Raw genomic sequence first — 141,363 nt, forward strand, 5'->3', positions numbered from 1 at the left:
GCAACACACGGGTTCCCCTCTCCGCCCACGCAGGCTCTGCTGTCTCTCTGCAGCTTAGAGAGGAACAGTCCTCTGAGCACCCCCTGGCAGTGCCCAGACCTGGTCCTCTGGACACTCACAGCATCTCCAGCTCCAGGGGTCCTGGAAGAGGGGGGACTAGAGGGCCTTGGCCCCATCACTTTTTACAACCATAAAGGCCAGTGGTGGGGGGGTGGAGAGGAGCAAGCGGCGGGCGGGGTCTTTGTGAGAAGAGGTGGCTCAGGAGCAGGGCCTCAGGGAAAGAGGCAGCCCAGAGGTGGGGCCTCAGGGGAACAGGCCGCGTGGGGAGTGGGCTAATGGTTCAGGCAATGGTGCCCCTGACACACAAACTTTTAGGGAGCTTCCATCACCCCTGACAAAGCCTGCTGTTCCCACAGCAACAGTACACCCCAGCGCACCGGTTACACCCTGTGCACAGCTCCACACGACACACAGCACCTAGAGTCGTTTCTAGAGGCAGCCGCTCTTAGTGTAACGAAGGGCAGAGAGTCACAGGCAGCAAACAGGACTACAGGACACAATGGGTGACAGGTGCCCTAAAATCCTAACCTGGTCCAGAGCTTCAGCGCACAAACAAAATCCCCTCTTGGCTAACAAGGTACTGCTGCCCCCAAAGCCCTCCGCCAGCATGGCTGAGACCCTCCTTCCATGAGATCTTCCCCATACTTCTGGGAGTGCCCCAGCCAGGAGCTCTGAGCTGTGAGTCCCAGCTGGGATGGGAAGGGACAGGACTTCCTCTTCACCTGTACGGCTGCTGGGGGCAGAGAGGGAGATCACACCCATCTCAGGGTACCTTTTGGGTTGGGACTGCCACGGTTACAGCACTGTGAAATGTCAGATGTAAACATCTGAAAACATGAAACTGCCCAATTTTAAAACCCTCTGGCCACAAAATTGATGAAAATGGACTGTGAATTTGGTAGGGCCCTAGCAATAAGTGTCTTCCACCTCCCGGCTGGAGAAGTGTGTCTCAAGGGATGCTGCCTCCGAGAGACCTGCCTTTAAACAACAAGATCTACAGAACATAATACCATGTCCCCAGGGAGGGGCTACATTCCACCACCCCACTCCTGGCCCGCATCCCACTGGTGCAGGAGCCTATGTTGGATATATCTGATCTGATCTCTCCTAACTCTGCTGCACCATGGGGCGAAGGAGGGGGTCTGTGCAACTGAGCCCAGCAGAGTTCTTCTCCCCCTGCCCTCCCCTCCCCAGACAGCTCCCAGGCAGCACAGGGAAGTCCCTGCAGTTGATTTTCCCTGGTGGTTGCAGCATGATTGGTCCTTTACTGTTTCAATCTTGGGGCAGGGCGCCCTCTGCTGGGAGATTAGAGGAATGTAAACGATCAAGGAGGTTCTGGGCTTCTGTTTCTGCCGATTCCCATCTTGCAGGCAATACTGGGACAGTATTTCAGAAGAGAAGGTTTACGGGGGACCCTCAGCAGCCATCCTGGCCAGACGGAGCTCTCCTGATACAAGAGGAGGTGGAGGGTTGAGCTAGACAGCTCCAGAACTTGTCCCCTTTTGCAGGGTTAAAAATGGACAAGTGGCTTCATATTGTGCTGTGAGCCATCCAAGCTGCTGCCTCCTGACACCCCTCACCCCCACCCCACAGGGTCTGCAGCCCATATGCCCCCAAAGGGTCTCCAGGAACATTTCCCCATCTTGCCCCCAGCAGAGAACGGGGCCAGGGGCTAAAATCAGGGAGTGTACTCTGTACAGAGCCTTCCGAAAATCATTCAACATCAGGCTTTTGTTAAAAGCAAAGGAAAAGATTCCCAAAAATGGCCAGAGAAGGGGGAAGAGAGGGTGGCTCAGGGGTAATGCCACATGTCCTGAACATCTGAAGGGTCTGGGGGAGAGGAAGAGATATTATTACAAGTTCAGAACATCTGGAGAGGGCTGAGGAATGATGTCACCTGCAGAACATCTGGAGCGGCTGGAGAGTGTTGCATGGGCTGAACATCTGGAGGGTTCCTGCTCATCACACATAGCTTGTGGACTCTTATCAGACCATGGGCCATGGCTCGGGGGTGGAACCTGTGCCAATTCATCACTGTATAAACAGGAAAACCTCAAGTAGGAGTAGAGCGGTTATTTTACCCCTATATTTGGCACCGCTGCGACCTCTGCTGGTATCCTGTGTCTAATTCTGGTCGCCAAAATTCAAGAAGGATGTTGATCAATTGCAGAGCGAACAGAAAAAAGACACAAGAACGATTGAAAGGATACTTAAGGAGCTCAATCTATTCAGTTTAACAAAGAGAAGGTTGAGGGGTGACTTGATCTGCTATAATGGGCTCCTCAATCTAGCAGACAAAGGTTTAACATGATCCAATGGCTGGAAGCTGAATCTAGACAAATTCAGACTGGAAATAAGACATACATTTTTAACAAGGAGATGTGAGTAATTACCCGGTAGACCAACTTAAAAAGGGTCATACTGGATTCTTTATCACTGACCGTTTTAAAATCAGAATTGGACGCTTTTCTAAAAGCTCTGCTCTAGGAATTATTTCAAGGAAGTTCTCAGGCCTGTGTTACACAGGAGGTCAGGCTGGATGATCACAATGATCTCTTCTGGCCTTGGAGTCTAGGGATCTATGAACAAAACCAAGGCTCTGCAGTACAGCTCCAGCACCCTTCTAGCTGGGATACTTCTCCACCTTGTTTCATTCCCAGGTCTGGTTCCAGCTGGAGATATCAGTGGGCTCAACCCTCCATCCTTCCCCAGAGTTCAGCCCTCTCTTCCCCTCTGGCTTCAGCTGTTCTGAGCCTCCTGCTGCTGCTCTCAGCCTTCAGCCCTCTCTGGCCATGGATCTCCAGCCTGGGGGAGTTTGTAGGTGACTCCCCTGAAGGCCCTCTGCTTTCTCCAGCCTGATTTGGCTCCCATGCTCACCAGGGACCTCTCACCTCTCCCTCCTTCCAAACATCCCCTCCCTGAGACTCCCAGCCCAGCCCAGCCCAGCCCAGCCGTGCTCTGCTCTGCTCTGCTCTGCTCCTGAGCTCTGCATTCATGACTCTACCTCCCTCTCTGGATTGTCGCTTGCTTTTGGGCTCTCATTTTTATAGCTCCTAGCCCAGCCCCACCCTTCTCATTACACCAAAGGACGGTGCACCTGGACTGGAACAGGACTTCAGCTTCCTTGCTACACAGCCCATCTATGATGGACTATTGGGGACTGAGGGTTCCATGGCACTTGCTGGAATGCTGGGATCTGAAGATTCCATGTCAGTTGGGTGAAATGTTGGGGTCTGAAGGTTCTGTGGCAGTTGGGTGGAATGTTGGGGTCTGGAGGTTCTGTGGCAGTTGGGTGGAATGTTGGGAACTGGAGGTTCTGTGGCAGTCGGGGGGGGGAGTGTTGGGGTCTGGAGGTTCTGTGGCAGTCAGGGGGGGAGTGTTGGGGTCTGGAGGTTCTGTGGCAGTCAGGGGGGAGTGTTGGGGTCTGGAGGTTCTGTGGCAGTTGGGTGGGGGCGCTGGGGTCTGGAGGTTCTGTGGCAGTCGGGGGGGAGTGTTGGGATCTGGAGGTTCTGTGGCAGTCGGGGGGGAGTGTTGGGGTCTGGAGGTTCTGTGGCAGTTGGGGGAGGGGGATATTGGGATCTGGAGGTTCTGTGGCAGTGGGGTGGGGGGTGCTGGGGTCTGGAGGTTCTGTGGCAGTCGGGGGTGGGGGGGAGTGTTGGGATCTGGAGGTTCTGTGGCAGGTGGGTAGAATGTTGATCTCTGGAGGTTCCATGGCAGTTGGGCATGTCGTGGTTTGGTGTCTCTGGGGCAGTTGGGTGGGGGGCTGGGGCCTGAGGTGGACAGGGGGTCACAGGCGTGAGGTAAATACCTCAGTCACAAACCCTGGGAGGAGCTGAGGAGGCAGAAATGTCTCAGGGATTCGTGGCCCCTGCTGTCACTGAGCCCACTGTTTTGTGGGGACTGTGGTCAAGCGCACACCTGTCTGTTCCTATCTGGGCTGAGACCCAACTTGTTTCACACTAGGCCTAATGAACACAGCAAACGAGATTCACACACTAAGGTCCTGGCCTGTATCCCATTCCCTGCCCCCCTGAGCGAGCCAGTCCCCTGCCCTGGGGCTGGATCAGAGCCAGTGCCCCCTAGAGGGGAAGGTCCCATATCCCATTCCCCACAACCACCTCACCCTCCGAGCCACCCACTCCCTGGCCCTGAGGCTGCTCGGAGCCCCTAGAGGGGAAAGGCTGCATGTCCTATTCCCAGACCTGAGAACAGAGGGGATAGTCCCTGTCTATATAATCCTGGGGAGACCCCTTCTGGGCTTATCTTTGGGCCCCACAATCCTGGAGAGATAGAGACAGATTGCAGGGAGCCAAGGGCAGAGCAACAGACATGATCAGAGGTCTGCAGGGACCAGTTTACAAGGGGAGATGAAAGGAGCCAGCTCAGCAGGGACTGAGTGGGGCATGTAAAAAAAAGGGGGTGGTGCTAGGATCCAAGGGTTTGAATCCCAGTCTGGGGCCCTTTGCCGATCTTGCTTCAAGAACAATGGAAATTTTCAGCTCCCTGCTCATGAAGTTTCACATGACACGGGATCATAACTAGATTTCTCTTCTTTTGCCTCTCCTTAAATCTGTGATCCCTGGTTCTTTATTGCCCATTGGTAAAATTACACCACATCAGAACAATTCCCTGAAAGGGTGGGGTGGACTTTCCAAGCCAGACTGGACTGGCTGGCTTCTCTCAAAGATACCGTGGTCAAGATTTTCAAAGATTAATGATTTGGGAAAGAAACCAAGGCACTAGTAAAACCTCATCTGGACTACTGTGTCCAATTCTGGTCACATGGTCCAGAAAGATTCATTCAAACTGGAACAGGTTTAGAGAAGGCAGCTAGGATGATCAGAGGTGTAGTAGGAAGAGAGCCTGAGATATAAGCCCTTGTATGAGAGCTGCATCCATTGTCACGGGCATACGTGTCTTACTATCCTCATAGAAAGAAAAGGAGGACTTGTGGCACCTTAGAGACTAACCAATTTATTTGAGCATGAGCTTTCGTGAGCTACATGGTCTCTGTGTATATAATGTCTTCTGCAGTTTCCACAGTATGCATCCGATGAAGTGAGCTGTAGCTCACGAAAGCTCATGCTCAAATAAATTGGTTAGTCTCTCAGGTGCCACAAGTACTCTTTTCTTTTTGCGAATACAGACTAACACGGCTGTTACTCTGAAACCTATCCTCATAGAGTCTGCCAGGTGCTATTGCCGTGCTTTGTCAACAATAAACCTGGCCTGGTGCCTTCGTACCTTAATGGATCTTGTGGTCATTGGGCAGTTCGCTCGAGGTCTGCTGTGCCAGCTGTCTGCACAGAGCTGGGGCAGTACACAGGCAGAACACACACACACACAGCCAAACATCTAATAAGAGGAATGGAGTACCTAGTTTACAAGAGGAGACGGAAAGAGCTTCACTTAGTTAGCCGAAAACTAGGCTTTTCAGAATTAGTTTGGGGTTTTTTAAAATAATTTTGCTGGATAATATCAATAATTAATCATGATTTAAAAAATTAATCGTAGTTTTAATCGCACTGTTAAGCGACAGAATACCACTTGAAATTTATTAAAAATGTTGGAAGTTTTTCTACATTTTCATATATATTGATTTCAATTACAACACAGAATACAAAGTGTACACTGCTCACTGTATATTATTTATTACAAATATTTGCACTGTAAAAATGATAAACAAAAGAAATAGTATTTTTCAATTCACCTCATACAAGTACTGTCGTACAATCTCTTTCTCATGAAAGCTTACAAAGGTAGTTTTTTTATTACATAACTCCACCCAAAAACAAAACAATGTAAACTTTAAAGCCTACAGGTCCACTCAGTCCTACTTCTTGTTCAGCCAATCGCTAAGAGAAACAAGGTTGTTTACATTTACAGGAGATAATGCTGCCTGCTTCTTATTTACAATGTCACCTGAAAGTGAGAACAGACATTTGCATGGCACATTTGTAGCCAGCATTACAAGCCATGTGCCAGATATGCTAAACATCTATATGCCCCTTCATCTTTAGCCACCGTTCCGGAGGACATGCTTCCATGCTGAGGACGCTTGTTAAAAAAAATAATGCATTAATTAAATTTGTGACTGAACTCCTTGGGGGAGAATTGTATGTCTCCTGCTCTGTGTTTTACCCGCATTCTGCCATATATTTCATGTTATAGCAGTCTTGGATGATGACCCAGCACTTTAAGAACACTTTCACTGCAGATTTGACAAAACACAAAGAAGGTACCAATGGGAGATTTCTAAAGAAAACTACAGCACTCAACCCAAGATTTAAGAATCTGAAGTGTCTTCCAAAAATCTGATTGGGACGGGTTGTAGCGCATTCTTTCAGAAGTCTTCAAAGAGCAACAGTCCCATAAGGAAACTACAGAACCCAAACCAACAAAAAAGAAAATCAATCTTCTGCTGGTGGCATCTGCCTCAGATGATGAAAATGAACATGCAGTACTCTGCATTGCTTTGGATCATTACCAAGCAGGACCCGTCATCAGCATGGACACATTTCCTCTGGAATGGTGCTTGAAGCATGAAGAGACATATGAATCTTTAGTGCATCTGGCACATCAATATCTTGCAATACCGGCTACAACAGTGCCTGTTCTCACTTTCAGGTGACACTGTAAACAAGAAGCAGGCAGCATTATCTCCTACAAATGTAAACGAACGTGTTTGTATGAGCGATTGGCTGAACAAGAAGTAGGACTGAGTGGATTTGTAGGCTCTAAAGTTTTACATTGTTTTGTTTTTGCAGGGTTTTTTGTACATAATTCTACATTTTTAAGCTCAAATTTCATGATAAAGAGATTGCACTACAGTACTTGTATTAAGCGAATTGAAAAATACTATTTCTTTTAGTTTTACAGTGCAAATATTTGTAATAAAAAATAAATATAAAGTGAGCACTGTACACTTTGTATTCTGTGTTGTAATTGAAATCAATATATTTGAAAATGTGGAAAACATCCACAAATATTTATATAAATAGTATTCTATTATTGTTTAACAGCACGATAAATTTTTTTAATCGTGCAATTAATCACAATTAATTTATTTAATCGCTTGACAGCCCTATTTTTAAGCATTATTTGAGATTATCTATTTAAATTTTCACAGTTGTATGGAAAATATTGGGGGGTGTCAGACAATTATTTAATGACAAAAGCCACTGAGATTCAAAAAGTTAAAAGTTTTATACACCATTCAAACACAAATTGTCAACATCACATCACAATATACAAAGTAAATATCCTTAAATCAACAGATCATACCTGGTTTTACTGTTCATTCGTCGGTCCATTTGTAAAAAGCCCAATTCAATAATCTAAATCACTGGATTTTGACTCTAGTAAGTTCTCAAGCAGCATTTTCCTTACTTTGCCTATTTGTAAATTTCAATTAATATTGATAGAAATATTCTGTTGATGGTTTGTGTGTGTGGTGAAACTGACATTTACCAATAAACATCTAATCCTTCCAAGCCTACCTAAAATGCAGGCTGAGAGGGGATCTGACTGCTCTCTCTAAATATACCATGCGGAAAACACCAGGGAGGGAGAAGAGCTATTGAAGCTAAAGGACAACGTTGGCACAAGAACAGATGGGGACACACTGGCTAGGAATCAACATAGGCTGGAAATGAGAAGGTTCCTGACCATCACAGGAGGGAGGTTGTGGAACAGCCTCCCACTAAGAGCAAACACCCTAACTGGTTTGAAGATGGATCTGGGTAAGTCTCTGAGTAGGATTCCATGATGGCCTGCAACAGCACAGAGTTGACTCAGTGACCCTGGAAGGCCCTTCCAGTTCTAAGTTTCTTAGAAACATATTAAAGGGGCTGGTTTTCAGAGGGTGGGCACTCAGCACCTTTTGAAAACCAGCCCCCTATAAAAGGGGTCTCAAGGTGATCAACCAAAAAGAAGTTCCAAAAAAATATTTTTTTTTTAAATGACTAGTCGCTTTTGAAAAATCTTGGCCTCATTCAAGTGGAACCATGGGCCTCTTGGCTGGATGCAGGAAACACCGGGTGAGGTTTTTCTGGTCTGTGTAATACAGGAAGTCAGACTAGAATGATCTAATGGCCTCTTCTGGCCTTGAAATCTATGGATCTACACAGGGCAACTCAAGAGCCATAGATTCATTCGGGGCATCTAATTTCTGGCCTCACCGTGGGAAAAGTTGTCCATTACAGAGTCCCAGATCCCAAGGCCAGAAGGGACCATTGTGATCATCTACTCTGACCACCTGTGTCTCATAGGCCAGAGAACATCCCTGAATTAATCCCTGTTTGAACTAGATCAGATCTTTTAGAAAAACATCCAATCATGATTTTAAATGTGCTGGTGATAGAGAATCCACCATGACACTTGGCAAATTGTTCCAATGGCTAATTGCCCTCAGTGTTAAAAAATTGTGCCTTGTTTCTAGTCGGAATTTGTCTAGCTTCAACTTCCAGCCATTGGATCGAGTCAAACCTTTTGCTGCTCTGAAGGGTTAATGTTTAGCTATTCCACCTGGAAGCAGGCGGGGCACACCCTGACTGTTTCCTAGAAGCAATGCACACATTGCTCTATCCAAGGACAAGGGCTAGATATGAACCATGAGAACTTGATTGTTTGGACAGCAACTGTGGGAGGCTTTTTTAGCCTGGGCTCAAGGCCTGAGAACCAGGATTGTAGTAGATAGAGGATGGTAACTAAGCATATGAATCAACATCATACATTCCTTTGTGTAGCAGTGTGTAATGCTTAGGGGGAGAAATATAATAAAAGGAGAAGGTGGAAGGCGGGGGGGCAGAACAGCCCATCTCCGCTGACCAGCCTGTTTGCTTGCATAAAGCTGTGTTCTGTCTCATCACTGAACCGCCACACTGCTCGACTGAAGAGTGATTTGTTCCCCATGGAGATACTTCTCAACTGTAACCAAGTCACCTCTTAACGAGCTCCTTGTTAAGCTAAATAGAGTCAAGGAGCTTAATCTCATTATAAGGCAGGTTTTCCAATCCTTTCATCATTCTAGTGACCCCCTCATAATCCTTCTTCTCTAACCCCTCTCCAATTTATTAATATCCCTCTTGAACTGTGGGCACCAGAATCAGTACCACTATGCCAGCAGCAGTCGCACCAGGGCCAAGACAGAGCCCCTTTGCAGATCCTGCTATGCAGGATCTTACTGCACCTCCTGGGGAGACTTCTCTGCCACGTGGGTCCTGGCATGTTTGCTGAGCTTTGAGCTGTCGATGAAACTCCTCCCGCACTGGGTGCATTTATAGGGTCTCTCTCCTGTGTGGGTGCGCAGGTGTTTGACCAGGGTGGACTTCAGATTGAAGCACTTCCCACACTCGGGGCATTTGTAGGGCCGCTCCCCACGATGGATCCTCTGGTGCTGGATGAGGTTGGCACTCAGGTTGAAGCTCTTCCCGCACTCCATGCACTCGTAGGGCCGCTCCCCGGTGTGGATGCGCAGGTGCTTCCCCAGCGACGAGTTGAGGCCAAAGCTCTTCCCGCACTCGGGACACTTGTAGGGGCGCTCGCCCCGGTGGATCCGCCTGTGCTGGATGAGGGTGGAGCTCTGGGTGAAGCACTTCCCACACTCGGTGCATTTGTAAGGCTTCTCCCCCGTGTGGGTGCGCTGGTGCTTCACCAGGTTGGAGCTCTGGCTGAAGCCTTTCCCGCAGTCCGAGCATTTGTAGGGCCGCTCGCCCGTGTGGGTGCGCTGGTGCTGGGCCAGGTTGGAGCTGCTGCTGAAGTCCTTCCCACAATCGGAGCAGTTGTACAGCTTCCCCGGCAGGTGGGATCGCAGGTGCTGAGGGAGGGAGCTGAGGCTGAAGCTCTTCCCGCACTCAGGGCAGATGTAGGGCTGCGAGCCCATGTGGGTGCGGACGTGCTTGGCCAGCGTGTGGCTGCGGTTGAAGCTCTTCCCACATTCAACGCATGGGTAGGGCCTCTCCCCGGTGTGGATGCGCTGGTGCTGGGCAAGGTGGGAGCTCTGACTAAAGCTCTTTCCACAGTCAGGGCAGTTGTAGGGTCGCTCCCCCGTGTGGATCCGTTGATGTTGGACAAGGTGAGAGCTCTGGCTGAAGGATTTCCCACAGACAAGGCATTTATAGGGTCTCTCTCCCATGTAGGTGGTTTCCAGAATAATGATGTTTTCAGGGATCCCATAAGCTTCACACTCATCAGGTCTCTCCTCTAGGGGGTCTCCCTGATGCCATCCTGGCCTGCCAGCATCTCTCCGCTTGGGGCTCTGGGGCATCCCGTGTGGGTTCGCTCCCACACACCCTTCCTGCTGCAGATTCTCCTCTGCTCCTGCACCTGCTGGGAAATAGAGAGTATCCAGACGAGGCTCTTCCCCAGCAGAACCGGCCCCTCCTCAAAGCCCTCAGAGAAAGGGTGGGGAAGGGGAGGGCTCCTACCAGAGGTGGGAGCTGGGAGTGAGACGTGGAGGACAGGGACCTGCGGGAGAGGATACTGAGCAAGACCAGACAGAACCCGGAGGGCTCCAGGCGGCTTTGCGGGGATCCCTTCACTCCCCTGAATTGCCAAACTAACCTATGTAATTTGATGACAGTTTTACTACTTCCAAGGTCCCCCAGCTTTGTGGATCACTGATGCCAGCCCTACGGGTTTGGGGTGCAGTTCTCTGGTGTGGGTTTGGCAGGACATCAGAGTAGCCGACCAGAACGGCCCCTTCTGGCCTTCCCCATCTATGGCTCTAGCATGGCACCCCGGGGTCCTGGCTGCTAATTCGTGGAGGGTCCCCAAGCCAGCCTCACTCCTTTTTCACCTGTGCAAGTGACAGCCAGGGTCTCCCTTTCCTCGGCACCCTGGAGATCCCGGACACATGGCTCATCCCCACGCTTCATCCCGGAGATCCTGGGGTCAGGGACCAGGAATCCTGCCTGCAGGGGAGAAAACAGGGGGAATCCTGCTTTGATATATTACCATTAAACCCTTCAAAGAGCCACCCCAAAACTCCCCCCCCGGGGCTACCCCGGAGCTGGCGGGCCCCTGCAGGGCTCCGCTTTACACACACACACACCCGGGCTGCCCCGGAGCTGGGGCCGTGGTCCCTCCGGTCCCAACTGCGGGTCGGGCTCGGATCCCCCCGTCGCTGCAGCCACTTCTCCGGGCAGCGATTTCCTGCCCCTGCGGCAGCCTCTCTCCCCGCCCCGGGAGCTTCCTCCGGCTGCGCTTCTCTGCGCCCCCCGGGGCCCCGCTCCCGATCGCCTGCGGACCCCGGGGCACACACGGAGCCGGGCTCGGGAGCCGGGGCCGCGGGGACAGGAAGGTCCCTGCGCTATTTGCAGCCCCGCTTGTGGCCCCGCCTGGGAAGGGGAGGGCTTAAGAAATTGGTGGTTTTAACCCCTAAGGCTCCTTCAGTGCCTGGGCCAGCAGCGTCCGCCAGGCAAACCCGGGCTGGGGGGGGTCTTCACGTGCACACACACTGGCTGCCTGCACACAGTCCGCACGCCACAGCCGCGGGCTCCAGCCACACATTGCACAACACAGCGCACACACATACACCCATTGACTGCACCAACACTGCACACACGGGCCCTGGACGCGCACACACTGATTTCAGACACACGCTGGCTACACCTATGCACACCCCTGCTGTATACACACACACACACACATACTGACTGCACTCTTGTACAACACTCATAGACTCTGCCTATTCACACACACACACACAAAGCCTTCCTCCTCCATCAGATACATGCACAATTATACACACCAACCCCAAAGTTTATTCTTTGCAGATCACCAGTAGACTCCCACCCTGCAGACACACACCTGACTTGACCCACACAGACTAGCTGTACTGTACAGACACACAAACACAGATTACACACACATGCATGCACACAGACTGTGCACACCCACACTGATTGCACACATACGGACTGCATGCACCCCCACTCATTGCACGTGCACCCCACACTCACATAAGAACTCCACACACCACACTGATTGGCATTGCATAGCCCCACATAAACGACACACACCCCCATAGATTGCACACACCTCCCACACACTTATACAAGGATGGTACACAGCCAAATTGATTGCACACAGTCACACACAAAAACTACACATACCCACACTGATTGCACCCACACCTACACACAAGGATTGCACACACATTACACACACACCACACACTCACAAGGACTGCACACAGCCCACACAAGGACTGCACACAGCCACACCAATTGCACACACACCCACTGTGCACCCACACCCTCACAAGCTCTGCACACACCCACACTCATTGCGCACAAACCCCAGACACTCCCAAGGACTGCACACCCACTGACTGCACACCCACAAGGACTGCACACACCCACCCACCCCCCACTGATTACACCCCCACATACACACACTCACAAGGACTCCACACACCCTCCCCATTGCGCAGCCTTTCAGCTGGCTGGGGATCAGGCCGGGCAGCGGGTCTCCTCGCCGTCGCTCCCCGCCCTGCACCCAGGTCCCGGGGCCGCAGGCAGCCGCGCCAGGACACGTGCCCTGGGGGCTGGGCCCCTGATCTGCCGGCTCCGGGTGGGAACCAAACTCCCCAGGGCGGCGGCGTGCAGGGAGCGAAGGGTTAACCCCGCCGCCCTCCCCTTCCCAGAGCACATGGTGCCACCATCAGGGGGCTGGAATAGCGCAGGGACCTTCCTGTCCAGCCCCCCCCCCAGGCTCCCCGCAACTCCTCCTGCCCCGGCGGGTCTGCTCCGGAGCCGGACTCCTCCTGCTGCGCTGGGCGCGTCCCGGTCCGCAGCCCCCTGGATCGCCCCGGCCGGGCGGTGAGCGGGGGCGCCGGGGGGGACGCAGCCAGAGGCGGCCGCGGGGAGGGAAAGGGCAGCGGCGGCCAATCGCTGCTCGGAGGAAGCGGCCGCAGGGACAAGGGGATGGGAGCCAAAGTGGGGCTGGGAACGGAGAGATTCCCCCCCCCCCCGCCGCCGCCCCCCAGCAGCACGTGGGGGGCGGGGGTGGTCTGTGCAGCTGAGCCCCCAGGGTCCCCCCCCGCCCCCCAACCCAGGGCTGCCTGTGTGTGTGTGGGGGGGGGGGAGTTTTGAAGGGTTTCGTGATCATTTATCAAAGCAGAGCCGTCCCCTCTTTCCCCGCTTGCAGGCAGGATTCCCTGGCCCTGACTCCGGGATGCAGCGAGGGGAAGAGCCGTGTGCCCCGGCTCTCCAGGGCGCCGAGGAAAGGGCGATCCCCCGAGGGGCCTGCGCAGGTGAGGAAGACCCTCCACGAGTTAACAGCAGGCCCTGCTACAGCTGGGGAGGGTGCAGGCCAGAAGGGGCGGAGCTGGAGTCGCACCCCGACGCTGGAGGGCTAGTATCAATGATCCGCAAAGGCGGGGGAAGGGCCGGGAGGTGGCAAAAGTGGCATCCAATTATTTAGGGTGCTGTGGCGATTTGTAATCTGCCCTCTAGTGTATCCCAGGCCGGCGGTGCCACCCACCACCTGCACATGAAGCCCAGCAAGGGACTTTAACCAAAGTATCACAGCCCACCGGAGGCTCAGCCATGAGATGCCACAGGCAGGGAATAGAATCATGGAATATCGTGGTTGGAATATCATCTAGTCCAACCCCCTGCTCAAAGCAGGGCCAATCCCCAATTTTTGCTCCAGATCCCTATATGTCCCCCTCCAAGGATTGAGTCACAACACTGGGTTTAGCAGGCCAATGCTCAAACCACTGAGCTGTCCCTCCCTGCAAGGGACCGAGGCGCACCAGTGCCTGAGGCCCCCCCCCACAGTGGAAGGGAAACGATTAAGTGAGAGATCCCCAGATGATCCTAGCAAGTGATCCACACCCACACGCTGCGAAACTAAGAGGAAGATGTAAAAAACCCAAGGTCTCTGCCAGTCTAACCTGGGGAAGAAATTTGTTCCTCACCCCATATATGGCGATTAGTTAGACCATGGTACCTGGGGGTACGCAGAGGTCTTCTGGGGGGTACATCAACTCACCCAGATATTTGCCTAGTTTTGTAATAGGCTACATAAAAAGCACTAGCGAAGTCAGTACAAACTAAAATGTCATACAGACAATGGCTCTATATTCTATATGCTGAAAAGTAAGTACAATATTTCTATTCCAGTTGATTTATTTCATAATTATATGGTAAAAATGAGAGCCATTTTTCAGTGCTACTGTGGCTGAGACACTTTTATATTTTTATGTCTGATTTTGTAAGCAAGTCGTTTTGAAGGGAGGTGAAACTTGCGGGTACGCAAGACAAATCAGACTCCTGAAAGGGGTCCAGTCGTCTGGGAAGGTTGAGAACCACTGAGTTAGACCCTGAGCATGTGAGCTCGACCCCGCGAGCCGAGCACCAGAGAGTGCTCGATGCCATCTCAGAGCCCTGTCCCACAGCTTGTGTCCCATCTCCAGCGTTGGCCATCACCAGGGTTTCAGAGGAAGAAGACCAAAAAAAAATCCAGCCTCCCAAAACAGCTTCGGGGGGAAAAGATCCCTCCCTGCCTCTTGCTGCAGGACAACTGAAACCCTGAAGTAATAGTTTTTAGGAACATCAGACATAAACCAGAAATGAGCCCCGCCCTCCCACATCACCTTTGCACTCAAATTTGTCCAGTTCTCTTAAAATTAATCGTTATTCCTCCTCCCCCCCCCCCCCCCACCACCACCACACACACTCCCCATTGAGAGGCTGTTCCAGAACCTCACCTCTCTGGTGGTTCGAAACCTTCTAATTTCCAGCCTGAATTTGTTCTGCCCTGTCTCGCTCAGTACCCAACACTCACAGATCCCAAGGCCGGAAGCGTGTGATTTATCTCGTCTCGCCAGCTGTTGAACTTCCCCAGAATAATTGCTTTAGAACTAGAGCAAATCTTTTCAGAACGAATCCTATCTTGATTTAAAACTTGCCAAAGATGGAGAATCCATCTTGACCCTTGCCAAGTTGTTTTGATGGTTAATTCCCCTCAGGATTAAACATTTACACCATATTTCCAGTCTGAATTTGTCTAGCCTTAACTTCCGGCCTTTGTATTTTGTTAGTCCTTCATCTTCTAGATCGAAGAGCCCATTATCAAATTCCCCTCCCCAAGCTTTCCTCTGAGGGCTCAGCTGGATTGTTGGAGCAAAGCCACTTCCCCTCTGGGGAAGGGTTTGGGGAAATTCACCTCCTACCCATCAGATTTGCCACTCATTCTCTCCCTAGCACAGTCAACGAGCCCTGGCTGGATTCTCCCTCTCTCCCAGCAGGTGCCAGGATGGAGGTGAAGAGTCCCAAGAAGGAAGGGCCTACGGGAGCAGAGCCACACTGGATGTCCCAGAGCATTAAGCAAGAAGAGGCCAGCGGGGCTGGATGGCCGGAGGAGATCAACGCGATGTCTCCAGAGGAGATCGGCATCAGGATGATGATGGAGCACAACCGAGCCCAGCTGGGGGAGAGCCCTTACAGCTGCTCGGACTGCGAGAAAAGCTTCAGCCAGAGCTCCCACCTGGTCCAGCACCAGCGCATCCACACAGGCCAGAAGCCCTACAAGTGCACCGAGTGCGGGAAGAGCTTTGTTCTCAGCTCCAACCTCCTGGAACACCAGCGCATCCACACCGGGGAGCGCCCCTACAAGTGCGACCAGTGTGAGAAGACCTTCAGCCAGAGTTCCCACCTCTTCCAGCACCAGCGCATCCACACGGGCGAGCGGCCCTACCAGTGCACCGAGTGTGGGAAGAGCTTCAACCGCAACTACACCCTGGTGAAGCATTACCACACCCACGTCGGGGAGCAGCCCTTCATCTGCAGCGAGTGCGGGAAGAGCTTCAGCCTGGGATCCTTCGCCCAGCATGTCCGCACGCACACGGGCGAAAAGCCCTACACCTGTGCCGAGTGCGGCAAGAGTTTCAGCAGCAGTTCCAACTTGAGCCAGCATCGGCGCATCCACACCGGAGAGAAACCCTACAGCTGTGGCCACTGCGGGAAAAGCTTCAGCCAGAGCTCCAACCTCATCAAGCACCGGCGCATCCACACCGGAGAGAGACCCTACAGCTGCTCCGAGTGCGGCAAGACCTTCAACCAGAGCTCGTCGCTCATGCAGCACCGGCGGATCCACCGGGGCGAGCGGCCCTACGAGTGCACCGAGTGCGGGAAGCGCTTCAGCGTCAGCTCCCACCTGGTGGAGCACCGGCGGATCCACCGGGGCGAAAAGCCTTACAAGTGCGTTGACTGCGGGAAGAGCTTTGGCTGCAACTCATCCCTGATGAAACACCAGCGCATCCACACCGGGGAGCGGCCCTACAAGTGCCCCGAGTGCGGGAAGTGCTTCATCGACAGCTCCAAGCTCAACAACCACCGGCGCACCCACACCGGAGAGCGGCCCTACAAATGCACCGACTGCGGGAAGGGCTTTGGAGACAGCTCCGCCCTCATGAAGCACCAGAGGACTCACGCCAAGTAGATACCCAGCAGATGGAGAGGGGGGCACTGGTGTCTCTCTAGAGGGTGAAATTGACATGCCGTGGGGAACGAGGGCCTCTATAAAGCGAGACATCGATGTGCCTTCTAGGGGGACAAGGGCACCTTTATAGAGAGTAAATTGGTGTCCTCTCTTCCAGCCCCCCTATTGCTCAGCAAGACATACCAATCCATCTCGGAAACCGTGGCTCGTACCCCCAGTGTATGCCAGTGCCCTTTTGCCTGCAACAAGCTGCAGGTCTGATCTGAAGGCCTTTCCCCCACTTACAAGGTGGATCAAGGTGCGGGTGGCCTCTGCAAGGATCCCAAAGTGGCAGGAAATGCTAAGGCAAATCATCCAGCTGTGATGTGAGCCACAGGGATTTGTACAGAGGAAATAAGCAAACATAGTGAGGTTTAGTGATTAGGCCTGGGAGTCAGGACTTCTGGGTTCTGTCCTCAGGGAGGGGAGTAGGGTCTAGTGGGTGATCGCAGAGGAGGCTGGAAGCCAGGACTCATGGATTAGATTCCCAGCTATGTGTGGGTTATAGAAGGTGAAATCGGAGTTTGTTTGCAGTTATGCTTAGGTGTATAGTTTAGAGTAGGGGCCTGGGTTCTACACCTGGCTCTGGGACTTTACCTTTCTGTGCCTCAGTTTCTTCTTCATCTGTCAAATGAGAATAATGGTACCCAGCTGTTTTCTAAAGTGTTTTGAGAGTCATAGATGAAAAGTGCTTATTATTCTGTATTTGATGAGTAATTGTATAAGCTAGAAGTGACTCTCATTTCACCCTGCTTTGTTCATGCTCTGAGTTGGCTGCAGAGCATAGATCTCTAAGTCTTTTCTTAGTCTGGTTTGCAGTAATTAAGATCTACAATTGAGCTCTCATTTCTCTCAACCAACCAGGAGAAGAAATGTAAAGGGATCCTGGAAAGGGAAATAAATCTGGGGATTGTGCCCTTCAATTTTGCTACTTTATGATGCACAAAACAAAGCTTGAATCAACCTGCTGGGGACTTTTACGTTAGACATTTGGGAGTTAAATAACTTGGAAGTCTGTTGGGAAGACTGGAGAATTGGGTCTGATCAGTTAAACCTGATTGAACGTGGAGAGTGGATTTAAAACAAGTTAAGGCTAGGAGTTTTCAACAGTAATCTCAGAGGACGTCCATTGTAGGAGATATCTTAGAGACCTAGTTTTCGGGTGGAAGTGCTCAACATTGTCTGAAAATTGGGCACCCTTAACCATTAAAGGTTGGGTACTGCCCATCACCATTGAAAGTTTTGGTCCAAATCTTTAAAAATCAAGATTTTCTCTCCCAATGTGTTCCTTGGGTAACTGAGTTCAATAAGTGACAACAGAATGAGCCTGTCAGATTCTTTGCCTGTGTTAATATTGATCTAGGTCAAATGTCTGTTTCACGGGGTGCTCTACTCGCCACTGAAGCACCTCCTTGGGGTTAGCTCTGCCAGTCTGATGCTCCTTCCTGCAGGTGCTCACTCCGTCTCTCTCTTGGGACTCAATGGCTTCCTCTTCATGGCTTGGCCCTCAGGCCAGGTCATGTGGTTTTCCCCTTCCGGGGGGGGGGGGGGGGTTGTGTACCCAAGTCTCTCTGTACCAGTCATCCCAGGCAGTCTTCCAGTTCACTGCCCATCAATGGGGCCATTTCCCCAGTGGGTGGTAGAGGAACCCAGGCCTGGCCTCTTCTCTGTGTTCCAGCTCAGGGACCCTACCCTGTGCTGTCCCACACCTCACTGCTGTTTCCCTGGTCTGCTTCCTACATTGTCTCTGTCCAGCTTCCTCTCTACCCTCCTTTGGCTTGCCTTTCCCTCTGGGCCAAGCTCCCTGCTCTCCCAAGCCCCACAGAGTGACTACAGACCTCCTCCCTGCAGCCCCTTTCTGCCCTCAGCTACCTGGCTTTCTACAAGCCCTTCCTATTCCTGTCCAGGAGAGCTTCATCCTTTAATTAGTCCTCTCTGCTCCCTGGTTCCCTGTCCAGGTGCACCTTGGTGGCTAATTGGTCCAACTAGCCACCTTAAGCCCTTCAGACGTGGTGTGGGGTGAACACCCCATCAGACATGGGTTTACCAGGTCTGTGCTACATGCTGGCCTTTAAACAGTCTCCCTGTCAGTGTGGCAGACCACAGGGGGCCACACTGATCCACCAGGATAAGCCATGCAGCCTCTCTGACTCCAGGGTTGGGCCTTCAGGCCTTTGCCACCGGGAGCTCCTACAGCAAGTCCGACTGAGATCAGACTTCTGCGGAGGCATTCTCGTTTCAGGGAGCAATGCAGCCCATTGTGTATTAGCAGTGATGCTGAGCTCTTTCCTCCCTGCAGAGTGTCAGAGGAAGTTGCCTGCTCTCTACAGGCCCAGCAGCTAAGCATTCTTGTTCAGTCATTGGCGGTCCCATTATGTCTTCCGGATCTTTCATTCAGATGTGTTGATTCTTTTCTGCTCCTAAAGTCACCTTGGTACCATCTCAGACAGTCTACCTGCCATTCTGCCAGCCCTCATTCCCTGTTCTACTCAGTGTGTAGTCACACAAAGTGCACAGGGAAACTGAGACGCGCATCTGGATCATAAAAATATTACCAACTTTCCCATGTACATCACAGCATAACAGGCACTCTGGAGAAAAATCTTCTTTGTTAAAAGTTCCCCAACCCTCTGCTTCGGGAGTTCTGTTAAACTCTTGAGCCTCCTCACCTGATGCTTCACAGGGAAATAAAATAAGAACATACATTCCTGGTGTTGCTAAGGTTTAAAGAATAAACCCCAGAGCTTGCCCCATCCCTGTTGTATTTCTCCAGGCAAAGCGGTCAATGGGGATCAGTGGGAGCTTTGATGGCATTATGTCTGCAAGGCAGAATTCTTTATAAAAACCCAACAGCCATGTGGAACTATTTATACTTAAGAAAAGGTGATTCTTCTGTTCTTGGAGCTGAATAGGTTAGAGGAGGGCTTTAAGTCAGGACTTCTGGGTTTTCTTCCCAGTTCTGGCAGGGGAATGGTGGGTTAGAGTGGGCGAGGGGGCCTGGGAGCCAGGACACCAGGGTTCTATCCCTGGCACTCAGGGGGAAGTGGGCTCTAGAGGTTGGAACAGAGGAGGGAATGGAAATCTAGACTTTTGGGAGAGAAGAGACCAAGGCTTTTTAGAACAACAAACTAGCATCAAGATGTGGCATGGAAAAGCTGTGATTGAAGAAAGGAGTGAGAGAGGGGGAAGAAGGAGAGAAAGAAAATGGCTAAGATTTTTTCCAAACTGGCTAGTTATTTTGGGGTGTTCAGTCTGAGCCTGATTATCAGAGGATGAGCACTCTGCGCTTTCTGGGGAATCACTTTCCTTGTAAGTGGGTCTCCCCCAATTTGACTCCCATAAAAACTCAGACACTCCTAATCACTCGCTGCTTTTGACAGTGGTGGCCACTGAATCTTCAAAGTAGCTAGCTAGAATTCCTGCTGTCTCCTTAGCCAGGTCTTCCACCCACCCCTCACCCTCTCCTTAAGTCACTTATTTGCTTCTTTGATTCACGTGGGAAACCTTTTCTAAAACAAAAGAATTCCTGCTGTCTCCTTAGCCAGGTCTTCCACCCACCCCTCACCCTCTCCTTAAGTCACTTATTTGCTTCTTTGATTCACGTGGGAAACCTTTTCTAAAACAAAAGGAAACCCAGATTGCTTTAGAGAAGTGACTGCTGTTTAAATGCCCTTTTTAAGTAATATTTTTTAGCCTTTTTTTTTTTTTTTTTGAGGGGAGGACGTGTCTATTTTAATTTCAAGGATTTTTATAAACACAGAGAGGGGAAGTAAAGGGATTGGCAAGATTTCATCTTAGCAGGAAAAAGAGAGATCTTTTCCCCACAACCTCACAGGACGTTATAACCCAGAGGTCTTTCTCCCACAGCTTCATGAGTTGTCATAACCCAAAAATCTCTCTCCTGCAGCTTTGTGAGTTGTCATAGTTCAGAGCTGTCTCTCCAACCATTTCAATCAACGTTATGAGGAGCTGAGAGAGACTTAATGCAGGAAATCTGCTTGTGGCAGGATCGGGGCCTTCTCACGATGTAGCTTTTAAGGGAGGGGTGTTTGAATTAATCTAATATTTTTCTGTAGGGCTGATTTTTTTAATTCTGTATCCATTTTTTTTTTTAGTAATGCTATTTTTCTATCGGTGTCGGGAGCTTCCTGTAGTTAGATTTAAGAGGTGACAATAAATATTTGGAGCTAAAAGATGGTATGTGTTTTTTTCTTTGTGGTGTGTGGTGTCCAGAAAAATCACAGCTGTAGGGAGGTGAGAGGTCTGGGTGTAGGGATTCTGTGCGGGTGAACTGAGCTCCGTAGGGGGTCACAGGAAGTGGAGTGTGGGAGATCAGAGGCCTGTATGAAGGATTTGAATCCCAGTGCCTGGATTGCTGCAGGGTAAGATGGGGATTTGAAGGAGCATTCCATATCTCTCAGTCACATTGGGTGGTGCTTTGGTTCCTGGAAAAGATTAAAGGGAAACAAAGAAAATGATGGGGAGTCTTTAATATAGCTCAGTTTCTGTAATCCCTGATTGCATCAGCATTAGGGACAGATTCTATTCTTCATGACTCTCGGGTAAATCCGGAGCAACCCCCCTGACATCTCTGGAGTCAGGGCTGCATTCTGATTGTTCTTATTAGCAAATAGGCTTGAGCGTGCTGGTTGTTGTTTGTTCCTTTAAGATTCAGATTCTGGATAACACACAAAGGTTTTGAACTATATTTTTAATCCAGGCTGCTATTGAGTTACTCTCAATCCTTAACAGTGGGTTTCTCACATATAAACACAGTAATTCAAAGGACCCGATTCTGTTCTCATACTAGAATAAATGCAGAGTGACCCCAGTAAACCCAAAAGGATTATTGTGGATATAAACCACTGTGGCTGAGAGCAGAATCCAACCCTGACTCCATTCACATAAGTGAGGTCATTCTAGATTTACGCCATGGTCACTAAGAGCAGAATCCAGCCCAGTGATTTTAAACTTATGTTTACATAGTATTTAGATCAGGGAAGAGCTCAGTGGTTTGAGCATTGGCCTGCTAAACCCAAAGTTGTGAGTTCAATCCTTGAGGGGGCCACTTAGGGATCTGGAGCAAAAATTGGGGATTGGTCCTGCTTTGAGCAGGGGGTTGGACTAGATGACCTCCTGAGGTCCCTTCCAACCTTGATATTCTATGACTGAAGGAGCATCTGCTGCCGAAACCAGTTGAGGGGAGAAACTTTTTCCCCATTGTTACATTTCTCAGGGTACAATCTGGACTGATAAACAGCGGTGTTCCCTCAATTCTCCAGCCTGGGGTGCCTTTTACACTGCTTCACTGAGCTACCGCTCCTGGTCTGCTCAGACACAGCCTCCAGCATGTAAGTTACTCCTAGTTATATTGTCTGAATGCAATAGCCAGCCACTCTTTAATTACACTGCAGAACACCACCAGCAAATTCGTAGTCCCAGACTTGCCCCCAGTGATGTACGTCTTGTACTGCCCAGCCCTCTCCTGGACAACACAAGCTCGTATAAAGTCCATCATTTTATTAATAGGAAATGATAGGTACAAATCCTATTATCCCCAAACGGAGTTTCCCAAACACTTCAATCCAAACACAGTGGTTTAGATAACACAAGTTTTTTTAACTACAGAAGATAACTTTTAAGTGAATATGAAAGAGTCAGAATTGGTTACAAGAAAATAAGAGTAAAATGCAACTAATACCTATCTTAACCAGCTATGTGAATTCAAAGCAAAGTCTCTCTCAGCACGTTTTAGCCGTCTTCCTGGCTGAATGGCTTTCAGTCAGGATCCCTCCCCCAGTGCAAAGCTGTTTCTTTTGTTCTACAGGTAGGGCCCTACTGACTTCCCGGTCCATTTTGGTCAATTTCACAGTCATAGGATTTTAAAAATCAAAAATATCATGATTTCGGCTATTTAAATCTGCAATTTCACGGTGGTGTCAATGTAGGGGTCCTGACCCAGAAAGGAGTTGTGGGGAGGGGTCACAAGGTTATTGTAGGGGGGGTTGCGGTCCTGCTGCCCTTACTTCTGTGCAGCTGCTGGTGGCGGCCCTGCCTTCAGAGCTGGGCACCTGGACAGCAGCGGCTGCTGGTCAGGATCCCAGGTCTGAAGGCAGAGCGGCTGCCAGCAGCAGTGCAGAAGTCAGGATGGCCTGGTCTGGTATTGCCCCCCTTCCGTCTGCACTTCTTCCTGCAGAGCTGGGCCCTCAGTCAGCAGCCGCCGCTCTCCGACCGCCCAGCTCTGAAGGCAACAGCGCAGAAGTGGGGGTGGCATGGTATGGTTTTGCCACCCTTAGTTCTGTGCTGCTGCTGGCGGGGCGCTGTCTTCAGAGCGGGACGCCTGGCCAACAGCTGCCGCTCTCCTGCCGCCCAGCAGTAAGGGTGGCAATACCGTGACAGCCCTAAAATAACCTTGCTCCCCGCCCCGGACCACCTTTTGGGTCAGGACCCCCAATTTGAGAAACACTGGTTTCCCCCATGAAATCTGTATACTATAGGGTAAAAGCAGACCCCCAAAAAAACAGATTTCACTGGAGGAGACCAGATTTCACAGTCTGACATGTTTTTCATGGCCATGAGTTTGATAGGGCCCTATCTACAGGTGTTGTAGATGCCCTGGGTAGAGAGAAAGGGAGGAATAATTTGGGGCATTTGCTTTCCCTTCTTATAGCTCTTTCTCTTCTTTGATAATCATCTCCAGCTGAGGTTCAGGAGACAGAAAGTCTGTGTGGATGGGAACGCCCAGCTGTTTCTTTGTCAGGATGTAGATTTTCGCCCACAACCTCTTTCCTGCCAAAGAATGGCCACTTAACCAGGTGATGGTCCATTTGATTTTGTTGATAGCTGGCTGAAGCATCTGCTAGCTTTTTGTCTCTGGCAAACTGGTTTGTGACTGCTCTCCAGACTTGGAACATGGCTTAATAATATCATAGAGTGGACTCTTAGAAGTTTACATACAATGTTGCCACAGACATTTTACCGGGACAATAATGATGAGCAAATTATGAGTTTTCAAATGAGTTTCATAAGGCATACATTGTACAAGTTTTATCATAGTTTTATAAAAGTGACCATAGCGGTTCAGGCAGTCACACTCATTTTGGCCTAAATTCTCCCTGTAGATAAATATGGGGAGCCAGCATGACGCAATGGCTAAAGCTCAGAACTCCTGGGTTCTGATCTCACCTCTGTGAGGTGAGTGGAGTCTAGTGGACAGAGCAGTCTTAAAGTCAGAACTCCCTGGTGCTAGCCTGCCCTCTGGGAGTAAAGTCTAGTTAGTTACAATGGGGCAGGGCTAGGAGTTGGGACTCCTGGCTTTTCTCTTGCCTCTGGGAGAGGAGTGGGGTAGAGCAGAGGCGTGGGAGTCAGTACTCCTGAGTTCCATCGCCAGATCTCCTCAGACAAGTAACTTAATTCTTCTGGGCTTCATTTAGGAAACAGGGATGGAAGGAACTTAAGAAAAATAATTTTCTGCTGACTGGAGATTTTAGTGTTGATATAACAGAAAATTTCAACCCCAGCTTCTCATATAAGGCTGGTGCTGCCTTATATGAGGCTGAAATAGTGTAGGGAACTTCCTGTCCCAGCTCCCAACACCTGGGTCACAGTCCAACTTCCCCCAGCCCCCATGTGCTCCCAGGGATGAGTTCCCACCTATAGCCCCAGGGAAATCGCCCTGGTTCAGCGGAGAGTGGGAGCGCCAAGCGCAGAGGAGAAGTAGTGAGAGGTGGCTCAGAGGAGCAGAGCCGTAACTAGGCATTTTAGCGCTCGGGGCAAGCAAGCAAGCATATTTGCACCTGTACCATTTTTTTCGTCATTTGTCCTCCCCATCCTTCCGCCCCCACAGCTTGGCACCCTGGACGGTTGCCCTGTTCGCCCCACCCTGGTTACAGCTCTGCAACTCACCTCCTGAGTATTCTTGGGCTGATCATGTGGTTTTGTGCCTCAGTTTCCCCTTATTAAAAAGGGGATAATGATTCTTACAGCGGAGTGGTGGGGAGGTAGAATTCACGGGCGAAATTAAAGGCATTAGAAGAATGCAAACTAGAGTAGTTCATCCCTCCAGAATGTGTACATGGAAAAAATGGGAAGCTTCCCCCATAAATCAGAGATCACAAGTTAGGAGCCCTTACAGAAAGAAATATTGCTGTGCTCTGCAATAATGGCCTCTAGGGCTAGAGTATACAATGGAGCCGCTACAGCATTTGGGACCCGTTCTGTAGTCTCTGTTTTATAAAGATTTCAAATATGCCTCTCTGGAACGTCATCCTCCCCACCACAAAAACCCATGCCCACGTGTGGCTTCCTCAGAGAGAGAATCCTGCTTGTTAACACATGTCCCAGGGAATGGGATGCACCACTGTAGCTAGGCCCCTCCTACTCTGTCACTAATCTGCCTGTCCCTCCCTAGCCCACAGGAGCTGTGCTAAACTGCTCTCTTCTGAGAGGCATTAGAATCATAGTATATCAGGGTTGGAAGGGACCTCAGGAGGTCATCTAGTCCAACCCCCTGCTCAAAGCAGGACCAATCCCCAATTTTTGCCCCACATCCCTAAATGGCCCCCTCAAGGATTGAACTCACAAGCCTGGGTTTAAGCAGGCCAATGCTCAAACCACTGAGCTATCCCTCCCTCCTTTCCGCACTTATCTCCAGCTGACATAAAAACCTCCTCCATCAGGCCAGATCTGAGCAGTGTTTTGCTGCCAGCAAAGAAAGTGCAAGTTTTCTGGTGAAAGCAATTTCCCTGTGTCCTGATTAGCAACAACAAACCCAGGCCCACAGCTGTGGGGGAGAACAGAGCTTAATTGACTCTGCGTTTTGAAGTGGGATCTGAATGACCAGGTTCAAATTAGCCAGCATCACCTTTTCATCCTGGGGCATTGAAAGGAAATGTGATTCTCTACAGCAGACTATGGCTAGTCCAGCTCCCACCACACACCCAGCCCTTTTAAAACACGTCTCAGATAAAGTAGACATCTTCTTTCACAGGCTCTATTATTCTCCTCATTGTATTGTCTGAAGTACGTAGTTTAAAGCCCCTCACACTTATCTAAGCCACCTGTGTTTTACCAGCAAATCAAGAGGAGGACGAGACCTGGGGGGAAAGGAAACAAAAAGGAACAGCTTTGAACTGTTTTGTTTTTCTAATGAAATTAGAAAGCCATGTCCCCCCAGTGTCGAAATGTCAAAGGAGCAAGACACGATTGTCCATCAGCAAAGGCACAGGGCTGCGGGATAGGAACCGTGAGTGGAAACAGTGACACCCAAAGAGTAGTAATAATTAATACCTGGCATTTCCCACAGCAGAATTCCCAGGTAATGGCGCAAAGCGTAGCATGAGCATTGATAGCAACTAAGGTCTACTGGGCTGGGCACAAGTCTGGGAATCAGACCTGCCTCCTTGGCCTAATCGCTGCAGCAAGTCACTCTGCCTGGTCAATTTCCCCAGCTGTAAAATGGTGATAATGATGCTACTTCCTTTTTGTAAAGTACTTTGGGTGGGACCACCTGCGCCGACTTTCTTCTTTGCTGGGGGGTGCTCAACGCCCCGCCCCACCCCTTCCCCAAGCCCCCACCCCACCCCTTCCTGTCCCTGCTCCTCCCCCTAACTCGAGCACACACCCCCCTCGCACCTCCTGCATGCCGCAAAACAGCTGATCTGTGGCAGGTGGGAGGTGCTGATTGGTGGGGCCTGCCAGCAGGCACAGGAGGAGAGAGAGGAACTGATGGGCTGCCAGTGAGTGCTAAGCACCTACCATTTTTTTCCCAAGGGTGCTCCAGCCCTGGACCATCCACAGAGTCGGCGCCTATGGGTGGAACGCACCAAGGGACTGAGGCGTTGCAATGCTGAGTGTCACAGCGCCTAGAAAAATCACAGGAACACACCATGATCCACAAAGCTCAGGTGGGTCCCTAAGCTCCCTGTGTGTGAGCAGAGAGAAGTGCCTAAGAAGGCCGTCCCCAAAAGCCAGCGCTGCTGCTCCCTCGGCAATGGGAGAGAGGCCAACAGGCATGTGTGAAAGCCCTGCCCCCTTTCTCAGAGATAGGCGCCTATATCCAAGCTGCACTGACGCCCCTATGTCAGTTTAGCGAGCCCCAAACAGGAACTCACCACCTGGAATCAGGCAGCTTCAGCACCTACTTCGTGGCTCCTACCCTTGAGAGCTAGACAATGCAATCTAACAGCTGTGTTGTCATAAGCCATCATGCTTTGGCTGGATGCTGCAGAACAATTTAACATAGCTCTTAATGTCCTCAGCGAGCGCTCTCTGGGAAACGGTGGAAGGCCTATTGCTTGGGACGTTTAAAACGGGCCTGGACCAAATCCTAATAAATGCACAAGTGGGCACAATCCTGCGTTCCTGCAAGAGTTTGGGAGGCTGCTCTATTCTGTTTCCTCAGCACAGCACTGAAGACGGGCCTTTGCTGCCATTAACCGAAAATAGGGGAAGAGCTACAATAAAATTAACTAAATGGGTTAAAAAAAAAAACGGGGTTTTAACATTAAGAGGCATAAATTAACGATTGGATACCTATTGAAAAGGATGAGGTAATTGTTTACAGTTGAATAGTTTGGTGATCGGGTAGGAGATAGCAGTTTCAGGTCAGCCTAGGTTGGCAGGCAGACAAATGTAGACTGGGGCCAAGTAAAAGTCACTCCAGCACTGCAGGGAGGGGTCAGGCAGGCAGGCTCAGTCCAAAACTAGGTGAGGGTCACCAGACCATAATAACAGGTTTCAGAGTAGCAGCCGTGTTAGTCTGTGTCCGCAAAAAGAAAAGGAGGACTTGTGGCACTTTAGAGACTAACCAGTTTATTAGAGCATGAGCTTTCGTGAGCTGCATCCGATGAAGTGAGCTGTAGCTCACGAAAGCTTATGCTCTAATAAATTGGTTAGTCTCTAAGGTGCCACAAGTCCTCCTTTCTTTTTGCAGACCATAATACTAAACAGACCATAATACTAAACAGACCATAAGACTTGTTATGTAACAGCTTTGATTAACAGCCAGATTTAGCAGTTGTGATAGGACCAGTGGTGAGCTGGAGCCAGTTCGCACCGGTTCTCTGGAACCAGCTGTTAAATTTAGAAGCCCTTTTAGAACCGGTTGTTCTGCGAGGAACAACCAGTTCCAAAAGGGCTTCTAAATTTAACAACCGGCCAAAAGTGGCGCCTTAGGCACCGACTCCATGGGTGCTCCTGGGCTGGAGCACCCAAGGGAAAAGTTTGGTGGGTGCAGAGCACCCACCGGCATCTCCCTGCCCCGCCCCACGCCCGGCCCCAGCTCATCTCCGCTCCACCTCCGCCTCCTCCCCTGAACGCGCTGCCCTGCTCTGCTTCTCCGCCTCCCACCCTGGCTTCCCGCGAATCAGCTGTTGGCGCGGGAAGCCAGGGCGGGTTGAGAAGCAGGCAGCGGCTTCGCACTCAAGCCCGAGGAGGCGGAGCCGAGGTGAGCTGGGGCGGGGGGGGGTTGCGAGGAGGGCCGCCCGCGCTGCAGCAGGTAACCCGGGGGGCGCACAGGGGAACCTTTCCCCACCCCAGCTCGCCTCCGCCTCCCTGGGCCTGAGCGCAAAGCTGCCGCCTGCTTCTCAGCCCTCCCCGGCTTCCCGCATGAACAGCTGATTCGCGGGAAGCCGGGGTAAGGGACGGAGAAGCAGAGCGGGGCGGCGTGTTCAGGGATGGAGGTGGAGCGGAGGTAAGGTGAGCTGGGGCTGGGCACGGGGCGGGGAGCTGCCAGTGGGTGCTCTGCACCCACCAAATTCTCCCTGTGGGTGCTCCAGCCCCGGAGCACCCAGGGAGTCGGCGCCTAAGGCGTCACTTTTGATGTGATCAGAGGGGGGAGCAGTCGCTCCCCCTGCTCCCCCCCAGCTACGCTACCCCGCCCCTAGGAGCCAGAGGGACCTACCGGATGCTTCCTGGGAGCCGCCCCAAGTAAGCCCCACCGGGACTCCCCACCTCACCCCCCGGCAGGTCCCTCTGGCTCTTAGGGGTGGGGTGGGCACCCACTACGGTGGCCCACAAGACCCTCCTGCCCAGTTCTGGGGGCAGTCAGGGGACAGGGGAGGGGTGGATGGGGCGGGGGTTCCGGGGGGCGAGGATGGGCAACGACCCCTGTCATAAATATAAAGGGAAGGGTAAACCCCTTTGAAATCCCTCCTGGCCAGGAGAAAGCTCCTCTCACCTGTAAAGGGTTAAGAAGCTAAAGGTAACCTTGCTGGCACCTGACCAAAATGACCAATGAGGAGACAAGATACTTTCAAAAGCTGGGAGGAGGGAGAGAAACAAAGGGTCTGTGTGTCTGTCTTATGCTGGTTTCTGCTGGGGATAGACCAGGAATGGAGTCTTAGAACTTTTAGTAAGTAATCTAGCTAGGTATGTGTTAGATTATGATTTCTTTAAATGACTGAGAAAAGAATTGTGCTGAATAGAATAACTATTTCTGTCTGTGTATCTTTTTTGTAACTTAAGGTTTTGCCTAGAGGGGTTCTCTATGTTTTTGAATCTAATTACCCTGTAAGATATCTACCATCCTGATTTTACAGGGGGGATTTCTTCATTTCTATTTACTTCTATTTTTATTAAAAGTCTTCTTGTAAGAAAACTGAATGCTTTTTCATTGTTCTCAGATCCAAGGGTTTGGGTCTGTGGTCACCTATGCAAATTGGTGAGGCTTTTTATCCAACATTTCCCAGGAAAGGGGGGTGCAAGTGTTGGGAGGATTGTTCATTGTTCTTAAAATCCAAGGGTCTGGGTCTGTAGTCACCTAGGCAAATTGGTGAGGCTTTTTACCAAACCTTGTCCAGGAAGTGGGGTGCAAGGTTTTGGGAAGTATTTTGGGGGGAAAGACACGTCCAAACAGCTCTTCCGCAGTAACCAGTATTAGTTTGGTGGTGGTAGCGGCCAATCCAAGGACAAAGGGTGGAATATTTTGTACCTTGGGGAAGTTTTGACCTAAGCTGGTAAAGATAAGCTTAGGAGGTTTTTCATGCAGGTCCCCACATCTGTACCCCAGAGTTCAGAGTGGGGGAGGAACCTTGACAACCCCCTTGTGGGGTGAGGAGGGAACCGGTTGTTAAGATTTTGGCAGCTCGTCACTGGATAGGCCTATAAGCATGGACCAATCAGAGAGGGTTTAAAGGTGCTCTTACCTTCATATTACAAGTGACAAACAGAGGCAAAGGGAGACTAAACCCAGGATTATTAAAGGTACTTAGGCAGCTAAATCCCATTTATTTCAATGGGAATTAGGAACTGAAATTCCTTTAAGAAAATCTAGCCCTAGGTGATTTGCTCAAGGTCACAAAGGAAGTCTACTGTGGAGGAGGAGTTTAAACTCAGACCCCCTCAAGTCTTAGGCGAGTGTGATAACTTCCGGACCATCCTTCCTTTCTCGTGTGTGTGTATAATCACGTGTTTCTATCTATCTGTCCCCATACATGACCATCTCTCTGTCTATCTATCTATAAAAACACCTCTCCATGTACACCTCCCTTTATTTAATTGTATAGTGATTTCACATGGTGGCTGTGGGAACTGAGATAAGAGCAGTGGCAAACAAAAACAGTTACAGTCCGAGTACCTCCTCTTTATATCATCTGCTGAATTAACCAATATAGTTCAAAAGGCAGTGGAACAAACAGGGGGAGGTGCCTATATTGCAGAAATCACATATCAATGCATAAAGGAGAAGCTATCACACTGTTACTGGATATTGGTTTTCAAAGGAAATGGCACCTTTCCTCATTATCTGGCTCAAGTTCCATTTCCTTCTTGTTTTCTCCTGTAAATTCCATGATGACAGAAAATTCTGCACATTGACTTAATGAGTGAGAACTAGCTCATATTTGCACTCCAGTACTGATCAGTAAAAACCAGTCCCCATGTTTACATACAGCGAGAAATAGTTTTTTGGTATATTGTCCTCCTCAGGGTGTCCTTCACCTCCTTGTTCCTCAGGCTGTAGATCAGGGGGTTCAGTGTCGGGATCGCAAGGGTATAGAACACAGCCACGTTTTCTCAGAGTCCACAGAGCTGCCAGATGAGGGTCATAAATATGTAAAGATCAGGGTCCCATATAAGATGGAAGCGACAGGCAGGTGGGAGGCGCAGGTGGAGAAGGCTTTGTGCCTTCCTGCAATGGAGCGGATCCTCAGGATGGCAAAGATGATGTAAATGTAGGAGATGAGGATGATGAGAACGGTGCCTATCGTTTCTATGGCTGCAAAGGTGAAATGCACTAGCTTATTGATGCGAAAGTCAGAGCAGGAGATTTCTTGGAGTGGGCAAATATCGCAGAAGACATGATCGAGGACGCTGGAGTGACCGAAGGACAGACTGAATACAGTACACCTATGCACAGTGGCATTGACACGGGCACAGGTAAGAGCCAGCCAATGGCTGGAGGCAGACTCTCTTGGACATGATGACATTATAAAGCCGTGAGTTGCAGATGGCCACAAAGCGATCATAGGCCATCACAGCCAGGAGGCAAAGCTCATTGTTGGCACAGAAGGAGAAGAGGAAAAACTGAACCACACCCCCAGGGAAAGAAATGTCTTTACTCATCACTAGGAACTGACCATCGCCTTGGGGGCAATCACAGCGGAGGAGATAACATCTAAGAGTGACAAATTGCTGAGGAAAAAGTACATGGAGCTGTGGAGTTGGGAGTCAACCCTAATCAGCACAATCATCCCGACATTCCCCACCAGGGTGCAGAAATAAATGGCGAAGAAGAACACAAAGAGGATGTTTTTGCAGCTTTGGACTTTCTGTTATTGCCCGGAAAATGAAGCCAGTCACTGTGGGGCAGTTCCCAGGAGCCATTTCTCCTGTCACTGTACTCTATGCCAGAGAAGAGACAGAGGAGGGGATAGAAGCAATGGGTACCACAAAAATAAATCTGACGTCCAGTGGAGACTCATGTTCTCTCTTAAGAGATGCCTAAACAACGGACATTTAATGTAGTCAGAGATTCCAAAGCCCAAAGGAACCATTTTGATTATCTAGTCCAGTGGGGTTTTTTTCATTTGTGGACCAATCAAAAATTTTGGGAGTCCACGGACCACAGGCCAAAAACTAGCATTCTATGGTAACAACAACCTTTTGAGGACCCCTTAGATATAGACTGTGGACCCCAAGGTGTTTGCAGACAACAAATTCAAACCCCTCAATCTCATCTAATTGCTTATATAACACAGGTCATCATTTTTTCCCTGTATTTTTCATTGTAAACTAGAGCATATCTTTTAAAAAATCATCCAATCTTGAATGCAAAAATTGTCCATGAACTAAGTATCCACCACAACCCTTGGAAAATCGTTCCAAGGGTTAATTACCCTCACTGTTAATAGAGACCTTTTATGTAGAGCTGGTCAAAATTCCCACCTACCCCCTTGGAAATTTTAGAGCTTTCAGGAACAAATCCCCAGATCCAAACTACTTTGGCACTGGTATATTTTGGCTGAAGTGTGAGGTATTTTGGTTTTGAAATGGAGCAACTGGGAGATGTTATCAAACCAGTAAGACTGGCCCATACTCCGAATGCCCATACTCCATAAAGGAGAAAGGGAGCATGAGGAACTTCAGCTAGACAGTTCAACATGTGGAATCCTCAGCATTGGAGGTGTTTCAGAACAGGCTGGAGAAACACCCATTGGGATGTTTACTTGGTGTGTTACTTGGTCTTGCCCCAGCACAGGGACCCTGACTTGACTACATGAGGGCCCTTCCACCCCCATTGCTAGGAAAAGTCAGTGAAAACCCTGGTGAGGGGGATGTGCCTGGCAAGGGGGATGTAGAGTATCCAGGCTGGTTACTGCAACTCTCCCTCCCCTCCCTCCCTTTGCTTTCTGGATAAATTGTACTTTCAACACTGAGGACTTTGTAAGTTATGGCCAAATAATTTACTGTCCTGGGTAACATGCCCTGCATTGCTGTGTGTGTGTCTGTGGTGTTGTGCAAATGACACTTGCAAAGCCTCCTCTACCTTCCCCTCCCCTCCACCAGCCTCTGCTGGGCACAATCCCAAGTGGACGCAGAGCACTGGGGGGAAAGGTTTCTGAAAAGCCAACTTGGCTGTTTTTCCAAGAGGTTGGAGAATGGGCTGTATCGCTTGTGCTGAAGCCCACGGTCTTTAGCAAGTTCACAAATAGAAATCAGTGCCCCTCTGTCCACTTCACTGCAGGCAGGCAGGTGGGGGCGGAGGGGTTCAAACACCGCTTGGATCGATGCTCTCCAGCCTAGCTCAGGCTTTGGTTGGTTTCCTTCATTTCCCCCCACGCCTGGTAGCTTATTCTGGGAAGTTTCTCAGGCTGCATGAATTCTCAATGGTCTTTCAGGAGAACTGGGAGTGCAAACCCAGGGAAGAGGTGGATTCTCTGTTTCCTGCTGTCGTCACATCACAACTGGTTGTCATTCTGGAAGAAGGGCCATCCCTAGTCATACGCAAAGTACGCAGCTGTGTAGGGCACCAAATTTCCTGGTGCCCTATGCAGCTCCAGCCCCTGCCCTGCCTCTTCCCCATGGCCCCTACCCCTGCTCCGCCCCAGCCCCGCCCCCACTCCACCCCTTCCCCAAAGCCCCTGCCCTGCTCTGCCCCAGCCCCGCCCCCACATCCGTGAGGACTGCGTCAGGGCCAGGCCTGCGCTCACCAGCAGTGGGAAGTGAAGCGACCCGGCCCCAGCCTGCCCCCCAAGCCAGCCCCCTCCCGCCCCCGTGGAGACCTGGGGACCCCGCCACACCCACCCATGGAGGGGGGCTGTGTAGGACCCCAGAATAGCTAGGGATGGCCCTGTTCTGGAAGATGCCTTTTAGTGAATTTCAAGCAATTGGGCTTAATATGGTGGTAAGTGTATGAAATTTTTCATAGCCCGTGAAATAGAGGCCGGATTAGGAGATCGAATTGTTTCACAACCGATGCCTCTATGAAAAACTCGGGGTGGGGTGAGGAACAGACTCTGCTGTTTTACTGGGTGGCCTGCTTGCTCCCCAGAATCAATAATGAGCAAGTGGGGTGATCCGGGGTGCAGCTCAAACATCCAGCCGGGCTGGCCAGGGGCAGACATCAGGCCTGCAAGGGAAAGGAGAGCGTGGCAGTGACTTCACAAAGGCCTTTGGCAGGAACTCAGCCTATTGGGCAAAAGCGATGAGGCGGCTGTGACCTCACAGAGCTCCCTTGACAACAGCCCGGCAGGACAGGGATGCGGGGCAGGGGGAACCTCAGAGACCCCTGTAGCCTTGCTGCAGCAAGCCTCCATCTCGCGGTCTCTCGGTCAGGACAAGGAGAGGATTGGGGTGGAGGAGATTCTTTGGGAGTTTTTGCATTTCCCTGTGGATTTTGTTGAAAGAAATCATCATCTGTGTAGAAGGTAAGAAAAAAATACAGGCTCTCTGTACAAGATGGGGGACTCTATCCTAGCAGCTTCTCAGGTAGAAGCAGAGAGGTTCCATATCTCTCGGTACTGGGCACTGGTGCAGCCACTCCTGGAATATTGTGTCCATTTCTGGTGTCCACAATTTGAGACAGATGCTGATCAGTTGGAGAGGGTCCTCAGAAGAGCCACATGAACGATGAAAGGGTTAGAACACATGCCTTGTGCTGACAGACTACAGGAGCTCAATCAAAGAGAAGGTTAAGCGTGAACCTAAGAGAACAAATATTTACTAATGGGCTCTTCACTTTAGCAGATAAAGGTTATGAGCACACAATGGCTGAAGCTAGACCAATTTACACTGGAAATAAGAAGAGCATTTTTAATGCCAGGGTTTGGAGCAATTCACCAAGGGTTGTGCTGGATCCTCCACAACTGGCTTGTTTTAAAATCAAAATTAGGTGTTTTTCTAAAAAAATCCGCTCTAATTTCTGTGGGAATTATTTTGAGGGACGTTCTATGGCCGATGTGAAACAGAAAGTCAGAGCAGAGAGGTTCCATCTGGGCTTGGAATTTATGAATCTGAGACTCGCTGGGGTCGTTTGAAATTTGTCCCTTTTTGCTTCTCTCTTCCTCCTTCCCTCTTGTCTCTTCTTCTCTTTTCTCTGCTGCTCTTCTTCCTGGGGAGGGTGGGGCTGTGCTCCAGCTGTCATTGTAGGAGGCCCTCACAAAGAGGTGGGGCTGGAATTGTGCGCTGATGGTGATCTCCACTATAGTGATCCCCTGTGGTGACTAGTTGAGAATGCTCGGCCTCCAGGCCTGAGAGTCTCCACACTGATCGGCCAAGTGGGGGGTTATTGCTGAGTTAATAGGGAGGAGACTCAGGCACTCTTGGCTGAGTGCAGTGAGGCCTAAGGCTCAATTCAACGGCATTTCTTTGTCTGTCTGTAACACAATAATTTTTGGGACTTCGTCCAATTGATTCCAACATTTCAGGGAATTTCTAGGCATCAGTGGGAAGAACCTTCTTGATTTTAGTGACAGTTGGAAAACAACACCGCCAGAAAAGCCTGATTTCCACTCTGTGCCCCTTACATTGGTGCTGGAAGCTGAAGGGCGTTGTGACTTGGGAGTTAATTCAGCCAGTCAGTGCTGACTCTCCATGGGCGATTTGCATAAGTCAGCAAATAAGTCTGCAGGTTTCAGTGGAAGCGATGCCCAAGGCAGGCCGCAGGGTCAGGGTCTATGCTCAGCGTTAGTGGAGTCAGTGAGCGACAGGTGGCCGAGTTACCACTGAGGTCACAGTGTTACAGCTCAGGTTCCTCTGCCTGCAGCAACTCCTGGGCAGTGACTGTCAAGGGGAAGGTTTTGTAGATTTGAAACCTTTAAAACGGTAAGCGCAGAAGAGGAATGAATGGCTGAGACGATTTGGCAGTAAAATGTAGGTTTTGTGCATCATCCCGTGCAATTGCTGCTGGTTCAGGGAGAGAGACAGCATTCCTGCCCCTCCCACAACCTCTGAGCTGGACCTATATAAACAAGTGTCCGAAAACTCTAGTTCATCTCTTTTCAGACTGAGCAAATAATTCACAACAAATTATCGATACGATGAATTTTGCTGCCTCCTCTCCTTTCATAGAATACGAGCAGTTGATGAGTCTCTCAGATGACGTAGTTCTTCTAAAATCAACGTGAATACCAATCAATGGCTGTTTCAAAACCAAAAAATCCCAAAAAGGCATTTTTAAGCATTTGAATTGGATTTCTACATATAAATTTAAAACCAGTTTTATTTGTTTTAAAAACCAAACCTATCAGGGATAACGTTTGAAACTATGACAAGCTATGTTAAGGCCTATAGTTGCTATAACCTATTAAACTAATTTAAATTGAATAAATATATGAAGAAGTCCACGTTTGCTGCCAATTTTCAGAGGAAGTCAAACCACTGAACTGTTGGAAGTCGTTGCCTAAGCACCTGGGTCCAGAGTTTGTTGAAATATTCAGCCAGAGACAGAGAGGCACTGAGAATTTCTAACTCATGATTGGCAAACACAGAGAGGTAGTAAATCCGTCGGGATTCTTGCCCCAAACAACAGTCACCCATTGTCCTTCTGAGCACAAGGGCTTTGAAACTCCTGACGTGCTCAAATCTGTCTCCTGCTAGGATTTAGAGAATTTTCTCCATCCCCATGACACAGAGGTAAAGAGAAAGGAAGTGACCTCTCTTTGGTCACACAGCAAGGTCATGTCAGAGCTAGAAAAAGAAGCATAAGAAAAGAGTTGTATCAAAAATGTTTTTCATTTAAAACTAACTGATTTCTTAAACAAAGGAAATGTGATGTGTGGTTAGTGAATTGAAATGATACATTCTGGTCGCCACGTGTTTCCTGATTTATGAACTAGTAGATCCATAGATTATCCATAGATTGAGGGAGGAAAACAAGGTTGCCTGTTTAGTGAACTCCCAAAGGCTTTCTTCAATTTCAACGAACTAGTCAAGTGAACTGAACTATTTGAATAAACTGAAATGAAGAAAATATTTTCTGCACCTTTCAAGGAAGCTACTGCTGTCCAGAGCTGGGTTAGCATTTCAGCTAACTTTGGTTCCAGGGGCTTAGCTATCACATCATTCATTTTAAGTAGATGATTTTTAATAAACAAGCCTATTGTTAATTTAATTACAAATCCAGTTAATATTTTTTTAAAAATAATCAATTTTTTCCCACCCCACTGGGGATGAAAGGGCCTCTTAGCTCATCTCCCAACCCAGGAAGGGCTGATCCTCCTCTATCCAAACTCAAGGCTGAGCTCCTCTCCCTGTACTGGGCTGAACTGAAAGCCAGGATCCAAACACTCCTCACTCTAGGATCATAGAATCATAGAAGGTTAGGGTTGGAAAAGGCCTCCGGAGGCAATTTTGTCAGGACCAACCGCAACTAAAACATCCCAGCCAGGGCTTTGTCAAGCTGGGCCTTAAAAATCTCTAAGGATGGAGATTCCACCACCTCCCTAGGTAACCCATTCCAGGGCAGGAATTTGGATCTGATCTTTGATGGTCCAATGCTGCATAGCACTTACAGAGTGGCTCTTTCTGGGTAAATCTCACAGCAATTTACAATAATGGGTAAGTATTTTATTGCTGGGGACTGAAACATAGAGCAGGGGAATGGCTGGCCCAAGGTCCCTTAGGTCAATAGGAAAACCACCAATGAAAGCCAGGAGTCCTGACTCCCAACCCCCTGCCTCAGTCACTACAACAGGTCACACTCAGAGCCAAGGAGCCTGGGAATCGAGGACCGCTGGCACGTCCCAGCACTGGAAGGGAGTGATCCTCTAGTGGTTAGTGTGGGAACCTGGACAAAGGACTCCTGGGCTCCATCCCCGGCTCTATCCCTGACTCCCAGTGCGACCCTGAGGCAGTGGCTTCTCCTGCCCAGGCCTCTGTTTCCATCAGTGGGGCTGGGGACACTCCCCTAGAGCCCGTGGGTCATCACGCTTCAGGAATGTGCGTGAGGTACAAGGAGACCTGGAGATGGAGGTGTGCTGCTGGCCGTAGGTCAGTGTTGTGAAGCCCCGGCTGCTAGCCTGGGTTTATCCATCCCCTGGCAATAAAACATCATCTTGTTTTCACAGCCCCTTTCGATCTCCTGGCTTCTACCCCCTGCTCTGCTGGCAGGGCATTGTGCAGCACCCTTTCCATCCCATCTGGGGGCGGGAGATTGAGGAGGAGGGCAAATCATGGACCATCAGTGAGCATCTGCCATCCAGCTCCATCCCATCTAGAACAAGTGAGTGGAGTTCTCCAGAGCCATCCCTAGTGTGGGGGGAATGGCTCAGCAACAGGGCTCCCAGCCCTTCCCTTGTCGGAGATTGTTCCCCATGTTGAGAGTCTTTGGAGAGGGCAGAACCTGCCACATGCTGAACACGCCCACCCCCAATCAGTGGGAACTCAGGGCAACTCCTGCCTCCTGGGATTCGCACCTTGTAAACTTTTGCTGGGGACTATCCAGGTGCTGCTCTTTGCCTGGCCGGGGAGGGAGCGGGGCCTGGAGGGGTGGAGGGAGCTGCTTGTCCAAACTAACAGAGAGCCCCACTGCTCTGAAAGGATGAGACTCCCCCGGTGTCACAGGGCCCCAGTGGTGAGGGGGAGCGTTGGGAGCAGCCTGTGCTATGAGCTGCTGCCAGTGGGTGTGGACGGCAGCCCCCATGCCCTGGGGTGGGGTGTGCGGTGAGGAGGAATTGCCTCAGCGGAGGGGACGTGGGCACGGGATCAGGCCGGCCTGTTAATGAGCAGCTGCCTTGAGCCCAGACTCATGGCTGCTCCCCACTCAGTCCCAGGATGCAGCGGCTGAAGTGGATGCTGAGGAGGAAGGCTGGGCAGGTGGCTCTGGAGCCAGTGGGAAGAAGTGGCCGGCTTGCCCAGGAGGAGAGCGGCCCCTCTGTCCCCGCGGGCGGGGAAGAGGCCAGTGGCCAGGCGAGGAGGAGGAGCTCCCTGGCTTTCTGGAGGAGGAGGAAGACACCAGCTCCCATAACAGGCCCTGAGGCCCCTTCGGGGCCCAAACGGAGGTGGCCCAGGGTGATGCTATGCCGGAGGGACCCAGGAGCCGGCGGGAGCCGGGCAAGGCAGCTCTGGGGCTTCCTTCACAGGAAGCAGAGGAGCCAGGAGCCACACCCCAGGGCCCAGCAGGAGCCACCCACCAGCCTGGCCACTGAGCAGCCCCCAGCTGGCCCACAGCAGGAGCTGGGCGACTCTGGCACGAACACCAGCTGCTCTGCCTACTCCCAAAGGGCCAGCAGCCCCTCCGTGGGGTCTGACAGCCCTGAGGCTGAAGGCTCCCTCTGTGCAGGTGAGGGGAGACCCAGGGAAACGGGAGGAGGACGGGGGCGGTGGGGGGCTCGTGGGCTTCTGGGCGGAGTCGGGGGAGCTCCAGCCTCCCCTGATTACTTTGTTTGTGGGGGCTGACTCCCACTGGGCCCTGGGGCTGAGGGCATCTCTGGGAGGGGCAGGGTGGGGCCTTCAATGCCATGGGGCTCCTTACAGAGGAGGAGGAACATGGAGCCTTTTCTCTCCACTGCATCCCCCCCCGCAGCAGCATAAATGACCCTTTCTCCTTCCCTCCCCGGTGCAGAGACCCCCAGTGCCCAGCTGGAGGAGGTGGAGGAGGAGGATGTGTCCCCTGAACAAGCCACCATCAGGGTCATCCAGCAGCACCTCCGGGGCAGAGCTGAGGTACAAAACTCCCCCAGCTGCGCTGCCCCCGAGTCTGTCCTGCCCCTTGTTCCATCCCCACCCATGCAAGGGGGTCTTGTCCCAGAGAATCCATCACCCCAATGGGGGGCACTTCTCCTCTGTTATCCTGCACCCCAAAGTGGGGGCGTTTGTCCCACACAGGCCAAGGTGTCCGCTCCCCGGTGACACGGTCCCAGTTACAACCCCTGTCTGTGCAGGGCGACACTGTGGTTTCGGGAAGAGGGGCGGCTTTCCCTGTCCAACCCCATGGAGATCCTGAGCCCTGGAGCTGGTTTGGGTGGGGCGGGGTGGTCCCTACCTAAGAGGCTCTCTCTCTCTCCCCCCCACCCCACTCCTAGTGGGTGCAGGACAGGGCCAAACAGCTCCGTTTCCTCCATGCTGTCTCGAGTCTGTGCTGCTCCACACAGAAGCAGGGGTGATACACTCTGGAGCTGCACTTCTCCAAAGCGGCCCTGGTGGAGACATCTGCGGTGAGTGGGACCCCGTGCCCGGCCCCTGGGGCGAGGGAGCCCGACATGGCAGGACGAGTTAGTGGGGCCGGAGGGGGGAGCAGAGGACAGGGCTTCCTGGGGCTGCAGGCTGGGGAACAGGGAAGGGGGAAATTCTGACACTGATGGGGAGCTGGCAGTGGGGGAATTGTGAGGCCGGAGGGGCGGCTGAGGGGAGGGAGGAATTGGGTGGGAAAGGGGGAAGGAAGGAGTAAGTTTGATGGATGGGAGGAATGGGGGGCCCAGCTGGTTGGGGTGGGGGTGACACTGGCTGTTTCTGCAGAGCACTTTGGCTTCCTCCCTGGGAAGCGCCTGTGGGTCTGCGGGGCCTGAATCTCACGTGCGCTTTTGTCTCCTTGGGGTCTCTCAGGAGCTGACTGAAAATCTCCCCATGGAGTCCGAGCCAACCTCCATCGTCTCCAGCTCCATGGCTGCGGTTTGCAGCCTCAGGTACCAGGACCCTCCCTTCCAGCTGCCCTAACCCTGGTGCTGATCGGGCCAGAGCTGGGAGTCACAGATCCTCCCCGGCCTGCGTTACTCCAAGCTCTGGCTGTTCGCATCCCCCAGCAGAGGAGGTGGGAACGTCCCCTCTTTCCTGGCTGGGGGGTGATTTCACTCCAGTAGCGTTCGAGTGGCCGTAGGGAGGGGATCACTGCAGGGGAGGGGGGTCGTGTCCATGGCAGTGCCAGCACCCCTCTCGTCCTGCAAGGTGTAACACGGGCTCCTCTCTCCCGCCAGCAAACTGAAGCCGCCGCTTGCCCTGCAGCTGGAATCCTGCCTCCTGCAGGCTGTTCTCCAGGCGTCTTCACCACGGGCACAGGACAGGGCACCACCCACTTCCGGGTAGGTCCTGATCCTACTTCTCTGTCCCAGGAGCAAGAGCGGCCTCTGGTCCCTGCTCCCTCGGTTTGATGGAGCTGCTGAGAATAGGGGAGAGGTGAGCAGAGCTGGGAACAGGCCCAGGAGGCACGGGGGAGGGGGGCGGACACAAACTGTCAGGGAGGGCCCCTTCCCTCCAGAGGGGATTGCGTTAGCCCTTCTGGCTGATCCCAGGCTTCCCTCTTCTCCTCACTCTCTGCTCTGCTGCCCGGACTCTCCCACCCGGGGATCCTAGCTCCCACCCATTGCGGTTTGGCTGCTCCATACTCTGCTGGGTACCAGGCTCTGCACAGAGAACAGCTAAGGGCAAGGATTGAGGAGCCAGCAGGCATTCGGCCATGAACTCTTGCTAAGTGTCCCTGGAGTGATGTGAATGGGAGAGGCCAGGATGTGCCTTTTGGCTCTTGCCAGGGCTCCCCAGAGAACCCCCCCCTAATATTCCCCTGACTGGGGTAGCCCCAGATCCTATGACTGACGGGTGCTCCCCTCTTCTTGCAGGCTCTGCACAAGACCTATTTACAGAGCCTGGACACCATGCTCGGGGACCTGCTGACAGAGACCCCCACCACGGACAAGCTGCAGCACCTCTTGGAGGTGAGCAGAATGGGAGGGTCTGGGGCGAAATTTCTCCTGAACCCTGTGGGAGGGTTGCAAAGGAGAGACTAGAAGAGCCATGTTTCCATTGTGTCCTCCCAGCTTGGACCCTGCCGGCCGCACGTTCCCAGAGCCGTCAGTGCAGAGCTGGGACTGTCAGCCAGAGCTCTGCACGGTTGCATTAAGCACTAACAGTCCTGGCTGGGGACTGAGAGACTGAAAGCCCTGTGAGATGCAGGACATGGGCCTCTGAGAAAAGTCACTGGCTCCTTTCTAGGGAGACCCTGAGATACAGGAGGAGCCTCAGGGAATCAGCTCTTCTGTCCTAGGGACACGGCAGTTTCCGGAGGGATTGTCCTCATGGCCCCTTCATCCATCCTACCAAGGCCTCTGCAGCTGGGGTCTGGGGGTCCAGGGCATGTGCCTTGATTCTGATGTGCTGGATCAAGGGGTCAGAGCAAATAGACCAGCCCCAAGACCGAACATTGTCCCAGCCTGGAGAGACAATGACAGCTTGTGCCCAGCAAGACGTTGGCAGTGTCACGAACCCCCTTTTTCAAGCTCTGCAGCCAGGGGTCAGCTATTCCCTCCTGAGCACAAGGTCTCAGCCCCTTGGGGAGGGGGAGAGGCTCATTTGTAGAGCATGTAGGCCTGCCCGCTGACCCTCCCCTTCCTCCTTCTCCCGCAGCACGTCCATTTCTAGCTCCACTCCGAAAAGACCCAGGAGAGAGCTAGGGTCATACGGAGCAGTGCTGCCCTGCTCCGATTCACCACCACCCTCCCCAGATTTGATGTAAGTGACCTTTGACCACTTGCATAGGCAGGGCTGGCGCTGACAGGCTGTGGGACGTGCCACTGCAGGGATTGTAGAGAGGGCCCCCGGGGGGAGGCAGAGTCAGAACTGAGCCCCAACTATGCTTGAGTCAAGTTCCTCATCCCCTAGCTACGTGGTTCCCCCTGGGTCCGTAAGGGACAGCCGCGTTCCATAGGCCACTGGCTGGCAGGGCTGTGCCTGGCCTCAGGGCCCTCTTTATTCTGGAGCAGCTCGGCAGCGAGAGCTCATACAGGGCCCTTGCCCTGGTCCCGTTCCTCCAAGCTCCCCCAGCGCCTCCTACAGATGGATGGGAGCAGAGCTCTGGCCCAGGGGAGCTGGAGAGCTGAAGGGAGAATGTTGATCGATTCCCCTCTCCTCCTCCTTCCACCAGAGCTCCTCCGACTTCCCCAAGGCAGGCGACTTTGTGCTGCAGCTGGGTCTCTACATATGAGACCCAGCCAACGACATCAGCGGGCAAGCCAGGGGTGGGGTTTATTGGCTGTACAGCATCCTACTGCAGAAGAGGGGTAAGAAACCCAGCTGGACAATGGGACACCATAGAAGCAAGCCCCTTGGAGACTAGCTCCAGCTGGCCATTGGGACGCCTTTACAACTAAGGCCTCTTCTTTTAGACCAACTGAAGCGGGGCAGAGGGACCCCAATAGAAACAAGGCCCCTGCTTTGGGGGCCCCCCTTGCTAGGCAATGGGACCCTACAGAAAGAAGCCCCCTCCTCTGAGACCGACCCCAGCTTAGATGATGAATTACACTCATCTCCCTAATTCAGGGAGAGGCGAAGAGAACAAAAGTGCCAGGGAAATTGGCTGCTTTATCTCAGAGCCCGGCTCTGTCCCCCAGCCCAGGGAAATCAGCCCACCCACGGGGCTGCCAACTGGTGAGGGGTCAGGAATGGAGCTATTGAGACACGTGGAGGGACAAAACCCATCATGAGGGCAGGAGCAGGGACCACAGGGGAAGGACACAAAGCTTGTAGGATGTCACCAGTTGGGTAGCTAGGGTCAGATCCTGACTTCAGTGGGGGGTGGTTCTCAGTATTAGACGCCACCATTAACAGGCGCCCACTCCCAGAGCACAATGACCCTTTTTGGGGTTGTTACCCTGTGTTGTCCCCTCCCAGCACTGAGTTTCCCTGCCCCCTTTTCCTCGAGGGCCGTGGTCTGCGCTCTCTGGGCTAAGAGGCTCTCCTCTGATCAGAGGCAACTTTCCCCAGCAGTTTCCCCTCACCTGTAAACACAGGGAATAAAGAGCGTTACTGTCGGCATTAGCATCTCACCAGAGATCACTGCTCATAGAGAGAAATATGGAGTGTCATTTGTATAATGGGAAGGGTAACCACCTTTCTGTTTACAGTGCTATAAAATCCCTCCTGGCCAGAGGCAAAACCCTTTCACCTGTAAAGGGTTAAGAAGCTAAGGTAACCTCTGACCCAAAATGACCAATGAGAGGACAAGATACTTTCAAATCTGGAGTGGGGAGGCTGGGGAGGACAAAGCGTTCTGTCTGTCTGTGTGATACTTTTGCTGGGAACAGATCAGAAATGCAAGCCTTCCAACTCCTGTTAAGTTAGTAAGTAATCTAGCTAGAAATGCGTTAGATTTCCTTTGGTTTAATGGCTGGTAAATAAGCTGTGCTGAATGGAATGTATATTCCTGTTTTTGTGTCTTTTTGTAACTTAAGGTTTTGCCTAGAGGGATTCTCTATGTTTTGAATCTAATTACCCTGAAAGGTATTTACCATCCTGATTTTACAGAGGTGATTCTTTTACCTTTTCTTTAAAATTCTCTTAAGAACTGGATTGATTTTTCATTGTTCTTAAGATCCAAGGGTTTGGGTCTGTGTTCACCTGTACACATTGGTGAGGATTTTTATCAAGCCTTCCCCAGGAAAGGGGGTGTAGGGCTTGGGGGGGATATTTTGGGGGAAGACATCTCCAAGTGGGATCTTTCCCTGTTCTTTGTTTAAAACGCTTGGTGGTGGCAGCATAGGGTTCAAGGACAAGGCAAAGTTTGTACCTTGGGGAAGTTTTTAACCTAAGCTGGTAAGAATAAGCTTAGGGGGTCTTTCATGCAGGTCCCCACATCTGTACCCTAGAGTTCAGAGTGGGGAAGGAACCTTGACAGGAGACCTTGCTCATGTCGGTGCAGAAGGAAAGCTTGGGAGGGCATTCAAAGATAGATGGTATGAATGTCATTCAAGATTAGCAGTTCCTTTTTATAAAACAGACACATAAAATGATACCTGAATTAAATGTGGCCTCGGGGCATTTTTCAAAAAGCAGCAGGAATGGTGACAGAATGGGAACATCCACCTTTGAGTCACATATGACAAAAAAGTTTGTCAAACCAATATGTTTCCAAGAAACATTGCAGTTTAGACTGACTGGTGTTTTTCAACAGAAACTAGTTGAGTCAAAATTTTGTCAACCAGTTCTACACATTAACTTTCCAATTAGATTTCTCCATCCGCCCCTCCCCCCCTCATCAGAGGCTGGAGGTGCTCTTCCTAGTTTGAAACACACACATAAAAACCTGCAATCTGCATGGAAACTTTTTAAAAACATAATAGAGGCTCAAACTACATGTCCACCCCAAATAAAAAGAAAAAAAGGTAAGAGGACTGTGATGGGGTACGCTTGCCCCGCACTGGTACTGCAAGGGTTAACTCCACCCTTTGGGCCGAGGAGGCCATGCTCTTTTGGCCCTGCTGGGCATGCTCCAGCTAGACCAGGCATAAAAGGGAGCAGCCCAGCTCATTCAGGGCTGACCGCCAAGGAAGGAGGATGCATGTTGCAGACTCCGCCCAGGAACTGCTGAGGCTGCAGGTGGTGATGAATGCCCAAGCTCCTGCAGATGCCCAAGAAGAGACAGAGCTGCTGAGAGTTGCACAGGCTGAGGGGCCCAGAGACCCTGGCGACACCCAGACCACCGCACCAGGGACAGGGTAGGAAGTGGCTCAGGGGGATTAGTCATTGTGCAGGGGCGGTGTCACCATGTTTCAGACGGACGCCCTGCTGACCCAGTGGTAAGCACACTTGCCACTGCCAGGGCCCTGAGCTGGGACTGCTGGAGCAGGGAGGGCCCGGGTCCCCCTATCCCGGCCGCCACCCACCCATAAGTGGCAGCCCGCTTCCCCGACTGGCCACTAGACCATGCAGCCATATTGACTCAGGCCATTAGGCCACATGGCCCTGCTGAAGAGGGCAGCCCTACTGACTTGAGCCATTGGGCTACGCAGCCCTGAAGGAGAGGACAGCCATATTGACTCTGGCCATTAGGCCACACAGCCATGGGGGAGAGGGCAGTTATATTGACTCTGGTCAGTAGGCCAAGCAGGCCTGAGGGAGAGGGAAACCTCAGTTGATTCAGGCCATTGGGCAACACAGACCTGAGAGAAGGCAGCTATATTGACTTTTGCCCCTAGGCCACGCTAGCCAGAGACAAAGGGCGGTCTCACAGACTCAGCCACGGGGAAATAACCCTCACCCTGCCCCAAAAGGGGATGGGACACTCTTCCTCTGTGACAAGGACCAAAAAAGTGCCACCAGGACTAAACAACAGAGTAAAAGAGGCAGAGACAAAGGAAGACATCTTTTAAAAATTGGAAGTCACATCCTACTGAGGAAAATGTAAAGGAGCATTGCAAGCCAAGTGTAAAAGTATAATTAGGCAGGCCAAAAATGAAGAGGAACTAGCAAATGACACAAAAAAATTACAGCATTTTTTAAAAGTACATCAGAAGCTGGAAGCCTGCCAAACAATCAGTGAGGTCACTGGACAATCGAGGTGCTAAAGGAGCACTCAAGGAAGACCAGGTCACTGAGAAGAAGCTAAATGAATTTTTTGCATCAGTCTTCATTGCAGAGGATGTTAGGGAGATTCCCACACCTGAGCCATTCTTTTTAGGTGACAAATCTGAGGAACTGTCCAAGATTGAGGTGTCTATATAGGTGGTTGTGCAACAAATCAATAAGAAGTCACCAGGACCAGATGGCATTCACCCAAGAGTTCTGAAGGACTTCAGATGTGAAACTGCAGAACTATTAACTGTGGTATGGAACCTATCAGTTAAATCAGTCTCTGTACAACATGACTGGCAGATAGCTCATTTAAAGCCAATTTTTTAAAATGGTTCCAGAGGCGATCCTGGCACTTACAGGCCCATAAGCCTAACTTCAGTACCAGGCAATTTGACTGAAACGATAGTAAAGAACAGAATGATCAGACACATGGATGAACACGATATGTTGGGGAAGAGTCATCACAGCTTTTGAAAAGGGAAATCAAGTCTCACCAATCTACTAGAATTCTCTGAGGGTGTCAACAAGCATGTGAACAAAGGTGATCCAGTTGATAGAATTTACTTGGACTTTCAGAAAGCCTTTGGCAAGAATCATAGAATCCTAGAATATCAGGGTTGGAAGGGACCTCAGGAGGTCATCTAGTCCAACCCCCTGCTCAAAGCAGGACCGATCCCCGACTAAATCATCCCAGGCAGGGCTTTGTCAAGCCTGACCTTAAAAACTTCTAGGGAAGGAGATTCCACCACCTCCCTAGGTAACGCATTCCAGTGTTTCACCACCCTCCTAGTGAAAAAGTTTTTCCTAATATCCAACCTAAATCTCCCCCACTGCAACTTGAGACATTACTCCTTGTTCTGTCATTTGCTATCACTGAGAACAGTCTAGAGCCATCCTCTTTGGAACCCCCTTTCAGGTAGTTGAAAGCAGCTATCAAATCCCCCTCATTCTTCTCTTCCGTAGACTAAACATCCCCAGTTCCCTCAGCCTCTCCTCATAAGTCATGTGTTCCAGTCCCCTAATCATTTTTGCTGCCCTCCGCTGGACTCTTTCCAATTTTTTCCACATCCTTCTTGTAGTGTGGGGCCCAAAACTGGACACAGTACTCCAGATGAGGCCTCACCAATGTCGAATAGAGGGGAACGATCACGTCCCTCGATCTGCTGGCAATGCCCCTACTTATACATCCCAAAATGCCATTGGCCTTCTTGGCAACAAGGGCACACTGTTGACTCATATCCAACTTCTCGTCCACTGTAACCCCTAGGTCCTTTTCTGCAGAACTGCTGCCGAGCCATTCGGTCCCTAGTCTGTAGCAGTGCATTGGATTCTTCCATCCTAAGTGCAGGACCCTGCACTTATCCTTATTGAACCTCATCAGATTTCTTTTGGCCCAATCCTCCAATTTGTCTAGGTCCCTCTGTATCCTATCCCTACCCTCCAGCGTATCTACGACTCCTCCCAGTTTAGTGTCATCTGCAAACTTGCTGAGGGTGCAATCCACACCATCCTCCAGATCATTTATGAAGATATTGAACAAAACCAGCCCCAGGACCGACCCCTGGGGCACTCCACTTGATACCGGCTGCCAACTAGACATGGAGCCATTGATCACTACCCGTTGAGACCGACAATCTAGCCAGCTTTCTATCCACCTTATAGTCCATTCATCCAGCCCATACTTCTTTAACTTGCTGGCAAGAATACTGTGGGAGACCATGTCAAAAGCTTTGCTAAAGTCAAGGAACTGAACACGTGCACTGTTTTCCCCTCATCCACAGAGCCAGTTATCTCATCATAGAAGGCAATTAGATTAGTCAAACATGACTTGCCCTTGGTGAATCCATGCTGACTGTTCCTGATCACTTTCCTCTCCTCTAAGTGCTTCAGAATTGATTCCTTGAGGACCTCCTCCATGATTTTTCCAGGGACTGAGGTGAGGCTGACTGGCCTGTAGTTCCCTGGATCCTCCTTCTTCCCTTTTTTAAAGATGGGCACTACATTAGCCTTTTTCCAGTCATCTGGGACCTCCCGCAATCGCCATGAGTTTTCAAAGATAATGGCCAATGGCTCTGCAATCACATCCACCAACTCCTTTAGCACTCTCGGATGCCACGCATCCGGCCCCATGGACTTGTGCTCGTCCAGCTTTTCTAAATAATCCCGAACCACTTCTTTCTCCACAGAGGGCTGGTCACCTTCTCCCCATGCTGTGCTGCCCAGTGCAGTAGTCTGGGAGCTGACCTTGTTTGTGAAAACAGAGGCAAAAAAAGCATTGAGTACATTAGCTTTTTCCACATCCTCTGTCACTAGGTTGCTTCCCTCATTCAGTAAGGGGCCCACACTTTCCTTGACTTTCTTCTTGTTGCTAACATACCTGAAGAAACCCTTCTTGTTACTCTTAACATCTCTTGCAAGGTCCCTCACCAAAGGCTCTTCAGCAAAGTATGCAGTCATTGGATAAGAGGGAAGGTCCTCTCACAGATTAGTAACTGGTTAAAAGATAGGAATAAATGGTCAGTTTTTACAATTGAGAGTTGTTAATAGTGAGGTTCCCCCAAAGATATATACCAGTGCTATTCAACATTTTCATAAATGATCTGGAAAACAAGGTAAACAGTGAGGTGGCAAAGTTTGCAGATGATACTAAGTTACTCAAGATAGTAAAGTCCACGCTGACTGTGAAGATTTACAAAGGAATCTCATAAAACTGGATAATTGTGCAAGAAAATGGAAGATAAACTTCAAGGTCCATCAGTGGCTATTAGCCAACATGGTCAGGGATGCAATCCCCTGTTCTGGATGTCCCTGAATCTCTGACTGCCAGAAGCTAGGCCTTGACACTAGAGGATGGATCACTTGATAAATTGCCCTGTTCTGTTGATTCTCTCTGAAGTATCTGGCACCAGCCACTGTTGGAAGACAGGATTCTGGGCTAGATGGATTAGACATTCCCCAAGGTACAATCTGGACTGCTGGGTCCCCTTAACTCTGCAATCTGAGATGCCTTTTACACTGCTTTGCTGGAGAACAGCAACCCCTCCAGGCTCTGCTCACACAGCCACTAGCATATAAAATCACTCCCACCTGAATCCATGAATGCTATGCCCAGACACCCACTAATTATATACATGGAGACACCTGAATATCCCCAGCCCCAACCTTGGCTCCCCAGAAATGAGTGTCTTATACTGCTCAGTAGACCCCCTGGACAGTATAAGCTCATAGATAGCCTGATATTCCAACAATAGGTAATGTTTATGCACCAGCCTTTGTTATCTCAAGTAGAGGTTTCCCAAACACTTCAATCAAACACACTGGTTTAGATAAAACAATAAAACAAGTTTATTAACTGGAGAAAGATAGATTTTAAGTGATAAAGCATAAAGGTTAGAATTGGTCACAAAACAAATAAAATAAAACCACAAACTATTCCTAAACTTTACCAAGCTAAATGAGATTTGAAGCAAACATCTTTCTCACCACAGCAGATGCTTCAGGCAGTTCAGAATTCACAGCTCTCACTTCACAGGCTGGATTTCCTGTTAGCCTGGGACATCTCTCCTTGCTTCAGTGTCTTTAAGATATTCATTAATCTCAAGTAGAGAGAAGGGAGGTGGAGAGGAGAGGTGGCCCGAGGCCTTTTTTCCTCCTTCTTATACTCCAACCCTTTGTACTGGAAAAATCCTTGCTGGGTCATGGGGTAGGTCTGTTGCATATGCGAGCTACAAATTGTCCTTCAGATGAATTGTAAATACTTTGTTTTTATCTCCCCCCCCCGCCCCCCACGCTGATGAATGTCTGGTTAAACAGGTAATGACTCTTTAGCATTCTGCTGGTGTACCAGTGTGTCTTTGTCTCTGGGAAATTAGTTTGTGGGTTTTACCCAAAATTACAACATATTTCATTAAAAAATATAGCAAAATCTTGTAAATTTACATGTAGTGTTGTTACACACATTTCAACATGATAATAATATTCAGTAAATTGTGAGTTTTCAAATAATACCTCACAAGGCATGCTTTGTACACAATGTATCATAACCACATAAAAGAGGTGAACATGGGGTACAGGCTGTCACAGTGGACCATTGGTCTGATGCAGTAGGCCATTCTTATGTTCATTTGTTCTTATGATCACTGGATACCTCCATTCCCAAGGGAACAGTGTACCCCAGTTTATCAGTTGCACCTTGGACCACTGGTCTTGTACCACACACAGCTGTTGAGTTCACAGCTGTTGAGTTCCAGCATAGTAAAACAAAAGGAATTTTATTTTAAGAAAGAATAGAGATTCAAAGAGAAACAAGCGTAAGTGATGGCATCAAATGGTTACATCCAAAGCAAAATCACAAAATGTGAACTAGGACCTACCCTTATTAATAGTTACCTTTCCTATGTAATAAAATAGATTCTCACCCCAAAGTTAGGAGCTAGGACCCAGTCTTTCACAAAGTACCCTGCTCATCAAGGTATCTCCTCAATGAATGGATCCAGGCTATCTTTCTCCACCCTGTGATATACTGAATCAGGCCTGGTCTATGTTACAAAATTAAGTCGGCTCAAGCATATTGCTGAGGGGTATGAAAAAATCCACACCGCTGAGCAGTCTAGTTAAGCCAATCAAGCCCTGGTGTAGGCAGCGCTATGGAATTCTACTGTCGACCTAGCTACTGCCTCTCGGGGAGGTGGATTACCTATGCTGATGGGAGAACTCCTCCCGTCAGTGCAGGTAGTGTCTACACAGAAGTGCAGCTGTGTCACTGTAGCATTTTCATTCACAAACAGTGTGATCCCCTCACTGTCATAGAGTTCCTTTTCATTTCCATATGGTTTCAATGTTTATAGTTTGATGGTTTTCCATAGACTTTTCTGGGTTGGTAGAATGGTAGACAACTGAGCACTATATTACATAATCAGCTAACCAGGGAGGGGTGGCAACTCCCTCCCATTTCAGTGGGCCTCCATTGAGACATGTTATTCCCTGGTGACTCACTTTCACTCCAAGACCAGAAGGGCATAATTTTCAATATAGTTACACTATTTCTTAAAAATTACCCATATCCACACCTCACAATGACTATGAGTACCAATAAGTTACAAGCTTTCAGTAGAGACCTCACATGCTACCCTTCATAGATAAATACCATGAAAGTGGTGTATTAGGTGCAGGGAGTTTGTCAGGTTTGTTGAGACAGGAATTGCTTGTAAAGAACAGTGACCCTTTTACGAGTTGGCACCAATGCCTCTGTGTCACATGTACCATGGGAAGAGCCATTTGAGGAGGAGGAAGAAAAAAACCCTCCCCTACTTCCCCCATGCCCACACCCAATTTATTATAACATAACCTATATAGGTGCTCATTAACATTTAAACAGCATATGTAACAAATTGAGATTGATATAATATATACTATTTCACCTTAACAGTTAGTAGGGTTACCACATTAAGTGAGGTATTACATCCTACATACACGGCAAAGATTGGCAGTCCTCTAATGATCCACACATCCACAGAAGAGGGGAGGGAAAAGGAACCTAACATGTAGCAAGGCCATGTTTCTTCATCATTATCGCCAATAACTATCAGGGTATGTTTACACTACGAAATTAAATCGAATTTATAGAAGTCGGTTTTGTAGAAAGTGTTTTTATACAGTTGATTGTGTGTGTCCTCACACAAATGCTCTAACTGCATGTTGTCGGCAGAGTGTGTCCACAGTACTGAGGCAACCGTCAACTTCCAGAGCGTTGCACTGTGGGCGGCTATCCCACAGTGCCCGCAGTCTCCGCCGCCCATTCGAATTCTGGGTAGAAATCCCAGTGCCTGATGGGGCTAAAACATTGTTGCGGGTGGTTCTGGGTACATATCGTCAGGCCCCCGTTCCCTCCCTCCCTCCATGAAACCAAGGGCAGACAATCACTTTGCACCTTTTTTCTTGAGTTACCTGTGCAGATGCCATACCACAGCAAGCATGGAGCCCGCTCAGCTAACCGTCACCGTATGTCTCCTGGGTGCTGGCAGATGTGGTACTGCATTGCTACACAGCAGCAGTTAATTGCCTTTTGGCAGCAGACAGTGCAGTATGACTAGTAGCCATCATCGACATAGTCCTGGGTGCTCTTTTAACTGGGTGCCTGGGCAAACATGGGAGTGACTCAGCCAGGTCATTTCTCTTTTAAGTTTCGTCTCGTGGCGATTGAGTCTGACCGGCAGTGCACTGTCTTTTAACCTCCAGCTAGCAGAAGATGATGGCTAGTAGTCATACTGCACCGTCTTCTGCTGAGCACACAGGAGATGATGATGGCTAGCGGTCGTACTGCACAGTCTGCTACCAGCAAGATGTATAAAGATAGATGAAGTGGCTCAAAACAAGAAATAGACCAGATTTGTTTTATATTCATTTTCTCCTCCCTCCCTCCCTCTGTGAAATCAGCAGCCTGCTAAACTCAGTTTTGAGTTCTATCCTTGAGGTTTTGAGTTCTATCCTTGAGGGGGCCATTCAGTTTCTCGCAAAGCCACCCCCTTTGTTGATTTTAATTCCCTGTAAGCCATGTCGTCAGTCGCCCCTCCCTCATCAGGGCAATGGCAGACAATCATTCCGCGCCTTTTTTCTGAGCGGACGCCATACCACGGCAAGCATGGAGCCCGCTCAGATCACTTGGGCAATTAGGAGCACATTAAACACCATGCGCATTATCCAGCAGTATATGCAGCACCAGAACCTGGCAAAGCGATACCGGGCGAGTAGGCGATGTCAGTGCGGTGACGTGAGTGATGAGGACATGGACACAGACTTCTCTCAAAGCACGGGCCCTGGCAATGTGGGCATCATGCTGCTAATGGGGCAGGTTCATGCTGTGGAATGCCAATTCTGGGCTCGGGAAACAAGCACAGACTGGTGAGACCGCATAGTGCTGCAGGTCTGGGACAATTCCAAGTGGTTGCGAAACTTTTGCATGCATAAGGGCACTTTCATGGAACTTTGTGACTTGCTTTCCCCTGCCCTGAGGCACAAGAATACCAAGATGAGAGCAGCCCTCACAATTGAGAAGCGAGTGGCAATAGCCCTGTGGAAGCTTGCAACGCCAGACAGCTACCGGTCAGTTGGGAATCAATTTGGAGTGGGCAAATCTACTGTGGGGGCTGCTGTGATGCAAGTAGCCAACGCAATCAAAGATCTGCTGATATCAAGGGTAGTGACCCTGGGAAATGTGCAGGTCATAGTGGATGGCTTTGCTGCAATGGGATTCCCTAACTGTGGTGGGGCCATAGACGGAACCCATATCCCTATCTTGGCACCGGAGCACCAAGCCGGCGAGTACATAAACCGCAAGGGGTACTTTTCAATAGTGCTGCAAGCTCTGGTGGGTCACAAGGGACGTTTCACCAACATCAACGTGGGATGGCCGGGAAAGGTACATGACGCTCGCATCTTCAGGAACTCTGGTCTGTTTCAAAAGCTGCAGGAAGGGACTTTCTTCCCAGACCAGAAAATAACCGTTTGGGGATGTTGAAATGCCTATAGTTATCCTTGGGGACCCAGCCTACCCCTTGATGCCATGGCTCATGAAGCCATACACAGGCAGCCTGGACAGTAGTCAGGAGCTGTTCAACTACAGGCTAAGCAAGTGCAGAATGGTGGTAGAATGTGCATTTGGACGTTTAAAGGCGCGCTGGTGCAGTTTACTGACTTGCTTAGACCTCAGCAAAACCAATATTCCCACTGTTATTACTGCTTGCTGTGGGCTCCACAATATCTGTGAGAGTAAGGGGGAGACGTTTATGGTGGGGTGGGAGGTTGAGGCAAATCGCCTGGCTGCTGGTTTCGCACAGCCAGGCACCAGGGCGGTTAGAAGAGCACAGGAGGTGCGGTGCGCATCAGAGAAGCTTTGAAAACCAGTTTCATGACTGGCCAGGCTACGGTGTGAAAATTCTGTTTGTTTCTCCTTGATGAAACCCTCCGCCCCTTGGTTCACTCTACTTCTCTGTAAGCTGACCACCCTCCCCTCCTCCCTTCGATCACCACTTGCAGAGGCAATAAAGTCATTGTTGCTTCACATTCATGCATTCTTTATTCATTCATCACAGAAACAGGGGGATAACTACCAAGGTAGCCCAGGAGGGGTGGTGGAGGAGGGAAGGACAAGGCCACACAGCACTTTAAAAGTTTAAAACTTTAAAACTTATTGAATGCTAGCCTTCTGTTGCTTGCTTGGGCAATCCTCTGGGGTGGAGTGATCGGGTGGCCAGAGGCCCCCACACCACGTTCTTGGGCGTCTGGGTGAGGAGGCTATGGAACTTGGGGAGGAGGGCGGTTGGTTACACAGGGGCTGTAGCGGCGGCCTGTGCTCCTGCTGCCTTTCCTGCAGCTCAACCATACGCTGGAGCATATTGGTTTGATCCTCCAGCAGCCTCAGCATTGAATCCTGCCTCCTCTCATCATGCTGCCGCCACCTTTCAGCTTCAGCCCTCTCTTTAGCCCTCCACTTACTCTCTTCAGCCCGCCACCTCTCCTCCCGGTCATTTTGTGCTTTCCTGCACTCTGACATTGTCTGCCTCCACGCATTCGTCTGTGCTCTGTCAGTGTGGGAGGACAGCATGAGCTCAGAGAACATTTCATCATGAGTGCGTTTCTTTCGCCGTCTAACCTTCACTAGCCTCTGGGAAGGAGAAGATCCTGTGATCCTTGAAACATGCAGCTGGTGGAGGAAAAAAAAAAGAGACAGTGGTATTTAAAAAGACACATTTTATAGAACAATGGGTATGCTCTTTCAGGGTAAACCTTGCTGTTAACATTACATACACAGCACATGTGCTTTCGTTCCAAGGTCGCATTTTGCCTTCCCCCACCACGTGACTAGCCCCTCCCCCCTCCCCGTGGCTAACAGTGGGGAATATTTCTGTTCAGCCATAGGCAAACAGCCCAGGAGAAACAGGCACCTCTGAATGTTCCCTTAAGAAAAGCACCCTATTTCAACCAGGTGACTATGAATGATATCACTCTCCTGAGGATAACACAGAGAGATAAAGAACGAATGTTGTTTGAACGCCAGCAAACATACACTGCAATGCTTTGTTCTACAATGATTCCCAAGTACGTGCTACTGGCCTGGTGTGGTAAAGTGTCCTACCATGGTGGGTGGAATAAGGCTGCCCTCCCCAGAAACTTTTGCAAAGGCTTTGGGAGTACATCCAGGAGAGCCGGAAATGCCAGGGCAAATTAATCATTAAACATGCGTGCTTTTAAACCACGTATAGTATTTTAAAAGGTACACTCACCAGAGGTCCCTTCTCCGCCTGGCGGGTCCGGGAGGCAGCCTTGGGTGGGTTCGGGGGGTACTGGCTCCAGGTCCTGGGTGAGAAACAGTTCCTGGCTGTCGGGAAAACCGGTTTCTCCGCTTGCTTGCTGTGAGCTATCTACAACTTCATCATCATCATCTTCCTTATCCCCAAAGCCTGCTTCTGTGTTGCCTCCATCTCCATTGAAGGAGTCAAACAACACGGCTGGGGTAGTGGTGGCTGAACCCCCTAAAATGGCACGCAGCTCATCATAAAGCGGCATGTTTGGGGCTCTGACCCGGAGCGGCCATTTGCCTCTCTGGTTTTCTGGTAGGCTTGCCTCAGCTCCTTAAGTTTCACGCGGCATTGCTTTGGGTCCCTGTTATGGCCTCTGTCCTTCATTCCCTGGGAGATTTTGACAAATGTTCTGGCATTTCGAAAACTGGAACGGAGTTCTGATAGCACGGATTCTTCTCCCCATACAGCAATCAGATCCCGTACCTCCCGTTCGGTTCATGCTGGAGCTCTTTTGCGATTCTGGGACTCCATCATGGTCACCTCTGCCAATGAGCTCTGCATGGTCACCTCTGCTGATGAGCTCTGGCCAGCGTGGTAAGCTGCAGGTGACCATGCAAACAGGAAATTGAAATTCAAAAGTTCGCAGGCCTTTTCCTGTCTACCTGGCCAGTGTATCTGAGTTGAGAGTGCTGGCCAGAGTGGTCACAATAGAGCACTCTGGGATAGCTCCTGGAGGCCAATACCATCTAATTGCATCCACAATACCTCAAATTCGACCCGGCAAGGCCGATTTAAGTGCTAATCCCCTTGTTGGGTGTGGAGTAAGGAAATAGATTTTAAGAGCCCTTTAAGTCGAAAAAAAGGGCTTCGTCATGTGGACGGGTGCAGGGTTATATCGATTTAACGCTGCTAAATTCGACCTCAACTCCTAGTGTAGACCAGGGCTCAGAGTATAAACACAATAGATGTAACTTGAATCATTAACAATCAACAATAACCTAAATTGAGGTGATATGGCAAAAGGGATGGAAAATCAAGAGGTGAGGCCAGCTAACAATAATTTACAAAATGGGGTAGGGGGCATAGGAGAGGGAAATAAATCTGCAGAGGAGAGTGAGGCCATTTATACAGATCCAGATTGGGGAAGGGCGTGTTTCAGTGAGAAAGAAGGATTCAGCAAATTGCCGTACAGAGAGCTGCAATTCCCTTCTCATGTCTCACAGGGTAACTGTTAAGCAAAAGCAAGCAGCATGAACCAGCATGTACTGTCCACATTACACAGATGCTCACTATCATAAGATTCAGTCCCAGTCCAAGGGAGGTATAAATTATTATGCATCAAGTAAATGTTTCACCTTCATAGTCCTTCCTAGCAGATGGGGTCATTGGTTTCACTGTGGATCTGGATAATCACATACCACTGGCATTGGTAATTCCAGGTACAGTTTTATAGACCCCGACTTCTTATATACTCAGTGGGGGAGGCAGAAGTCTTAAAGAAAAAAGCAGCCTCAAAAATTGTTTCCAGTAAAACAGACCAAGCAAAGAATACCTTCCTTCTATCTTAAATACAGACATTGGGGGTGGAGCAGAATAAGGACTAGTCTATGCCTTGAAGTGTAAAAGAGAGGATCAGTCTCTGGGGTGCTGATCAGAAGAGAGTCCCTCACAGAGAATCCATACATTTCTTAGCTTCTGTTGCTGTGCCAAAACTGTGGCATTATCCTTCAGTCTTAGTCTGAAATCTGGCCGGAAATTAAATGTAGTATGTCATCGGCCTTGTATGCTTGTTCATGGCCTTATTGAACTGGGCCCTTCCCCCTGCCACCTGCTGAGTGTAGACAGAACACCATGATGCTCTTGCTGCCCCATTTCAATTCCCAAGCCTTATGCAGGATAACTGTCTGGTGCCACATTTTAAAAACTTCATCATTAAAAAATGAGGAAAGGTCTTGGTCTCACATCTGCTGGGGGCTTCGGGGCTAACAACGGAACGGTGCTCCCTCTCAATTTCAAAATCAGTTCCCAAAGGGGGTTTTAAGAATTCTGGGGTAGCCTTATTTAGGAATTTCTAGACTTACCTTTTTTAAAGCCCTCCAGAAAGGCAACCAAATGCAAATTATTATATCTTGATCTGCCTCCTGATAGTTGACTCTCTCCTGTAGGGCTCTAATTCTCTGCATTTGCTGATTTGAGGAGGAGTTACTGGCTGTTACAGAGTCTTCCAGTGCAGACACATGGGCCTCAACTTGCCCCACTCTCCTTGAGAGCCTTCATAGGCTTGTTTGATGAGCTGCAGTGGTCTTTTTCACATCAGCAATATCAGCTGACGTTGTTCTTCAGAGATCTACTGAAGCACCTGCAAGGTTTGCTCAGGATTCTATCTGGAGCTTCTTCCTGCATCTCCATCTCTGCCTGACATGGGCTCTCAGATAGCTTTTACTTTTTGCAGGCCTGCTCCATTACTGGAGAAGAGGAGAGGTCCAAACTCTTATCCAGGGATCCCTTAGCAGATGGTGCATTGATATCAACCTAAATTAACTACATTTATAGTAGGATTTCTATTATTTTGAACACATTCTGTGGGGTATAACAAGGAGCAAGAAGCTTGGAGCTCAGGCAGCATACCTCCCCTGTTGGCTCCCCCTGGAATCCTGTTGTTATTATTAACCATATGTTTTGTGAAAGGGAGTTTATTTTTAGCCAATAGTGCTACTAGCCAGCTAGGGTATGTCTACACAGTGAGGAGCAGCCAGCAGCAGCAAGTCTCAGAGTGTGGGTCAACAGACTTGACCTTGAATTACTGTGCTAAAAAGAGCTGTGTAGACATTGCAGCTTGGGCTGGGACCCTAGGCTGATTAGCCAGGTCTCGCCGCTATTTTTAGCACCATAGCGTGAGCTCCTCAAGCCCAAGTGTGTCAACCCGGGCGCTGAGACCCACGGAGCCCAAGCTCCAGCCCGAGCTAAAACATCTCACAGCTATTGTTAAAGCTGTAGAGTGAGCCCGAGTCCATTGACCTAGGTTCTGACACTTACTGCTACTTGCTGTGTAGACAGACCCACAGTGGCATGGTAGGCTGCTGTGGGGGTGGAGCATGACTGACTTACTTCTGCTCAGCAGTCACCTTTAATCTTCCCTCATTAACGGTTTGTCTGCATGGGGAATTTTACAGGCCATATACAACTGTAATTATATATCTCTCACTCCCCATATGGATATACTTATTCCAGAATAAAAGTGTCCACATGGGAAATTGTACCAGTATAACCAGAGTGGCATAATTATACTGGTAGAACTCCTCATATAGACAAGCCCTAAAAGATACACAAATGCGCACACACGCGTGTACAAGTATTCCTCCTTGTGCAACATCCCAGTTTTTAAATGATCCGTATCTCCGTTACCAGCCACTCTCTGCTCTTGGTTCCTGCCACTGTGCCCTTATGATCAGTCCTCCCACAAGATTCAACTCCATTACCTTGCAATTCCAACTAACCCCCACACCCCGCCAAAGGATCTGTTCCTACCTTCACCAGCTCCTTTCCCCATCTGAATCTCATATCTGTCATCATAAATAAGCCAATACTTCTCGCCCATCCTTCTTACATCTTGTACTTAAGTGCCGCTCTCCAAGCAAAGAAAGTACCACACCACTGTTTTATATCACATGTGGAGTCCCTATTGCGCTGCTACAGATAATGTAATCTGAAGTTACACTTGCTCTATTGGGTTTCTTTTTCACATGGAGGTTTACCAAGGGTATAACAAGCTTTTGTTTTTGATTGACGCTTTTCCCACATTCGGTACATTTGTGAGGTCTCTATCCCTGGTGCACTGACTGTGGCTGGCTAAGGGTGAATTTCTGATGAAAGCTTTTCCCACATTCAGTTCATTTGTGAGGTCTCTCTTCAAGATGCACTAACTGATGCTGGGAAAGGGTGAACTTCTGACGAAAGCTTTTTTCACAATAAGGACATTTATAGGGCCTCTCCCCAGTATGGATCCTCAGGTGCTTAGTCAGGGTTGATTTCCGCCCAAAGCCTTGCCCACATTCAGTGCATTTATGGGGTTTTTCCCCCGTGTGGGTTCTACAGTGACTGGAAAGGTCCCCTTTCAGCCTGAAGCTTTTGTCACAGTCAGGACACTGATAGGGTTTCTCTCCTGTGTGGATTCTCTGATGCAGAGCAAGGTATGAGCTCTCACTGAACCTTTTTTCACAGCCAGCACAGCTATAGGGTTTCTCCTCTTTGTGCGTCCGTAGGTGTTTACTGAGTATCGACTTCCGTCCAAAGCTCTTCCCACAGTCAGCACATACATAAGGTTTCTCTCCCGTGTGGCTTTTTTGATGCCTTCGGAGGTGTGAGTTCCGGCGGTAGCTTTTCCCACACTCAGCACAGCTGTGTCGTTTCTCATCTGGGTGGATTTTCTGATGCAGGTCAGGGGCTGTGCAGCTACTAAAGCTTCTCTTACTATTACTTTGTGTATTCAGCTGTGCTCCCACCTTAGTTCCCTGGTAGGCAATGGTGCGGTTCAATTTCTTAGAACTTCCTTCACATACAGCGGATTCACAGTCTTTCCCCCCTGCAGGGTAAGCTCGCTGCTGTCCTCTCCTGCCCCGACTCTTACCAGCATCTGCCAGTTCACATCTCTGAGATGCCTCATGAGTCTTCGCTCCCACTGGCTTTTTCTGTTGAGGATGCTCATCCTTGTTCTCACTCACAATCCCATCATTAAACCTCCTATGCATCTCTTCGTTGTGGATTCTCTGATGCTGAATAAATCTCTCTCTCAGGATAAAGAGCTGGCCGCACACTGGACACTTACGGGGTCTCTCCAACTTGTGAACTGTGTAACGGTGAAGAACAAGGCTTGTCTTGTGTCTGAAGCTTTTCCCGCATTCATTACATTTATAGGGTCTCTCCTCTGTATGAATTCTCAGATGTATCTGAAGGCACTGTTGTTGAGAAAAGCTTTGGACACATTCATTACACTTGTAGGCACTCTTTTCTGCACAAGTTTGCTGACAATGCTTAACGAGGAGTGAGCATTTATTGAAACTTTCACCAGGTTCAGTACCTGTGTTTGGGCTCTTCCCCGTGCAGGCTGTCTGGTGGGTGCTGGTGTCTTTGGATTTCTCTAAACTTCTTTTGCTATGAGTGGATTTACTCCTGCCTGGAGGGTCTTCCCAGTGCCTCCCTGTCCTGCCCTGACTCTCACTGGCATCTCCCCATTCAAGGCAACAGAGTCTCCCTGAGAACAACCTTTGTGGTTCTGCTCCTGTAGATACTACTTTTGGGGCTTTTTTCTCCTTCTCACTCACCGTCCCAGCACCTGGTGGGAGAGAGAGAGAGAATCCAGATGTGATTCATTGCCTGTGCTGGGTGCAGAGGGGGCAGCAAAGGGATTTGTCACTGATCAGAAAACCTGACGGACAGGAAGCAAATTTCCCTAATGTTTCCCTAGAGGAATGAGGAGGGGCCAGTTTTGGCTCAAAGTCCCATCTGAACCTTAAGAAAAAGGCTGGGGGAGGAAAAGGCTTCTGCCAGGGGTCAGGCAGGACAAGTGGGAGCCAGGGGTGACTCCTTCCCTGAGGACAGGACACAATAGGGAGTGAGATGAGATAAGACAGAACAGGAGCAGTCCTTAGTGGGTTTGCTGGGATCCCAGCTTTTCCCTCAGCCCCAGATGGTTTCCCGGTTGGTGTCACTCATTCCTCACCAGTGCTAGTGCCTCTTGGGTTCTCCCTTTCCTCAGAGCCCTGGAGATCTGGGAACAATGGCTCTTCCCCTTGCTCCATCTGGGACAGCACATCTGGTTTAGCAACAGGAAACCCTGCTTATTGGAAAGAGGTACATGCAACACAACTTGTCAAGTATTTGTCGATCTGTTGCAGTTCAAATACAAGACAGCACAGAGCTTTTAGCAAGCAAGCGAGCTGGTCTGCCAACCGACTTCTGCCTGTCAGCTTTCCACCTTCCCCTTTATTCTTTCTCTCCCCCTGCGCATTACATTCTCCAACAGATAAAAGGAATACACTGGCTTTGTTTAACATTCTTATTTACCAATTTCTATCTACCGCATTCCTTGCTCTCGGGCCTTGAGCCCAGTCCTGGGAGGCTTCCCACGGTTCATGTCATCTGGGCGAGATTCCAAGGTTCATGCCCTTGAGAAGAGCTGTGTGTGCACAGCTCCTATACCAACACTCCGGGTGTGCCCTGAATGTTGCCAAGCGCATGAACCTTGTATGAATCCTACATTGATCACTTAACAACAAAGAACAGCAAAGAAAATCTTGGAATGAAGAGGAAAGACATAATCCATATAGGTTGTCAAACATTCAGTATCATCTTTTGGCAAGCGTATTGTCTGGTGGGAAATGGGCTGTGTTCCTCATAGAAGATTTAAGTCATGTCTACACTATGGGGATTATAGCAACTGCTCACCCAATGAGAGGAGAGTCTCGTAATTCTCCTGCATGACATCTCTGTAGAGTTCCCTCTGCTTTTCACCCAAAAGAGCCCATTCATCTTCAGAGAAGTACACGGCCACCTCCTCAAACGTCACTGGCATCTGAAATGACACGTGTCCTCCACTCAGCACCTGCCTGCTCTGGCCACAATCTCACCACTCAAACATAAGCTGAGCAGCAAAGGGCAAAGCCATCACTGTCAATGCAGCATTCTGGGGGGAGGAACCCCATTTTCCCACTATCCCAACCTCCTCCACACAGCAAGAGATGCCAGACTCAGCCTGCCCTTAAAGCTCCCCATCCCTACAGGGCTCTTAGTCCCAACCCAGGCCACTGAAGCAAGCCCCTGGATCCACAAGGGAGCCCCACTCAGCACATGCTGTTCCTGCGATAGCCTCACCGCTCAGTAACGGAATGAACAGCCAGGGGCAAAGCCTGGCTACCTGGAGGGGCATGAAGTGAGCTATCCAGGATGTGGAAGGAGCTGCACATGCACAAGGCACCTCCCAAAAAAGCGGTGTGGTTATTTTATTGATGGGGAAGAAGGAAAGTTGGAAAGGCTGGTGAACGATGGAGGAGCGGGAGGAAGTGGGAGGAATGAGCGAGGACAGACAAGGAAACAGCACAGCCCGGCAGGAAGAACAGTGCAGATCATTTCACCACTCACCGTAAAGCCAAACCTATGGAGCAAGACCACTATATCCTGGTCTCCTTCATTCCCCTTATCATGAGGAGCAGAAAGATGAGGTCCAGGTAGGTCTAAAGGATGATAAAGATACCGTTAGAGGGATCCACACAGACACAGACACACCTGGACCTCACGACTCTACTAGGAACAGGGAACCACACACCCTTCACACACCACTAGACAACCAAATGCTGTGCTGATGATTTCATACAGGTTGCCTCAGGGACTCCCCTCCCTACTGTGCTATCCATGCTCCCCAACACCACATGCATCCCCACACACAACTTACCTAGTTGCCGTGAATACTGCAGCTTCTCTCTGAGGTCACAGTTCAGCTGTGGTCCTGGTGGTGGAACCTCTGTAACCTTGCACTGGACAGGGGCTCCATCATCTAAGAAATCCCTTCTCTTCCGATCACACAAACGGAGACCTGGGAAACATATTTGTTTATAGCTCTGTGTGAGGGACAAAGGTATTTACTGGGGGGCAGTGACAAGTAGCTCTCAGATTCCCTACTAAACAGAGTTATTGAAAGCTGATGGGCCTGCCACACACATGAAAGGGGCTCTGTGTCCCCCCACATTTCCATCTTCCAGTTTTCACCAATATTAGTTGGGTTCTGCCCATTGATGACTAGAGCAGAGCCCTCAGTTTTGTATTTCTTGCTTGTAGCCTTCTGCCCAGATCAAGCCTTCTTCCTTCCTGTGCGCCTTTATTCTTCCTAGTGAACCCTTTCCACACTTAGGTGATGTTACCTCAATTCTGCCTTTTCTTGGACTAGTCATGGCACCTAGGAATATCAGATCAGAATTGCACTCCTGCAGGTAGTTATTTTTTTGCTTTTTAATGAACATTATTATTATTTATTGGTATTACCCTAGAGCCCAAAAGTCCTAGTCATGGGCCAGGATCCCATTGTATTAGTTGCTGTACAAAGAGAAAGAAAAATGACATTCGATTCCCAAAGAGCTTCCCTTGTAACATAATCTCTCTATATTTGAGGGGCATCACTCAAAGGGGTATCCAATTTTCTCATGAGTCTGAATTAACAGAATTTTATTCAATGGAAACCTTTTTGTTTGAACTTCTCCCATATGCAGATTTAACTGTTCCTCTTACAGGATGTATTTGTCACATTCAGATCTAAAAGGTTTTGACCCTCAAAACTCAAGCAAGACATGTTTTATTTTACATTTCACATCGATCATTTGGACAAGGGTGTGTGTTTGCTAAGCCATCTCTTACTTAGTGAGTAGTAATTTCCAAACCATGCTAGCATAACCAAGGTATGGAGTAAATCTTTACGAATTCCCTTGGTGCTTTTGTCTGAAGACATTGGCCAGAGGGCGGCAATCTTTAATTTCCCATTTCAGCTAGGGAGAAATTTAGATTGCACTGACTAGTTTAAAAGCAATGCTGTCTGTCACTCTCACTTCCATAGCCTCACAGAGACTGTCAGAAAAATAGCGCTGTCTACACTCCAGAGTCTATGCTGGAGCCAGGATGGCCCCCTAGTGTAGACACAATGTACACTGACAGAAGTTTTTCTGATGGCAAGTGAACACCTCCCCAAACAGCATTAGCTATGCCGTTAGCAGCATTTTTCTTTCAGCATAGCTGTGTTCACACTGAGGGTTTTGTCAGCATAGCCATGTTGCTGAGGGTGTATGGTTTTTCAGCCCTGACTGACATACTGATGCCGGCATAAGTTTTAAGTGGAGACAAGGCCTTAGTTCCTCTTTTAGAGTACAATAAGCTCTTAGCTGCGCACCAAGAAGTATAGCTGGTGCTCTTGCTTTTTCACTGTTTCTTTTGCCTGGAAGATTTTTACCTTAAACTAAACTTTACAGAAGCAATAACTTAAAGGGGTAGTTCTAGTAAATAACCCCAAAATTCCTTGTTGAATCTAATTAATACTCCAGTTGTAAGGAGGTTAGACTGACTTTGCATTCACAACTGGAATCGCAAGGTTATACATGCCAAAGATAAAACTACCTAAGCATAACATAGGATGCTTTAATTTCTCACTTGCATTTCACAGAATCATAGACATGTAGGGCGGGAAGGGGCCTCAAAGGGTCATCCAGTCCAGTCCCCTGCACTGAAGAAGGACCAAATAAACCTCCTAGAACACCCGTGACAGGTGTTTGTCCAACCTGTTCTTACAAGCCTATGATGATGGGGATTCCACAGCTTCCCATGGAAGATTATTTCACAGCTAAACTACCCTTCTAGCTAGGAAGCTTTTCTTAACAGTATTGGACCCAGGACTGACCCCTGCAGAACCCCACTTGATGCACCCTCCCAGTTTGATAGCAAACCATTGACATTTACTCTGAGTAATTTTTACTCTTTGAATAATTTTTTCATCCACCTTATAGTAATTTCATCCAAACCACATTTCACTCGTTTACACATGATAATGTTATCTGGGACTGTGTCAGAAGCCCAATTAAAACTGAGATATGTCATGTCTAGTGCTTCCCCTTTATCCACTAGGCCAGTAACCTTCAGCCTGCTAAGTGCCATGGCAATAACCAGCATTAAAAGTTTTTTAACCTTTTACGAAAAGAACAGAAAAAAAAAGAAAAAAACAGTTAAGCCATTTGAAATATAAAGTATTAAGCAAGGCTTTCGTTTCAACTGTATCCCTTATTCCATTTTTCCTTTAGCTGTAGAATGTTTTTAGAAAAGGGGGGAGGAGGAAACTCTGTTCAGAAGTCCTTTGGATGGTGTTATGGATGGTAACAACATTCCTTTTTGTGGGGGGGAAAGGAGAAGAAGTTAGATGAAATGGGCTGGAGCTGTTGTTTCTATTGTTAAAGTCTGATCTTGCTTCCTTGAAGACAGAACAAGATAAACGCACAGAAAAAGGAAGAGGAAAGAACAACAAAGATAGAAAATGCAGTTCTGTCTCACATGCTGACTCTTACTTGCAACCCAGCTCTTGGAGAAACAGAAAAAAGGAAAAGGTACTTGGTTGTATTGTAAGGTTTGCAAATTCCTCATCCCAAAATTGGGATTTTCAAATCTTCTTTGATTAGATGACATATGAACTTTTCTCATGTTAATAAAGATAAGAACTGACAACTCACTTTATTTACACCTAAAACAATTTTAGCAGTGCTGCTGTTCTCTGTCTTGAGATGTTTAGAAACACACTATTCTTATCACATTTTGACTGAATGCCCAGATTGGGTAAAGATCAAAAAACTCTCCCAATCCCATCCCCCACCTCTTCCATATTTAAAGCTGCACATGTCATGAACCGTGAAAATGTCATGCACAAGTGGTAAAATTTCCTGACTTGCAGAAATTTTAGCCCTAGTGGCATTTTTACCCCTATATATTTCCTCCTTTTAAAAAGAAGCAGCCAGCTAATGTTCCTTAGCCACATGTACATCCATGAGCCATTTGCTACACCCAAAGATAGTTAAAATACACCAACATTTTAGTCTATGATAGACCTTGCCCACCAACATTTCACGGCAACTGAGGCAATTTAGCCCCCCACCCCGCCCCGAGATCTAATCTGAATCACTAGAACTGTGCTGATTCACATACACAAAAACAACCACCGATATGTTTTGTTTTTCCAATCACAAAAATCTTGGGGGCTGCAACAGCCCTTTCCAAAGGTTTGAATCTCAATGTATAGTCAATGCAGTAGTAGCTTTGAATTCAGCTGGCATTCAGTTAAAAAAGAGCTACTCATGATGTTGTCTGAGCAGAAGTTTGCTTTAGCAACTTAACCTTTAACAATTGAAAACACTTTATTTTATCACTTTTGCATTTTGCATTTTGCTTAAAAATGCCTTTATGTTGAAGGTTCAAAGTTATTACCAGTTAGAGAAACTACAAACCTTAAAATACACAAAAGAAAATGAGAAACAAAGCATTTGTAAAAAGATTTCAAAACCAGTAATAATTATCAAACAAAATTATAAAAGCCTCTGATTTTTCAAATAAGAACATTAGCAGATGGCTTTGCATGCCCAACCAAAACAAGGTCAAACACACTTGGACAACAATAGCTAGTTTGCCAGAGTTTTCAGCTACTGAGTATGTACATTAATCTTAACTAATTTTGGTCCATTGATTAGTTAAGATCAGTTTACTCTTCCAGTTTACCAAACACAATCTTAACAGAATCCTAGAGTTATAGGATTTACAAATCTTGTTTGATTAGATGCTATCAAAATAACAGTTAAACCCTTCACAGGTTAATAAAGCTAAGAATTTACAACTCACTTCATTTGTAGCTAAAACAAACTTAAAACTGTGGCTGCGTGGAAAAGCTTCCCCACTGATTTCTGATCCCACATTCCTCTTGTTTACCAGACATGATCTTTACACGCTCTTTGAGTTAGATCAGAAGGCCTGTTTCTTTTGAGTAACCCAATCTGTCTGTCTCCCTTTCAAACTGTTTCCCATTAGCATTTGTTATAGGTGCCTAGAATATTTTATAAAAATTTTAGCCATTTTCCCACAGTTGGTGTAGGCCTGTCTGGCCCCAGTTATTACAACAAGTGTACATGTAATGCAGTTTTTATTACCACAGTGCCTCGGAGGTTTACTCATGGACCATGATCCCATTCTGCTAGGCACAGCAGTGTGAAATGCAAGTCTGGATGTAAATATCACTAGGCGGAATGGTGACTAAAAGGAGATTAGTCCGTACAGTTTTATTTCTCTAGCTATGAACTCCGACGGTTCCTCTTACTGTCGCTGAGTCTCTGAGTTGATGGAGTTTCTTCTTGATGGTTTCTAGAGACTGGGGAACAAAGAGATTCTAGTAGGGTAAAAATCTTCCATAACTCAGGAAACACCTTTTCTACAAGGGACCCACCGCTTTTCAAATATAGTTGGTTTTCAACCAATTGCACCAAATAAATTAATTTTTTAGAAGCTTTCACAGGAAGCTTTGAGCTTAAAGCAAACTCTACTGCTCTGTGTCTGCAGCTGGAGGAAAGAAGTTCCTACTTCATTCACATCAGAGCCCTGAGCTACTTCCCCTTTTTCAGTAAAAAATGATCATCAAATGAGGAGGGTACTTTATAGCTCGTCTCCATTTTCAACCAGTCACACTGAAGAAATTATTCTGTTGAAGACGTTCTCAGCAGGAAGCTTTTCATTTAAAGCAAACTCTACCACCTGGAGTCTGCTTGTTACAACAGGAACATGCTGGAATAAGGAACTTCCCTTTCCCCCCACCCCACCCAGTGAAGAGCTCTGAGTTACTAACTCTTTTTCAGTAATAAGCAATGATGAGATATGGAGGGCCTCTACAGCTTTCCAGCTTTTCCTTTTCAAAGGATGCGGTTGGCTAGTGTGGAAGGGAGATACACTGACATTGAGAAAGAGACAATCCATTTTTTGTTCATGTGGATTAAAGATTTGCCTTATTAGCTACTCTTTTTTGAAACTTTGTCATTTCTACAGTGTTATATTTTACATTTTTTTCATTTACTGTCACTTTCTTAAAGTGTTCAGTTTTAGGTACCAAACTTTAAGACAAATTGGAAAGGGGCCAGAGGACAGCAAAATAAATAAATAACATGGTAAGAGATTCAGAAAACCTGACCTATGAGGAAAGGCTAAAAAATCTGGAACGTTTAGCCTTGAGAAAAGAAACTGAAGGTGAACTTGATAATAGTCTTCAAATATGCTAAGGACTCCTATAAAGAGGATGGTGATCAATTGTTCTCCATGTCCACTGAAAACAGGAGAAGAAGCAATTGGCTTACTCTACAAGGGAGATTTAGATTTGATATTAGAAAAAACTTTCCAGCTACAAGGATAGTTAAGGCCCAAAACAGGTTACTACTGAAGTTGTGGAATCCCCATCATTGGAGGTTTTAAAGAACAGATTGCACAAACACCAGTCAGGGATGGTCTAAGTTTACTTGGTCCTGCCTCAGCATGAGGGATGGATTAGATCAGTGGCTTTCCACCTGCGGTCTATGGACTCCTGGTGATCCTCAGACTATGTGTAAGGGGTCTGCAAAAGACTTAGACTGAAAACAGAAGTCAACTATATATAGAGACAATAGATTTCCAAAAGGGTCTGCAGCTCCATTAGAAATTTCCAAAGGCAACTTTAAATGAAAAAAGGTTGAGAAAAATGGGATTAGATAACCTCTTGAGGTCCTTTCCAGCCCTACATTTCTATGATTCTATGATCTGAGAACTAAGGGGCCACCTTCAAGCTAGGCTTAGAAGCCTTTTGCCTCATTGGCTCAAAGGTACACTCCATTGCTTCTGTTGGCCAAGCTCACTGCACACACATCCCTCCACTCCTTTTCCCAAGCTTCCTTTGTGCCCCCCTCCCATCCCACTCTATTTCAGGGACTCCCTATAAACCTTCCCCAATCCTTCGCTCATATCAGGGGCCCAGCGTGCCACCTCACTTCCACATGCCTGGGGGTCGGTGTGCCTCCATTCCCCATACCAGGGTCCCACATTGTCCCCCGCATGTCCAGGGCTCTTTGTCCCCTCCATGCCTTCCAATTCTGCCCCACCATTCTTTCTTTTCCTTTGTCTGGGTGATAAGTCATTCAGGGTGTCAATATTTAAACTCCATTGGGACATACTAATGGGAGTGTTGTTATGCCCGAAGTGGTTAATGGCAACCATTAACTGGTTCTTTGATCTATAGATAATTTCAGAGTTTTTAAAAGTTAATGGGCCTGCTAAGCATATGCCAGGGGCTCCATGTGTACCCATATTCCTCCTTCTATTTTTCTGATTTTCACCAAAATGTATCAAGGCAGAGAACATTCCCTGATATTGTCGAATTAATCAGATGTGGTGTTCAAAAGCTATCACATTACAGACAGAGAAAAGCCATCAAGTTGAGTGTAGAGTTTAATAAGCTGGGCCAAATATTTCATGTGTAGTGCTGATGGCTTAGTCTACACTGCAAAGTTTTGCCAGCATAGCTATACTGGCTAGGAGTGAGTGGAAAAAATCACACACACCCAGCCAACATGGGTGAAATGGCACCCCAACACCGACAGAACGGTGGTTCTGATAGTGTAGCTAGTGTTATTTGAGGCGGTGCGGTAGACATGGTTGCGGAAAAACTCCTTCTGTTGGTGTACGCTGTGTCTCCACTCATAGGCTCACTGGCCAAGGCTCTCTGGTGGAGACAATCTCAATATTTCAGTTATAAGAGTAGTTGCTCTATTCGCCTGGTCAGCAGCAGAAATAAAAATTAATTTTGTGAAATTAATGTTCTTTATGGCCTAAATGGATCAATTTCGTCCTACCTTTTCTCATTTTATTTCTATATATTGTTTTACAGGCTTTTAAAAAAAAAAAAAAAAAAAAAAGCTTAAATTGAATTGAGAAGGATTGATTCTTTGCTTTTCGTTTTTTGTGTTGTGATGGTTTTAAAGTTTTATAATTATTTCATTGAACATCCTGGTTAATTGCCATTTGGTTTGAGATAGTTTATTTCATGAGGAAAATTAGTCTGAGCTATAGTGGCAAAAGCACTTTAGGAGGCTTTGCCAGTTTCTGCAAACGTTTTCTAGTGTAGACATGATCGTAAGCCTAGTCTACACACAGATACCGTACTTTTATACCTATTTCAGTTGGTGGTGTTATTTCTTACCAATGTAGTTATCTCCTAATATGGAGACAGTTATACCAGTATATAGCTTCCTTACACTAGTATAACTATACTGGTACATCTTTCCTACATAAGAACAAGCACTTTTGTAACAAAATAATGACTGGGGGTGGAGGGGAGGGTGTGGGGCTGTACCACTTTATATTGGTATTGGTATTGTTAAAGCACTACACCTTGTGTGTGTGGACAAGGCCTTTTGTAAAAACAACGAGGAGTCCAGTGGCACCTTAAAGACTAACACATTTATTTGAACATAAGCTTTCGTGGGTAAAAAACCCACTTTACGAAAGCTTATGCTCAAATAAATGTGTTAGTCTTTAAGGTGCCACCGGACTCCTCATTGTTTTTGTGGATACAGACTAACATGGCTACCCCTCTGATACTTAAGGCCTTTTGCGTTTCACAAGGCTTTTTAAAAAAATGTTTTGCAGAACAGTTGCTGGCTGGGTTGGAGGGGCCCCTCCTGGGCTCTGGCTGCACAGACCTCCCCTCTTTACATTCTAGAAGCTGGCTGAGTGGGGAGGAGCCTGCAGGACTCAGGTGCACAGGTCCTTCCCACCCACCAGAATGCTGCCCTGGAGCTGGCTGGGCTGGGGGAACTATGCTGGACTCAGCTGCACAGACCTCCCCTATGCAGGGTTCAGGCTCTGATCCCTTTGTCACTGGCACAACTTCCTCCTGACAGAGATCTCTTGCCGCTGCAGGGGCATCTCCTTCCTCTTATCCCAGACACCCCTACTCACCGCTCTTGCCAGCACATGAGGGGGAGGAGAACATGATCTCCTCAGGGTTTTACCAGAAGAGATCAAGGATTTAATCCCTCAGTACACAATGAGACTCAGACCTCATTGGGTTTTCCAAATGAGGAAACAGCTGAGAACAGGAAGTTCCTTTTTTATTTAGTTCCCCTTACAGCATAGCCTGGTCCTCTCTAGAACTGTGTAGCTCTATGGTTATTAGAGACAGGGGTGTGTGGTAATATCTTTTATTGAACCACCTCTATGGTTATTTCTTCTCATTCACCAGACATACTGTAATACTCACTCATAGAAATCACAGGATTTACTAGGACACTGCAACTAACACCTCCCATGGACACTATTCTCGGAATTCTTGGACACTCTGGTACTTCCAAGAAGAGTTGGGGCAGCATGCGTGTGAGGTCATGCCGCATGGGGGGCCATCATCTTTACGATCACACCACCTGCCCCGTCAACATGACCTCATATGCATGGTGCGTACGAGATCATGCCGCATGGGCGGCCACTATTTTTAAGAGTGCCCTGCCCCACATGTGAGGTAACACAGCGCAGAGGGGTGCCATTTTTAAAATCCAGAGAGAGCAGTCCGTCGTCCCCCACCCAATACCAGACAAAATCAGATCTGGTTTTGTTCCCAGGACTGAACAGGGAACAAACCTCTCAAAAAGATAACCATCTGGTTTAATTCAGGATGAGAGGCCTTCCTACCCTTAACCATGCCCTTCCAAGAAAGGACAACACATAATTTGAAAACAAGACAACAACTTAATACTAAGATAAAGATGCATCCGCTTTTGGCAGAGTTGCTATCTGCACTGATTATTACGCATTCCCCCCTTTACTTTAATAAGAGTTTGAAAACAGTAAGAGAAGGTTACTCACCTGCTGCAGTAACTGAGGTTCTTCGAGATGTTTGTCCCTGTGGGTGCTCCACTTAAGGTGACCATAGAGCAGTGCCCTCTGTGGATGGAAGGGGTGATTGAAGATAGTACTGCTAGGCCTAGAAGTGTATCTGAGCCTGAGGTCTGGTCAATTGTGTAATGTTTTATGAATGTATGTTCAGAGGCCAAGGCAGCAGCTTTGCATATGTCTTTGAGTGGTTCATTGTTCAGAAAGGCTATTGAGGTTGCTATAGATCTGGTAGAATGAGTTCTGAACCCTGCTGGGGATTGTTGTAAATTGTTTTGTTGGTAGCAGAGGTGAATGCACCCTGAGATCCATATTGATAGTCTTTGTGTGTAAATAGCCAATCCTTTAGAGCATTCTGTGACAGAAATGAAAAAACCGGGGATCTTCTGAATGGCTTAGTTCTATCAAGGTAGAACGCTAGTCCATGGTACATCCAGGGTATGTAGTACAGCATCATGTGTACTCCCCGTGAGGTTTGGGAAAGAATACAGAAAGATGGACTGGTTGGTTTATATGGAAGGAGGATGATATTTTGGGTACAAATTCTGGATATGGTCTCAAGGTGACCTTGTCCTTGTAGAATATGGTGGATGGTGGATGTGCCATAAGAGCCGCTGTCTCACCCGAGGGGTGACAGGCCGAAGTGACAGTGACTAAAAATGCTACATTCACGGATAGTTGAGTCAATGAACACATCCTTAAGGGTTTGAATGGAAGCCCAGTAAGGCAGCGTAGTACCAGGTTCAAATCTCAAGTTGACGAGGGTGCGCGTACCTCAGGGTAAATGTTCTGTATGCCCGTTAGAAAACATTTAGTGATTGAATGTGCAGATAACGATGCTCCATCGATCTTGTGGTGGAACACAGTAATTGCTGCAAAATGCACTTTGATTGTGGTAGTAGATAGTCCCGAGTGTTTTAGCTCCAAGAGATAATCCAAGATCAAGGGCACAAGTGCAGAAATTGCAGTAACATGTTTGACCTGACACCATATGGAAAATCTCTTCCATTTCTGAAGGTAAGTCTTATGCGTGGTTGTCCTCCTACTGTATAGTAATAAATGTTTAACCTGTTCCGAGCAGGCTAGTTCCCCATGAGGGAACCATGTAGGAGCCACACCTTCAACTGAAGTCTCTCCAGGTTTGGGTGGTGAACCTGGCCGGCATCCTGTGAGAGGAGGTCCGTCCAAAGTGGGAAAGTGCATAGTGTACAGACAGCCATCCACAGTAGGTAAGCATAACAAATCTGTTGTGGCCATGTTGGGGCTATCAGTATGACCTTCACTTTGTCGGTATGTATTTTGTGAATAACCTTCGATAGAAGTGGTATTGGTGGGAACATGTAGTGAAGTATTGTATCCCATTTGAGGAGGAAGGCATCCCCTAGCAATCGCAGTCCCAGACCTGCTCTTGATCAAAATTGTGGTCATTTGTGATTTTGTGATGTCGTGAATACGTTGATGGATAGGTTGCCCCATTGTTGAAATATGTTTTGTGGGACTACATCGTTCAGTTCCCATTCATGTTCTGGGAGAATTGTCTGCTCAATGTGTCCACTATTGTGTTCTGACAGCCTGGAAGATAGGAGGCTGAGATGCTGATGTTGTATCAAATGCACCAGTTCCACAGTTTTATGGCATGTGTGCATAGGGGGTGGGATTGGGCTCCTCCCTGATGATTTATATAGAACATGCAGGCAATGTTGTTGGTCATTACTTGTACCATCTCGTTCCTTATCAAGGGGAAGAAGTGGAGACATTGGTTGAAAACCACACAGAGTTCTAGTAGATTTATGTGTAATTGTGTTTCTAGGGGAGATCACTGCCCTTGAATTTATTAACATTCCAGGTGAGCTCCCCAGTCAATCAAGGAGGTAGCGGTTGTGAACATCATGAAAAGTAGGTCCTGAGTGAAGGGAATCCATGAGCATGCATTGTTGGGTTGTGTTCACCAAGGTAGAGTGTCTTTGTCTTTGGTCGGCATTGTCAGGCGTCTGTTTAGGCTGTGTTTGTGTGGTATGTATAAAGTTCTGAGCCAACCCTGAATGTAGCACATGTAGAGATGCGCATGCCATACCACATATGTGGTTGTCGCCATATGACCTTGTTGCCGGCACCCAGTGCCCAGCAGCAAAACAACAGCAGTGGTTCATTGCCCGGTGTGCGTCACCCAATAAACACAACAGGATGGAGAAGCAGAAAAGTTTATTTGGAATTCCAAAGAAAGGTACAGGGAGAGAAATCTCAAATCCTGCACACCAGAGCAAGTCATTACACACACTTGTATATTCCTTAATGCTACTGCACTACACATCGGCCAATCAAAGCTTTGCACAAATACTCTGCCTTCCTTATATGGGTTACAACAATGTTTATTTCCTGCAACCTCTAACAAGCATTCCTAGCAACTTAAACAACCAGCACATCCTGTCTGGCCTTGTAGCTGTCTCTCCTGTTATCTTTAACTTGGCGTCAGCAAACCTTACACTATGTGGCATTATCTACACCTGCAACATTGTTTTAAGAGCAAAAGAGCTTACTCAAACCAGCCAGGCCTGAGTTCTATTAAGGGGGGTTGACAAGAAGCCCTTAGGCCTTCAGCAGGGAGACTTCCTCGACCCTTATGGCCTTCCATCCCCTCGACTTAACTAGTGGCCATGCCCTGGGGTCTCCAACAACCTCATAGTTGGAGGCAGGTACGTGCTGATAGGTGGACTATTCATCACTGAAGAGATGAGGCTGGTTATGGTCAAAAATCTCTTTGTTGGTATTGATGCTTTGGCTTCTGTAGAGTCAAGGTGGGCCCAAATGAAGTCCAATTGTTGTACAGGAATTAGGGTTGATTTTTGTTTATCTGTATTCCTAGATTCAGAAAGAGAATGATTGTCCGTTGAGTGATATCAAATGACTCTGCCCAAGTATGGCCTTTTAGTAAACAATCATCCAGGTAGGGGAATATTATTACCCCTTGTTTGTGGAAATGTGCCACCACTACTGCGAGAATGTTGGAGAATACTCACAATGTTGTGGAAAGACCAAAAGGTAGGACCCTGTATTGATAATGATCCGTTCCCAGGGTAAATCTGAGAAACCTCCTGGGAGTGGGATAAATTCTTACGTGGAAGTAGGCATCTTGAAGGTCGAGGACTGAAAACCAGTCCCCCCATTTCAGTGTTGGTATTATCTTTGCCAGTGTGACCATCCTGAATCATTGGACCCTCACAAACTTGTTGAGCTTTCTGAGATCTACAGTGGGTCTCCATACTCCATTTTTCTTCTGGGTTAAAAGGTAGTGGGAGTAGAAATCCTTCCTCCTGTTTTGTGGAGGAACTTGTCCCAGGGCACCTAGATCTCGAAGGTGGTTTACTTCTTGTTGTAGAAGGTGCTTGTGAGAAGGGTCCCTGAAGAGAGACAGGGAGGGGGCTTGGATGGGAGGGAATGGAAGTAAATGGGATGGAGTAGCCAGAACGCATAATCTCTAAGACCCACTTGTCTAGAGATGGACGCCCACACCAGGTAGAAGGGGCATAAACGGAGGCCAAAGTGGGATGTGGTAGGTGTTGTCAGCACTGTTGGGTAGGGGAGGTTGTTTAGACCCTCCACCAACCCTCAAAACTGTTGTTTCGCAGATGACAATTGCGATGTTGAGGATTGTGGCTGAGGTGGTGGTCGTCTCTGATGTCTTTGTCTCTGGCATTGTGACTCGTACTGTCATTACTGGGCAAATTGTTTATATCTGTTACGTTGGTATGGTTGAGATCTGTGTTGTCTCCTCTTCGTTGCAGGTGTGTAAATGCCCAGCGTGCTGAGGGTCGCTTGTGATTCCTTCATGGTGTGGAAGACCTTGTCCATCTTTGCAGCAAAGTGTTTCTCTCTGTCAAAGGGGAGATCCTCCACCGTGGACTGTAACTCCTTTGAGTGGCCCGCGGAGTGGAGCCAGGATGCCCTGTGGATGACAATTGCAGTGGCTGTAGATCTTGCGACTGTGTCCACCACATCTAGGGATGCTTGGAGCACAGTTCTGGCAACTAGTTGACCTTCATTCACCAGGGATCTGAATTGGTCCCTTTTGTCCTCTGGGATGTCATTAATAAATTTAATTGTCTTAATGGAATTGTCATAGTCATACTTTGTCAATAGTGCCACGTAGTTGGCCACTCAAAATTGCAAGGTTGCCGACAAGTAAACTTTGCAGCCAAAAAAAGTCAAGTCTCTTCTGTTCCTTGTCCTGGGGAGTAGACTTATATTGAAGTTGTTTCCCATGTTGATTCACAGCCTCCACCACAAGACAGTTTGGCAGAGGGTTGGAAAAAAGAAAGTCCATGCCCATAGAGGGTATGTAATATTTTGTATCAGTCCTCTTGCCTGTGGGCAGAATGGTTGCCAGGGTTTTCCACATATTTTTGGCTGGTTCCATTAGCGCATCATTGATAGGCAGTGCTAATTTTGAAGTGAACGAAGTTTGGAGAATCTCCAGGAGTTTGGGTTGGGTTTCAGATACCTCCTCAAGTGGGACCTCTAGACCTTCCACTACCCATTTGAATAGTTTCTGAAATTGCTTGAAATCATCAGCAGTCATAGGAGGTGGGGGCATTGTGGCCTCATCTGGTGAGGACAAGGAGTTATGAGTAGGTGGTATGGTGTCCTACTCTATCGTCTCCTCCCTGTCTACCATTGTTTCCTCTGGGGGTTCTGACATAGCTGGCACCGAAGGTGGAGGCAATCTAATCCTCACCCTATAGGGACTGGGTGGTCTGCTATAATGTCTTCTATAGGCGGCCCAAGGGTCCCAGTGAGGCCATTGCATGGGGAAAGTTATGAGTGGGCCCATCCATGGATGCCCATACCACTGTCAATATTGGGACCTTGATCTTAGGGTTCCAGAGGTTGGCATTGTTCAGATAGGTGAAGAGTGGTGTGAGGAGAAGATGCCCTCTTCCTCATCATCCTCTTCCTCACTGGAGGATGGAGAGGCTATGCGTGGTGCCAGAGGATCCTGATGCATCAAAGGTACTTAGCCACAGTGCAGTCAGTACTAAGGAGAGCGACCTGGCTGGGAAACATTTATTTTTGGTCAGCTCTCTCTGAGAAGTTGTCACGTATTTCCTCAATGATTTTTTTGAGGAGTGAGCCTTCCTCTGAGCAGAGGGTGAAGTCTCCAGGGATCTTCGTCCAGAGGGGGTTTGCTGCCTGGGGTCAAAGGCCAGGCAGAGAGATTATTCCATAAGAATGAGCTTGAGGCACAGATCTCTGTCTCGCCTAGCCTACAGGTTACTGCAGTGAGCGCACTTTTGGGGAATGTGCGACTCACCAAGGCAGCGGACACAGTATGAATGGCTACCTGACACGTGGATAGCATCCTGGCATAGGATACAGCGTTTAAATCCTGGTGAACCAGGCATAGTTGAAAAAGGGACAGTTAGCCCCAGGTATAGACCCTAACAGTCTCTCAGAAAGATTTTTTTTTTTAACTAGAACAGAAGAAGGAGAAAAGTAACTAAATAACTATGAACTGTTTTTAACTATTTCTAACTACTTTTAAACCTAAAATGAGCTTGAGTTGGGGCACCGCTGGGAACTCCATGCTCCATCTCTGGCCGAGGACGGTTAAGAAGGAATAGTGGGGGTCAGGTCTGCTGCTGAAATTCTCCCATCAATAGCACAGGGACACACCGACAACTAAAGTGGACCACCCACAGGGACATTACTTGAAGATGTTAAATAATATCATCACTATGCCCACCCCACAACCAATGCAAAGGGGTAATAGTATATTCATTAAAAAAAAAAAAATCCTTGACTTTAGCAGTAAAGAACAATAAATTTGTCAGAATGAAGAACATCACTGAAATGTGCCATAACAAAATATATAGCATACATAAAAGGCTATGAAATTAAAATATGCAATTAGATGTATAAACAATTCAGTACAAAAATCAACATCTGTGTATGCAACGAATTAATAGAAGAGGAAAGTGTGAACTTCAGTATTTGCAGGATGATGGATTACAGGATGATGGATTCAGTATTTGCAGGATGATGAAAATCAGTCCACCTTGAAGTCATATGTTCCCACAGAATAGTGGGTAAGATAAAAACAAGCACTTAGCATTAAAAACTAATATGGCAATACAAACAGGAAGCGCTATACTAGAAATACTGTGAGACATGACTGCTAAAGCTACTAACAACTATTAATATTTTCAACTAATATTTTCAACTGTCAATTAATTGCAGTTAACTCACATGATTAACCGAAAAAAAATTAATCTTGACTAATCAGTTTTAATCACACTGTTGAACAATAGAATACCAATAGCAATTTATTAAATATTTTGGATGTTTTTCTACATTTTCATATATACTGTATTCTGTGTTGTAATTGAAATCAAAGTGTATATTATTTTTATTACAAATATTTGCACTGTTAAAACGATAAAAGAAATAGTATTTTTCAATTCACCCCATACAAGTACTGTAGTACAATCTCTTTGTTGTGAAAGTGCAATTTACAAATGTAGATGATTTTTTTATTACATAACTGCACTCAAAAACAAAACAATGCAAAACTTTAGAGCCTACAAGTCCACCAGTCCTACTTCTTGTTCAGCAAATCACTAAGACAAACAAGTTTGTTTACATTTACAGGAGATAATGCTGCCCTCTTATTTATAATGTCACCAGAAAGGGAGAACAGGCATTTGCATGGCACTTTTGTAGCCAGCATTGCAAGGTATTTACGTGCCAGATATGCTAAACATTCATATGCCCATTCATGCTTCAGCCACCATTCCAGAGGACATGCCTCCCTGCTGATGATGCTCATTTAAAAAAAAATATGTTAATTAAATTTGTCACTGAACTCCTTAGGGGAGAATTGTATGTCCCCTGCTCTGTTTTACCTGCATTCTGGCATATATTTCATGTTATAGCAGTCTCAGATGATGACCCAGCACATGTTGTTCATTTTAAGAACACTTTCACAGCAGATTTGACAAAAACGCAAAGAAGGTACCAACGTGATATTTCTAAACATAGCTACAGCACTCAACCCAAGGTTTAAGAATCTGAAATGCCTTCCAAAAATCTGAGAGACGAGGTGTGGAGCATTCTTTCAGAAGTCTTAAAAAAGCAACACTCTGATGTGAAAACTACAGAACCTGAACCACCAAAAAGAAAATTAACCTTCTGCTGGTGGCATCTGACTCAGATCATGAAAATGAACATGTATCGGTCCGCATCGCTTTATATTGTTATCAAGCAGAACCCGTCAACAGCATGAATGGTGGTTGAAGCATGAAGGGACATATGAATATTTAGCGCATCTGGCATGAAAATATCTTGTGACGCTGGCTACAATAGTGCAATGAGAACGCCTATTCTCACTTTCAGGTGACATTGTAAACAAGAATCAGAGTAGCAGCCATGTTAGTCTGTATCCCTATGATGGTGTCCCCTGAATAGATATGTGGACACAGTTGGCAACGGGCTTTGTTGCAAGGATAGGTTCCTGGGTTAGTGGTTTTGTTGTGTGGTTGCTGATGAGTATTTGCTTCAGGTTGGGGGGCTGTCTGTAAGCAAGGACTGGCCTGACTCCCAAGATCTGTGAGAGTGAGGGATCATCCTTCAGGATAGGTTGTAGATCCTTGATGATGCGCTGGAGAGGTTTTAGTTGGGGGCTGAAGGTAATGGCTAGTGGCGTTCTGTTATTTTCTTTGTTGGGCCTGTCCTGTAGTAGGTAACTTCTGAGTTCAGGGGACACCATCATAGGGCCTAATCACATCAGCCGCACTATCAGAGGCTCGTTCACCTGCACATCGACCAATGTGATATATGCCATCATGTGCCAGCAGTGCCCCTCTGCCATGTACATTGGCCAAACTAGACAGTCTCTACATAAAAAAATTAATGGACACAAATCAGACATCAAGAATTATAACATTCAAAAACCAGTCGGAGAACACGTCAATCTCTTTAGTCACTCAATTACAGACCTAAAAGTGGCAATTCTTCAAGAAAAAAACTTCAAAAACAGACTCCAAAGAGAGACTGCTGAATTGGAATTAATTTGCAAACTGGATACAATTAACTTAAGCTTGAATAAAGACTGGGAATGGATGTGTCATTACACAAAGTAAAATTATTTCCCCATGTTTATTCCCCCCCGCCCCGCCCACTATTCCTCACATGTTCTTGTCAACTGCTGGAAATGGCCCACCTTGATTATCACTACAAAAGGTCCGTCCGTCCATCCCCCGCGCTCTCCTGCTGGTAATAGCTCACCTTACCTGATCACTCTTGTTACAGTGTATATGGTAACACCCATTGTTTCATGTTCTCTGTGTATATAAATCTCCCCACTGTATTTTCCACTGCATGCATCCGATGAAGTGAGCTGTAGATCACGAAAGCTTGTGCTCAAATAAATTTGTTAGTCTCTAAGGTGCCACAAGTCCTCCCTTTCTTTTTATTGTAAGCAAGAAGTGGGCAGCATTATCTCCTGCAAATGTAAACAACCTTGCTTTTCTGAACAATTGGCTCAACAAGAAGTAGGACTAAATGGACTTGCAGGCTCTACAATTTTACATCGTTTTATTTTTGAATGCAGTTTTTTTTTTGTACACAACTCTACATTTGTAAGTTCAACTTTCATGACAAAGAGATTGCACTACAGTACTTGTATTAGGTGAATGTAAAAATACTATTTCTTTTGGTTTTTTACACTGCAAATACTTGTAATCAAAAATAAATATAAAGTCAGCACCGTACACTTCGTGTCCTACCTTGTAACGGAAATCAATACATTTGAAAATGTAGACTGCATCCAAAAATATTTAAATAAATGGTATTCTATTTTTTGTATAACACTGTGATTAATCGCAATTAATTTTTTTAATTGCGATTGTTTTTTTTAATCGCTTGACAGCCCTATTTTCACTGTTTCTTTGCAGGCCGTCCACCTGCACGACGTTCAGGAAGGTAAATGAGGGGATGCTCAGAGCCGGCAAACACCGGACAAATCGGCGAAAGGCGGGAAAGGCCGCGTACGGCGGGGGGCTCGGGCAGGGCAAGTCAGAGCAGCAGGGAGGGGGCACTTGGGGCGGGCTCGGAGGCTTTGTGTAGACACAGGAACCGAATCCGGATTGTTTTAAACACGGAACCCAGGGCGCAGCAGTAGCGCCTCGGGGGCGGGGGGGGGTGGATGTTGCAGGGGGGCAGGTCTCCCTTAGCAGCTGGGGACAACCTGCCCCGGCCCAGCGCGGGGGGCGCTTCTCGGGGAGCGGGTGCTGAGCTGCGCCCCCCCGGAAAGGGGGGGGGAGCCCCTCTGCCCCCCACGCCCTGGGACTGCGGCCAGGGCAGATGTTCCTCCTCCCCCGGCGACCTGCTAGTCGCCCCGCCCTCGCGCGGGGGTCCCCTCGGCCACTGGCAGGGAGCGCCCCGGCCCCCCCAGCCCAGCCGGGCGCGGGGTCACCCCAGGCCGGGCAGCGGCCGCAGCCGGGGTTACTCGGGGCGCCCGGCTCTTAGGCGGAGCAAGACGGAACCGGCCGGGCAGCGCCGTGAGTCTGGCCGCGGCGTGCGACGGGAAACCGGCTGCTGAGGGGAGCGGGGCGCCCGCCTGCCCCGTAACGGCCACAGCGTCCCCCTAACGGCCGCCGCGCCCGCGTGCCCCTCCCCCCCTAACGGCCACAGCGCCCCCGTAACGGCCGCCGCGCCCGCCTGCCCCTCCCCCCCAACGGCCGCCGCGCCCGCCCCCACCGCTCCCCCCCAACGGCCGCCGCGCCCGCCCCCACCGCTCCCCTCAGTAACCGCCACGGCGCCCACCTCTCCATGGCCCGCTGTGGAACGGCTCTGGCATCCGCCTCCCCCTCACTGTATCTACCACAGCGCCCGCCTCCCTCTTCCCCCTCCCCCTTTAATGGCCGCTGCCCGCAATCCCCTACCTCTGTGCGCTTTGATTCATCCCGTCGTGGAGGCCTGGAAGCCCGGAGGGCAGGGTTCCTTGTCTGACCGGAGAGAGACCGGCAAGGGCCAAGCACAAGCTCTTCCTTGAGGAGCGCACACAACAGTAGAGAGCGGCCCCTCTCCAAGGAGAGCCAGCTGCTCCTTTAGGTAAAAGTGGTAGGTTTTTAGAGACAGGTCCGTGGCCTCCCAGATTATTCACACAGCAGCCCACCCCTCCCCCTATGCTAGTTAAAAGTTCTCTTTCTCTGGTAGCCATGCATTCCTAGCCCCCGGTTGCATGTAGCTCTCAGCAAGTCCTAATGCCTCACCAAATTCCTTATCAGTGTGGGTGTCCAACAGGAGACAAGGAGTTAAGAACAGAAAGGCAGGAACAAACCCGTTCTCATCTGGTACAAAAAAGCAGGAATGCAGGTCTCCCCCATCTCACTCCCGGCAACTTAAACAAGTATTCTGTCATTCTGCTTATCTCCTTCAGGGACTTTCCCAGCAACCTTTATTGGCCTGACTTCGGTTCAGCTGGCATAACTGCCTCATGTTTAATTATTCTTACCTAACACTGTGCAGGGAGCTGCTCTGCCCTTCCCCCTGTGACCCATCTCCTCAGAGGCACCTGCGCCGGGTCGGGGGAGAACATGGGGCTGAACTCTGCACCCCCAATTGGGGGTTGCCAAGCCTCCAGGATTGGCCTGGAGTCTCCAGGAATTCAAGATTACTCTTTAATTAAAAATTGTCATGTGATGAAACCTCCAGGAATAGGTCCAACCAAAATTGGCAACCCCCCAGACACACACACACACACCCCAATGTCACAGACACAGAGGACTTGCTCAGGAGGGCTCAGTCCATAGGCATGGATTGCTCGGGTCTCACCTGAGGGCGTGCAGGCAGGTGTCAGCCAGCCTGAATGGGCTCTGCCCTGACATCTATTGATGAGCTGGGGGAAAGGACTTCAAGAGCAGCCTGAGTTTGCACAGACATGCCGGCTCTGCCTGGACGCGCAGCCTGATGGAGCTGCTTTTTCAAAATGATCCATTTCAGACAGCGTTGGGTTGCAAATCATACTAGTGCAGGGGTGAGATATGCCAAGCCAAGCAAGCTGCAGAAAGAGCCAAAGAAGCTCACCACAGCTAAGCTAAAGCAAAGGTGGACAAACTTAAGCTTGAAATCCAAAAAGCAATGGAAGAACAGCAGAAACTGTATCATCTAGAAAGTCCAGTTTATAACAATGATAGTATGTTGTATGACTCTGAGCAATTTCCTGTGTTTAACCAATTTTGCTATGACCAGAGAGAGGTTGTCTCTAACCTGGGGAAGGTGAAAAATAGCTGTTTGTGCAAAAAAGCAATTTATAGGTGAATGAAGTCTCTGAAGGTCTGTCTAGTATCTCAGAAGTGAATCTGAAATTAGATAAAGCACAAAGAGAGCTCATTTATGGGGGAAATGTTTCTCTAGAGCAGCTTAAAGTTGATGATCAGGTTAAAGCCCTAATTAAGGAAGAAAAGGGTAGATTTTTTTATGAGTGATGGATTGCTGGCAACTGAAGTTTGTAAAAATGAAGTTTGTAAAAGTGAGCCTGACCCAGGTAGAAGTGATTTGCTTAAAGTAGCTCAGTATAATGTGGAGAATAGCAGTTTATCTGTTGGGAGTGGCAACTTGCCTGTTAAGGACACTTTCCCACGCCACTACAGTATTAATTCTGCTGGCATCATTGCAGTACATATCATTGCAGCACGAGGACCAGGTCTGTATCTAAAATCTTGCAGCATCTGCTCCCTTGACACCTCTGTTACCCTCACAAGACTGATATCACATCGGGTCACCTACGGGAGACGGTGGAAGTTTTCATTACAGGTGCTCACACTGCAAACAATAGAGCATGTGATCCCACGCCCATTGTGGTTTCCAGGTCCCTCAACCAGTTTTGCTAACATACTGGTGGTTTGGGTGGCAGGGATGGGCATTGACCTCAGAATCTGCAAGTCCAGGGTGCCTGATACCATCAGCAATAAGGAAAGCGGGGGTCCTGTGTTCTCATGGCTGCCCCACGCCCCTCCCCCTGAGCTGCCTCGGACAAAGACCGGTATTTGGGAGAGTTAATGCTGGTCCCTGGTAACCAAGCACTGCCCATGTTTCCCACAAGTTGCAGCACAGGGCCCATTGCCCGTGCCGCTAGGTCATACCTTGGCAGGAACAGCAAACCGGTTCACTGAATAGCTAGGGATACAGATTACGTTCAGGCTCGCACTTCAGTGTAATAAGGGGAGTGATTTTTAAATAGTAACTTTGTACTAGACACTGGGTATGCACTGACAGAGTTTGCCTTGTGCTTTGCATGCCTTACAGTGGAAAGCTTGGCCTTCAGCACAGCCTCCACACTGGCAGAGAGGCTGTCACAGAACATACAGAGAGGAGGCACAAAAATTATAACAAGACTAGACAAAATGCCTTACAGTGAGGGACTTAGAAAGTTCAATTGGTTTAGCTTTTCAAAAAGAAGATTGAGAGTGATTTGATTACAATTTAAATGCTTTTATAGAGAGAAAATCCCAGCTCCTAAAGGGCTGTTTAATCTAATGGAAAAAGGCAGGGCCACCACCAATGACTGCAAGCTGAAGCAAGCTAAATTTGAATTATCAATAAGTACCAAATTTTTAAAGGTGAGTGATTAACCACTGGAACAAACTACTAAGGGAAGTTTATATAACCCTATGGAACTCATTTCCACTAGATAGCATTGAGATTTGGAAATCATGGAATTTTGAAAAAGGGTCGGATAGAAATATAGATAATGAGAACCTCTAGAGTTACACTAGCTGAACTAATATATAATGTATATATGACGAATCTGTTTCAGGGCACAAGCCAACAACTGGTTGACAGGAACTGTTGCTAGGGTCAGATTTTGCCATGTCCACAACGGGGTTTCCTGCACATTCCAACCATGTAGTGCTGGCCGCTGTCAGACACAGGTCGAGATGAACGACTGGTCTGCCCTGATGTGGCTATTGGGACTGAACAACATCATGGCAGTTCATGAAAAAATAAAGTTGAATTTGCAGAGAGGTAAAAGAGGGGCTCAGATCTCAGTCTCTTACCAGTGAGAGGGAACGAGCAGGCAGCTGAGCAAAAACGGATCCCCTTAGAATTTCTTCAGGAACAAGGGATTTATCCCCACAACCTTCCAGAGAAAAGCAATGTGTTCCCTAGTAAGGAGCCAAAAGGGGTGCTTTTGTTGTGAGCTAGTGTCACAAATGTCCCCAGCCCAACCAAAGAAATACACAAACTCACTGTTTCGTAACAGGCCCACCCACTTTCACTGGGGCATTCATGTTTAATTAATAGCACAGTTAATACTGTAAAGTAGTGCTACTTTTATTAAATGAAGCCTATTGAGAAATGAAAAAAAAAGGCATCTCTTCCTTGATCTGTAATCCCTTCCCCTTAATGCCTCACACATCTGGGATACTGTCCTCTGTCTTAATGAAATCCAGTCACTATGAGGCCCCATTCCCATTACAGCTAGAAATGTGATCCTGTAAGTCGTTTGAGGTGGTTGCTCATTAAGTTTGTCATCAGTTAATGAGATCTCAGATAACTCACTCAATCACTTTATTGATTAGCAATAAAACAGCATAATACAGAAAGGTCAGACATTACCAGGATAGAGAACAGGTCTTCCAGTGACTGTAGTTTACATATTTCTTGTGTTAATAACCAATAATTTGTCAATAATTAATAAATGAATAGCTAATAATGGATAAGGATTTTAAGTGTGATTATATGTTTAATGAATAGCCTTCTCTTAAATTTAGATTTAGTTAACAAGTCAGCTTTGATTTAATTTATTAAACAGTCAAGACAGCACATACAGAGAGGCATGCAATTACCTACAACTGTGGAAGGCTTTCTCCATAGCTTCAGACAGTCTGGATCCTGTCTGCCAGTGGTCTTACTTCCTTATGATTTCTTGTGGTAATTATACTCTGGTAACTCTCATTAGTTCAACATTTCAACCCTTATCAATTTCCTCCTTTTGGTATATACTTCTCCATATCTTAGGACTTGTCTACACTACGGGGGTAAGTCGATACCCCCGACTCCACTTCACTCAACTCCAGTGAATAACGTAGCTGGAGTCGACATAGCTCAGATCAACTTACTGTAGTCTCTACACCGCACTGCATCGACGGGAGATGTTCTCCCATCAACTTACCTTACACTACTCATTGTGGTGGAGTACTGAAATTGACAGGAGAGTGATCTGCGGTCGATTTAGTGGGTCTTCACTAGACCCGCTAAATCAATGCCCGGTACATCGACTGCGGCAGCAGCATTGATCCCTGGTAAGTGTATACATGCCCTTAGGCTCTTTCCTCAGTTCCCTTTTCCTGGTAATTTTCCAACTGTTTCAAAACCTACTGGTTAGTCATTGTTTATGGCCTTTTTTATGCATTACATACCTTGCAAATATGTTGCAGTTACTACACTGCAAAAATATATTGTATAACATAAAATATATCATGGGTTACTGCATTGTAAAATTCCATTCCTTGCTAGATACACCTCTACCCGATATAACGCTGTCCTCGGGAACCAAAAAATCTTACCGCGTTATAGGCGAAACTGCGTTATATCAAACTTGCTTTGATCCACTGGAGCACGCAGCCCTGCCCCTCCGGAGCGCTGCTTTACTGCATTATATCCAAATTCGTGTTATATCGGGGTAGAGGTGTGCTTTATCTTAATTGCAAAGTATCACGGGAATCTTGCCCCCAGGCAAGCCGTAAAATCTTTCCTGATCTATCTTTAAGTGTCAATACCTGTGTCTATTCCAATTTGCTTATTCCCGACACATATGCCCCAGTTGTTTACAGCCTAGTTACTTCCTATTTCTGTTAGTACCACTCCATGTCCCTTACTCAGCAAAACATCTAGTACTTGCAATTAATGGTTAAAACATCTGCAAACAGATCAGTCTCAGTACCTCTCCATTCCTTATTTCACCAGCAAGCATTGCAGTCTGTCACACATATCCTTTATATATTTTGTATAGCTGCAAAGCCTTAGGGGCCTTTAGTTCATAAGCTAACAAATCACACTCAGGCTTAACCAGCTGTAAGTTATACGGGGCATTTTCTGTTTTCCAGTTCATACCCAGCACTCTGCCCAACTGTGTTTTTAGGAGTAAATTGTGAAACATTTTGGGCAGCAATTCTATGCAGGATGAGCAGCAGGTCCCTGCACCAAGGATTATGGGTATTTTTTCAGACACTGTCAGTGGACTCTAGAATGCACAGCTCGGGGAGGAAGAAGGACTTGCATTACTAGTTACACTGGCACAGTTAAGGGTACCTGCCACACAGGAAAAATCACGATGTGCCTAACCCCTTACAAGAGCCATGGAATAGACTGATGCTGGGGATGGAAGATCCAGGTGAAGATGCACTCAGCATCCCATTATTAATCATATGCTTTTGACAGTGAGCTGAATCTTTAGCCAATAGTGCTATAGCCCATTAGCGCATGGTAGAAAGCTGCTGTAGGGGTGGTGCAAGGCTGACTTACTCCTGTTCACCTGTTACCTTGAAAACTGCTCTCGCTAAGAGCTTGTCTACATGTGGAATTTAAGTGGCATAAAATATACCAGTATCATTATACCTCTGTAACGCCCCATGTTGACACACTTATTCACAGGAAGTTATGCCATTATAACTATACTGGCAAAATTATACCAGTAAAACTTCCGGAGTAGATAAGTTTAAAAAACACAGTTGCCTTAGTGCCAAATACAGAGGTAAAATAACCTCTCTGTTCCTACTTGATATTCCCCTGTTTATGCATCTCAGGATTGCGTGAGTTCTTTTGGAGACAACATCATACTGGGAGTTCATATTCAGCTGATTATCCACCACAAACCCGAAATCTTTTTCAGAGTCCCACCTTCCCAGGATGGAATCCCCCATCCTATAAGTATGGCCTACATATTTTGTCCTAGATGTATACATTTACATTTAGCCACATTAAAATGCATACTGTTTTCTTGTGCCCAGTGTGCAAAGTGATCCAGTTCACTGTTAAATCAGAGACCTGTCCTCTTCCTTATTTATCATCCTCTGGTTTAGAGTGTCATCTGCAAATTTTATCAGTGATCATTTTATGGGTTTTTTTCCAGGTAATTGATAAAAATGTTACAAAGCAGAGAATCAAGAACTGATCTCTGCAGGACCCCATTAGAAACACACCTGCTCAATGAGGATTCCCTGTTTACAGTTACATTTTGTGACAACTCAGTTCACCAGGTTTTAATCCATTTATAGAGTACCATGTTAAAATACCCGTGTCTTCACAATGTGCGGAGGACGCCATTTTGTTCTACACAATGGCATCCTCCCTGTGTGTTCAGGGGCCGGATGGAATCGTCCCACTGGCACAGCCAGTCAGGAAGTCATATTCAGGGCTCACATGGGAATGCAATCCATGCGTTGCATCCAGAGATGGCATACCGCTGCGCAACTTCCAAAATTCAACTTAACTGCCTTGAAATTCTCACTAACCATCCCCCCACCCCATCAAAAGATCAGTTCCTCTCTTCATCAGCTTTGTCCTCCTCCCATCATCAAAAATAAGCCAATACTATCCACCCATCCTCCTTAAGCCTTGTATTTTAGAAGTGTCTCACCAGAATTAAAAAAAAACAAAAAACAAACCACTCCACTGTTTTCTACCATTGCGATTGTAGATCTATTTAATCTGAAGCTACATTTGCGGTGTGGGGTTTCTTTTTCAAGTGCAGTTTTGCCAAGTGTTGAACAAGGTTTGATTTGTGATTGAAGCCTTTCCCACATTCAGTACATTTGTGAGGCCTCCCTCCGCAGTGCATTAACTCATGCTGGGAAAGGGAAAACTTCTGACGAAAGCTTTTCTCACACTGGGTGCATTTATAGGGCCGCTCCCCAGTGTGGATCCTCATGTGTTTATGTAGGGTTTCTTTCCGCCCAAAGCCTTGCCCACATTCAGTACATTTAAAAGGTTTAGCTCCTGTGTGGGTTTTACGGTGAGTACAAAGGACCCCTTTCAGTCTGAAGCTTTTGTGACAGTCAGGACACTGATAGGCTCTCTCTCCTGTGTGGATTGTCTGATGGGAAGCAAGGTGCAAGTACTCTCTGAATTTTTTCCCACAGTCAGTGCAAATGTAGTTTTTCTCCTCTTTGTGGATCCTTTCATGTCTGCTGAGTGACGATCTGCAGTTAAAGCTCTTTCCACAGTCGGCGCATACATGGGATCTCTCTCCTGTGTGTTTTTTCTGATGCCATCGGAGGTGCGAGTTGTGGTAATAGCTTTTCCCACACTCAGTACAGCTGTAACGTCTCTCTTTGGGATGGACTTTCTGATGCACTGCTGAGCTTCTACTGAAGCTTTTCTGATCACTACTTGTACTCGGTTGTGCTCCCTGATTGGTGCTCTGGTGGCCAATGGGGCAGTTCAGTTTCTTGGAAATTTGTTTATGTTGAATAGATACGCTGCCTCTCCCCCCTTCCGGGGTCCCGTGCTGCCTTCGTGCAGCTCCCGCACTTCCACAGGCTTCTCCCCACTCAAGACTCTGAGGTCTCCCCAACAACATCCTGTCCTGCTCTGCTCTTACCAGCCCTTCCTTCTGGGGATTCTTGTCTCTGTTCTCACTCACCATCCCATCATTAAACCCTCTAGACACCTCTCCTGAATGGATTCTCTGATGCTGAATAAGTCTGTCTTTTAGAATAAAGAGCTGGCCACAGTCTGGACACTTATGGGGTCTCTCTGACTTGTGGACTGTGTAACAATGAAGAACAAGGCTTGTCTTATGTCTGAAGCTTTTCCCGCATTCATTACATTTATAAGGTCGCTCCTCTGGGTGAATTCTCAGATGTATCTGAAGGTTTTCTTGTCGAGAGAAGCCTTTGCCACACTCATAACACTTGTAGACACTTTTTTCTGCATCAGTTTGCTGACAGTGCTGAATAAGGAGCGAACTGTTACTGAAACCTGCCCTCTGTTCATTGACAGTATTTGGTGTCTCCCCCATAAGGATTACCGGGTGGGCACTGGTGTCCTTGGATTTCCTCAAACCTCTTTTGCTGTGAGTGGATTTACTCCTGCCTGGCGGGTCTCCCCTCTGCCGTCCTGCCCTGCCATGGCTCTCACTGGCATCTGCCCCGTCAGGGCACTGTAGTCTCCCTGAAAACATCCTGTGAATCTTCACTCTCACAGCCCCTTCCTGCTGGGGACTCTCCTCCTTGTTTTCACTTGCTATCCCGGTACCTGTTGGGAGAGAGAATCCAGATGGGATTCATTCCATGTGCTGGGGACAGAGGGGGCAGAAAAGGGATTGGTCACCGATAAGAGAACCTGACAGGTAGGAAGTAAATTCCCCAAATCTTTCCACAGAAGGGAAAAGGGGTCAGTTCTGCCTCAAAGACCCACCTGAGCCCTGAGGAAAAGGCTTCTGCCAGGGGTCAGGCAGAACGAGTGGGAGCCACGACTGACACCTGCCAGGAGGACAGGGCACAATAGTGAGTCAGATGAGGACTCAGTGGGTTTGCTGGAATTCCAGCTTTTCCCTCAGTCCCAGATGGTTTCTCAGTTGGTGTCACTCATTCCTCACCAGTGCTAGTGCCTCTTGGGATTTCCCTTTCCTCAGAGCCCTGAAGATCTGGGAACCATGGCTCTTCCCCTCGCTCCATCTGGGACAGCACATCTGGTTTAGCAATAGGAAATCCTGCTCAATGGAAAGAGGTACATGCATCACAACATGGCAAGTATTTGTCGATCACTTAACTACAAAGAACAGCAAAGAAAATCTTGGAATGAAGGGGAAAGACATAATCCATATAGGTTTACTTGTAGCACCTTAGAGACTAACCAACTTATTTGAGCATAAGCTTATGCTCAAATAAATTGGTTAGTCTCTAAGGTGCCACAAGTCCTCCTTTTCTTTTTGCGAATACAGACTGACACGGCTGCTACTCTGAAACCAATCCATATAGGTTGTCAATTATTCATGAAACCCCCTTTGGCGAGCAGATTGTCTGGTGGGAAATGGGTTGTGTTCCTTATAGGAGATTTAGGCCATGTCTACACTACGGGGACGATAGCAACTGCTCACCCAATGAGAGGAGAGTCTCGTAATTCTCCTGCATGACATCTCTGTAGAGTTCCCTCTGCTTTTCATCCAAAAGAGCCCATTCATCTTCAGAGAAGTACACGGCCACCTCCTCAAACGTCACTGGCATCTGAAATGATATGTGTCCTCCACTCAGCACCTGCCTGCTCTGGCCACAATCCCACCACTCAGACACAAGCGGAGCAGAAAAAGGCAAAGCCATCACTGTCAATGCAGCATTGGGGGAGAAGGAACCCCATTTCCCATGATCCCAACCTCCTCCAAACAGCAAGAGATGCCTGACTCAGCCTGCCCTCAAAGCTCCCCATCCCGCCAGAACTCAGCCCCAGCTCAGGCCACTGCAAGCAAGCACCATTTCACAACTCACCATAAAGCCAAACCTACGGAGCAAGGCCACCATATCCTGGTCTCCTTCATTCCCCTTATCATAAGGAACAAACAAATAAGGCACAGGAAGTTCTAAAGGATAATAAAGATACCATTAGAGGGACCCACACAGACACACATGCTCCTGGATCTTACGACTCTACTAGGAACAGGGACCTACCCGCTCACCACATGCCACGAGACAACCAAATGCTGTTCTGATGATTTCACAAAAGAATAAATGGACACAAATCAGGAATTATAACATTCAAAAACCACTAGGAAAACTCTTCCGTCTCCCTGGTCACTCAATAACAGACTTAAAAGTAGCAATTTTTCAACAACAAAATTTCAAAAACAGACTCCTAGGAGAAACTGCTGAACTGGAATTAATTTGCAAACTGGACACCATCAAATTAGGCCTGAATAAAGACTGGGAGTGGATGGGTCATTACAAAAACTAATTTCCCCCTACTGTTACTCACACCTTCTTGTCAACTGTTTGAAATGGGCCACCCTCATTACCACTACAAAAGTGATTTTTCCTCCCTTGGTATTCTACTGTTAATTGAATTGTCTCATTAGCACTGACCCCTCCACTTGGTAAGGCAACTCCCGTCTTTTCACGTACTCTGTGTGTAGATAGAGACATAGAGACAAGATGGCCAGTGTTACTCTGGTGGGTCCTGCGCTTTTCTTGGCAGGGAGCTAAGATGCCACCCCTTGCCCCTGTTCTTGGGGCGTCGATGGCCCCACTAGTGGCCTAGGAAGGTGGTAAAGGAGGGAAGCAGGAGAGGGGTCTGGGTTTGCTCCTCACTCTGAGCCCCAGCCCCTCTCAACCCCTATGGGTTTTTACCCTCTTCCCCCTTGGGTGGGGTACCTGCAGTCCTTAGATGCTGGGGAAGGGAGTCTACCTCCCATACTGGGCAGGGTCCCCCTTACTTCAGTTCTCTGATTTTCCAAGTCTCACAGCACACCTCCAATCTCCTCTCCTCTTCCCCTGTCTGCCTGAAGCAGGGGGTTTTATTAGGTTCCTAACAGGGCCTTAATTGACTGCAGGTGCTCCAATTAACCTGCAGCCACCTTCCCTAGTCTACAGGGAACCACACCTTAATTAGCCTTGAGTTTATATATTTCCCCTCTAGCACTCTCACACTGCTCCCTGGCCCTCTTGTATCACAATATATATACACCTGCTACTTTAGTTTGCACTCCATGCATCTGATGAAGTGGGTTCTAGCCCACAAAAGTTTATGCCCAAAAAAATCTGTTAGTTTCTAAGGTGCCACAAGGACTCCTAGTTGTTTTTGCACACACAACTTGTTACCTAGTTGCCGTGAATACTGCAGTTTCTCTCTGAGGTCACAGCTCAGTTGTGGTCCTGGGTGGTGGAAGATCTGAGACGTTGAATTGGACAGGGGCTCCATCATCTCAGAAATCCCTTCTCTTCCAATCACACAAACTGAAACCTGGGAAACATAGACGTTAGCTCTGTGTGAGGTACAAAGGTTTCATCTGAGGGCCAGTGACAAGTGCCTCTCAGATTCTCTACTAAACAGAGTTATTGAAAGCCGATGGGCCTGCCACACACATGAAAGGAGCTCTGTGTCCCCCCCACATTTCCATCTTCCAATTTTCACCAGTATCAGTTGGGTTCTGCCCATTGATGACTAGAAGAGATCCCTCCATTTTGTATTTCTTCCTTGTAGTCTTCTGCCCAAACCAAGCCTTCTTCCTTCTTGTGCTGCTTTTTTCTTCCTAGTGAACCCTTTCTGAACTCAGGTGATGTTACCTCAGTTCTGCCTTTTATTTGACTGATCATGGCACCTCGGAATATCAGATCACAATTGCACTACTGCAGGTAGATGGCTCTTTTAACGCTTTTTAATGAACATTATTATTATTTATTTGTGTTAGCTTAGAGTTCAGGACTTTTAATCATGGGACAAGACCCCATTGTATCAGACACTGAAAAAGGACACAACAAAAAGACAGTCTTTACCCGCAAAGAGCTTCGCTTGTAACATAATCCTTCTACATTTCAGGGGCATCACTCAAAAGTTTTACAATTTTCTCATGAGTATGAATTTACAGAATTTTATTTAATGGCAACCTTTTTGTTTGAACTTGTACCAGATCCAGATTTAACTGTTCCTTTTTCAAGACCCTTAAGGGATTTGAAATGTAAAGTACTCCATAAGGCTTTCATTTCAACTATATGCCTTATTCCATTTTCCTTTAGCTGTAGAGAGTATTCAAGAGGGGGGAGGAGGAAACCCTGACAAGCAGTCTTTTTGATAATGTTATGGATGGTAACAAAATTCCTTTTTGGGGGGGAAGAGAAGCAGTTAGTTGAAATGGGCTGGAGCTGTTGCTTCTGTTGTTAGAGTCTGATCTCGTTTCTGTGAAGACAAAACCAGACAAATGCACAGAAAAAGGGAGAGGAAAGAACAGCAAAGATAGAAAATGCAGTTCTGTCTCGCATGCTGACTCGCAACTCTGCTGTTGTAGAAACAGGGGAAAAGGTACTTGGTTGTATTGCAAGGTTTGCAAATTCCTCATCCCAAAATTGGGATTTTCAAATCTTATTTGATTAGATGCTACAAAAAAAAAATCACATTTCAACCTTTCGAGTGTTAATAAAGATAAGAACTTACAACTCATTTGATTTGTACCTAAAACAAACTTAAAACTGATGTTGGTCTCTGTCTTCAGATTTTTAGAAACAGACTAGCTCTTGTCACATTTTTTGCTCAAAGTCCAGATTGGGGAAAGATTGAAAATCTATCCCCCCCATCCCCCTACTCCTCTTGCCTTTTTAAAGCTGCACATTTACAGAAATGGTGAAAATCATAGAATCATAGAATATCAGGGTTGGAAGGGACCCCAGAAGGTCATCTAGTCCAACCCCCTGCTCGAAGCAGGACCAATTCCCAGTTAAATCATCCCAGCCAGGGCTTTGTCAAGCCTGACCTTAAAAACCTCTAAGGAAGGAGATTCTACCACCTCCCTAGGTAACGCATTCCAGTGTTTCACCACCCTCTTAGTGAAAAAGTTTTTCCTAATATCCAATCTAAACCTCCCCCACTGCAACTTGAGACCATTACTCCTCGTTCTGTCATCTGCTACCATTGAGAACAGTCTAGAGCCATCCTCTTTGGAACCCCCTTTCAGGTAGTTGAAAGCAGCTATCAAATCCCCCCTCATTCTTCTCTTCTGCAGGCTAAACAATCCCAGCTCCCTCAGCCTCTCCTCATAACTCATGTGTTCCAGTCCCCTAATCATTTTTGTTGCCCTTCGCTGGACTCTCTCCAATTTATCCACATCCTTCTTGTAGTGTGGGGCCCAAAACTGGACACAGTACTCCAGATGAGGCCTCACCAATGTCGAATAGAGGGGAACGATCACGTCCCTCGATCTGCTTGCTATGCCCCTACTTATACATCCCAAAATGCCATTGGCCTTCTTGGCAACAAGGGCACACTGCTGACTCATATCCAGCTTCTCGTCCACTGTCACCCCTAGGTCCTTTTCCGCAGAACTGCTGCCTTGCCATTCGGTCCCTAGTCTGTAGCTGTGCATTGGGTTCTTCCGTCCTAAGTGCAGGACCCTGCACTTATCCTTATTGAACCTCATCAGATTTCTTTTGGCCCAATCCTCCAATTTGTCTAGGTCCTTCTGTATCCTATCCCTCCCCTCCAGCGTATCTACCACTCCTCCCAGTTTAGTATCATCCGCAAATTTGCTGAGAGTGCAATCCACACCATCCTCCAGATCATTTATGAAGATATTGAACAAAACCGGCCCCAGGACCGACCCTTGGGGTACTCCACTTGATACCGGCTGCCAACTAGACATGGAGCCATTGATCACTACCCGTTGAGCCCGACAATCTAGCCAGCTTTCTACCCACCTTATAGTGCATTCATCCAGCCCATTGTTACACCAAAATGTCACGCACAAGTGGTTAAACTTGCTGACTAGCAGAAATTTTAGCCCTCGTGTCATTTTTACCCCTGTATATTTCCTCCTTTTAAAAAGAAGCAACCAACTAATGTTCTTTGGAACCAGTTTTGCATCCATGAGCCATTTGCTACCCCAAAGGTAGTAAAATACACTGGCATTTTAGTCTATGATAGACCTTGCCCACCAACATTTCACAGCCACTGAGGCAAATTAGCCCATCCCAGAGTCTAATTCGAACCACTAGAACTGTGCTGTTTCACATAACAAAATCCACCACCAACACATTGTTTTGTTTTTCCAATCACAAAAATCTTGAGGGTTGCAATAGCCCTTTCCAGTGGTTTGAAACTCAATTTACAGCCCTGAATTAAGCTGCCATTCAGTTAAAAAATGTTATCTAAGCAGAAGTTTGCTTTAGCAACTTAACCTTTAACAATTTAAAACACTTTATCACTTTTGCATTTTGCTTAAAAATGCCTTTATGTTGAAGGTTCCAAGTTATTACCAGTTAGAGAAACTACAAAAGAAAACGAGAAACAAAGCATTTGTACAAAGATTTTAAAACCAGTAATAACTATCAAACAAAGTTACAAAAACCTCTGATTTTTTAAACAAGAACATTAGCAGATGGCTTTGCATGCTCAGACAAAACAAGCTCAAACACACTTGGATAACAATTGGTAGTTTGCCAGAGTTTTCAGTTACTGAGTATGTACGTTAACCTTAACCAATTTTGGTCCACTGATTTCTGATCATACCCCTGTTGTTTACCAGACACGATCGAAACACAATCCTAGATTTATAGGATTTACAAATCTCATTTGATTAGATGCTTTCAAAATCACAGTTAAACCTTTCAGAGATTAACAAAGCTAAGAATTTACAACTCACTTCATTTGTAGCTAAAACAAACTTAAAACTGAGGCTGTGGCTTAAAACTTCCCCCACTGATTTCTGATCCCACATTCCTCTTGTTTACCAGTCATGATCTTGACACACTCTGAGTTAGATCAGCAGGCATGTTTGTTGGGTGTAACCCAATCTGTCTGTCTCCCTTTCAAACTGTTTCCCATTAGCATTTGTTATAGGTGCCTGGAACATTTTATAAATTTTTAGCCATTTTTCCACAGTTGGGGTAGGCCTATCTGGCCCCAGTTATTACAACAGGTATACATGTAATGTAGCATGTTTACCCATGGACCACAACTCCATTCTGCTAGACACAGCAGTGTGAAATACAAGTTTGGATGTAAATATCACTAGGCAGAATGGCGACTAAAAGGAAATAAGCACGTACAGCTTTCTTTCTTTCCGAGTCCAGCTATGAACTCTGGCGGTTCTTCTTACTGTTGCTGAGTCTCTGAGTTGATGGACTTTCTTCTTGGTGGTTTCTAGAAACTGGAAAACAGAGATTCTAGTAGGGTAAAATATTTCTGTAACTCAGAAAACACATATTAAACAAGGGACCCACGGCTTGTCAACTATAGTTGGTTTTCAACCAATTGCACCAAAGAAATTATTTCTTCACAGGCTTTCTTTCATTGGAACCTTTGACCTTAAAGCTGTTGCATGTCTGAATTAATGACTCAAGATTGGAATTATTTAATCTCAGATTATTCATCAGAGATTAGTACAGCACTATACGGAAAGAAATAGCTACATTACCACCCTTTCTTGCTGACGTGTCTGTCCTGCATCTGGAAGGGATGTGCAGTCTTCACTCTGCCAACTAAGTTTCTGTATCAATTTGATTAGATAGGGTTTCAGACAAAGGAAACCTCATTGCCAAGCATATTCTGCCAGAAACATATGTTGCAGTGTCATTTCTATATATTCTCAGTTTACCTGATTTATGTGTGAAGACATGGTTAGAGGACAGCTGGGAGGACTAACAATTCTTTAAGATAGTATCTCTCAGTGGATCCTTCTTACCCCACCATCATTCTTCCCTGCTGATTCCCCAACAGGAAACATCTGCTGTAACAATCATCCCTTGCTGGCAGCCACTCTGACAATTTTTCCTAACATACTTAATTAACGTTAGGAAAAACAAATAAATATGCACATACACATGTCCACATCACTGTAATTTATTTATGATGGGGTTTTTTTATTTGCAAACTCGGTAATAAAAATATTGTACAATTGTCTCTATTCTTTACTGGACCTAAACAGAATAGAAACAAAACTAACGTGCTTTGCATGTTCTTCTTGTCTTTTGTTGTTGTTGTTGTTTCTTTTGCTTTTTTAGTTGTCTAAAAGACTTTTTTAGTTGCTAGCTAGTAAGTCTGCTCCTGTGAAAAGTGATATTTGTATGTTTGTTAAAATCACTTTTCACAGAAGCAGACTTGCTAGCTAACTGGGAGGCAGTGAAAAGCGCTATTAAAAAACATAAACATTTCACTTTTCACAGCAGATTTACTAGCCCCAGCAAACCGTGGGACAAAGACCTGGATGGGACGGTGGGTAGGGAGGCGGTGGCAGCCAGGGAGGATGGGGGGTGGGTGAGGGGCCAGGAGAAGCAGCAGGGGCCAATGGCAATGGGTGGGGTTGAGCACGGTGCCGGTGTCCAAAGCCCTGTGGCTGGGGACTGGGGCCAGAGGAAGCAGCAGGGTCCGGGGTCATGGAGGGCGATGAGCACAGGGCCAGAGCCCAAAGCCCCACGGCTGGATACTGGGGTCCCACAGCCAGAGGCCAGGGCCTGGGGATGGAGCCTGCTGCCGTGAGGCCAGAGCTTGGGGATGGAGGAGGCAGTGGGGGCCAGGTGTGATGGGCAGGGGGTGGTGAGCCTGGGGACAGAGCCTAAAGCCCCATGGCTGGATCCCAAGGCCCCACAGATGGAGCCCGGGAGACAGCCCGCCGCTGCCTGGCCAAAGGCTGGGGCTGGAGGACGCAGCGAGGATCAGGGGGGTGAGCCCAGGGCCAGAGCCCAAAGCCCCACACACAGATCTTGGAGCCCCATGACCAGAGGCTGAGGCCGGCGCCAGGAACAGAGCCCGCTGCCGCGCAGCCAGAGCCCAGGGATGGAAGAGACAGCGGGTGACCAGGGGCGACAGGCGGGGGCTGAGAGGGGTGGATCCTGGGGCTGGCACCTGCTGCCATGTGGCTGGGGCCAGATCCAGAAGCCCCACAGCCAGATCCTGGGGCCCCACAGCTAGAGCCTGGGGGATGGAGTCTGCTGCCACATGACCGAAGCCCAGGGCCAGAGGAGGCAGTGGGAACCAGGGACGATGTGGGAGCGATGAGCCCAGGACCAGTTGACGGACCATGCCAAAGCCCCATGTGTGGAGCCGGCCACCTGTCACTGCAGGGCTGAAGTCGAAAGCTCGAGCCCCACCGCCCCTAGGAAGGTGGGGAACTCACACCAGCTGCCTGCTCCTCTGGCATTTCTGGCTCCAGAAGGGGGCAGGATCCAACCCCTGCTGGGGGTCCTGGGGGAGGGGTCACTGCTTCGTGCCCCCAATCACTGCCCAGGAGGCTGTGGCCCCAAGAAAAGACCCTGGTGGCCCCCCCCCATCTGAGAAACACTGGTGTAACTAGCATCATTTGAGGAGGTGGGGCAGCCATGCTGGCAGAAAACCTCCTCCTGTGGGCGTACGCGGTGTCTCCACGCACAGGCTCTGGTGGCCAAGGCTCTGTGGTGGAGACAATCGCAGCGTGCCCGTCATCAGGGCGGTCGTCCTGTTTGCCTGGGCAGCGGCAGAAATAAGAAGTAACGGTGTGATGGATGCACATGGCTCAAGGTCTTCCCTCCTTTTCTCAGCCGACTGCTGTACATTGCTACACAGGCCTTTTAAAAAAAAGCATAACTTGAATTTAGGAGAACTGAATCTGAGCTTTGCCTTACACCAGGGTAGCTTACTCCCTTTTCCGTGCAAGCACCTTTGTAATAAAATAATTATATCCATATGCTGGGCTGGGGGCACTGGACCGCTTTAAACGCAGGGGTGGTTGAAGCAGGACACCTTGCCCCGCGTGTGGACACGGCTCCCTCTGCACCGGCCCTTTTGCGTCCGCCCCACCAAGGCTTTTTGTCACGCGTTGTTTTGCGGGACAGTTGCTGGCCGGCTGGCAGGGGCCCCTCCCGGGCGTTGCGGGCTCAGACCTCCCCTCTTTGCACCCCGGGAACCGGCTGCGTGGGGAGGAGCCTGCAAGGCTCAGCTGCAGGGACCCCCCCGCGCCCTGTGCTCCCCGGGAGCCGGCTGGGCTGGGTTCAGGCTCTGCCCCCCTTGTCCGGCCACGGCTCGGCCCGCGGCGGAGCTCTCCCGCCGGGGCAGCTCGTCTCTCCCTCCCTGCCCCGATCCCCGGCTCACCGCGGCTCCCGGGGCTCTCACCAGCCGGGATCCCGGAGTCGCGCCCGCAGCCAGAGGCGGACCGGGCTCGCTGAGTTGCCGGAGGAAACAAGCGCCGCCGAGGAGGGGAAGTTCCGCCGCTATTCGCTTCCCCCGACCCCCCGGCCGGGTCCCCGCCAGCGCCGGGGACGAGAGGCGGGGGGGGGGCAGGGTTGTCTCGGGTTTGGGGGTGCCCAGAGCCGGTCCGAGTCCTGCCCTCACACCGCACTCCGCCTGCGTGCTGATGCACATAACAAAATGAATGGGGTGGGGCAGAGGGTTGGGGTGCGGGGGTGAGGGCTGCAGGGTGGGGCTGGGGATGTGGGGTTCAGGGTGCAGGAGGGGGCTCAAGGCTGGGGCAAAGGGTTGGGGTGCTGGCTCTGGCTGGGGGTGTGAGCTCTGGGGTGGGGCTGGGGATGAGGGGTTTGGGGTGTGGGTGGGGCAGAGGGTTGGGGTGCGGGGTTTGGGGTGTGGGTGCGGCAGGTGGTTGGGGTGTGGGTGGGTCAGAGGGTTGGGGTGCAGGGGTGAGGGCTGCAGGGTGGGGCTGGGGATGCGGGGTTCAGGGTGCAGGAGGGGGCTCAGGGCTGGGGCAAAGAGTTGGGGTGCATGGGGTGCCGGCTCTGGCTGGGGGTGCGAGCTCTGGGGTGGGGCTGGGGCTGAGGGGTTTGGGGTGTGGGTGGGGCAGAGGGTTGGGGTGCGGGGGTGAGGGGTTTGGGGTGGGGTTGAGGGGTTTGGGGTGTGGTTGGGGCAGAGGGTTGGGGTGAGGGCTGCGGGGTGGGGCAGAGGGTTGGGGTGCGGGGGTGAGGGCTGCAGGGTGGGGCTGGGGATGTGGGATTCAGGGTGCAGGAGGGGGCTCAAGGCTGTGGCAAAGGGTTGGGGTGCGAGGGTGAGGGCTGCGGGATGGGGCTGAGGGGTTTGGGGTGTGGGTGGGGCAGAGGGTTGGGGTGAGGGCTGCGGGGTGGGGCTGAGGGGTTTGAGGTGTGGGTGGGGCAGAGGGTCGGGGTGCCGGGGTGAGGGCTGCAGGGTGGGGCTGGGGATCTGGGGTTCAGGGTGCAGGAGGGGGCTCAAGGCTAAGGCAAAGGGTTGGGGTGCGGGGGTGAGGGCTGCGGGGTGGGGCTGAGGGGTTTGGGGTGTGGGTGGGGCAGAGGGTTGGGGTGCGGGGGTGAGGGCTGCAGGGTGGGGCTGGGGATGTGGGGTTCAGGGTGCAGGAGGGGGCTCAGGGCTGGGGCAAAGGGTTGGGGTGCAGGGGGGTGAGGGCTCTGGCTGGGGGTGCGAGCTCTGGGGTGGGGCTGGGGATGAGGGGTTTGGGGAGGAGGCAGGCTGCCCCACGGCTGGGGCCAGAGACTAGGATGCCATAGTCCCCCCATTTCCCCACCCCCCAGCAGCACACTCACCCAGCACTGTCACTGCACATCTCTAGGGGCCAGGCCCCTTTCTGGTCCAGGAAGCCCCCTCGCCTCCCCTGTGGTGGGTGCTGGGGGGGGGGCTGCTATCCTGTGTGCGCCTCCTCCCTCCACAGGCGGCAGCTGTGCAGCCACCTCATCCTGCCGCAGGTGCCCGTCCCTTTTGTAGCCGGCAGCGGCTGGCGAGGGAGCACGGCGCAGCGTGGCAGGCAGCAGCCTGCTGCCCAGGGCACAGGCAGGGATGCTTCGGGGGGGCATGCGGGGGAGGCAGGCGGGGCTGGGGGAGAGACCCAACCCCAAACATTGGTGGAGCCGGGCCCTCAGGCCCTGAATTTTCTGGAGCATGGGCACCATGGGCCCATATAACTCACCGTCCATGGGTTTATTTGACCACCTCTGTGGTGGTTTCTTCTCATTCACCAGACATGCTGCCATAGGTCAACCAGAGAAATCACGGGATTTACCAGGACACTGCAACTAACAACTCCAATACACACGGGTAAGACAGGTTTCCTCTGCCCTTGAACCAAGGTGGCCGCTCACATGTTCCGGAGGACTAGGGTTGCCACCTGTCTGGGTTTTACTTGGGCAGTCCGGTTTTTCGCTTCTGTGTCCAGGTGCCATTTAAGGTTGCCAGGTGCCAGCTTTTTGACTGGAAAGTCTGGTCAAAATGGGGATGTGGCAGTGTCTGGTCAGTACAAAGTCCAATGACCCCGAGTCGGGATCAGACGCCAGGTCATTAACCCGTGCCAGCCCGGATCACCTCCTGCCTGCAGGCAGGCTCCTTTTCAGGCTGCAGCAGCTGCCACCCCAGCCCCAGAACAGAGGGAGCCCAGTGGCAGGAGCGGGAAGGTTGAGACAATCCAGCAAGCAAGGGGAGCAAATCCAGGAGCGGGGCCTGAGTGAAGAGGGGGAGACTGGTGGAAGAGGCAGGGCAGGGGCAGGGCTTCAAGGATCCAGTTAGCAGCAGTTAGAAAGGTGGCAACCCTAAGAAAACCCTATGATAGTTCCAGAAACTGTGGAGACAACGTGAGTGTGAGATCCTGCCACACGGGGGACATCGTCTTTAAGAGCATACCCACCCTGCCCCTGCTGGTGTGCCCTCATACTCATGGTGAGTGCGAAGTCACGCCACACGGAGACCACTGTTTTTAAGAATGCGCTGTCCTCACTGGCATGACCTACGTGCGAGGTCATACTGCATGAAGGGTGCCATTTCTAAGAGTCAGAGGGGACAGAACATTGTCCCCCATCCAATACCATGTCTGGTTTTGTCCCAGTACTGAAAGGAGGACACGCTTCTCAAAAAGAGGACCATCTGGTTTAATACGGGACTAGTGGCCTCCCCACCCTTAACCCTGCCCTTCCCAACCAGGACAACACACACTATGAAAACAAGACAACTTAAGCCTAAGATAAAGATGCACCAGCTGTTGGTGGAGGTGCTATCTGCACTGATCATTACACCATTCCCCACTTCCATTTAATAAGAGTTTGAAAACAGCAACCAAAATATTACTGCTGAAACTCCTAGGAATCCAGGTAGTCTGCCATCCACGTGGGTTTCTGGGTTGGTCTTCCCTCTGAAGCCCTGTATTCAGTCATGGACACATCAGTTTTGGTTTTGTTTTAACACCAGTGGTAGGGGCTTGGCACATATGGCATTCACTTTGTATTTCCTGGTTTTCAAAGGTTTAGGTTTAGCCACTTTTCAGTCTGGAAGGACATGAGGCACCACTGAGCAGCCCTAACTTGGCATGCATTAATGACTTTGGGAGGCATTTAAATAAGGGATAGACACTACAAGTCTCTACTTAGTGCCCCAGTTCCAGGAGTCATGTGATTACAGCAGAATCTCAGCTTTCATTAAAAGAAAACTATCATCTGTTATTTTTACAGAGGCCAAAGAGTGTGCTTATTCACCTAAAAAGGAGAGAAATTCCTGGTCTCCATAGGACACTCCTCAAATAAGGAGACAAGGTCCTTGCCCCCAAAGAATTTCCAGTCTACATATTGGATTTGTTTAGCACTTTGCAGTGCAGAGCTGGAAGATAGGAAGCTAGGAACCCTGAAGAAGTTGTTCGTGTCTTGAGGTGAGTGCATTGTTTGCATATCTAGCCATTTTATCCCTTCTTGCAATATTTGGTGCTTTTCTTAAAGCCTTGCTCATGAAGTCAGGTGATCATGTGAGAATCTCTGCTTTAATTTTTAAAAAAGTGTTTACTAACCTTCTCTAAAGGTTGTTCTTTGAGACATGTTGCACACGTCCATTCCTTCTAGGTGCGTATGCACCCCAAGCACAGTTGCTGAAAATTTTCCCCTCAGCGATACCTGTCATTAAGGCACCCAGCCATCCCCTCGCCCCCTCCATTCCTTCTTTCCAGAAAACTACGATGTAGAGGGCAGGAGGGTGGATCGCAGAATAGACACATGCAACACACCTCGAAGAACAACAGTCTGAGTCGAGCAGCACTTCCAAGTTGCCACCCTCCTATGCCACAGGTTCAGCACGTCCCTATCCCCACTTTCCCGTTACAATTGTTCTGCTAGTAACCCGCTTGATGAGAAAACCCCACAGGATTGTTGGGCACTGCAGGGATCTCTAGCTTAGGTAAGAGGAGCATTGCTGCAGAGTAAATGGGGAAGCCAAAAACACAAAAGAAACAGGGACGGAGGGAGGGAAACAACCAGCTTAACCATAAAAGTTATTTATTGCCAGGTAATAACAATTCAAGGAGAACCAAACAAACAATACAGCCACATACAAGTGTTGGGATATATATACACATACACATACAAACATCGTGATTCATATACCATGTAATGTGTTATAGGTCATTGAGGCCTGATATGAATGACGCGTACTTGACATGAATACGTGCGTTGAAAGTTGGCAACTGAAGCAAGAACTTAAGGTCAAGGACTATTAGAACTATTTGGGCAAAAATAATCTTATGTTCCAAGAAAAATACAGAAAATCATCAGAAAAGGAAACAACACCAGCTGGACTGATATAAAATTGTATAAGAATTGGAGGAAATGGCACATTGGATCATGGCGGCCTGCCCAGGATTGTGTCTTTGGAATTGTGTGGGTAGAAGGACTAGTAAACGAAGGCAAAGAACGGATGACGCAATGGAATGCGTATAAATGGTTTCCTATGATTTTTACAAATCAGAATTGTTTATTGATCCAGAGCCCCATGTGGATATAGATGTTTTTTGCTGGCTCCCTGCATCTTATGATCTTATCCTGACGGAAGGAACCTCAACTGACCATTGGGACCATTCTGACCTTTGGACTCTGGCATAGTATGTTTGGGGTGTGAATGTGGAGTGAGAAAGATTTGTTTTGTAATCAGTAAAGAGCATTTAGAGTATTATATACCAACACAGCATCCGCTATCTACTTGCTTCCCATCCCATAGGGAGACCTCTACTGCGGGTCTAACACCAGGTCGTCCACCTAAGAATGCTGGTCTTGGCTGCAGAATGGGCAACTGTATCCTAGAAAGCAGTGGCTCTGAAAAGGATTTAGGGGTCACAGTTGACAGACATCTGAACATGAGCCCCGAGTGTGATCCTGCGGCGAAAAGAGCTAATGTGATGTTTGGATGTATAATCAGAGGAGTAATAAGTAGGGCAAGAGTGATTTTACTCCTGTGTACCACATTGGTGAGACTGATACGATAATACTGTGTACAGTTCTTGTAGTCGCATTTTACAAATCATGTTGAAACACTGGAGAGGAGCCACAAAATGATCACAGGGCTAGACAAAATACCTCACAGTGAGGGACTTAGAGCTCAATGTGTGCAGCTTCTCAAAAAGAAGATTCAGAGGTGCGGTGACTTGATTACAATTTAAATGCCTTTACGGGGAGAAAATGCTGGGCCCTAGAGGGCTGTTTAATGTAATGGAGGAAGAGCCACTGCCAAGGACTGCAAAATGAAGCAAAACAAATTTGAATTAGGAATAAATTCCCAAGTTTTAAAGGTGAGGGTGATTAACCACTGGAACAAACTTGTGAGGGAAGTGGTGGATCTCTGTCTCTTGATGTCTTCAGATCAAGGCTGGATGCCTTTCTAGGTGTTCTTTAGGCAAACATAAGTTATTGGCAAAAAGAACAGAAGGACTTGTGGCACCTTAGAGACGAACAAATTTATTTGAGCATAAGCTTTCGTGAGCTACAGCTCACTTCATCGGATGAATCCATCATGCGTCCGATGAAGTGAGCTGTAGCTCACGAAAGCTTATGCTCAAATAAATTTGTTCGTCTCTAAGGTGCCACAAGTACTCCTGTTCTTTTTGCGGATATAGACTGACATGGCTGCTACTCTGAAGTAAGTTATTGGGTAGCTGGGTGAAATGTAGAAGCCTGTGATATACAGGAGATCAGATTAGATTATCTCATATATAGATATATAACCCTATGGAACTCATTTCCACTAGATAGCATTGAGCCTTGGACCTCATGGAATTTTGAAAAAGGGTCGGATAGAAATATAGATCATGAGAACCTCCAGAGTTACACTAGCTGAACTAATATATAATGTATATATGACGAATCTGTTTCAGGGCACAAGCCAACAACTGGTTGACAGGATTAGGCAGAAACTTTTGCTAGGGACAGATTTTGCCATAATTGTCCACTACGGGGTTTCCTGCATGATCCAACCAAGCGTGTAGCGCTGGCCGCTGTCAGACACAGGACTAGCTGAACAACTGGTCTGCTCTGATGTGGCTATTGGGACTGAACAACGTCATGGCAGTTGAAGAAAGAGTTGATTTTGCAGACAGGTAAGAGAAGAGGGGCTCAGATCCCAGACTCTTCCCAGTGAGAGGGAGTGAGCAGGCAGCTGAACAAAAACGGATCCCCTTAGAAATTCTTCAGGAACCAGGGATTTACTCCCACAACCTTGCAGAGAAAAAGCAACGTGTTCCCTAGTACTAGGAGCCATGCGGGTGTTTTTGTTGTGAGTTACAATGTCACAACAGTCCCCAGCACCACCAAAGAAATACACAAACTCACTGTTTCGTAACAGGCCCACCCACTTTCACTGGGGCATTCATGTTTAATTAATAGCACCCAGAGTTAATAGTGTAAAGTAGTGCTACCTTTGTTAAATCAGTCTATTGAGAAATTTTAAAAAAGGCATCTCTTCCTTGATCTGTAATCCCTTCCCCTTAATGCGTCACACAGCTGGGACACTGTCCTCTGTCCTCATGAAATCCAGTCACTTTGAGGCCCCATTCCCATTACAGCTAGAAATGTGATCTTGTAAGTGGTTTGAGGCGGTTGCTGGTTGTTTGTCATCCGCTAATGAGACCTCAGAGAACTCAGCTCAATCACTTTATTGATTAACACTAAAACAGCATAATACAGAAAGGTCAGACATTACCAGTACAGAAAACAGTCTTCCAGTGACTGTAGTTTACATATTTCTTGTGTTGATAATCAACCAATAATTTGTCAATAATTAATAAATGAATAGCTAATAATGGATAAGGATTTTAAGTGTGATTATATGTTTAATGAATAGCCTTCTCTTAAATTTAGATTTGGTTAACAAGTCAGCTTTGAATGAATTTACTAAACAGTCAAGACAGCACATACAGAGAGGCATACAATTACCTACAACTGTGGAAGGCCTTCTCCATAGCTTCAGATAGTCTGGATCCTGTCTGCCAATGGTCTTGCTTTCTTATGATTTCTTGTGGTAGTTATACCCTGGTAACTCTTCTTGCCAACTGTCTAAATGGGCCATCTTGATTATCACTGCAAAAGGTTTTTTCTCCTGCTGATAATAGCTCATCTTAATTAATTAGCCTCTTACTCCACCTTTTCATGTTTTCTGTATGTGTATATATACAGTTTTCTCTGTGTGTGTGTGTATATATATATATATCTTCTTACTATATGTTCCATTCTATGCATCTGATGAAGTGGGCTGTAGCCCACGAAAGCTTATGCTCAAATAAATTTGTTAGTCTCTAAGGTGCCACAAGAACTCCTTTTCTTTTTGCGGATACAGACTAACACGGCTGCTACTTTGAAACTCTTCTTAGTTCAACATTCCAACTCTTATTTATTGCCTCCTTTTGGTGTATAGTTCTCCATATCTTAGGCGTTGTCTACATTACAGGGTATCAATGTGCGATCGATCCTCCAGGGATCGATTTAGTGGGTCTAGTGAAAACCCGCTAAATTGACCGCCGATTGCTTTCTCGTCGACTCTGGTACTCCACCGGTACAAGGAGCATAAGGTAAGCCGATGGGAGAGTTTCTCCCATTAACCCCAGCACGGTGTAGACACCATAATAAATTCACTGAAGGCACGTCGACTCCAGCTATGTTATTCACATAGCTTGAGTTGCGTAACTTAGGTCGACTTAGCCCCATAGTGTAGACCTTCCCTTAAGGCTCTTTCCTCAGTTCCCTCTTCCTTGTAATTTTCCAAGTGTTTGAACACCAAGTAGTTAATCATTGTTTATGGCCTTTTTTGGACATTTTTATTCATTACATATCTTTCAAATATGTTGCGGTTAGTACATTGCAAAAATATATCTTATATAAAATATGTCATCAGTTACTGCATTGTAAAATTCCATTCTTTGCTAGATAGCTTTATGTTAACTGCAAAGCATCATGGGAATCTTGTCCCAAGGCAAGCCGTAAAAATCTTTTCTGACCTATCTTTAAGTGTCAACATCTGTGTCTGTTCCAATTTGTTTATACCATCACATATACCTCAGTTGTTTACAACCTAGTTACTTCCTTGTTTTGTTCATACCACTCGCATGTCCCTTACACAGCAAAATATTTAGGACTTGCAATTAATGGTTAAAACATCAGTCTCAGTACCTCTCCATTACTTTTTTCACCAGCAAGCATTGCAATCTGTCACACATATCCTTTATACATTTTGTATAGCTGCAAAGCCTTAGGGGCCTTCAGTTCATAAGCTAACAAATCACACTCAGGCTTAACCAGCTGTAAGTTAAACAGGGCATTTTCTGTTTTCCAGTTCATACCCAGCACTCTGCCCAACTCTGTTTTTAGGAGTAAATTGTGAAACATTTTGGGCAGCAATTCCATGCAGGATGAGCGGCAGGTCCCTGTACCAAAGATTATGGGTATTTTTTTCAGACACCGTCAGTGGACTCTGGAATGCACAGCTCAGGGAGGAAGTAGGACTTGCATTACCAGTTACACTGGCACAATTAAGGGTACCTGCCACACAGGAAAAATCACAGTGTGCCTAACCCCTTACAAGAGCCATGGAATAGACTGATGCTGGGGATGGAAGATCCAGGTGAAGATGCACTCATAACGCCCCATATTGACACACTTATTCACAGGAAGTTATGCCACTATAACCATACTGGCAAAATTATACCAGTAAAACTTCCGGAGTAGATAAACCCTGAGACATGTTTAAAAAACACAGTTGCCTCAGTACCAAATAAAGAGGTAAAATAACCTCTCTGTTCCTACTCGAGATTCCCCTGTTTATGCATCTCGGGATTGCATGAGCTCTTTTGGAGACAGCATCATACTGGGAGTTCATAGTCAGCTGATTATCCACCACACCCCAAATCTTTTTCAGAGTCCCACGTTTCCAGGATCAAATCCCACATCCTTTAAGTATGGCCTACGTTCTTCATTCATACATGTATATATTTACGTTTAGCCACATATAAATGCATATAGTTTTCTTTTGCCCAGTTTGCAAAGTGATCCAGTTCACTGTGAATCAGTGACCTGTCCTCTTCATTATTTACCACTCCTCCAATTTATGTGTCATCTGAAAACTTTATCAGTGATCATTTTATGTTTTTTTCCAGGTCATTGATAAAAATGTTTCAAAGCAGAGGATCAAGAACCGATCTCTGCAGGACCCCACTAGAAACACACCCGCTCAATAAGGATTTCCTGTTTACAGTTACATTTTGACACATCTCAGTTCGCCAGGTTTTAATCCATTTATAAAGTGCCATGTTAAAATACCCGTGTCTTCATAATGTCCGGAGGATGCTATTTTGTTCTGTAGTGTGTTCAGGGGCCGGATGGAATCGTCCCACTGGCACAGCCAGTCAGGAAGTCCTATTCAGGGCTCACATGGGAATGCAATCCATAGATGGCATGCCGCTGGTCAACTTGCAAAATTCAATTCCACTCCCCTGAAATTCCCACTAACCATCCCCAAAACCGTTGAAAGATCAGTTCCTCTCTTCACCAGCTTTGTCCCCCTCACACATCTTACTCCCATAATCAGAAACTAGGCAATACTACCAACCCATCCTCCTTAAACCTTGTATTTTAGAATAAGTATGAAAGGAAAAGTGTTTCACCAGAATCAAAAAAGTACCACTCCATTATTTTCTATTACAGCTGTAGATCTATTTAATCTGAAGCTACATTTGCTGTATGGTATCAGAGGGGTAGCCGTGTTAGTCTGGATCTGTAAAAGCGGCAAAGAGTCCTGTGGCACCTTATAGACTAACAGAAGTATTGGCGCATAAGCTTTCGTCTGTTAGTCTATAAGGTGCCACAGGACTCTTTGCCACATTTGCTATATGGGGTTTCTTTTTCAAGTGGAGTTTTGCCAAGTGTTTAACAAGATTTGATCGGTCATTGAAGCTTTTCCCACATTCAGTACATTTGTGAGGTCTCTCTCCCTGATGCACTGACTGATGCGTGGTAAGGTGGGACTTCTGAAGAAAGATTTTCCCACATTCAGTACATTTGTGAGGCCTCTCTCCCTGGTGTATTAACTGATGCTGGGAAAGGGCGAACTTCTGACGAAAGCTTTTCTCACACTGCGTGCATTTATAGGGCCGCTCCCCGGTGTGGATCCTCATGTGTTTAGTCAGGGTTGATTTCCGCCCAAAGCCTTGCCCGCATTCGGTGCATTTATAAGGTTTGTCCCCTGTGTGGGTTCTACAGTGACTGGTAAAGTGTCCTCGCAGCCTGAAGCTTTTGTCGCAGTCAGGACACTGATAGGGTCTTTCCTCCCTGTGGATTCTCTGATGCATAGTAAGGTATGAGTACTCACTGAAGTTTTTCCCACAGTCAGTGCAGCTATAGTTTTTCTCCTCTTTGTGGGTCCTTTCATGTCTGCTGAGTATTGACCTGTACACAAAGCTCTTTCCACAGTCAGCACATACATAGGGTCTCTCTCCTGTATGGTTTTTCTGATGCCTTCGAAGGTGAGCATGCTGGTGGTAGCTTTTCCCACATTCAGCACAGCTGTAACGTTTCTCTTCCAGGTGGATTTTCTGATGCACAGAAAGGGCTGAGTTGCTACTGAAGCTTTTCTCATTGTCACCATTTGTGTTTGTTTGTGCTCCAGTATGGGTCTCCTGGTGCGTGATGGTGCTTTTCAATTTCTTGGAATCTCTTTCACATTGATTAGATATATTGCCTCTTTTGCCTGTAGGGTGTCTCTGCTTCCTTCGTGCCATGCCCTGACTTCCACAGCCTTCTCCCTGCTCAGGACCTCGGGGTCTCCCTGAGAATGTCCTCTGTGGTTCTGCTCCGGGAGGCCCTTCCCGCTGGAGATTCTTAGCTTCATCTTCACTCATGATCCCATCATTAAACCCTCTAGGTTCCTCTTCTTTGTGGATTCTCTGATGCTGAATAAGTCTCTCTCTCAGGACAAATTGCTGGCCACAGTATGGACACTTATATGGTCTCTCCACCCTGTGGACTATGTAAAGATGATATACAAGGATTGTCTTCTCTCTGAATCTTTTCCCACACTGAGTACATTTATAAGGTTGTTCCATTCTGTGACTCATGGAGTGATCTTTGAGCACTGAACTCCGACTGAAGCTTTTCCCACATTCTTTACATTTATAAGGTCTCTCTCCTTTGTGAGTCCTCAGATGTATCTGAAGGTATTTTTCTTGAGTGAAGCTTTTCCTACACTCACTACACTTGTAAGCACTCTTTTCTGCACCAGTTTGATGATGCTTAATAAGGAGAGAGCAGTTATTGAAACTTTCCCCAAGTTCAGTGCCTGTATTTGGTCTCTTCTCCATGCAGTCTCTATGCTGTGTGCTGGCGTCTTTGGATTTCCTTAAGCCTGTTTTGCTGCAAGTGGATTTACTTTGTCTCCAATCTGGAGGGTCTCCATGCTGCTCTCTCACCTTGCCCCTACTCTCACGGGCATCTCCCCACCCAGGGCACTGGGGTCTCCCCGACAACATCATGTCTGGCTTTGCTCTCCCAGACCCCTTCTTCTGGGGATTCTTGTCCCTGTTCTCACTCACAATCCCATCGTTGAACCCTCTAGATGCCACTTCGTTGTGGATTCTCTGATGCTGAATAAATCTCTCTCTCAGGATAAAGAGCTGGCTGCAGTCTGGACATTTATGGGGTCTCTCCGACTTGTGGACTGTGTAACGGTGAAGAACAAGGCTTGTCTTGTGTCTAAAGCTTTTCTTGCATTTGTTACATTTATAGGGTCTCTCCCCTCTGTGAATTTTCAGATGTATCTGAAGGTATTCTTGTCGAGTGAAGCTTTTGCCACATTCACTACACCTGACGGCACTCTTCTCTACACTAGTTTCCTGACAATGTTGAAAAAGGAGCGAGCTGTTACTGATTCTTTCCCCCAGTTCATTGATGGTATTTGCGGTCAACCCAATATGGGTTACCGGGTGGGCGTTGGTGTCTGTGGATTTCCTCAAACCTCTTTTGCTGTGAGTAGAATTACTCCTGCCTGGAGAGTCTCCTCTCTGCCGCCCCACTCTGTCCTGACTCTTACTGGCATCTGCCCCACCAGGGCACCGCAGCCTTCCTGAGAACATCCTGTGCAGCTTCACTCCCACAGCGCCTTCCTGCTGGGGACTCTCCTCCTTGTTTTCACTTGCCGTCCCGGTACCTGTTGAGAGAGAGAATCCAGATGGGATTCACTCCATGCGTTGGAGACAGAGGGGGCGGCAAAGGGATTTATCATTGATAACAGAACCTGATAGGCAGGAAGTATATTCCACCAAGTGGCAGAGGAGGGGCAAGTTCTGCCTCAAAGTCCCATCTGAGCCCTAAGAAAAAGGCTGAGGGAGGAAAAGGCTTCTGCCAGGGGTCAGGCAGAACGACTGGGAGCCAGGAGGACAGGGCACAACAGTGAGCCAGATGAGATGGGACAGAACAGGGGGAGGACTCCGTGGGTTTGCTGGGACCCCAGCTTTCCCCAGTCCCAGATTGTTTCTCAGTTGGTGTCACTCATTCCTCACCTGTCATAGTGCCTCTTGGGATTTCCCTTTCCTCAGAGCCCTGGATATCTGGGATCCACAACTCTTCCCCTTGCTCCATCTGGGACAGCACATCTGGTTTAGCGATTGTAAATCCTGCTCATTGGAAAGAGGTACATGCATCACAACGTGTTAAGTTGGGGGGAGGGATAGCTCAGTGGTTTGAGCATTGGCCTGCTAAACCCAGGGTTGTGAGTTCAATCCTTGAGGGGGCCATTTGGGGCAAAAATTGGGGATTGGTCCTGCTTTGAGCAGGGGGTTGGACTAGATGACCTCCTGAGGTCCTTTCCAACCCTGATATTCTATGATTCTAAGTATTCGTCAATCACTTAACTACAAAGAACATTCCAAGATTTTCTTTGCTGAAGGGGAAAGACATAATCCATATAGTTTATAAAAGATTCGTGTATCACATTTTAGCAAGCAGGCTGTATGGTGGGAAATGAGCTGTGTTGCTTATAAAAGATTTAGGCCATGTCTACACTACGGGGACGATAGCAACTCCTCACCTAACGAGATGAGAGTCTTGTAATTCTCCTGCATGACATCTCTGTAGAGTTCCTTCTGCTTTTCACCTAAAAGAGCCCATTCATCTTCAGAGAAGTACACGGCCACCTCCTCAAACGTCACTGGCATCTGAAATGACATGGGTCTTCCACTCAGCACCTGCCTGGTCTGGCCACAATCCCACCATTCAGGCACAAGCTGAGCAGCAAAGGGCAGAGCCATCACCATCAACGCAGCACGGGAGGAGGGGAAGGAATCCCATTTCCCACTATCTCATCCTCCTCCACACAGCAAGAGATGCCAGAGTCAGCCTACCCATCCCCTCAGAGCTCTTAGTCCCAATCCAGGCCACTCAAGCAAGCCCCTGGAGCCACAAGGGAGCCCCACTCAGCACATGCTGTTCCCACGATAGTCTCACCGCTCAGTCATGGGATGTACTGCTAGGAGCTAATCCTGAGCAACTGGAGGGGCATGAAGTGAGCTATCCGGGATGTTGGAAAAGCTCCATATGCACAAGACACCTCCCAAAGAAAGGGGTGTGATTATTTTATTGATGGGGAAGAAAAAGTTGGGAAGACCCTTGAGCAATGGAGGAGCCAGGAGGAGGTGAGAGCAACGAGCGAGGACAGACAAGGAAGCAGCATGGCCTAGCAGGAGGAACTGCGCGGACCGTTTCACAACTCACCATAAAGCTGAACCTATGGAGCGAGGCCACCATATCCTGGTCTCCTTCATTCCCCTTATCGTAAGAAACAATCAAATAGGTCGCAGGAAGATCTACAGGATGACAAAGATACCGTTAGAGCAGTGGTTCTTAACCTTCACTGCAGCTTGCACCCCTTTGGTTCTCAAAATATGTTCTCGCTTATCAAAAATCGTTGAAGTAGGTCAGTTCTTTAAACCTAGATATATCATAACTATAGAATGAAAGAGAGAATTATATATTTATTTTAATTTCGCAGTAATTTTGTCGTTCCATTTGCGTTTCTTTGGACATGGCAAGGGTTACTGAAATGAAAAAATATATATAAAGATAGGGGGACCTATACACTTTTAAATGCATATTAAATATATGTAAAATAGTTTTATGTTATTACTCACCACAAATAATAGTACAGTAGGCACCCAAAAATAGGCAAGTACTTCCCAGAGATGTTGGAGTTTTGCTGTGGAAGTAAACTGTAGCCAACGCGCTAACAGTTAGCAGCTAACTGAATTCAAACAAAGCCACAGCGCTGCCACATCATTGTCTGTGTATGCATCAAGAAATACCCCGCAACTGCTGGTACACTGTATTTTGTAGCGAGATAATTTCACTACAATTAGCTTAAAAACTTGAAAATAAATTTTTTGTTTGTAGATTACAGTCATCCTTAAAAAAATGTATAATGCTAATAAATACATAGGTTTCATGAAACAAAGCAGTTGTACTTATGTGCCTGTGCTTAATTTGTGTTTTCAATGATTTACCTTCTAAAAAAATTTGGCATGTCTCACACCCCCAGAAAGGGCATCTCGCACCCCCAGGGGGTGCGTGCACCCCAGGTTAAGAACCACTGCGTAAGAGGGACCCACACAGACACATATGCTCCTGGACCTCACGACTACTAGGAACAGGGATTCACCCAGCCTCCACATGCCACTAGACAAGCAAATGCTGTTCCGATGATTTCAAACAGGCTGCCTTGGGGACTCCCCTCCATGCTCCGATGAAGTGAGCTGTAGCTCACGAAAGCTTATGCTCAAATAAATTGGTTAGTCTCTAAGGTGCCACAAGTACTCCTTTTCTTTTTGCGAATACAGACTAACACGGCTGCTATTCTGAAACCTCCATGCTGTGATATCCATACTCCGCAACATCACCGCATCTCCACACACAACTTATTACCTAGTTGCCGTGAATACTGCAGCTTCTCTCTGAGGTCACAGCTCAGTTGTGGTCCTGGGTGGTGGAAGCTCTGAGACCTTGAGCTGGACAGCGGCTCCATCGTCTCAGAAATCCCTTCTCTTCCGATCACACAAACTGAGACCTGGGAAACAAATATGTTGTTAGCTCTGTGTGAGGGACAAAGGTATCATCTGAGGGGCAGTGACAAGTGCCTCTCAGATTCTCTACTAAACAGAGTTATTGAAAGCTGATGGGCCTGCCACACACATGAAAGGGGCTCTGTGTCTCCCCCACATTTCCATCTTCCAGTTTTCACCAATATCAGTTGGGTTCTGCCCATTGATGACTAGAAGAGATCCCTCTGTTTTGTATTTCTTCCTTGTAGCCTTCTGCCCAAACCAAGCCTTCTTCCTTCCTGTGCTGCTTTTTTCTTCCTAGTGAACCCTTTCCGCACTCAGGTGATGTTACCTCAATTCTGGCTTTTATTGGACTGGTCATGGCACCTAGGAATATCAGATCACAATTGCACTCATGCAGGTAGTTGGCTCTTTTTATGCTTTTTAATTAAGATTATTATTATTTATTGGTATTACCCTAGAGCCCAGGAGTCCTAGTCATAGGCCAGGATTCCATTGTATTGGGTGCTGTACAAAGAGAGAAAAATGACATTTGATTCCTGAAAGAGCTTCCCTTGTAACATAATCTCTCTACATTTGAGGAGCATCACTCAAAGGGGTATCCAATTTTCTCAAGAGTATGAATTAACAGAATTTTATTTAATTAAAATCTTTTTGTTTGAACCTCGACCAGATCCAGATTTAACTGTTCCTCTTTCAAGACCCTTTTTGGCCCAAACAAAGTTTTATACCCGTGCTCTACATTTTCCAGTGTACTTGTCTTTGGTAGTGAGAGATTAGCTCTAGTTTGATTTAATTGAGTGCTTTTCCCATAAAGGAACTCCAGTCAACATCATACCAGAACGGTTAGGTTACCTTTGGCCTCTGTGTCAGACAAAGCCTTGTCATAAGAAGATGCTGAACTCTGGAGTAACATTAAAATACCCAGAAAACCATCTGTTCTATGTTTCTTGTTAAATGAGAAAGCCAGTCTGATGTATGTCAGTATGATTTACCCGTGTCCAGCTTCATGTTTCAAGATGTATTTGTCATATTCAGATCAAAAAAGTTTTGACCCTCAAAACTGAAGACACACTTTGTTTTACATTTCACATTGATCATCTGGACAAGGGTGCCTGCTTGCTAAGCCATCTCTTACTTAGCGGGTAGTAATTTCCAAACTATGCTAGTATAATCAAGGTATGGACTAAATCTTTACAAATTCCCTTGGTGCTTTTGTCTGAAGACATTGGCCAGCAATCTTTAATTACCGACGCCGGCATAAGTTTTAGTGGAGATCAGGCCTTAGTTCCTCTTTTAGAGTATAATCAACTCTTGGCTGCACACCCAGAAATGCAGCTGGTGCTCTTGCTTTTTCACTGTTTCTTTTGCTGGACGCGCACACAAGTCCATGGGGCCGGATGCACTGTATCCGAGGGTGCTAAAGGAGCTGGCGGATGTGATTGCAGAGCCATTGGCCATTATCTTTGAAAACTCATGGCGATCTGGGGAGGTCCCGGATGACTGGAAAAAGGCTAATGTAGTGCCCATCTTTAAAAAGGGAAGGAGGATCCGGAGAACTATAGGCCAGTCAGCCTCACCTCAGTCCCTGGAAAAATCATGGAGCAGGTCCTCAAGGAATCAATTCTGAAGCACTTAGAGGAGAGGAAAGTGATCAGGAACAGTCAGCATGGATTCACCAAGGGCAAGTCATGCCTGACTAATCTAATTGCCTTCTATGACAAGATAACTGGCTCTGTGGATGAGGGGAAAGCAGTGAACGTGTTATTCCTTGACTTTAGCAAAGCTTTTGACACGGTCTCCCACAGTATTCTTGCCAGCAAGTTCAAGAAGGATGGGCTGGATGAATGGACTATAAGGTGGGTAGAAAGCTGGCTAGATAGTCGGGCTCAATGGGTAGTGATCAATGGCTCCATGTCTAGTTGGCAGCTGGTATCAAGTGGAATGCCCCAAGGGTCAGTCCTGGGGCCGGTTTTGTTCAATATCTTCATTGATGATCTGGAGGATGGTGTGGAGTGCACCCTCAGCAAGTTTGTGGATGACACTAAACTGGGAGGAGTGGTAGATACGCTGGAGGGTAGGGATAGGATACAGAGGGATCTAGACAAATTAGAGGATTGGGCCAAAAGAAATCTGATGAGGTTCAACAAGGACAAGTGCAGAGTCCTGCACTTCGGACAGAAGAATCCCATGCACCGCTACAGACTAGGGACTGAATGGCTAGGCAGCAGTTCTGCAGAAAAGGACCTAGGGGTTACAGTGGACAAGAAGCTGGATATGAGTCAACAGTGTGCCCTTGTTGCCAAGAAGACCAATGGCATTTTGGGATGTATATGTAGGGGCATTGCCAGCAGATCGAGGGACGTGATCGTTCCCCTCTATTCGACATTGGTGAGGCCTCATCTGGAGTACTGTGTCCAGTTTTGGGCCCCACACTACAAGAAGAATGTGGAAAAATTGGAAAGCGTCCAGCGGAGGGCAACAAAAACGATTAGGGGACTGGAACACATGACTTATGAGGAGAGGCTGAGGAACTGGGATTGTTTAGTCTGCAGAAGAGAAGAATGAGGCGGGATTTGATAGTTGCTTTCAACTACCTGAAAGGGGGTTCCAAAGAGGATGGCTCTACACTGTTCTCAGTGGTAGCAGTTGACAAAACAAGGAGCAATGGTCTCAAGTTGCAGTGTGGGAGGTTTAGGTTGGATAGTAGGGGAAACTATTTCACCAGGAGGATGGTGAAGCACAGAAATGCGTTACCTAGGGAGGTGGTGGAATCTCCTCCCTTTGAGGTTTTTAAGGTCAGGCTTGACAAAGCCCTGGCTGGGATAATTTAGTTGGGGATTGGTCCTGCTTTGAGCAGGGGGTTGGACTAGATGACCTCCTGAGGTCCCTTCTAACCCTGATATTCTATTATTCTATTTTTACCTTAAATTAAATTTTATGGAAGCAATAACATAAAGGGATAGTTCCAATAAGTAACCCCAGAACATTTAACTCCAAAACTCCTTGTTGAATCTAATTAATACTCCAATTTATGGATGTTAGACTGACTTTGCATTCACAATTGGAATTGCAAGGTTATACATACCAAATATAAAACTACCTAAGCATAACATAGGATCTTTTAATTTCTCACTTGCATTTCATAGAATTATAGAAATGTAGGGTGGCAAGGGGCCTCAAAGGGTCATCCAGTCCAATCTCCTGGGCTAAGACAGGACCAAGTAAACCTTCTAGACCATTGGTTCCCAAACTTTCCGGCATCACACCCCCTTTTTAATTTTCAAGAAACCCTCACGCCCCCAACCTCTCCTTTTAACAAATGCAATTCGTAATTTAAACCCCCTGCTCCTTGTCCCCTGACTGCTCTCTCCCGGGACCCCACCCCCTATCGAACCCCCACTGCTCCCTGTCCCCTGACCGTCCCCTTGCCGAATCTCTGCCCCATCCAACTGCCCCCTGCTCCCTGTCCCATGACTGCCCACTGGGACCCCCTGCCCCTTATCCAACCCCTCCCTGCTCCCTTACCACGCCGCTCAGAGCAGCAGGAGCTCGCAGCCACACCGCCACCTTGCCTGGCAGGAGTGGCAGGCCAGAGCGCTGGCAGCGCAATGCACTGAGGCTGCGGGGGATGGGGGATGAAGGGGGACAGCAGGGGAGGGGCCAGGGGCCAGCCTCCCCGTCCGGGAGCTCAGGGGCTGGGAAGGACAGTCCAGTGGGCCAGATGTGGCCTGCAGGCCATAGTTTGCTCACCTCTGGATTAGCTTGTGGTTCCTGAAGTATTGCAACTGGGGCTCCATGCCGACCTATTTTAGGGCCTCCCTGAGAATATGCCTTGGCGAGGGGCAGTAATAGAATATTTTTGATGTATTTATTTTTTTAGAATTCCCCTGATTGGGCTTCTTTTGGGGTTAATTTATTAGCTCCCCCATTTTTTGTAGCATAGGGTTTTAATTTTTAGTGAGCTTTTATTTTTTTTACTTTAATTGGCATCCTGGCACAGCGATTGTTACTGCTAACCAGCGGATGTATTTTACCAGCGATGCATACCTAATAGGTGAGCCATTAGAAGATGTGAACCCATTTGTTTTTCAACGTGGTAGAAACTTTGCGAGAGAATTGCATACCCATACGGAGTTTGCAAACAGACAGATACTTTGGTATGTGGTGATGGAGAACTGCACACAGTACTCCAACACACAAGCCACCGCTGCTAATTTAGCATATTGAGCCAAATGTGGAATGCATGAATATGCCTTCTTCCAAGGCTCTTTTTTCTCCTCAGGAGGAACTGCATAGATTTTAAGTCCGGTATAAGGTTTGCCCTGATGGTAAATAACTAGTTTTCTGGATTAATGGTTGGAAAAGGTTTTTTTTTCCTTCCCCCTTAGATTCAACTGCTTAAGATCGGGACACACATGTGGCTCCCCTTGGTACAGTAGGGCAGTTGGTAACAAAGATGGTGTCCTAACAGGTTTTACTGCAATAGTTTTTGCAGTACCAATGCCCAGTGGGCTAGGCGAGCATTTGAGACTTGCCCATCTTATACCCTATTGGACAGTAAGAACTGAAGGGGAGTGTGCAATGAGTGTAATATGATTGGGCTGAGGCCAATTAAAAAAAAAAAGTATTGTATGGCCTAACTGGTGGCCGATAGGTACTTTTACAATTGTTATACTTAAGTTTAATTGATGACATTAAACATGAGGCATAGGCCACAGGTCTGATTTTTTCATGCCTCTCTTGTGAAGCCACAGCCGCTAATGTATTAATGCTTACCACTACCTTTAGATGATAGAATATCTTAGGATTTGAAGTGATCAACACCAGAGCCTTGACAATGGCCTGTTTTAGCTGGGATACTGCTTCCATGCGTTGTTCATTTCATTTTCATTGGATACTTTTCTTTAACAGTTGGTACAAGGGACCTGCAATGGAAGCAAAATTGAGAATGAAATTCCTGTGGTACCCAGTTAAACACAAAAAGGATTTTAAAGCCGTTTGGTCCTGTGGTAAAGGCAATGTTTGAATTGCATTTACTTTTTGTTACGCCAGGATTTTACCCCATTTTGTCAGGGTCAAGCCCAAGAAAGAGACACGGTCAGCCATTAGCTGTGCCTTGGCCAGATTGCATTTTAGTCCTGCTTCCTTTAGGATCTGCAGGAGCTTGACAAGCCTTTTCAGATGCTCCTTCTTGGTTTGTGTTGCTAAACAAAGGTCATTTACGTATTGAAACAGAATAGTTGGTTTAGAAAATTGCAACAGTACCCACCTCATTTGCGCATAGAATAAAGCTGGAGAATTTTTGTATCCCTGGGGTAAACATGTTTAGGAATACTGGACCCCCTGGAAACTTAAATGCAAAACGGTACTGTGAAATGCGGGCCAATGGTAATGTCCAAAAGCTGTTACTGATGTCAAGGACAGTAAACCACACAGCCTCTGGATCAAAGGACTCGATTATATCTGGCATTTTGACCACTGTAGGGGCACAAGTGACCTGATTTAGGTGTCTGTAATTAATTGTGAGACGCCAAGAACCATCTGGTTTCTTCACAGGCCAAATAGGGGAATTGCCAGTGGAAGTACATCTACGTAGTATTTCCTGTGTCAGCAAAGACTTGATAGTCTTTTCTAAGTATGGGTTTGTCTAGTTTGGTCTGGGCTGATACATCTTTTCCTTTTACAACAATAGTGACTGCCATACATCCACAATCATGTTTGTGTTTAGCAAAGGCATCCACATGCTTGCGAAGTAAAGCCTGTAACTTAGGTTGGTTTGCATGATTAGCCACTATTTTGTTTAAATCATACCCCTCCACTGGAGACACCATGCCAGTGGCTTCTGAGACTCAATCTCCAACTCCACTCCTAAAGATACTGTATCAGCCTGAACTAACGCTCTCACCCTACTTTTAGTAATTGGCCCTGCAGGTTTCTCCATCTTCATCAGTTTCACCATGCCAATAGGGATAGGAACTGATTCTTTGTCGTCCTCTAACACATTTTCTGTCTTTTCCAACTCTTCGATTCTTTTCAACAGCCGACCTTGGTCTGATTTGTAGCCGTCCAGCGATTTTAAGCTGGCATTCACTTGCTCCTGCCAACAACGTGCTTCCTCTCCTGCTTCCTGTATTTGGTACCTGCACCGTTTTAATGTTTTCTTTATCTCCTGCTTCTTTTGGAAAGTACTGACCGCTTCTCTGACGCTACATGTAACCGATTTGTTAAATCCTGAATAACCTTTCCTCTCTCATCCAAAGTTTGCTGGACTTTTCTGAGTAACTCTAATTTTTTATTCAATTTCTTTCCCAGCAAACTACAAGCCACGAACAGACATTCAACAGCTATTCCCTTCACCAGTTTAGCCTTTCTTTTTTTTTACTCTGTTTCTACATTAAACACCTCACTTACAAAACCCCATGGGTTACAATGTTTAGAGATCATTTAGCTATTTCTCAGTTGTACTAAACCTCCTCCATGTTCCTGAATGTATTTTCTGGCAAAGTTTTTTAAAGCCGGACTGCGGGTAACTCCAACAGACTCTACTCTTGACCTTGCTCCACTCATCTTAACACGTAACGTAGAACTTATTTCAATTCTAAAACTTCACTACTGATGAGCCTATGTAATAAACTATATAATGAACACTCTGCTGTTCTTTACTTTGAAACTGAAGGCATCTCTTCACAGAAACAACAGGAAACAACACCCTAAACTGTTTTTTACACTTAGTTCAATAAGTCCCAAGTAAATGATAGAGGGGTGGGGGCGTGTTCTCCTTTCTTCCCTCGATGGCTTGTAGCTGTTCGAGAGGTCTCTTTCCCTCTGTCAGGGCCTGCCAAACAGCTGGGGGAAACTGAGGCAGACAGATCAGAGGTGCAGCCCAGGAGAGTTGAGGGGACTGAAATAAGGTAACTCGAAACATACAAGTTCTGAGTTACTGCAGCCTCTTGGCAGCAATTAATATATAGATTTATTAACTCCCCTGCCACCACTACTGTGGGTCATCGGGCCTGATGCTACTGCTAATATCTTATTGGTGCCATTCATTATAACTTCAACCTTCAACAAAGCCCCTTAAATGCATGTATCACTTTAAATAATAACACTATTACTCTTTAATCTTGCAAGATTAAATTCAAAACCTCTAAGCTAAAACTCTAAGTCTAACTACAGTACATAACAGGAAATTCTGGGATCGCTGCCAAGAAGCAGTCACAGAAAATCAGGTTCCTGTGTTCTTAAGAGTGAGTGAGTAAAACGCACAATCTTGCTCTCTAATTCTAACTCTTCACTTATGTTTCAGGTGAGATTTCCAGAGGTCTAAAGATGCCTGGAATCCCTGAAAATCCCTGTCACACACTCTTTGAGTGTCCTACCTGGCTCGCCAGTCTGTTGCTTGATTTAGGAGGTTAATAATACTAATTTGGATAGTATGGGTTTTAGGCTCAGCAGTTTGTTTGATTAGAAGATAATAAGGTTCTTGTCCCAAATTAGTATCCACAGAATTTACAAAGGAGCCTAGGGGTATGATAGGAAGCTTACACTGAGACAGATATAGCCTTAAAGACTTTTTATTAAGATAAATGAAGTAGTAATTAAATGGTAAAATAGTCAGAGTTACAAAGTTACAATTGTATTAGTGCTATTCAAAAGATACACATGGTATTATGGTATTATATGCTACAAAGCTTTGCTTAATATATTCATACCCTTCCTTGATAACCCAGTGGTGAGAGACACAGGATCAGCCTCGCGTTTGGCAGTTCAGGTTCGAGTGAGAGGCGTAAAGCTTAGAAGAAGCTAGAGCTAAGAGCTATCGAAGCTAACTTAGAGTTTACTTAACTAATTTAAACTTAAAATTAAAAGCTAATACAGAAAATTAAGAACAAAAGCTTAGGGAAACCAAGTTTAGCCTAGTCCCCTTGGAACTTAGAAAGTTCTAAGAAAAACAAGTACAGCCTCTCTAGCAAGGCCCTCTTTTACAGGGCACAGGTGTCTGAACCCTCCTTCTATGCTCAAGCTTTATTTCCCACCCACAAAAATGTTAGGGTACACTTACTCCATGGGCTAGTATGTTTGTGTATATTGATGACATGTACATACATATTAATGACATTAGATCATATACACACATGTTATTTTTATTCTCCCGGTTATTTCAGTTCTTTCCTTGTGGTGTACCTGTTAAATTTGAGAGTACAGACTTGGAAACCCCCTATGCCATTCTACCATTATCAATCTACCTAGGTGAAAGGTCTCAGACATAGATATGCTAACTTTGTCTTAGCTCAACATACAGGATATGGCCTGTAGGTCCCTTGCATTACAGCCAAACTTACTTTAAGTATTTGGTTTATTGTAATAGGTTTATAGATTTATATTAAACTATAAAAAAAGATTATATGTATATGTATGCAAGCAAGCAGGTTAATACTATAGGCTACACCCTCCTCCTCATTTAAAGCTGCACATTTACATAAACCATGAAAATATCATACACAAGTGGTTAAAATTGCTGACTTGCAATCCCCTTGAGGGATTTTAGCCCTATATTTTTCCTCCTCTTAAAAAGATGTAGAAGGCTAACATTCTTTAGAACCACTGTTGCATTCATGAGCCATTTATAACACTCAAAGGTAGTAAAATACACTGGCATTTTAGTCTATGATAGACCTTGCCCACCAACATTTCACAGCCACTGAGGCAATTTAGCCCCTCCCAGAGATCTAAGCTGAATCACTAGAACTGTGCTGATTCACATACACAAAAACAACCACCGACAAATTGTGTTGTTTTTCCAATCACAAAAAACTTGGGGGCTGCAACAACCATTTCCGATGCTTTAAAACTCAATGTATAGTCAATGCAGTAGCCTCCCTGAATTAAGCTGGCATTCTGTTAAAAAAGAGTTACTCATGATGTTGTCTGAGCAGAAGTTTGCTTTAGCAGCTTAACCTTTACCAATTTAAAACACTTTATCACTTTTGCATTTTGCTTAAAAATGCCTTTACGTCGAAGGTTCAAAGTTATTACCAGTTACAGAAACTACAAACCTTAAAATACACAAAAGAAAAAGAGAAACAAAGCATTTGTAAAAAGTTTTTAAAAACAGCAATAACTCTCAAACAAAATTGTTAAATGCTCTGATTTTTCAAATAAGAACATTAGCAGATGACTTTGCATGCTTAGCCCAATCAAACAAGCTGAAACACACTTGGACAACAATTGCTAGTTTGCCAGAATTTTCAGCTACTGAATACATACCTTAACCTTAACCAATTTTGGTCCAGTGATTTCTGATCCCACACTCCTCTAGTTTACCAGACACAATCGTAACACAATCCTAGAGTTATAGGATTTACAAATCTTATTTGATTAGATGCTTTCAAAATCACAGTTAAACCTCTCAGAGGTTAACAAAGCTAAGAACTTACAACTCACTACTTTTTTAGCTAAAACAAACTTAAAACTGTGGCTGGATGGAAAAACTTCCCCCATTGATTTCTGATTCCACATTCCTCTTGTTTACCAGGCATGATCTTGACAGACTTTTGAGTTAGATTAGTAAGCCTGTTTGTTGGGAGTAACCCAATCTGTCTGTCTCCCTTTTGAACCGTTTCCCATTGGCATTTGTTATAGGTGACTGGAACATTTTATAAAATTTTAGCAGTTTTCCCACAGTCCTGTACTGCCCCAGTTATTACAACATGTGGACCTGTAATGTAGTATTTATTACCACAGTGCCTCAGAGGTTTACTCATGGACCACAACCCCATTCTGCTAGGCACAGCAGTGTGAAATGCAAGTTTGGATGTAAATATCACTAGGCAGAATGGCGACTAAAAGGAAATTAGTACGTACAGTTTTCTTTGTCTAGCCATGGACTCCAGTGGTTCCTCTTGCCATTGCTGAGTCTCTGAGTTGATTGGGTTTCTTCCTGGTGCTTTCTAGAGATTGGAGAACAGAAAGATTCTAATAGAGTAAAATACTTCTGTAACTCAGGAAACACCTTTCAAATACAGTCGGTTTTCAACCAATTGCACCAAAGAAATTATTTCTTCAGAGGCTTTCACGGGGAACTCTGAGCTTAAAGCAAACTCTATTGCTCTGTGTCTGCAGCTGCAGGGAAGAACTTCCCACTTCACTCACATCAGAGTCCTGAGCTCCTCCTCCTTTTTCAGCAAAAAATGATTATCAGAGGAGAGTTCTTTATAGTTCTTTCCATTTTCAACCAGTCAGACTGAAGAAATTATTCTGCGGAGTCCTCACCAGGAAGCTTTAACCTTAAAGCAAACTCTACCCCTCTGGGTCTGCTTGTTACAACAGGAACATGCTGGAGTAAGGAACTTCCCCTTTTTTCTCCCCCACTCAATGTCCTGAGTTACTTCTCCTTTTTCAGTAATAAGCAATAAGATATGGATATTCCACCTTTCCCTTTTCAAAGTATATAGTTGGCTAGTGTAGAAGGGACTGACAGTGAGAGACAGAGACAATCCTTTTTTTGTTCATGTAGATTAAACATTTGCCTTATTAGCTACTGCTTTGTAACTTTGTCATTTCTATAGTGTTATATTTTCTATTTTTACATGCCTTATCACTTTCTTAAAGTGTCCAGTTTGAGGTGCCAGATTTTAAGACAAATTGGAGAGGAGAGCAAAGAAAAAAAAATTCCTCATAAAATAGGCTTTCTGAAAGAATAAAAAAATCTGAAATGTTTGGTCTTGAGAAAGGGAGACTGAGGGGGGACCTGATAACAATCTTCAAATATGTGAAGGACTCCTTTAAAGAGGATGCTGATCAATTGTTCTCCTTGACCACTGAAAGCAGGAGAAGAAACAACTGGCTTAATCTGCAACAAGGGAGATTTAAGTTTGATATTAAGAAAAACTTTCTAACTATAAGGATAGTTAAGGCCCAGACCCAGAACAGGTTACCTACACAAGTTGTGGAATCCCCATCATAGGAGGTTTATAAGAACAGGCTGCAAAACACTGGTTAGGGATAGTCTAGGTTTACCTGGTCCTGCCTCAGCATGGGAGATGGACTAGATAACCTCGAGGTCCTTTCCAGCACTACATTTCTATGAGTGAATGATCTGAGAACTAAGCGGCCATCTCCAAGCTAGGCTCAGAAGCCTTTTGACTCATTGGCTCAAACATAACTCCATTGCTTCTATTGGCCAAGCTGATTGCACACACATTTCTCCATTCCCTTCCCCAAGCTTCCTTTATGCCACCATCCCATCTCACTCTATTTCAGGGACTCCCTACAAACCCTCCCCAACCCTTCCCCCATATCAGGGGCCCAGTTTGCCACCTCACTTCCCCCTCTGCCACATGCGAGGGGATCTGTGTGCCTCCATTCCCCATACCAGGGTCCTCCATTGTCCCAGGCTCTGTGTGCCTTCCATGCCTTACAATTCTGCCCCACCATTCTTTCTTTTCCTTTGCCGTTAAAGGTCTGGTTGGCGGTGCAGCAGGAGCCCGAGGCTAAGGGAGGCTCCCTACCTGCCCTGGCTCTGCGCTACTCCCAGAAGTGGACACCAGGTCCCTGCAGCCCCTAGATGCATGGGCAGCCAGGGAGGCTCCGTACGCTGCCCCCGCCCTGAGTACCAGCTCTGCAGCTCCCACTGGCCAGGAAGAGTGACCAATGGGAGCTGTGGAGGGCAGCACCTGTGGGTGCAAAGGCAGAGTGCAATGCGCAGAGCTGCCTGACCACCCATGCACCTACGGCCTGCAGGGACCTGGCGGCCACTTCCTCAGAGCCACGATAAGCGCCACTGATACCCCCCCACACACACACACCTGCACCCCAATCCCCTGGCCCAGCCCGGAGCCCCCTCCTACACCCAAACCCCTCACCCCCACACCCCTCAACCCCCTCTCCCACCCCCAGCCGGAGCCCTCATTTTCCCCACACCCCAGCCCGAAGTTCCCTCCTGCACCCCAAACCCCTCATCCCCAGCCCAACCCCAAGCCTGACAGAGATTTCTTGCCCTGCAGGGGTAGCCTGTGAACTTTGAACAGATAAACTTTGCACAGATAAACGACCCAACGAAAACTCCAAGTACTTGGGGAGCTGAAAATAGAGTTTAAGGGCAAATTCTGACCACAGGTACATGAGTCAACCACAGAAATGTCCTGGCAACAAACTGATGTAGATAACAGGTACATGAGATACATGTAAGGCCAGCTTGCTTGCTTGCCTATATATCTCCTTATGGGTTTGGTTATTTGTTTTACTATAATAGGTTTATATTAGAGAATATTTTGGCTGTAACACAAGGAACCTGCAGGCCACATCCTGTACGTTGACCTAAGGCAAAGTTAGCATACGTATGTTTGGGACCTTTCACCTAGATAGATGGTGATGAGCTAAAGCATAAGGTCCACGTATGGCTGCGACCTTTCATATAGAGGATGGCTTAAAGCAGGTTGGCATACAGGCTCTCCTAAGTTCATACCATTTTAAACTCAGCAGGTACACCACAACTTGGAAAGAACTGAAATAACCAGTTAGAACAGAAATAACAAATGTGATACCTAACCACAAAAGGGCTATGGTAACAAATTGACGTATGTGATAATAATTTGAGATCACTGATATACTAACCTATAGGAAAAAAAGACTCCAACATTAGTAAGGCGAGGAAATACAAATAAGGAAAAGGGGGAAAATCCCCTACTGAATATTCATCAAACATAGTGGCGTCAGCACAACGTATTATAAAAGTGGCAACCAGCCTAGGGGCAGTAGGAGAGAGAGATGTAGTCCTTGGGAGGTGCCAGAGTGATGGCCACTGGTGATGAGGGGGAAGGTGATGGCGATGATGAAGATGATGGCTAACATTTCAGGTTGTTCTACAGGAGATGGTGTGAGTAAATGGACGTGCAGATGTATATTCTGTAGTGTATCTATCTTACTAAGTTGGGATGCTTGTGACTGTGCTAAATGTATTAATAAACTATATTTGTAAATATAAGAGTTCTTATAGTGTGAGTGTTGCAACTGTGCACATCAGGGCTATTGTAAGTAAAAACCTGAATGGAGGTGTAGTTTTGTCTTTATTGAACTCTGCATTGTAGAGAATTGCATAGAATTTCTATAATAAACAAATATTTAATGTACATGAAACACTGAACATGAAATTTAATGCACATGAAACACCAACTAGGCAGAAAATCAACCATTGTTCCTTATATATTGTTCCCTCCATTGTCATTGTTACTAGGCATGTAAATAGCATGTAAAAAAAGTAACCATGTAACCTATTAAAATTCTATCGGTTAAATGTTTAACCAGGGAACTAGGGGTGCAGGGGGTGCTGCAGCACCTCCATGTTTTATGTGGGGCTCCGCTGCCGCCCGAGGGCTCTGCTGCCACCCACGCCCAGCATCCCAGTGCACCTGGGGTCCCAGCTGCTAGCCCCCTGGGCGCACGGGGCGGCAGCTGGGACCCTGGGGCGCACGGGGCAGCAGCGGAGTTTAATCGTTAACGGAAACCGATAAGCATCAAGCTTATTGGTTAACCAGTTAAACTTTTACATCCCTAACTGTTACACATATTGATCCAGTTTTCAAAACAAAATTTGTACTTCTCTACTTTGGTACAAACACATAAGCACAGCGCCCCCTGATATTCCAGAGACATTTTCTCAGGCCTTTTCCTCACTGCTAAAACCAAGTGCCTTGGCCTCGGTGTGTTTTTACCTCAGAATAGCTCCCGCACCTTAAGTTACCCTGAAATTAAAAAAATACATAAATCACTTTTAACAGTGAAGAAAAGGCCTAAGCACTAAATTTACAACGGGACTTAGGTGTTGTGACGCTGAGCATTGCATTGCCTATGTTTTTGGTGCCTAAAAAGTCACAGGAACACCTCTGTGATTCACAAAGCTTGAGTAAGAGACTTATGCTTCCTATACAATGAACAGGGAGAGAGAGGCACCACAGAGTGGGATCCATAAAAGCCAGGATGCTAGATGGGGAGCCACCTAAACTTGCTGATGGGAGACACTCACCAGAGGGGTGTGTACTAAGCCCCACTCCTCAGACACTGTTCATCCCCAAGTCCACGAACGGGAACCCTTCTCCTAGAGCCAGGTAACCTAGAGGCCCAATCTGTTTCTTTTGAGAATGAGCTGGGTAGGTGCCTAACTGCACACAAAACCGCCAGAGGAGGAGGTAATGCCCACCTTGTAACTTTTAACCCAGGGGTTAAAGCACTGACATGAGATCTGGGAAACCCCTGTTCAAATATTTTCTCCCCTTCTGCCTGAGGAAGAAATTGATGCTGGGTCTTCCACATCCCAAGAGACACAACATCACAATGTTTTAAGTGACCTGCAAATATTTTTGTTGCCACCTATTGAATTGTAACCTCACACCTTTTCAAATATCGCAATCTGGTCTCATTAATATTAGTATCATAATATATGAAAAGTGTAAGAAGCAAAGCTATGTTTGTAAGTTATATTTTCCTGAGAACACATAGTAAAAGAAAAGGCTTATATCATGTGTGGTTAGCAAGCAGGGAGAGGTGAGATCAAAGGGGAATCTTTACAGTTAGAGCACCAAAAATATGGATCAACTGGTTAATTCTAATAGGACAAGAGAGCCACCACTTCATATGCATTGCTCATAGAGTGGATCACTGTACAGCTAGGCCAAAACCTTCTGTGTGCACAGCAGGATCTACCAGTGTAAGTGCGGGGGGGGGATGATCCCGCTGTTGTAGAAGCCAGGAAAGTTCCCTACACTACCGTGGTGGAATCAGACAGCAAAAGGATCCGAGTCCCCGCTCCCATTCCCTTTACATGGAGACCTGCCTGACCTCAAAGACTCCCCTTCCACTCTTCTGTGCAGACTCCTTGTAACCCCGACAAGGCTGGACCCAGGATTCCTGGGGGAGCTTAACCCACAGTCTTGTTGTGCTCCCTTAGGACAGGCACTGGGGTGTCCCCACTCTGAGGTTCTCTCTCCCCACCAGGTACTTCCCTGACCAACTGATCACTACATTTAGTTCAAACCAAATACAATTTATTAAACAGCAACTGTGAGAAAAATAAGGGAAAAAATAGAAAAGGTTAAAGGAACAAAGGACCCCACCATATGAGCATGGGGAACACCATAAACAGCCATAAACGTTCACAGTCTGTTTCTCACACATCCCAGGCCTCCTTCTCAGGCCTTTGCTGCACTGTGGTGATACCACAGGTCAGATACCTGCTCCGGTGGTGGCCACACGCCCTCAGGCTATAGGTGGCAAGACCCTTCTCCCTGTATTGGCCCTCCCATAGGGTTCACATTAGGGTTGCCAACTTTATAATTGCACAAAACTGAACACCCTTGCCCCACCCCATGCCCTTTCTCTGAGGCCCCTCCCTCCGTTGCTCGCTCTCCCCCACCCTCATTCACTTTCACTGGGCTGGAGCATGGGTTTGGGATACGGGAGGGGGTGAGGGCTCCAGCTGGGGGTGCAGGCTCCAGGATGGGGTCAGAAATCAGGGATTCAGGGTGCAGGAGGGGCTCCAGCACAGGCAGGGGTGCAGGCTCTGGGAGGTGGCTCAGGGCTGGGGCAGGGGTGCAGGCTCCAGGAGGGAGTTTGGATGCGGGCTCAGGGCTGGGGCAGGGGTTGGGGTGTGGGAGGAGGTGCAGGCTGTAAGAGGGAATCAGGGTGCAGGAGGGGGTTCCGACTTGGGGCAGGGGGTTTGGGGTGTGGTCTCTGGCCAAATGGCATTTAGCTCAGGCGGCTCCCAGTTGGCCGTGCAGAGGGCTAAGGCAGACTCCCAGAAAGCAGCTGCCATATCTGGATCCTACGCAGACTGGTGGAGGTGCAGCCAAGCAGCTCCACGTGGTGCGCGCTGCCCGTGCCTGCAGGCACCGCCCTGCAGCTCCCAGCCAAAGGGACCTGCAGAGGCCACACTCAGGACAGGGGCAGCTCGCCCTGATCACACCTGCGCCTAAGGGCTGCAGGGACATGCCAGCCACTACCGGGAACTGCGCAGAGCTAGGGCAGGCAGGGAGCCTGCCTTAGCCCTGCTGCACCGCTGACTGGACTTTTAACGGTGCTGACTGGAGCTGCCAGGGCCCCTTTTTGACCGGCTGATCTGGTCGAAAACCGGACACCTGGCAACCCTAGTTCCTGTGCCCTCTCCAGTCTGGCAACGTCTCCCTGCACTGGGCCCTCTGCCCAGGATTCCCCTCTCACTCTCCCCAGCTGCTCACCTCATTTGGCTGCAGTGTTACTTGTGGTACAGCCAGCATCTGCTATCCTGACTCTGACCCCACAGCTCCCTGCTGTAGCTCAGCCCTGGCTCACCATGGGCACAGCTGGTCTGTGCTGCTTCAGACCCCTAGCTCTGGCTCCTCTGCCTCCAGTTCAACCTGGCTCCTCTGGCTTAGTGCTGCTGCACTGCCTCCAGCCCAGCTCAGGCTGCTGCTCTCCTTAGCTATGCCCTGATCTGGCTCAGGCAGCTCCAGCTCACATAGAGGACGGGCCCCCGAGTTCCTGACTCCCTCACTGGCTTGCCTGCCCTGTCAATCGGGCTGACCTGGAGCACTGCCCTCTCCCCATTGGCCCTGGGGACTGTCAGTCTCAGGATCCTGAGTTCTCATCAGCCCCCCCCCCTTTTTATATTGGGAGAGGGCCAACCAAAAAACCCACTAATTTTCAGTAAGATGCCAAAAGCCCCATTATACATGACATGATGAGGCCTTCATTCTCCTGCTCATGAAAGATGTCCTGACCAGTGCAGGGCAGAGAGAAGGAAAGAGATCGCCTCAAAATTTAACCTTTAACCTTATATTTCAATTTATTGAAATTTTCTTGGGTCAAAATTGATACCTGTGAAATATTGCAAATGCTTTTCTACAGGGGACAACAATCAGAAGAGCTAAGATGAGTGCTCCACTGCTTCTCCCCTTCGCTTTGGACTTAAAAAATCAAATGTGGATGGCACCTGGACTATACAAAACTTTAAAAATGTTGAAAACAAGTAAAAGCCCTGATGATTAATAGTTTTTAGGGGAAACACTCCTACAATCTTCTATGATGGCCCTCTCAGTGCAAAACTAAGGCCAATTCTGAAAGAGAGCATTCACACAGAGGTGTAAGGCATTGTAACTTATGTTCACTAATGTCACACCTTTAGTGTCACACCATGTAGACTAGCCTTTAATAACTTAAAGGGAAGGAAATAAGTGAAATTAAGGGAGGAAAAATCTCTATTAACGCTTTAGTTTAAAATGTTTTAACTGTTTTTTCCTGATACCCACGTAACTGGGGGGCTGCAGGCATTCAGACGCAAATACATCTGATGGCAAAGGAGCAGTGTTAGCCACATAATCAGTAACAGGGTTGTCAAGTTCTGAATAATAATGGTTCATTTAACATCTGTGTCCTAGGTGCTAAGAAAAGGGATGATTTTAATCACATGCATTACCTATCCCACTGTAAAAACACAAAAAGAAAAGGAGTATTTGTGGCACCTTAGAGACTAACCAATTTATTTGAGCATAAGCTTTCGTGAGCTACAGCTCACTTCATCGGATGCCACGAAAGCTTATGCTCAAATAAATTGGTTAGTCTCTAAGGTGCCACAAGTACTCCTTTTCTTTTTGCGAATACAGACTAACACGGCTGCTACTCTGAAACCTGTAAAAACACAGTGGACCCAAAGCACTTTTAGTTTCACCAAAAGACAAGCTAGGTGATATCACCACCATGTCCCCACCCAACCAATGCAAAAAAGTAACAGTATATTCATTGTTTAAAAAAATCCTTGACTTTGGCAGTAAAGAACAATAAACTTGTCAGAATGAAGAACATCACTGAAATGTGCCATAACAAAATATACATAAAAGACAATGAAATTAAAATATGTAATTAGAAGAATAAACAGTTTGGTACAAAAATTAATATCTATGTATGCAACAAATGAAGTAATAGTAGAGGAAAGTGTAAACTTCAATATTTGCAGGATGGGGAATTACTTAGAGAAATAAGAATTTTTAATAAGTTTGCAGTTACAAACAGGGGGAGGAAAACACATTACCAGAAGTCCAAAATGGTGTTGAATGTTGTAGGAATGTACAACTTTTTTCAGTATATGGAATCTTTGGGGTAAATACAGCAAAAGCATGAAGCTAGTATGCCCTAAAGGCTCAGAAACAAAAAGGCAAATTAAAAGAACCCAAAATGTATGTATGTGTTTAACTTCATGACTTTTAGGTGTATAACTCATGATTTTTGAATGCTTGTGGTTGTCAGTCTATCTTGGGGCTTTATACCTATATTTAGTAAAAAAAAAAAAATTACAGTAGAAATTTGCCTTTGAGAAGGATTTACATAAGATAATTTTTAGATATATAGGGCCAGGTATTTAGATGACTAGTGGGATGTTCAAAAGCATCTAGGTGCTTTCAACCTTTACAAAAACTGGCCTTTAATAAATCTTTGGGAACCAAATAGTACACTCCAGTGGTGAGGTGAAATAGCATTAGGGTTCTGGATAAAGAGACAAAGTAACAGTTGACAAAGGCCATCCCCATTGGCAGATCAAAGGAAAGTGAAGAAGTTTGGACAGCAACCCAGAAAATCAGTCCACCTTGAAGTCCTCTGTTCCCACAGCACTAAACTTGTATATCAATAAAAGGATTAAAGACAAAAACGTAGAATGAAAATCTAACACAGCAAGACAAACAGGAAGCACTATACTAGAAACACCGTGAGATAGGACTGCTGAAGCTAGGAGCACCTATTAATATGACCAGTGATTATTTCCTATTAAAATAGGAGTAGCACAAGGGCATCCAGCGGCGAAACGTTCAGGAAGGTAAATGAGGGGATGCTCAGAGCCGGCAAACACCGGACAAATCGGCGAAAGGCGGGAAAGGCCGCGTACGGCGGGGGGCTCGGGCAGGGCAAGTCAGAGCAGCAGGGAGGGGGCACTTGGGGCGGGCTCGGAGGCTTTGTGTAGACACAGGAACCGAATCCGGATTGTTTTAAACACGGAACCCAGGGCGCAGCAGTAGCGCCTCGGGGGCGGGGGGGGGTGGATGTTGCAGGGGGGCAGGTCTCCCTTAGCAGCTGGGGACAACCTGCCCCTGCCCAGCGCGGGGGGCGCTTCTCGGGGAGCGGGTGCTGAGCTGCGCCCCCCCGGAAAGGGGGGGGAGCCCCTCTGCCCCCCACGCCCTGGGACTGCGGCCAGGGCAGATGTTCCCCCTCCCCCGGCGACCTGCTAGTCGCCCCGCCCTCGCGCGGGGGTCCCCTCGGCCACTGGCAGGGAGCGCCCCGGCCCCCCCCGTAACGGCCGCCTGCCCCTCCCCCCGCAACGGCCGCCGCGCCCGCCTGCCCCCGTAACGGCCGCCGCGCGCGCCTGCCCCTCCCCCTCCCCGTAACGGTCGCCGCGCGCGCCCGCCTCCACCGCTCCCCTCAGTAACCGCCAGGGCGCCCGCCTCCCCTCTGCCGCGGCAACGACCCCATGCAGACAGGGCGCGTGGCATGGGGCGGGGGGGGGGGAGATGGGAAACCCGCCGCCGCCGCCAGCCCCGCCCCGCGCTCTCACCGGCAGCGCCGCGCGGCCAAGTCCCCGGGAGCCGGGGACCGAGCCTCCCGCCACCCTCCTGGGCTTCCCCCAATCGGCAGCCGAGAGGAGACTGGAATGACAAGCCTGCTAACCAATAGCAGCGTTCTACGGCCCAGGCATCGCCGCCCCGGGCGGGGTGAGGACACGTGCCTCGGACAGCCGGACACGCCGCGCCCCCTACTGGCCGGGGCAGCGAGCCGCGCGGGAAGCTCTCAGCGGCCTGCAGGGTCCCTGTCCCCCCAGGCTGGCGGGAGGGGGGAGGTGAGGGCATAGGGCAGTGTCCTGGGGCTGGGAGTGTGGGAGGAGCAGCTGGGGGGAGCAGCCCCTGGGGCAAGGATCCTGAGGGAGGGGGGAGCTGCAGAAGGGGGGTGGGGGGCTGGGATCAGCGAAGGGGGGCTTGGGGGCGCTCAGAGCAGCGGGGAGCCCCGTCACCTCTCCTGGGGAAGAGACCAGGGACAGACCCTTCTGGTCCAGAGCCCCCACGGCCCCTCGCACCAGGACCAGGGTGGGGCTGTGCCCTGCTGCCTCTTCTGCCAGCCGGTGCTGAGCCAGCGGGGAATGAAGGCTGTGCTGCGGGCCACGGGCTGTGGCCCCGTAACGGCCACAGCGACCACCTCCCTCTTCCCGCATCTAATGGCCACGGCAAGAACTTCCCCTGTCCCCCTCTGTAACGGCCACAGCACCCCCTTCCCACAACCAATGGCTGTGCCGCCCTACCAAGAGGGTGGGGGGGGTCACCTGCCGCCCCCTGTGCGGCACCGAGGTCTACTGGCCCCACACGGCCTGTACTCCAGCACAGCACAGGCTTCAGAACGGGCTCGCAAGCCAAGTATGCGCCCAAAGTCCACGCCGGACTTCACTCCTGACAGAAGTCTGCGCCACTGCGCGGGCACAGAATTCATGTGGCCCGCAGTTTTCTGTGCCTCTCTGTGCAGAAAAACGCAAAAAAAATCTGCCAGGGGACACGCGTCTCTTCCCCGGCAGCGTGTCTGTTCCAGCGTTCCTGGAGCAGCCTCAGAACAGGGGAGGGGGGCTGGGCGTGCGTGCCTGCGTGGTTGATCACCATGGGGAGGCAGAGCGGGGCTGGATGTACGTGCATGCCAACGAGAGAGAGAGAGAGACTCTGTCCCTCTCGCTTGCTACTGCAGCTCACTGGCATGGAAAGGTAGGGCTTTTTATTATGCACAAGGCCGGCTAGAGGCAGAAATGTAGCAGCCTGCCAGTTAGTTAATTGGTCTCATATTCTGAGGCACAAATGTAGCAGCCTGACTGTGTCCTAACAGTTAAAGTTGCTGTTGATGGTTAATTGATCTCATTCTCTGAGGCAGAAATGTAGCAGCCTGTCTATGTAGTAACATTGTTAATGTTCCTATTGTTAGTTAACTGTTCCCATTCTTAGTCAAGTCCCCCAGAAGCTTTAAAACTGTGAAAGTTTTAAGGCCCCTACATTACCAGAGTGATGTAAAGGAGCCCATAGGCGGCAAGTTTTATGGGCCTGTGGTGCCCGTGCTCCACCAATATTCAGGAACACGGGCCCAGCTCCACCAATGTTTGGGCTCATATTTTACATACATTTTGATGTGAACAATATCTCTGTTCATAATTGTCCACTGAGCATCAACTTGAAAGGCATGCTTAACCTTATTTTCATAGGCGCGGGAACTAGGGATGTGGAAACATTTTACACAGGGTCCCAGCTGCCGCCCGGAGACCCACTGCCAGACCTGTGCCCGGGGCTCGGCTGCCAGCTGGGTCTCCACTCCCGGCCCCACACTCGGGGTCCCAGCTGTGGCCACAGCCTCATCCCCCTTTCTCCTGTCTGGGTCCCCCCTCCCAGGGACGTGGCCCTGCTCCCGGCCCCAGCTGTGGGGGTGGGGTGGACAGGGGTAAGGCTATATATCGGCTTACAAGGAAGGTGTGGGGGACTGTAGTGGGGCAGCTGCCCCACTCCAAGGTAAAAGGAATTAAGAGCAACTGAGGGAGGCTGGAGAGGTAGGTGGCCCCAGGTGTGGCTGTAGTGAGACCGGCTAGCTGCCTGGGAGCGAGGTACCTGAAGCAGAACAGGGCTGGGGAAAGGCAAGAGGAGCTGGGGAGCTCCAGCCTGGCAATTCCCCAGGCTGAAGGCCTTGTTGAAGGCCTACAAAAGTACTGGGGCTACAGAGGTGCAGCCTGGGAATTGGCAGAGGCAGCTGCTCCTAATCCCCCTTGCCAATGATGAGTGGCCATTACAGACTACAGTCTGCCCCAGTGAGAGGGGGCTAGATGATGACTGGCAGTAGCCACTGAGGCAAGGCAGGCACAGAGCGTTGGGGGTCCCCCTGGGAAGGAAGACCCAGAGTGTGGGGGTACTGCTAGGGCAGAACACCGAGGTAAAGGGGCACTGGGGTCCGGTAGGGACATGGGGCCTGATCAGGCGAGCCACTGGCCAGCAGAGGGCGCTCCGAGGCAAAAAAAGAGCTAATTCCCAGACAACCAACAGGAGGCACCGTGCCGGTGAATCAGTGCCCTGCTACAGGGACAGGTCTTGGACCCATTCTGGCCACCACCAAAAATTATACAAACCTGGAGCCCATGAAGGAGCCTTATTATAAATGGCTGCTTGCCTATATATCTTTTCTTATAAGTTTCTTATTTTTGTATGGGTGTGATTATTTGTTATATTATTATAGATTTATATTAGAGTATATTTTGGCTCTAACACAAGGGACCTGCAGGCCACATCCTGTTTGTTGACCTAAGGCAAAGTTAGCGTACATATGTTTTGGACTTTTCACCTGGATAGATGGTGATGAGCTAAAGCATAAGGTCCATGTATGGCTGCGACCTTTAACATACAGGATGCGTTGAAGTAGGTTGGCATAGGGGCTTTCCTAAATTCATTCCCTTTTAAAATTAACAGGTTAAAATTAACTGGTACACCACAACTTGGAAAGAACTGAAATAACCGGTTAGGACAGAAATAACAAATGTGATACCTAATCACAAAAGGGCCACGGTAACGAATTGACATATACGATAATAAGCTGTGATCACTGATATACTGACCAGTAGGAAAAAGACACTCCAACATTAGTAAGGCGAGGAAATACAAATAAGGAAAAGGGGGAAAATCCCCTACTGAATATGCATCAAACGTAGCGGTATCAGCGTAACGTATTATAAAAGTGGCATCCCAGCCTAGGGGCAGTAGGAGCAAGAGATGTAGTCCTTGGGAGGTGACAGAGTGATGGCCACTGGTGATGAGGAGCACAGTGATGGTGATGGCTAACACTGCAGGTTGTTCTACAGGAGATGGTGAGAGTATATGGAAGTGCAGAGATACATTCTGTAGTATCTCTATCTTACTGAGTTGGAGTGTTTGTGACAATGTTAAATGTATTAATAAACTATATTTGTAAGTATAAAAGAGTTCCTATAGTGTGAGTGTTACAACTGTGCACATCGGGTTTCCCAACTATATAATAAATACTGGGCCTGATCTTGGGGCAAGAACCCGTCAACCCTCAAAGTGATAACTGGGGATTCTTAAGTAATCAGTATAATTAATACACAATCTAAAGATGAGGAAACAAGTAGTATTTACAAGCACTGTTAAGGCACAGCAGGAGCTAGCCCAGAAGCTGTAGTAAAGAGAGCCTGGAGCACTGGGCCTGGTGCAAGAGCTGAGGCCTGAACCCAGCACCCCCTCCCGCATCCCAACCTTCTGCTCCAGTCCTGACCCCCCTCCCACATGCAAATTCCCTCCTGCACCCCACACCCCCTCCTGCACCCCAACCCCCTGCCTCAGCTTCGAACCCCCTCCCATTCTCTGAACCTCTTGGCCCCAACCTGGAGCCCCCTCCTGCATCCCAAACCCCACCCCAGAGCCCTTACCCCCAACTGAAGCCCTCCCCCCCACACCCCAATCCCCTGCCCCAGCCTGAAGCCCCCTCCCACACTCCAAACCCCTCAACCCCAGCCCAGATCCCCCTCCTACAACCCAAGCCCATCATCCCTGGCTCTACTCCAGAGCCTGCACCCCTGCCAGAGCCTTCATCCCTCCTGCACCCCAACCCCCTGCCCCAGCCCAGTGAAATGAGTGAGGGAGTAAGTGAGTGAGGGTGGGGGGATGGAGAGAGCGGGGACGGGGCCTCGCAGAAGGGGTGGGGCAGGGGCAGGGCAAGGGTGTTTGGTTTTGTGCCATTAGAAAGTTGACAACCCTAGAACCCTTATGAACACATCTCTGAGTTTTTTGTTAACCAAGAACAGACAGTCATGAGAGGACTTCAGTCCGCCACTCCAGGCCAATGGGGGCTGCAGGAAGGGCAGCCAGCACATCCCTCGGCCCGCACCCCCCATTGGCCTGGAGCAGCAATCGGCCAAACCTGCAGACGTGGCAGATAAACAAACAAGCCCAGCATGCCAGGGGCTTTCCCTGAACAAACAGTGGACCACAGTTGAGAACCTCTGTCTTAGAGGCACCTACGGATGGTGTTAAATTTTCCCAGATTACTGGATGAGGGCTTAAGCCAGTTCTATTTTGTATTGTTAAGAGGAACCCCTAGATACTGAACCTAGCCCCTGTTGCTGCTGGCTCCCCCTGGCAGAAGGGTTGCATTGGGCTCCCTCATCATAAAAGGGCAGGAATCTCTGTTGGGTATATTGTGTGGGGCTCCCTTTATGTAATGAGGACACACAGATTGTCCTTCGTGTGAGGAAAAAAAAGATACGGCTAGTTTCCCACTAGAACGCATCAAGGGAGGCTAGGCCAGGCTGGGGAAGACATTAAAGAAATGGAGGCTCAGGTGATCTTCAGTGAGATTCTACCTGTCCCAAGAGTAGGAGAGAAGATTATGATCATCAACAGATGGCTCAGGCAATGATGCTATAAGGAGGTCTTTGGGATATTCGACCACTGGGAGGAATTCATGGGCAGAGGACTGTTCTCCTGGGATGGACTCCACCTGAATAGGGAGGGAAATAGACTTCTGGGATGGAGGTTGGTACAACTGATTCAAATAGCTTTAAACTAGGAATTCTGGGGAGACCATTGGGATCTCCACGCCCGAGTCTAATAGTAGTGGGAGGAAAATCAAGTAAAAGAGGATACAGCAATGGAGAAAGGAACAACAAAGGGGAAGAGAATGGACATCAAGAGGAAAGGTAGTGCCAATACCAATGATACTAACAGTCAGGTAGATGATACTGGCAGTAGAATGATTGTTCCTAATCAGGTGAGGAATCTGGGCAAAGCAAAGCAGAAACCACAAAGATGTCTGTACACAATGCAAGGAGCCTGGGTGACAAAACGGATGAATTAGAACTACTGACACAGGAAGGGAAACCAGATATTACAGGGATAACAGAAACATGGTGGACTAGTCGTGAGAGGTGGCAAGAGGTGCTCGGAGGAGGGGCAGAACATGGCAGGAATAAGCTGACCGGGGGCAGGAAGAGGCAGAGTAGGGGTGGGACCAGCTCTGGGGCGAAGCGTGGATCGAGCACCCCGTGGAAAATGACAAAGTCAGCGCCTGTGGTACGTGCTGTTCAGGAAAGACAGAAATAAAGGCAAAGGTGGTGGAGGCGCGAGGGCACAGCAGGCTCAGAGGAGGGGGTGGGAAGGGTGGTGATGGGAAGTACATAGCAAACTAGCGCTGTAAATTTAATCTGGATGTGGTAGTGACCTTTGCATCACACTTTCATGTCATTAGACAAGCTGTCAGATACTTTTCACAGGCATTTTAGCCATCAGGATTACAATACACAAAGGGGAAATGATCGTCATTTTTCCCACTGATCTTGTGCAATGACCACTGACTGATCTTCCCATCACCACCCAAAAAAATCCTGTTGATAGGGCAACAGCATAGGGGAGAACAGAAGAGGCAGGGTGAGCTGCAAATACGCCACCGGCCTGGGACAAGCTGTGGGATAACGTGAACACCAAACTCTGTATCCAGTGCACTTCAGCCCCTAAAAATCAGTGTAGACCCACTGGCTTCTTCAGGCTCCTCAGAAGCAACAAAAGGAAGCAGAAAACCATCCCAGTTTTAAAGTGGGCAGCTTTATTCTACATAGACAGTACAGACAACCACAAATGGACCCCATATCTCACATACAACTCTCTGTAAAAGTCTGGTGTCCCCAAGGGCACATCTTCATTGCAATCAGAGACTCGCGGCTGGCCTGGGTCAGCTGACTTGGGGTCATGGGGTTCGGGCTGCAGGGCTAAAAATGGCACTGGAAATGTTCAGACTTGGCTGGAGCCCAGGCTCCGAAAACCAGCGAAAGCCAGGCTCCAGCCCGAGCCCAGGCAACTACACTGCAAGTTTTAGTCCCACACCCCAAGCCCCGCGAGCCTGAGTCAATCAAGCCGGGCTCCGAGGCTCGGTGCCGTGGGGTATTTATTGCAGTGTGGACGTAGCCCAAGACACCGGAAGCCTAACTGGGAGTGGAGGTGGCTTCTGCTGAGTTGTTCTGCTGACTGAAGTAGCCGGAGAGCTCTTTGAGTGCTCTGTAGCGATGAGAGATGGAGTTCTTCACTGCCTTGGGCAGCTCAGCATACCTGGGGAGGAGGAGAAAACAGGAATGGCCACAATCCCAACCAAGAGTCTAAACCACAGTTTACTTGGTAACTGCGTGCTCCTGAGCTCCAGCGGCCTGTTGAGAAGCTGAGACCGCTCCCTTCACCGGCTAGTGTAATGCCAGGCCTTAGAGATGCCGCTGGTAACAGACCAGATCCGTGCATTCTGTAACTGTTACATTCCTTTGCAGAAGTGGTTCCCTTGGCCTGCTTTGTACGTGCAGATTAGGGCGCCCTCTGTTGACTCTGGGCTTTACTTCGGCACCAACCTTTTGTCACATAATTTCTACTTGGGAGTCAAGCAGGCTCTCTTGCCAGGCTTAACTCACTGAGCCCTTTGTCATCTTATTCAGAGGGCAAGGAATTGAGTGCAGCTCAGTTCCCAAAGGAGAGTCAGACCCTGGGCCTGGGTCTCCATTGTCCTGGACTTGTGCAGTCATGTGCCCTAGTGCAAGGCCACCTCTGTCCATTTATTTAACAACACTACTCTAGGCAGGCTGATGCAGCTCACTTAAAGTCAGAGTCAATTAAAAACATATCTGACTCCTACAACAGTCCACTAACTAGCAGCAGCTACTAGAAAACAAGAGCAGAACCGTCCCTGCATCTCTCCAAAGTCTGTGAGGAGTCCTAGGGTGGGAAACAGTTCTTTAGAAACACGCTGCACACTCAGGTCTTCTGCCCTACAGGCTTGAGACAG

At 47.9% G+C, this 141,363-nt stretch overlaps 6 protein-coding genes, 1 long non-coding RNA gene and 1 pseudogene across 16 annotated transcripts in view; 3 read left to right on the forward strand and 5 right to left on the reverse strand.

Moving 5' to 3' along the window:
- Positions 1-8,165: 8,165 nt before the first annotated feature.
- LOC140912372 (uncharacterized) lies at positions 8,166-12,721 on the reverse strand. 4 transcript variants are annotated; one of them, XM_073346646.1, is made up of 3 exons: positions 12,466-12,721; positions 10,859-10,973; positions 8,166-10,386 (listed from the first exon to the last, which is right to left on the reverse strand). In XM_073346646.1, exons 1-3 carry the CDS (start codon positions 12,487-12,489, stop codon positions 9,242-9,244), a joined length of 1,284 nt encoding a protein of 427 aa, XP_073202747.1. In that variant the 5' UTR covers positions 12,490-12,721; the 3' UTR covers positions 8,166-9,241. The 4 variants fall into 4 exon arrangements, with proteins under 4 accessions (XP_073202747.1, XP_073202751.1, XP_073202749.1 ...); XM_073346650.1 differs by having other exon boundaries at positions 8,166-10,389; positions 12,466-12,704; XM_073346648.1 differs by lacking the exon at positions 12,466-12,721 and adding an exon at positions 11,114-12,370 and having other exon boundaries at positions 8,166-10,389.
- LOC140912374 (uncharacterized) lies at positions 12,689-21,029 on the forward strand. Of its 4 annotated transcripts, none has more exons than XM_073346651.1 (3): positions 12,689-12,884; positions 13,213-13,318; positions 15,317-21,029. In XM_073346651.1, the coding sequence occupies exons 2-3, from the start codon at positions 13,240-13,242 to the stop codon at positions 16,510-16,512; spliced, it is 1,275 nt and encodes a 424-aa protein (XP_073202752.1). In that variant the 5' UTR covers positions 12,689-12,884; positions 13,213-13,239; the 3' UTR covers positions 16,513-21,029. The 4 variants fall into 4 exon arrangements, with proteins under 4 accessions (XP_073202752.1, XP_073202754.1, XP_073202753.1 ...); XM_073346652.1 differs by having other exon boundaries at positions 12,692-12,884; positions 15,320-21,028; XM_073346653.1 differs by lacking the exon at positions 13,213-13,318 and having other exon boundaries at positions 12,690-12,884; positions 15,320-21,028.
- A 9,403-nt stretch (positions 21,030-30,432) lies between these two features.
- LOC140912375 (olfactory receptor 5J3-like) lies at positions 30,433-31,374 on the reverse strand (annotated as a pseudogene).
- A 6,228-nt stretch (positions 31,375-37,602) lies between these two features.
- LOC140912378 (uncharacterized) lies at positions 37,603-40,112 on the forward strand. Its single transcript, XM_073346657.1, has 5 exons — positions 37,603-37,711; positions 38,256-38,770; positions 39,053-39,153; positions 39,513-39,644; positions 40,033-40,112. The coding sequence occupies exons 2-4, from the start codon at positions 38,263-38,265 to the stop codon at positions 39,591-39,593; spliced, it is 690 nt and encodes a 229-aa protein (XP_073202758.1). The 5' UTR covers positions 37,603-37,711; positions 38,256-38,262; the 3' UTR covers positions 39,594-39,644; positions 40,033-40,112.
- A 12,885-nt stretch (positions 40,113-52,997) lies between these two features.
- LOC140912953 (uncharacterized) lies at positions 52,998-99,521 on the reverse strand. The gene is given in 14 exon segments (XM_073348423.1): positions 52,998-54,466; positions 55,047-60,396; positions 60,784-60,897; positions 61,509-61,635; positions 62,202-62,293; positions 62,512-62,568; positions 62,571-62,766; positions 88,240-89,786; positions 90,130-90,243; positions 90,631-90,757; positions 91,016-91,107; positions 92,342-93,416; positions 96,278-98,770; positions 99,294-99,521. Coding segments are annotated over 11 exon segments (4,242 nt in total). The 5' UTR covers positions 92,445-93,416; positions 96,278-98,770; positions 99,294-99,521; the 3' UTR covers positions 52,998-54,466; positions 55,047-58,723.
- Positions 99,522-101,022: 1,501 nt separating this feature from the next.
- Positions 101,023-104,850, forward strand: LOC140913782 (uncharacterized). Its single transcript, XR_012159656.1, has 3 exons — positions 101,023-101,213; positions 102,614-102,807; positions 103,549-104,850. It is a non-coding gene; the product is annotated as an uncharacterized lncRNA (long non-coding RNA).
- Positions 104,851-107,177: 2,327 nt separating this feature from the next.
- Positions 107,178-134,155, reverse strand: LOC140913649 (uncharacterized). Of its 4 annotated transcripts, none has more exons than XM_073350398.1 (8): positions 134,081-134,155; positions 124,375-124,460; positions 119,293-119,435; positions 114,371-114,512; positions 113,168-113,259; positions 112,485-112,611; positions 111,958-112,071; positions 107,178-111,605 (listed from the first exon to the last, which is right to left on the reverse strand). In XM_073350398.1, the coding sequence occupies exons 3-8, from the start codon at positions 119,377-119,379 to the stop codon at positions 109,210-109,212; spliced, it is 2,958 nt and encodes a 985-aa protein (XP_073206499.1). In that variant the 5' UTR covers positions 119,380-119,435; positions 124,375-124,460; positions 134,081-134,155; the 3' UTR covers positions 107,178-109,209. The 4 variants fall into 4 exon arrangements, with proteins under 4 accessions (XP_073206499.1, XP_073206497.1, XP_073206498.1 ...); XM_073350396.1 differs by having other exon boundaries at positions 119,287-119,435; XM_073350397.1 differs by lacking the exon at positions 134,081-134,155 and adding an exon at positions 124,663-124,813 and having other exon boundaries at positions 119,287-119,435.
- A 5,969-nt stretch (positions 134,156-140,124) lies between these two features.
- The window catches only part of ITPA (inosine triphosphatase), a 10,485-nt gene continuing 9,246 nt past the window's right edge, over positions 140,125-141,363 (reverse strand). Inside the window, exon 8 of the mRNA XM_073350493.1 lies at positions 140,125-140,645. Coding sequence (XP_073206594.1) covers positions 140,522-140,645 — 124 coding nt within the window. The 3' untranslated portion in view covers positions 140,125-140,521. The remainder of the gene's footprint in view (positions 140,646-141,363) is intronic.

Source organism: Lepidochelys kempii, chromosome 6, assembly GCF_965140265.1.
Source record: "Lepidochelys kempii isolate rLepKem1 chromosome 6, rLepKem1.hap2, whole genome shotgun sequence".
NCBI classification, from domain to species: domain Eukaryota; kingdom Metazoa; phylum Chordata; order Testudines; family Cheloniidae; genus Lepidochelys; species Lepidochelys kempii.

Excerpts from the sequence above, each read along its gene's own strand:
- LOC140912378 (XM_073346657.1), top strand. The coding sequence starts at position 38,263 with ATGCAGCGGCTGAAGTGGATGCTGAGGAGGAAGGCTGGGCAGGTGGCT. Across the intron at positions 38,771-39,052 it reads TGAAGGCTCCCTCTGTGCAG|AGACCCCCAGTGCCCAGCTG; the intron begins GTGAGGGGAGAC and ends TCCCCGGTGCAG. Across the intron at positions 39,154-39,512 it reads ACCTCCGGGGCAGAGCTGAG|TGGGTGCAGGACAGGGCCAA; the intron begins GTACAAAACTCC and ends CCCCACTCCTAG.
- LOC140912372 (XM_073346650.1), bottom strand. The coding sequence starts at position 12,489 with ATGGGGAGGGTGTGTGGAGTCCTT. Across the intron at positions 10,974-12,465 it reads GGAGGGTGTGTGGAGTCCTT|GCAGGATTCCTGGTCCCTGA; the intron begins GTGAGTGTGTGT and ends TCTCCCCTGCAG. Across the intron at positions 10,390-10,858 it reads CCTGGCTGTCACTTGCACAG|CAGGTGCAGGAGCAGAGGAG; the intron begins GTGAAAAAGGAG and ends TCTATTTCCCAG.
- LOC140913649 (XM_073350396.1), bottom strand. The coding sequence starts at position 119,379 with ATGGAAGCAGTATCCCAGCTAAAACAGGCCATTGTCAAGGCTCTGGTG. Across the intron at positions 114,513-119,286 it reads TCTATCATCTAAAGGTAGTG|GTCTCAGTTTGTGTGATCGG; the intron begins GTAAGCATTAAT and ends TTTGTTTCCCAG. Across the intron at positions 112,072-112,484 it reads CAAGACTCTCATCTCGTTAG|GATTTACAATCGCTAAACCA; the intron begins GTGAGGAGTTGC and ends TCCAATGAGCAG.
- LOC140912374 (XM_073346651.1), top strand. The coding sequence starts at position 13,240 with ATGCAGCGAGGGGAAGAGCCGTGTGCCCCGGCTCTCCAGGGCGCCGAG. Across the intron at positions 13,319-15,316 it reads CCCCCGAGGGGCCTGCGCAG|CAGGTGCCAGGATGGAGGTG; the intron begins GTGAGGAAGACC and ends CCTCTCTCCCAG.